Genomic DNA, 144179 nt, shown 5'->3' on the forward strand with positions numbered 1-144179 from the left:
GATGTCCTAACCGACTTGCCAAAACTATAGTTTGTTGACAAGAAGTTGGAGTGGTTAAAAAACGAGTTTTAATGACTCCAACCTAAGTGTATGTACACTTCTGACTTGAACTGTTAATCTTCCACATCTAGATCTGTTGACAATGATGACACCAGAAAAAAATAGAAAATCACACCAAGGTAATGTGTGAGTTGGAGGCAGTTGTACAACAGATGGGTTGCTGTGTATCCAAACAAGGCTCAATGAATGCGGTCAATTTCATGTACAGCAGCTCTCTTTTAGTTGGCACATTCTTAGCTGTGAAATATATATAATTTACAGATACAAACGTTTAAATTAAAAAGTTATGCTCTCAACAACTGAAATGTATTTGGCTCGTCCCTCTTTGCACCAGGCATAGCTGTAACTCTCTACTACTACACATGGACAGGTGTTTAAAATAAAACACGGATGACATTCTCAAAAAGTTCCCTTTGAACCAGACGGACACTGTATAAATAGCTGTGTTGCGTGTACTACAGATCGCTGGCTTTAAAAAAAACACAGCAGGACTGCTGGCCTTTGATGCTAGTTATGTTATGTCAGTTGTAAAATGCAGCTTGACGTACATGGGGCGTGAGAAGCGTCTCTGCCTCGGAAACCACCTCGTCCGACCGACGGACGCGAAGAATGCGTAGAAAGTATGTTGTGAGCGGGATAGTAGCAAGTGCCGAGATAAGATTTCAAACTCCACTAAATATCTAGTTACGTCCAAAAAAAACATTCATTCGACGGCAAAACGCTTACTTACAATAGTTTTAGCAATTTAACTTCGTTTTGACATCAGCGGCCATGCTACAGTTAGCTAACATTAGCAATTTGCCAACGAACTCACAAGTTCAGAAAAGTCAACTTACCTCTCGTAGATTGACGGTGCGCCTGGTTTATCCAAAGCTTTTCAGAAATAAAACGCACTCAGCGACATGAACGTTGTCGTATTTACATCGGATGAATGACCGACCGTCCGTCGACCCCGCCCCCCAGAAACAGGGTCGCTTGGTGGGAGGGCTGCGGCGCGGTTCTCTGCCGGAGAGGAGCGTCTGTCGCCGGTAAGACAAGTGAACACTCAGGGTGAGCTGCGGTCGGGTTGGAACTGGAACACGTCGTAGAGGACAGGACGTAAAAAGTGAGCGTCGCTTCTTCAAAGGGAGTGAGATGGTGTCTCAAATAAGGGAAGTCATGAATTCTAGTAAGGCTTTTATCGGGTTTGTAAACTAAATTATTGAACACCAGTTTAAAATGTTACTACTCTGTCTGGGATACAGGCAAACTGTCAAAATCGGCATAGACAAGACACTGAGAAACTATAGACATGCATGATTAAAAAATGGTCAGACAAACCAAGCATGGTTTGTAGGCAAAATAAGACAAAAGTGAATCATCTTTCTAGAAGCTGAATAACTAGATGAATACAGGTTTGATTGTCTATCATTAGAAATGGACAGAAAAAAATCATTACATTTAAAAGAGGACCAACATGAGTTCAGTTCATTTGATCTTTTTAAATTGACCCATATACATGTGAGGTCCCTGGTTCGCGCCCGGGTATGGGCGAGGGGACGGTTTAAAATTATACTGTTACACATATACACATAAAATGCATAATGGGAAATGACAGCTGAGTTGATTAAAAACAAACTATTAACGAGACAATATTGCAATGTATGTTGTTTCAGTGGCGAACCATGAATATAGGACCTTGAATATAGGCCTTGAGGGACCAAAAATATTCAAATATGTTGTATCAAACTCAATTACCTAGAAAATAACAGAAAACACAGCGTCACGTAATGTGCCAAGATTTTATTTTCTGAAGTCTGACTGTTCAGGTTCTAGTGGAGGAGCAATACTTTTTGATGACATTATGAATGAATCAAAACAGCCCTGGCTGTGCTTCAGGCTGCCGCACGTGGAAACAGAACAGTCATGGACACAGCATGACATGGAAGCCGAACAACACCTCTATATCACCAATAGCGACAACAGTTGTGTCACAAAGGTGACAGGCTCGTGTTGCTGAAAGGACAGCGGCCGCAATACCTGTGCAACTCCATGGTCGATGAGGAAGAGCCAGATATGGTCAAAACACAGACAACGCGGATAGACAGGAGACAGCAGTCACAAACAGCATCAGATAATGTTACAGAATAAGCATCCCATTCACTCCAGTAGCCCACGTGAAATCATACCTATACAAAAGCACAACCATTTCATTTCCAAATGATATGAACACATCAGCTACTACTTCCCCATTAAAAATATATTTGATCACGTTCAGCACACTAACCGTTGATCTATGGTTTTTTTTAAATGATTAACAAATCAGCTATTATTTCTCATTAAAAATATACTGTATTTGATCTAAAGTTTAAATGCAATAATCTGTTTCAAAAGAAAACGCTAACAGCAAGCGAGTTTAAAAAGTGCCCTTATTTTTCGCTTTAAAAAAAAAGAAAACGGTCCCACCCACGCATGTCAAAAAGTTATTGGTTTCATTCATCAGTCAAAATTCTGCTCTAATAGACACTTTTCCAGTACTCAACACACACGCCAGATGCACAGATGCACGAGACTATTGGTGGCAGTAAGAAAAGTCTAACTAAATAAAATAAAAAGTCAAAACTAAATATATTTTTGGGGTTTCTCATACACTTACAATGATGTTTTGATTCATGCTTGGACAGTCGCTAAGATGATATTTGGTTGTGATCTTTAGAAAATGCCTATTTTGGATGCAGCAGTTGTAGCGAAAGCTAGCCAGGGAGCTATTTTACCGGCTGAAGTTGAACAGTTAAAAAAAAAAAAAGGAATAAATGCAGTTGACTTGAGACGATAAAAACATTAATGATTAACATCATTAATCCAATTATAATTTAAAAGTAGTGTGAAATGCACTCATAAGCAACATGTAAATCAAGGCTTAATTTGCTGCGTTCTATGAGAACTCACCCTTGTCCTGACACGGGGTCTACGGGGTTAAATGGCAGGGGCCTACTGTCCAGCTTCTGATGGCTTAGCCAATGGTTGATTGAGCTCGATAGATTTTACTACCCAGAGACCACCATAGAATATCCTGATTAGATTTTTTTTTCGCTCTTCGGTAATAACCCTTCCCTTTCAAACAAATTGAAGAGATGAAATCAGAAGACCACACAATTATTATATTGATGAAATGGAAATTAAAACGAAATTTCATTTTTTTTAAATACACATTTCTATAAATCCTTGGGCCTTCTCTGAAAGCATAGACCCCCCACTGATAGGTTTCGATATTCTATAGTTAATAGTGGGTAAGTAAACCATAATCATTTAGGTTAAGGGCACTTAAGGCACAAATGTGACAGGCTACAATCTTTAGGTTACATTATTTCAGATACATTGACTAATAATCTCAATTCAATATAATTTTACAACAAATTTACAAATAACTAAATAATTGGAAGAGAGGTGTGTAGGCAACCCTGTTCCTGGAGTGCAGCAGGTCCTGCAGGATTTTGTTCCATCAGACCAACTGAGCGAATTGACCAGTTCAGTGATTCGCCTAAATTCAACACACCTGGTCTTACAGGTCGGTTAAATAAGGGCCTTTGGCCCTCCAGGACCAAGGCTGGCTTTGGGGTGTATTCATGCCGTCGATTCTGTTGCACAACAGAACGTTTTGCAACTGTTTGGAATTCATTGGAAAAATTCAGGTAAGTCTCACCTCTTTTCATTCCTTAAAAAAAAAAAAAAAACATTTTGCAACATAATTGGCAGAATGAAAACACAGAGGTTAAGCTATATTACAGCTTCAAAGGTTAACATCTATACTCTACAAAAAAATAATTTAATAAATCAATCTATATTAAAATAAAGTAAAAGGTTATTACCTTTATCAATTGTCTACATACAGCACAGACTGTAATAAAATATTTATTGCTACATTCATCAATAGAAATCTTATAGTATCTTTCCGCTATTCAGAAATATATTGTCTCAAACTCTATAAAAAAACAAATATGTAATTTGTTGAAATTGTAATTCAGTAGAGCAGATGGTTCGAAAGAGGCCAGCCGCCTCTCCCACCAAGGGTCAGTCCCAAATGGCCCCCTATTCCCTCGGGGCCCTGTTCAAAAGTAGTGCACTACATAAGGGATAGGACCCTGGTCTAAAGTAGTGCACTACATAAGGGATAGGACCCTGGTCTAAAGTAGTGCACTACATAAGGGATAGGACCCTGGTCTAAAGTAGTGCACTACATAAGGGATAGGACCCTGGTCTAAAGTAGTGCACTACATAAGGGATAGGACCCTGGTCTAAAGTAGTGCACTACATAAGGGATAGGACCCTGGTCTAAAGTAGTGCACTACATAAGGGATAGGGCCCTGGTCTAAAGTAGTGCACTACATAAGGGATAGGGCCCTGGTCTATAGTAGTGCACTACATAGGGCCCTGGTCTATAGTAGTGCACTACATAGGGCCCTGGTCTATAGTAGTGCACTACATAGGGCCCTGGTCTATAGTAGTGCACTACTATAGGGCCCTGGTCTATAGTAGTGCACTACATAGGGAATAGGGCCCTGGTCTATAGTAGTGCACTACATAAGGGATAGGACCCTGGTCTAAAGTAGTGCACTACATAAGGGATAGGACCCTGGTCTAAAGTAGTGCACTACATAAGGGATAGGGCCCTGGTCTAAAGTAGTGCACTACATAAGGGATAGGGCCCTGGTCTATAGTAGTGCACTACATAGGGCCCTGGTCTATAGTAGTGCACTACATAGGGCCCTGGTCTATAGTAGTGCACTACTATAGGGCCCTGGTCTATAGTAGTGCACTACATAGGGAATAGGGCCCTGGTCTATAGTAGTGCACTACATAGGGGATAGGGTGATATTTGGCATGTATCCTACAAGTGTGTGCACCAGAGATTACAATACATTCTGTTGAGACGGAGAGGGCGGCGGCAGAGTTGGCACTTGCAGTTTTCTACTTCCTCCTCCCACTACACTTCCACCCTCCCTCTCCCCTATAAACTACTTCCTCCTCCCACTACACTTCCACCCTCCCTCTCCCCCAGAATCTACTTCCTCCTCCCACTACACTTCCACCCTCCCTCTCCCCTATAAACTACTTCCTCCTCCCACTACACTTCCACCCTCCCTCTCCCCTATAAACTACTTCCTCCTCCCACTACACTTCCACCCTCCCTCTCCCCCAGAATCTACATCCTCCTCCCACTACACTTCCACCCTCCCTCCCTCTCCCCTAGAATATACTTCCTTCTCCCACTACACTTCCACCCTCCCTCTCCCCTAGAAACTACTTCCTCCTCCCACTACACTTCCACCCTCCCTCTCCCCGAGAACCCCCCCACTACACTTCCACCCTCCCTCTCCCGATAAACCCCCCCCACTACACTTCCACCCTCCCTCTCCCCTAGAAACTCCTTCCCCTCCCATAGAAACTCCTCCCACTACTCCCCCCACCCCCTACTACACTTCCACCCTCCCTCTCCCCTAGAAACTCCTCCCCCTCCCATACTGCTGATAGTGGAAAAGAAAACTGAGCAGCAGTTGACTAACAGCCACATCTGAGTGGTTGGAAGTCCAGAACCTCATTATACACTAGAAGATCCAGCCTCTAGGACCTAGACACTATGTCCTGAGCACCCCAGAGGATCTGAAAGGACTGGACCTATTAGGAACAATAGGCAAGGTGGAGCTGTACTCCTAAGGGAACAAATGCCCCAGGGGGTTGTTTCTGGACAGGGCCAAAAGTTCTTTCATTCCCATCCGGTGATCATCCTTCGATTGTCCTTGTTCGTCACTCTTCCTTCTCCTCCAGTTTCTCCTCCTCCCCTGCTTCCTTCTCCTGCTTCTCCTCCTCCCCTGCTTCCTTCTCCTCCTCCCCCGCTTCCTCTCTTCCGGTTCCTGACAGGGTGGCGTCCTCCCCCAGCATGCGGCAGAGATCCGACAGGCGCTGTTGCATCTTGGGTATCCCAGAGAGCTGGGACTCCAGCTTCTGTTTCTCATCCTGGAGAGAGACACGTGTGGAGGCGTCCAGCCTCTCGAAGCGCCAGCCACCCTCTCCGTCGAACTGAAGCAGGTGGGTGTGGTACTTCCTGTAATGGGAAGGAAGGAAAGGTGCATGTTTGAGACTAACATTGTATTCAAATCAAATGGATCACCGTTATCCAGAGAGATCAGAGATGGTATAGGAGCTGTGTGGGGAACCGATTCATTACTGGTATAGGAGCGGTGTGGGGACCCGATTCATTACTGGTATAGGAGCTGTGTGGGGAACCAATTCATTACGGGTATAGGAGCGGTGTGGGGAACCGATTCATTACTGGTATAGGAGCGGTGTGGGGACCCGATTCATTACTGGTATAGGAGCTGTGTGGGGAACCAATTCATTACGGGTATAGGAGCGGTGTGGGGAACCGATTCATTACGGGTATAGGAGCGGTGTGGGGAACCAATTCATTACTGGTATAGGAGCGGTGTGGGGAACCGATTCATTACTGGTATAGGAGCTGTGTGGGGAACCGATTCATTACGGGTATAGGAGCGGTGTGGGGAACCGATTCGTTACTGGTATAGGAGCTGTGTGGGGAACCGATTCATTACTGGTATAGGAGCGGTGTGGGGAACCGATTCATTACTGGTATAGGAGCGGTGTGGGGAACCGATTCATTACTGGTATAGGAGCGGTGTGGGTTGTTCCTGCCTGGTCTGGCCTCTACTCCATATGAAGTGACTAGGGGTATGGGTTGTTCCTACCTGGTCTCTACTCCATATGAAGTGACTAGGGGTATGGGTTGTTCCTACCTGGTCTCTACTCCATATGAAGGGACTAGGGGTATGGGTTGTTCCTACCTGGCCTGGTCTCTACTCCATATGAAGGGACTAGGGGTATGGGTTGTTCCTACCTGGCCTGGTCTCTACTCCATATGAAGTGACTAGGGGTATGGGTTGTTCCTACCTGGCCTCTACTCCATATGAAGTGACTAGGGGTATGGGTTGTTCCTACCTGGTCTCTACTCCATATGAAGTGACTAGGGGTATGGGTTGTTCCTGCCTGGTCTCTACTCCATATGAAGGGACTAGGGGTATGGGTTGTTCCTACCTGGTCTCTACTCCATATGAAGTGACTAGGGGTATGGGTTGTTCCTGCCTGGTCTCTACTCCATATGAAGTGACTAGGGGTATGGGTTGTTCCTACCTGGTCTCTACTCCATATGAAGTGACTAGGGGTATGGGTTGTTCCTACCTGGTCTCTACTCCATATGAAGTGACTAGGGGTATGGGTTGTTCCTACCTGGTCTCTACTCCATATGAAGTGACTAGGGGTATGGGTTGTTCCTACCTGGCCTGGTCTCTACTCCATATGAAGTGACTAGGGGTATGGGTTGTTCCTACCTGGTCTCTACTCCATATGAAGTGACTAGGGGTATGGGTTGTTCCTACCTGGCCTGGTCTCTACTCCATATGAAGTGACTAGGGGTATGGGTTGTTCCTACCTGGCCTCTACTCCATATGAAGTGACTAGGGGTATGGGTTGTTCCTACCTGGCCTCTACTCCATATGAAGTGACTAGGGGTATGGGTTGTTCCTGCCTGGTCTCTACTCCATATGAAGTGACTAGGGGTATGGGTTGTTCCTGCCTGGTCTCTACTCCATATGAAGGGACTAGGGGTATGGGTTGTTCCTACCTGGTCTCTACTCCATATGAAGTGACTAGGGGTATGGGTTGTTCCTACCTGGTCTCTACTCCATATGAAGTGACTAGGGGTATGGGTTGTTCCTACCTGGTCTCTACTCCATATGAAGTGACTAGGGGTATGGGTTGTTCCTACCTGGTCTCTACTCCATATGAAGTGACTAGGGGTATGGGTTGTTCCTGCCTGGCCTGGTCTCTACTCCATATGAAGTGACTAGGGGTATGGGTTGTTCCTACCTGGCCTGGTCTCTACTCCATATGAAGTGACTAGGGGTATGGGTTGTTCCTACCTGGTCTGGTCTCTACTCCATATGAAGTGACTAGGGGTATGGGTTGTTCCTACCTGGCCTGGTCTCTACTCCATATGAAGTGACTAGGGGTATGGGTTGTTCCTACCTGGCCTCTACTCCATATGAAGTGACTAGGGGTATGGGTTGTTCCTACCTGGCCTCTACTCCATATGAAGTGACTAGGGGTATGGGTTGTTCCTACCTGGTCTCTACTCCATATGAAGTGACTAGGGGTATGGGTTGTTCCTACCTGGTCTCTACTCCATATGAAGTGACTAGGGGTATGGGTTGTTCCTACCTGGTCTCTACTCCATATGAAGTGACTAGGGGTGTGGGTTGTTCCTACCTGGTCTCTACTCCATATGAAGTGACTAGGGGTATGGGTTGTTCCTACCTGGCCTCTACTCCATATGAAGTGACTAGGGGTATGGGTTGTTCCTACCTGGCCTCTACTCCATATGAAGTGACTAGGGGTATGGGTTGTTCCTACCTGGCCTCTACTCCATATGAAGTGACTAGGGGTATGGGTTGTTCCTACCTGGCCTCTACTCCATATGAAGTGACTAGGGGTATGGGTTGTTCCTACCTGGTCTCTACTCCATATGAAGTGACTAGGGGTATGGGTTGTTCCTGCCTGGTCTCTACTCCATATGAAGTGACTAGGGGTATGGGTTGTTCCTACCTGGTCTCTACTCCATATGAAGTGACTAGGGGTATGGGTTGTTCCTACCTGGTCTCTACTCCATATGAAGTGACTAGGGGTATGGGTTGTTCCTACCTGGTCTCTACTCCATATGAAGTGACTAGTGGTATGGGTTGTTCCTGCCTGGCCTGGTCTCTACTCCATATGAAGTGACTAGGGGTATGGGTTGTTCCTGCCTGGCCTGGTCTCTACTCCATATGAAGTGACTAGGGGTATGGGTTGTTCCTACCTGGCCTGGTCTCTACTCCATATGAAGTGACTAGGGGTATGGGTTGTTCCTACCTGGTCTCTACTCCATATGAAGTGACTAGGGGTATGGGTTGTTCCTACCTGGCCTCTACTCCATATGAAGTGACTAGGGGTATGGGTTGTTCCTACCTGGCCTCTACTCCATATGAAGTGACTAGGGGTATGGGTTGTTCCTACCTGGTCTCTACTCCATATGAAGTGACTAGGGGTATGGGTTGTTCCTACCTGGTCTCTACTCCATATGAAGTGACTAGTGGTATGGGTTGTTCCTGCCTGGCCTGGTCTCTACTCCATATGAAGTGACTAGGGGTATGGGTTGTTCCTACCTGGCCTGGTCTCTACTCCATATGAAGTGACTAGGGGTATGGGTTGTTCCTACCTGGTCTCTACTCCATATGAAGTGACTAGGGGTATGGGTTGTTCCTACCTGGCCTCTACTCCATATGAAGTGACTAGGGGTATGGGTTGTTCCTACCTGGCCTCTACTCCATATGAAGTGACTAGGGGTATGGGTTGTTCCTACCTGGTCTCTACTCCATATGAAGTGACTAGGGGTATGGGTTGTTCCTACCTGGCCTCTACTCCATATGAAGTGACTAGGGGTATGGGTTGTTCCTACCTGGTCTCTACTCCATATGAAGTGACTAGGGGTATGGGTTGTTCCTACCTGGTCTCTACTCCATATGAAGTGACTAGGGGTATGGGTTGTTCCTGCCTGGTCTCTACTCCATATGAAGTGACTAGGGGTATGGGTTGTTCCTACCTGGCCTCTACTCCATATGAAGTGACTAGGGGTATGGGTTGTTCCTACCTGGTCTCTACTCCATATGAAGTGACTAGGGGTATGGGTCGTTCCTGCCTGGTCTCTACTCCATATGAAGTGACTAGGGGTATGGGTTGTTCCTACCTGGTCTCTACTCCATATGAAGTGACTAGGGGTATGGGTTGTTCCTACCTGGTCTCTACTCCATATGAAGTGACTAGGGGTATGGGTTGTTCCTACCTGGTCTCTACTCCATATGAAGTGACTAGGGGTATGGGTTGTCCCTGCCTGGTCTCTACTCTAAGACACAGTGACAGAGGCTGAACTCAGATCACCACTGCCCCCTACTGGAGGTTGCATATAACTACGCAGGCTGCATTTACGCAGGAAACCCAATTCTGGGGTGTATTCACAAGTTACAAAAAAGGTCCCGTTTCATTGGCTTCCATTTGCTTCCGTGTGTGTGTGTGTGTGTGTGTGTGTGTGTGTGTGTGTGTGTGTGTGTGTGTGTGTGTGTGTGTGTGATAACTACAGTGCCTTGCGAAAGTATTCGGCCCCCTTGAACTTTGCGACCTTTTGCCACATTTCAGGCTTCAAACATAAAGATATAAAACTGTATTTTTTTTGTGAAGAATCAACAAGTGGGACACAATCATGAAGTGCAACGACATTTATTGGATATTTCAAACTTTTTTAACAAATCAAAAACTGAAAAATTGGGCGTGCAAAATTATATCTTTATGTTTGAAGCCTGAAATGTGGCAAAAGGTCGCAAAATTCAAGGGGGCCGAATACTTTCGCAAGGCACTGTATATCTATATACACACTTTGTCTTCCCCCCCCCCCCCACTAATGGTTTTAGACCAAGGGTTGGAATTGGTTCAGGGAACAGAACCGAAACATTTGAGGAACAGAATCCAAACCGAAACTTATTGTTCCGGAACAGAACCATTATTTAAAATAAAACAATTAAAAACACGAGAACCGGTTATGATTTTTTTTTTAACAGTCCCACAAAAATTATTTAAAAAAATAAATAATCGCGATAAAACCCTCACACTGTCACTCAAACGTATTCCAACGTCTGCCTCCCAGCTGGAGGAGGCAACTGGGGGTTTGCAAAACCCGTAGAATTTCTGCACAAACTGTCAGAAACCGTCTCAGGGAAGCTCATCTGCGTGCTCGTACGTCCTCAACAGGGCAAATGCTCACCTTCGATGGCCACTGGCTGTGTGAAGTTGCTGGATATTGGCGGGAACTGGAACGCGCTGTCGAAGTCAGATGAATCCCGGTTTCAACTGTTCCAGGAAGATGGCGTCGTGAGTGCGAGCGGTTTGTTGATGTAAATGCTGTCAACAGAGTTCCCCATGGTGGGGTTATGGCATATACGTCCTCACCAGGGTCTTGACTGCAGTTCGGCGTCGTAACTGACTTCGGTGGGAAAATGTTCACCTTCGATAACCACTGGCACACGCTGGAGAAGTGAGCTCTTCACGGGTGAATCCCGGTTTCAACTGTACCGGGCAGAAGGCAGACAGCGTGTATGATGTGTGGGGGCGAGCGGTTTACTGATGTCACACGTTGTGAACAGAGTGCCCATGGTAGCGGTGGGGTTACGGTATGGGCAGGTATAAAGCTATGGACAAATCAACACAATTGCATTTGATCAATGGCAGATTGAATGCACAGAGATACAGTGACGAGATCCTGAGGCCCATTGTTGTGTAATTAATCTACTGTCATCACCAAGTTTCAGCATGTTAATGCACAGAAACACTAACAATATCCGAGGTCCTTCATCCATCACCACATGTTTCATGGTAATGCTTGACCCCATGTCACAAGGATCTGTACACAATTCCTGGAAGCTGAAAATGTCCCAGTTCTCCCATGGCCTGCATACTCACCAGACATGTCACCCAATGAGCATGTTTGGGATGCTCTGGATCAACATGTACGACAGTGTGTTCCACTTCCCGCCCAATATCCAGCAACTTCACACAGCCGTTGAAGAGGAGTGGGACAACATTCCACAGACCACAATCAACAGCCTGATCAACTCTATGTGAAGGAGATGTGTCGCGCTGCATGAGGCTAATGGTGGCAACACCAGATACTGACTGGTTTTCTGATCCACATCCATACCTTTGAGGTATCTGTGACCAGCAGATGCATATCTGTATTCCCAGTCATGTGAAATCCAAAGATTAGGGCCTAATTTACTTATTTCAATTGACTGATTTCCTTATGAACTGTAACAAATTGTTGCGTGTAGTATTTATGTGTTCAGTGTATATATCAGAGGCATACAAAGGAACAGAAAGGAAAGATAAACTAGTACTTTTTGTTTCAAACCAGTTCAAACCCCCCCCCCCCCCCCAAAAAAAAACAGTTCGATAAAAACGATAAGGAAATTTTGGTTCCAACCCCCATAAATTTTTCCAGAGCTGATCTGATTGGTCTGAAGACAAATTAGTGAAAACGAGATCAGAATTGGGCTGCCTGTGTAAACTCAGTCTCACCTTCTAGAACACATAGCTTAGATCAGAAAACAAATCTAATTTCATATTTATGTTCCCCATACAAAACAAGTTTCCTTCAGGAATTAATTGTTAGATGAAGAAATACTGAATTTGTAAAAAAAAGGGCTATATAAATAAACGTGGATTGGTTGATTGATAAGCATGCTGACCAGAGGGAGGGTCGATGGGTTATCGACAACAGTGCTATCCCAGCATCCTTTGCTGCCTGGAAGATCTTCCCCTCCACGTCGATGCTGACAGCACTGGTGCACTCGTCTAGCAGGGCATACTTAGGCCTGGGCAAGAAAACGCACTGCATTAGTAGGACATCCAAAGATACCATTTCCAGTCCTCTAACGCTGATAAGGTATAGATTTGTTTTGTTTTTTTAATCGCGTTGACACAACAGCTCATTATAATAGGTTTTTAGTTTCCATCCTGGTGAGGAATACAGTTTATTATACATGTCGTCGTGACGTACCTGTGGTAGAACATCCGTGCCATCCCAATCCTCTGTTTCTCTCCTCCTGACAACACATCCTTCCAGTCGCTTTCTGCACTCCACCCGCCTTCCCTCTCCAGTATGTAGACCAGGTTGACGGTTCCGAGGATCCCCTCTAGCTGCTGGTCCGTGAATCCTCTCTCCTCCATCTCGGTCTCGGTGTCTGGGTAGATCAACTGGTCTCGCAGGGTTCCCACTGACATGTACGGCCTGATGGACAAACACGAAACAAAACATTAAGATCAACTATAGAAAAATCACACAGACAGATCTGTAAAGCCTTGTTTAATTAAATCAGATTTTCTTGGAATATGATTTTTAATCTGTTCTTTTCCCTGAAATCTGAACAACCAAGAAGCACATGCAATCAAATATTTCAAGAAACATTTCAAACCGCCTGATTCCTGGCTATGAGCCTTGTCTGTGGTTTTTAGACATTTGGCATATCTTGTTGCTAGTGTAAGCCAAGTCAACTAAAAGGATTCTTGTGTGAGAGAAACGACCCAACTAGATTATCAGCCAATCAGAAGCGTACAAAATCCTTTCGGTCACGTTCAGTCGTTGCAGTCCTTGAGCAAGCCTTGTAGAGGAAGTGCCATTTTATGACAAGCTTCGTGAAAGAAACTGCTCTAAAAAAATACTTCAAATAATGAGTGAAACCGAGCCATCTCCTCGGGGGAACGGTGCCACCCGAGCCATCTCCTCGGGGGAACGGTGCCACCCGAGCCATCTCCTCGGGGCAACGGTGCCACCCGAGCCATCTCCTCGGGGGAACGGTGCCACCCGAGCCATCTCCTCGGGGGAACGGTGCCACCCGAGCCATCTCCTCGGGGGAACGGTGCCACCCGAGCCATCTCCTCGGGGGAACGGTGCCACCCGAGCCATCTCCTCGGGGAACGGTGCCACCCGAGCCATCTCCTCGGGGAACGGTGCCACCCGAGCCATCTCCTCGGGGAACGGTGCCACCCGAGCCATCTCCTCGGGGAACGGTGCCACCCGAGCCATCTCCTCAGGGGAACGGTGCCACCCGAGCCATCTCCTCGGGGGAACGGTGCCACCCGAGCCATCTCCTCGGGGGAACTGTGCCACCCGAGCCATCTCCTCGGGGGAACTGTGCCACCCGAGCCATCTCCTCGGGGGAACTGTGCCACCCGAGCCATCTCCTCAGGGGAACTGTGCTACCCGAGCCATCTCCTCAGGGGAACTGAGTTCCCCACCTGCTCCAAGATGTCCACCATCAACCTTACCGACCCGTAGCCCTCACTTCAAATCATCATGAAGTGGTTTGAGAGGCGAGTCAGAAGACCACATCACCTCCACCCTCTCCACTTCTCCTACCGCCCTGACCAATCCACAAATGATGCAATCACCATTGCACTGCCCTCACCCACCAGGACAAAAAGAAATGCTGTTCAGCGACTACAACTCAGCCTTCAACACTACAATGCTCACCAGAACCCTGGGACTGAACTCCTCCCTAAGCAACTGGGTCCTGGACTTCGACGGGCCACCCCCCAACTGGTAAAGATTTATTTTACCTTTTATTTAACTAGGCAAGTCAGTTAAGAACAAATTCTTATTTTCAATGGCGGTCTACGAACAGTGGGTTAACTGCCTGTTCAGGGGCAGAACGACAGATTTGAACCTTGTCAGCTCGGGGGTTTGAACTTGCAACCTTCCGGTTACTAGTCCAATGCTCTAACCACTAGGCTACCCTGCCGCCCCAGATGGGCAATATTACCTCAACACAGGGCCCCCCCCCCCCCCCCACAAGGGCCGCAGTCTCCTCTCTGTATGCACGCGGCTGCGTTTCATCACACAGTTCCAACTTAGTCATCAAACTAGCCGACGAAACGGCTTACAGAGAGGTGGTAGCCAACGACGACGAAAACGGCCTAGAGAGGTGGTAGCCAACGACGACGAAAACGGCCTAGAGAGGTGGTAGCCAACGACGACGAAAACGGCCTAGAGAGGTGGTAGCCAACGACGACGAAAACGGCCTAGAGAGGTGGTAGCCAACGACGACGAAAACGGCCTAGAGAGGTGGTAGCCAACGACGACGAAAACGGCCTAGAGAGGTGGTAGCCAACGACGACGAAACGGCCTACAGAGAGGTGGTAGCCAACGACGACGAAACGGCCTAGAGAGGTGGTAGCCAACGACGACGAAAACGGCCTACAGAGAGGTGGTAGCCAACGACGACGAAAACGGCCTACAGAGAGGTGGTAGCATTTCTGGTCTATTTACTTGGTCAAGTTCTTTAAAAAAATGTTACCTTTTTGGGGTGTTACAAGGAAACTCAGCAAAAAAAGAAAAGTCCTTTTTTCAGGACCCTGTCTTCAAAGATAATTCATAAAAATCCAAATAACTTCACAGATCTTCATTGTAAAGGGTTTGAACATTGTTTCCCATGCTTGTTCAATGAACCATTAACAATTCATGAACCTGTGGAACGGTCGTTAAGACACTAACAGCATACAGACGGTAGACAATAAGGTCACAGTTCTGAAAACTTAGGACACGAAAGAGGCCTTTCTGCTGACTCTGAAAAACACAGACAGAAAGATGCCCAGGGTCCCTGCTCATCTGCGTGAACGTGCCTTAGGCATGCTGCAAGATGGCATGAGGACTGCAGATGTGGCCTGGTGTTAAGGGATTTTTTATCAATAATGACTAATTATGTATACATTTCAATCAGGACTGACCAATCAGAATACTACATGTTACTGTATATGTACTAATCAGAATACTACTATGTTACTGTATATGTACTAATCAGAATACTACTATGTTACTGTATATGTACTAATCAGAATACTACTATGTTACTGTATATGTACTAATCAGAATACTACTATGTTACTGTATATGTACTAATCAGAATACTACTATGTTACTGTATATGTACTAATCAGAATACTACATGTTACTGTATATGTACTAATCAGAATACTACATGTTACTGTATATGTACTAATCAGAATACTATTATGTTACTGTATATGTACTAATCAGAATACTACTATGTTACTGTATATGTACTAATCAGAATACTATTATGTTTCTGTATAGATGTATGAATTTTCTTTCTTAATCCTAGTACTGAATATAATGTGTGTAAATATAATCAAGAATTAGAACAACGACTGTGTTCCTTGGTAGAAATGAATGAACTATATCGCCAGACTGTCTAGAATGCTTATCTACACAGGCTGACCTTGGCTCTAGACGAGGAGGGAAGGCTTGAGAGCTACAGAGCCTTTTCTACCAGTGTCAAGAAGAGACCGAACATTTAGAAAACGGCTGACGTCATTTTCAGTTTATAACCTGTGGTAAAAGTGTGTACGGAGCGGTACTTTCGAGAATAAACACAGCTGGTTGATTGCAAAGGCTGGTCTCTGTCCATTTTATACCAATAAGGGTCTTATAACCCCTTATGAATTGACAGAGTGATTCATTGTAATTGGTTATTAAAACAGAGGAATTGAATTCCAGCAACACCAGGGCAATAAATTGCAATGTCCGTGCTGTGAGATGCCTAAGACAGCGCGACAGGACGGACAGCTGATCGTCCTCGCAGTGGCAGACCACGTGTAACAACACCTGCACAGGATCGGTACATTCGAGCATCACACCTGCAGGACAGGTACAGGATGGCAACAACAACTGTCCGAGTTACACCAGGAACGCACAATCCCTCCATCAGTGCTCAGACTGTCCGCAACAGGCTGAGAGAGGCTGGACTGAGGGCTTGTAGGCCTGTTGTAAGGCAGGTCCTCACCAGACATCACCGGCAACAACGTCACCTACGGGCACAAACCCACCGTCGCTGGACCAGACAAGAATCGTTCTGTGTGTGATTTCCTGCAAGTCAGTGTTCTGCCATGGCCAGTGAAGATCCCGGATCTCGATCCCATTGAGCACGTCTGGGACCTGTTGGATCGGAGGGTGAGGGCTAAGGCCATTCCCCCCAGAAATGTCTGGGTACTTGCAGGTGTCTTGGTGGAAGAGTGGGGTAACATCTCACAGCAAGAACTGGCAAATCTGGTGCAGTCCATGAGGAGTAGATGCACTGCAGTACTTAATGCAGCTGGTGGCCACACCAGATACTGACTGTTACTTTTGATTTTGACCCCTCCCCCCCCTTTTGTTCAGGGACACATTATTCCATTTCTGTTAGTCACATGTCTGTGGATCTTGTTCAGTTTATGTCTCAGTTGTTGAATCTTATGTTCATACAAATATTTAAACATGTTCAGTTTGCTGAAAATAAACGCAGTTGACAGTGAGAGGACGTTTCTTTTTTTGCTGAGTTTACATGAATAATTTCAAATGATAAAACATACCGTAGAATGCCACGCAAAAATTATATACATACAGGAAAATAAACTAAAAAGTGGGCCCCCACCAGACCTGAAGACTTGTGTTAGCACCCCAAGCAATTGCCTTAGACTTTAGCGCCATAGACCACTGAGGTGTGTGTGTGTGTGTGACTGAGAGAGAGAACACTAACCTCTGAGGTATGTAGAACATGTTTTGGGGAGGTGGTTTGTAAAGCACCCCTCCATAGACTGGCCACAGACCACTGAGGTGTGTGTGTGTGTGTGTGAGAGAGAGAGAGAGAACACTAACCTCTGAGGTATGTAGAACATGTTTTGGGGAGGTGGTTTGTAAAGCACCCCTCCATAGACTGGCCACAGCCCACTGAGGATCCTGAACAGAGAACTCTTCCCACAGCCGTTAGGTCCTGTTATCAACAGATGCATTCCTTCCTCCACCTGGGGAGAGAGAACGATTCAGGACAACGTGAGAGGCTGGGAATGGAGAGTTATGGGAGAATCCAATGATCAGAGCCAGGGTTCCCCACACAGTCGCCAGGGTTCCCCACACAGTCGCCAGGGTTCCCCACACAGTCGCCAGGGTTCCCCACACAGTCGCCAGGGTTCCCCACACAGTCGCCAGGGTTCCCCACACAGTAGCCAGTGTTCCCCACACAGTAGCCAGGGTTCCCCACACAGTCGCCAGGGTTCCCCACACAGTCGCCAGGGTTCCCCACACAGTAGCCAGGGTTCCCCACACAGTCGCCAGGGTTCCCCACACAGTCGCCAGGGTTCCCCACACAGTCGCCAGGGTTCCCCACACAGTCGCCAGGGTTCCCCACACAGTAGCCAGGGTTCCCCAGACAGTCGCCAGGGTTCCCCACACAGTAGCCTACTACCTTATACACTCTGTATGTAGCAGGAATGTAGCTAGCTAAAACAATCAGCACATTGTTACACAAAGAGGATCATGCTATGGTACTGGTGTGTGTGTGTGAGGAGATCAGTGTGGAACTAGCCACTGATGAAACGATCCTTTAAACAGGGAGCTTACTGTGTTGGGGCACACAATGATCCCCACTCGCTCTCTCACACAGACCATACAGAAAAATGCTAATTTCCTAAATGCCATAGTTCTGATGCATTGGAGAGACAGAGAGAGAGAGAGAGGTCGCTGCCCTCCGTTCTCGCTACTTTTACAGCCTCTGCGCCCCGCACAAGTCAGCAAATAACCCTTGATTTGAACTACAGTAGTGCGCCAGAGGAGGGCGCTACAGTAGTGCGCCAGAGGAGGGCGCTACAGTAGTGCGCCAGAGGAGGGCGCTACAGTAGTGCGCCAGAGGAGGGCGCTACAGTAGTGCGCCAGAGGAGGGCGCTACAGTAGTGCGCCAGAGGAGGGCGCTACAGTAGTGCGCCAGAGGAGGGCGCTACAGTAGTGCGCCAGAGGAGGGCGCTACAGTAGTGCGCCAGAGGAGGGCGCTACAGTAGTGCACTAGAGAGGACAGGGTGCTACAGTAGTGCACTAGAGAGGACTGGGTGCTACAGTAGTGCATTAGAGAGGATTGGGTGCTATAGTAGTGCACTAGAGAGGATTGGGTGCTATAGTAGTGCACTAGAGAGGACTGGGTGCTATAGTAGTGCACTAGAGAGGACTGGGTGCTATAGTAGTGCACTAGAGAGGACTGGGTGCTATAGTAGTGCACTAGAGAGGATTGGGTGCTATAGTAGTGCACTAGAGAGGATTGGGTGCTCTTTGGGACTCAACCTGCTTTAAAAAAAAATGCAGTTATTTTTTTTTAAAGGATCAAAGATTTACATTGCTCAACAACTGAAATATGTGACACAATGATCCCAAGGGGCGGTAGGTAGCCTAGTGGTTAGAGTGTAGAGGCGGTAGGTAGCCTAGTGGTTAGAGTGTAGAGGCGGTAGGTAGCCTAGTGGTTAGAGTGTAGAGGCGGTAGGTAGCCTAGTGGTTAGAGTGTAGAGGCGGCAGGTAGCCTAGTGGTTAGAGTGTAGAGGCGGTAGGTAGCCTAGTGGTTAGAGCATTGGACTAGTAGGGGCCCTTTATTGCCTTCATAGTGTACAACATTTAAACCAGAGTCCTATGGGCACTGGTTAAAAGCAGTGCACTGTATAGGGAATAGGATGGCATTTGGTAGTGAACCTACATGTTTGTATGCAGCTGCTGTTATCAGTGTCACACAAGAAGCCAGGCAAGGACACAGAACTGGGGTAGCAGCCCTAACTAGAACAGGACACGTCTGGATTACAAATCTACTCTTCACGATAACACATCTATGCTTCGTTTCCCTGGGAGTTTAAAAGTTCGGTTTAATGCCAGTCAAAAGTTGGACACACCTACTCATTCAAGGGTATTTAAATTTGTACAATTATCTACATTGTAGAATAATAGACATCCAAACTATGAAATAACACATATGGAATCATGTAGTAAGCAAAGAAGTTAATGCTGGTATATTTTTATATTTGAGATTTTAGTAGCCTCCGTTTTGCCTTGATGACAGCTTTGCATTCTCTAGTAAAAAAGAAAGAAAAATCCTTGAGTCGGCATGTCCAAATCTTTGACTGGTACTGTAGGTCTATAATGGCCTTTATACAGAGTTGTTATGGCTGATATTGTTCCCCCTGTTGCCGTCTTGGTTGGACCAGGGATCTTGAAAAATGTCCCGTTTCCCAACCACAGATTAAGGATGCTGCTAGCTGGACTAGAAAGCACCTTGAGAAAGCACATTTTAAAAAGTATATGCTTCATTTGATTCCGGGAAGTTGGCCCTTAGTGGCTCCTATGGTAAGAGCGTGGCACAAGCAACGTCAAGGTCGTTGGTTCAATTCCCACAGGGGTCATATACTGTAAATGTACTGTTAAATGCTTTGGATTCAAAAAGAGAGTATCTGCTTGAACAGCATATATTTTATGATGTGAAGAGTTGGGCTGTGTTTGTTTATCGGTCTGTTTAGCCCCCACTGCTAAATGCTCCTTCTCATTAGTGTTCCGTTTACCCTGCCTGCTCCCTACTCTCCCGCCACAGGCCGCCCTCTCCCGCCACAGGCCGCCCTCTCCCGCCACAGGCCGCCCTCTCCCGCCACAGGCCGCCCTCTCCCGCCACAGGCCGCCCTCTCCCGCCACAGGCCGCCCTCTCCCGCCTTCAGCCATACTAGTGGATCGACACAATCAACGCAGTTGGTAATGCCGTTGTAGTGGGCAGTGCCAAAAATCGAAACCCAACCTTGATTTAGTCGTCGTTTTGACAGACTTCGGTTCCAAACTTCGTTTTAGACAACGACTGACCAGAATTATGCCAGATACACTCCGTAGTCCATTTTGCCACTAGAATAAAATGTGACACTCGGATGCAACATAGGACGTTTTTAAAAGGACTGGATTAGGTTTAGGGACCGTTGCTCTTTAAAATATTTTATTAATCAAATAATATTCATAATCATAATATTATTATAATGCCTATCACATTACACATCTAGTAACGACAGGATGCCTTTGAAAGTTAATAAAACTTGTATGACTGACATTTCATATCGAGGCGGAGCCGCCGACGGGTAGCCAACCAGAGGCGGGGCCGCCGACGGGTAGCCAACCAGAGGCGGGGCCGCCGACGGGTAGCCAACCAGAGGCGGGGCCGCCGACGGGTAGCCAACCAGAGGCGGGGCCGCCGACGGGTAGCCAACCAGAGGCGGGGCCGCCGACGGGTAGCCAACCAGAGGCGGGGCCGCCGACGGGTAGCCAACCAGAGGCGGGGCCGCCGACGGGTAGCCAACCAGAGGCGGGGCCGCCGACGGGTAGCCAACCAGAGGCGGGGCCGCCGACGGGTAGCCAACCAGAGGCGGGGCCGCCGACGGGTAGCCAACCAGAGACGGGGCCGCCGACGGGTAGCCAACCAGAGACGGAGCCGCCGACGGGTAGCCAACCAGAGACGGAGCCGCCGACGGGTAGCCAACCAGAGACGGAGCCGCCGACGGGTAGCCAACCAGAGACGGAGCCGCCGACGGGTAGCCAACCAGAGACGGAGCCGCCGACGGGTAGCCAACCAGAGACGGGGCCGCCGACGGGAGCCAACCAGAGACGGGGCCGCCGACGGGGAGCCAACCAGAGGCGGGGCCGCCGACGGGTAGCCAACCAGAGGCGGGGCCGCCGACGGGTAGCCAACCAGAGACGGAGCCGCCGACGGGTAGCCAACCAGAGACGGAGCCGCCGACGGGTAGCCAACCAGAGACGGAGCCGCCGACGGGTAGCCAACCAGAGACGGAGCCGCCGACGGGTAGCCAACCAGAGACAAAGCCGCCGTCGGGGAGCCAACCAGAGACGGAGCCGCCGTCGGGGAGCCAACCAGAGACGGAGCCGCCGACGGGGAGCCAACCAGAGACGGAGCCGCCGATATTTTATTACTTAAAGGCAGCACTTCTAAAATAATATTTCATATCTTGCAAATTCAGCAGGATAACTGATGGCATTGACTTGCCAATGTCTTGACGTTTCAGCATCGTCTCACACAGAGATCTGCGTTCGACCATGTCACGTGTGACGCGCAGGGGGACGAGCAATATCCACCGTCGTAATACGGACGAAGCCTGAGCTGGAATGTGAAGCTAACTGAAGCTGGTCAGCTTTAGAAAACCCAGAGCAGATCTGGCTTGTTAGGTTGTGTTGATGGAGTCGAGGGTGTCTGTGTCACCTTGATGTTGAGGCTGGACACGACAACGTCTCCTGTCGGTGTGATGATGGGAAGGTTCTCACAGCTGATGCCCTTCTCCACGTCTATCACCTGACCTGCACACGCACAACGGGACAGTTCAGGACCCAGAATACACACACACACCAAAAGCACAGTACCATTAGATGGTCTAATACCATTAGATGGTCTAATACCATTAGATGACCGACCCCAAAGAGTCAGGTGAACACAGACAAACAGGTGAAGCCGGGTGAACACAGACAAACAGGTGAAGCCGGGTGAACACAGACAAACAGGTGAAGCCGGGTGAACACAGACAAACAGGTGAAGCCGGGTGAACACAGACAAACAGGTGAAGCCGGGTGAACACAGACAAACAGGTGAAGCCGGGTGAACACAGACAAACAGGTGAAGCCGGGTGAACACAGACAAACAGGTGAAGCCAGGTGAACACGTCACAGAAGATCCACAGGTCCAGTGAAGTGTTTTTGTAATAACCAAATAAAAAGGTATTGGCATCTTTTCATTTTGATCAGTGAAAATGTCATGAATTGAATGTCATTTCTGGATGTAAAATTGAAATTTACCGATTTTTGATCTAGCGGGGGGGAGGTGTCCCCCGCTGTAAAAGTTTAAATAACATGTTTCCATCAAGTTATACAGAGAGAAATGTCTACATAAGAAAGGCAGCTGTGATGGAACCCGGAAGTTCCAATACAATTTGATAAAATCCGGCCGATAATTTGTTCGTTCAACATAGTGGGATATTTGTGTTGGTAAAGTGACGAGATCCTGAAGCCCATTGTGTAATTAATCTACTGTCATCATCATCAAGTTTCAGCATGATAATGCACGGCCCCATGTCGCAAGGATATGAACACAATTCCTGGAAGCTGAAAACGTCCCAGTTCTTCGATGGCCTCCATACTCACCAGACATGTCACCCAATGAGCATGTTCGGGATGCTCTGGGTCGACAGCGTGCTCCAGTTCCCTCCAATATCCAGAAACGTCACACAACCATTGAAGAGGAGTGGGACAACATTCCACAGGCCACAATCACCAGCCTGATCAACTCGATGTGAAGGAGATGTGTCGCGCTGCATGAGGCTAATGGTGTTCAATTAACTGATTTCCTTATATGAACTTTAACTATTTTTGTTTCGTATAACCATCATACTTTGAGTCGATATGGTGTCTGGTCCCCACACTATGACTCAGGAAACCATGCAGTTCATTAGGCTACAGATGAAATCACTTGATTAATTTCACAGGGTGGTGGAAGTCCACAGTGATCTCGATGCTCCTTTACAATAAATACCGATGCTCTTATTCTGGTGACACGATGCTCGACCGATAGAAATAGTATCCATAATGATCTCATCATGTAGACGAGCCTCCTCTGCTCTACGAGCGGTTGGTTCGCGCGCACGTGCCAAGACTTGAGTCGGCACATTTGCTATTTAACGGTTTGTTGAAAAGGCGATGGGAAACAAATGGAATTTTACGTTTCTATTCGGGTACATGAACACTTAAGTGAAAAAAATTCCACGGTCTGCACGACATCATCTCTCACCGATTTAAAAAGAAAAATCTGCAAGAAGTCCATTTGGTAGAAACACCATCAGTGGGGATATACATTCGAGAACATTCACATGAAAATCTGTCACCAATTGGATGGAAACCTAACTAGTGTCTTACAAAAATGTTTAGAAACCAATAAATAGTTCCTCAATAAAATTGTATTTTTCAAATTCTTTCTCAAAAAACATTTGTATATTGTCCCATACAATAATCTGTAATCTGAATTTAATTAAAAAAACAAAAATAACGTACAAAAACAAATACCACTGTAGTTACACTTTGAATACCATTGGTTAACAAAATAACCTAGTGATTGGTTGAATTCCTTGTCAGTCAGTTTACCTCGTATCATGATTGGTCCCTCCACCCTCATGCCGTGCTGCACCAGCTGTGTTCCTCCCCCCGTCTGCTCATCTCCTCCCTCCGCAGAGCGACGGAACACGCCCGCACGCACGTCCTCGAACACAGTGAACATCTCGTGCACACGGGCTGTGTAGCCAGCCAGCTCAGTCACCTGGACCGGGTCAAAGGTCATCCAGTAAAAACAGGGCAGGTGGTAGAGATTATTAAAGGGTTTATTATACATTTAGATCCATCATAGAGCAGTGGTTTCCCCAAAGACTCACTAGTTGTTAGTCTACTTTATCATCATGGTTCAAAATGAAACATCAGTCCCTGTAACTAATCCCCAGGTTGTGGCAGTAAATCAGAAAGTGTTCAGTCAACTGACCTAGTAAAACGAGTTTAAAAAAAGTTTTTTTTTTTTTTAAACGAGTCAAAAGATACTGCACTGTAAAGGGGTGACACTTGGAACGCAATCAATCAATGAGAAGTCGGGAGCCTCAACTCCTTGATGGTGCTCATGATCCTCTCGACAGTGAGGGGTTAGGGTCTAGGGGCCGTTTCTATAGCCTTACCTTGTAGGTGCTCATTAACCTCTCGACAGTGAGGGGTTAGGGTCTAGGGGCCATTTCTAGAGCCTCACCTTGTAGGAGCGCATTAACCTCTCGACAGTGAGGGGTTCGGGTCTAGGGGCCGTTTCTAGAGCCTCACCTTGTAAGAGCTCAATAGCCTCTCGACAGTGAGGGGTTAGGGTCTAGGGGCCGTTTCTAGAGCCTCACCTTGTAGGAGCGCATTAACCTCTCGACAGTGAGGGGTTAGGGTCTAGGGGCCGTTTCTAGAGCCTCACCTTGTAAGAGCTCAATAGCCTCTCGACAGTGAGGGGTTAGGGTCTAGGGGCCGTTTCTAGAGCCTCACCTCCTTATAAGAGCTCATGATTCTCTCGACGGCGTCTGCGGCGGAGTTGAGGAGGTTCCGAGCGGTGGAGAAGGCTTGAGCCCTCTCACTCACTAGGTCCTCCTCTTTCAAATTCATGGCCAACTGCTTCACATCCTCGGAGTCTGAAAGCATACAGAAGATACACAGCCCATTCACAAACACTTCATAGCCCATTCACAAACACTTCATAGCCCATTCACAAACACTTCATAGCCCATTCACAAACACTTCATAGCCCATTCACAAACACTTCATAGCCCATTCACAAACACTTCATAGCCCATTCACAAACACTTCATAGCCCATTCACAAACACTTCATAGCCCATTCACAAACACTTCATAGCCCATTCACAAACACTTCATAGCCCATTCACAAACACTTCATAGCCCATTCACAAACACTTCATAGCCCATTCACAAACACTTCATAGCCCATTCACAAACACTTCATAGCCCATTCACAAACACTTCATAGCCCATTCACAAACACTTCATAGCCCATTCACAAACACTTCATAGCCCATTCACAAACACTTCATAGCCCATTCATTTGAAAGTATGCTTCTTCTCCTTCGGGGACAGTCAAACCCTTCCCCAGCCTCAGTCTGATGGATCATCACTGGTAATCCAAAGTCCAGGAGGTCGTCGGAGCCCGTTTCATATGTGGGGGGGGTTGCTGTAGGTTTAGTACTGTAATCTATCATTACTGTAAACAGAGGAGGCATATAGCTGGACACGAGACGAGCCACCCAGCAGCTAGCTTTGGATGGCGACGCAGGAGTGTTGGACACGAGACGAGCCACCCAGCAGCTAGCTTTGGATGGCGACGCAGGAGTGTTGGACACGAGACGAGCCAATCAGCAGCTAGCTTTGGATGGAGACGCAGGAGATGCCCTGACCAACACACACAGGGGGCTTTTGAGGGCAACAAGGCTCCAGTTTGGAGTGTCCACAGCAGTGTCCATATTTCAAAGCGACATGAACCTTGCTAGCTGGCATCACAGGGGTCCAGTAGTATCTGGATGGATGACAGCGATTACAAGCTGGACGCCGGAAGAGCAGAGGAACGTGCTGAGGCGCTTCGTGGAAGCAGGGCTGCGACCGCAGAGCGAGAAGTTGGTCACCCAGTGTTGAGTTCCTGGGGCTCCACGTTGACAAGGATGGCGTGCGACTGACCGACCCGGGATAACGTAAAGGCTCCATTAAGGAGACACCTTCTCCCCGGAACAAGTCTGAGCGTCAGTGTTTTTTTGATGAGTCTCAACTTTAACGGCTTCCTACCTGATAAAGCCACAGTGTTGGAGCCCTGGCATCACCTACTGGGTAAGGCAGCTCCCTGGAGTTGGACTGACGCTCACCAGAAGCTGCTGCAAGCAGATGGGCTCCTAGCCCACTATGATGATAGAAAACCCCCGTTACTGGTCTGTGAAGAGTCTTCATATGGGCTCTGAACCCCCGTTAGTTACTCTGTGTGCTACATGGATGAGGTGACTCGTGTAATGAACTGAGGGAGAATCTTTGATGTGGCTAGTGGGCTGCAAACCCTGAACGTAGGAGTGGGAGGCTGGTCGGCGGAGAATCCAGAGGACGGGCTGATTGTAAAGGTATCAAACAATTGGAAACCACGTGTTTCACACAGTTCCCTTAATTCCATTCTATCCATTACAGTAAACAGTTAACCCCATCCTCCAATTTAAAGAGTAGAAAAGTCCTCCACTGGATCACAGACTATGAGGTGTAAGGTAAGCAACTAGATTCAGCCGCGGGACGGTTTTTGAAGGACCCTGTTCTGGCTGGTCGGGGAGCCAGAACAGGGTCATGAAAATACAATTTTAAACTACTAGTGGAACCCCCGCGACTGGTCTTACCCATACCCGGAGAACCCCCGCGACTGGTCTTACCCATACCCGGAGAACCCCCGCGACTGGTCTTACCCATACCCGGAGAACCCCCGCGACTGGTCTTACCCATACCCGGAGAACCCCCGCGACTGGTCTTACCCATACCCGGAGAACCCCCGCGACTGGTCTTACCCATACCCGGAGAACCCCCGCGACTGGTCTTACCCATACCCGGAGAACCCCCGTGACTGGTCTTACCCATACCCGGAGAACCCCCGTGACTGGTCTTACCCATACCCGGAGAACCCCCGTGACTGGTCTTACCATATCTGGAGTACCCTGTGGCGGTGATGATTGGTACAGCCACCATGACGAGTCCCGAGGCACTCCACAGGTATTTCATCAGGAACTGCTCTAGCATCACGTACCACAGACGCTTAAACAGGATCAGGTTGATCTGGGACGACAAGGAGCGGTAGGACCGCTGCAGCTGAGACATCTCCACCTAGTGGCAGGAGGACATATTCACATGTAATATTATAGAAACAAGGCCTAAATAATCATAATATTGTAATTTAGCAGACACTTCTATCCCAAGCGATTTTTAGCTCAATGAGTGAGTGCATAATCTTTAGCATGGTATCAGATCCCTGGGGGAATTGAACCCACAACTAGTGTCGGTAATACAGCCACAGTCACCGCAACAGCCCACCGGAGGTCACGAGTTATGAAGGCAGCCAAATTCCACGTGAATGTTTAGGTCACGGGAATGAGGCTTCTCCAAGCTCTGATGCTGCTGACGAGCCTACCAAACTTGCTACCGGCCTGGTACTCAGGGCTCTATCGTCCCGCGTACCACTGACATCAATGCAAATGCATTCTAAAATCTAATCAAAAGCTTCACGAGATCCCATGAGCTCATGTTGGGCAACATTAAGGCTATGCAATTGAGGGAGAGAGAGTGATGGCCTCTAATAAAAAGAGGATGAGTTTTCTATTAGGCTAGGTCTACTATATTTATTTCTCAACTTTCCTAATATGAAGCACATTGCGTCTCTTTACAACAGGAGTATAGACTACCTGGCTGGCATGAAAATGAACCAGGGGAAAAGAGTCCTCCAGTCGCTATTTAAGTGCAAAGATTACATGTGTTTCTTCCTGCTGACCCTGTGTTTCGATACAGGTGACATGATAATGGTCAAATCCAAAATCATTTAGTACATGTAAAAGACAAGATTTAAATCAAGAATAGTCTGATGGGTTACAATATTAAGCCTATCATTGGTCAACTATATATCATCACTTGTGAATGATGCCCAGCATAAGAAACAATGCCTTTATCCCCCCTAAATCATAGTCGCACACATCATGTAGCCTAGTCCATAGGCCTGTACGTTTTAAATTAAGTTTGTAGCACAACTAAAGTTCACAAATAACGTCACATTAATCCACTTTACAAGGGGTGTAGAGCCTAACTATAGCGTACATGTCGTACGCAGCGAGTGAGTTTCCAGTTTGGAGAAGATGCTTTTTAAAAATGGTGAAAATTAACTTTCTAATAAAAGCATTTTTTATTTATTTAACCAGAAAGGGTGCATTGACATTTGAAAAGGCTTTTTTCAAGAGCGTCCTGGCCAAGATAGAAAGCACCAACTCAATTCAGCAGTTCAGTACAGACATGATCAGCAGAGTAATTTATTAACATTCAGACTTCGCCTTCCAAAACTTTACAGGGGTCATTCAGGTTATCAGTGTTAACAAATGTTCAGCCTTGGCCTTCCTGAGAAGAAAAGAACACTGGTTTCGTAACTGCCTAAAAACCAGCCAATCAGCATCAGAACATGATTTCCTTGCTTTTAGCCCAGGCTAGATTACGGTCGTGAATAATACAAGACAGCTCAGAAGAAAAACATGGATTAACCCTCCCTTTAACCCTGAACCTGTGGAATGGGGCATGTTTACTATTTGGAAAAAGCATGTCAAGAATAAAATAAAATAAACTCTTCCTCCATTCAAGATAAATATTGAAATAAAAAATGTAAGCAAAAAGGCCTGCTCATTAAAACTCTTCAAATTTGTCTTATGAATAAAGTGTGGGTTGGTCTTAGGAACATTAGTGTTTCTAACAGCAAGATGGTCACTTAAATCATTACAAAAAACACCAACAGCAGAATATTTGTGGAACATTTGTCAATATCAAATCAATCAGGGTCAATTTCTCTAACTGTGAATGGCCCAAATCTCAAACATTCCAGAGAGAGCAGGGGAGGGGGGGGGGTCCTATAACAGCCAACAACAGATACAGATACAGGGGGGGGGTCTATAACAGCCAACAACAGATACAGATACAGGGGGGGGGGGGTCTATAACAGCCAATCACAGTTAGAGACCCTTTGAAACCTCAAGATTCAAAGCCAGAAATTCCAACTGTTTACAAATACGTAGTTTCACACTTTGCCACTTACAAGGAATTTAGTCTTTACAAATATAGCCACACCCCCACCTTAACGCATGTCAGTGATACACATTCTAACCATTTATACAAATATCCTTATCCGGAACAGACTGAGCCAGGTTTTAGGAGACACAACGACAGCAGCATCTGTCGATGTAGCTCAAATCCTCCATTTTAGACAATAGGCTGCGTACATTTAAAAATTTAAAATACCAAAACAAGATGTAGATTTAAAATCAGAGGGGGTTTGGAGACATTGCATATCAGGGCCAGGGTTCGGTTGCACGTTACCAGATATCAACAAAAGTAAAAATAACTAGGTACCTCTGTTTAATAACCTTGTACGGCCTCTCTTTTAAGAGACCTATTGCAACAAGTCTACAAGTGAGTTTCCAGACAATAAAAAAAAAAGTTATTCATATATTCACTTTGGGAAATGGTGTTTTCCAGCTAATGGCACATTCATGCTTACAGCCTACTGCAGTGTGCACATGGCTGTGCCTCTAATGTGAAGAAATAGCTTCATAGTTTATCAACATTTTAAGCTAAACATTCTGATCTATTGCGTCAGCCACATTACGTAAAAAGTTTGATGCTAGTGGTTGTATTAATTTGGGATCTCTCATATCCCACAACTGTCCCAGTCTACGTTCGGAATATTTATCTCTCACAGAGAATAGATCAACTTTCGTACTATGGGGGAATAGTAGACTGACATAGGCTAGTGCTTTTGCTGTTCGTTAGACCTACTCATCTTGTCAGCCCGACGAAAAGTAAAATGTGGACAGTTGTCCCAATATGCACCTCGGATTTGGATAAGGACACGCACAGTTGCGTCCCTGTTGTGTCGTTTTTTATTGTAGGCTGTGCGAGAGACGCGATCACGTGATGGAGCGCACGGCACTCGGGGAGAAGCGCACAACGGCCACTGGCCGCAGAAAAAAAACATGGATTGTTTTTAGGGAGCATTATGGACACACAAAGGGGACGCTGCTGTGAAAGTTGAGGCTTCAATCTTCAAGCTTCTATCAAGTGCTTGTCAAATTGTGAATGAGAGACTGATGAAGTGTGAACAGCCTGCGCAAAAAGAGCCCTGAGGGCCCCCCCGAGACTGAGCTACTTTTTTCAAATCATGCTTATAGAAAAGTTACATTACTCTAAATGAAGCATATAGGAGTTTGTTTCTTTGTTAACTGCTTAACACAGAATAGCTGCATGTGCAACACTCCCTCAAAATAGTGGAGGAAATAACCTTTCTACTTGTTCAGTTGTATTCTTCATACTATAAAATAATGCCACGGAATTCTAAGCCAATCTTGTCTGCTAAATGAACTAGTGAAGCCCAAACCCATATCCAGAGCCGGTCCTAACCTAAGGACAACTCAAGAGTATGCTATTCTGTTCTTCTGAAATAGACTACGTTTTCTTCATAGTCCTGTGTGGCTCAGTCGGTAGAGCATGGCGCTTGCAACGCCAAGCGTCGTGGGTTCGATTCCCGCTGGGACCACCCATATGTGAAAGTAGTGGCCCCAGCCGACTTGTAAGTCGCTTTGGACAAAAGCGTCTGCTAAATGGGATATTATTATTATTATTATAAGTTCCTCTATGCCTTTCTAAAATAAATTATGGATTTATTGTGAAGATGTCGGCTAAATTAAATGGATTTATTATACTTAAAAATGTAGATGTTCCAAAGGTCTGCATCAGTGGCTGTCTGGTTGAAATATGTTTCATGCTTTTGTATGCGGGGGCTCAGATAATCGCATGGTTTGCTTTCACCATAAAGCTTTTTTGAAATCTGACACAGCGGCTGGATTAACAAGAAATTAAGATTTATTTTGACACACACCACCCTCCCGCTGACTCCTGGCCTGACCACCCGAACACAGTAAAGAGGGTTCTCTTCACACAGACGAGAACATTATGAACATCATAAAATGAAAGTGTTTTCACTCAATGCAACATCTGGAATGCCTGACAGTCTCCTTCCTTTCATTATTTCTTCAAGCGGAACATTATGAGAGGCATCAGTCTGATCACACCTACAGAATCCCAGAGCCTCTATGAAAGGCAGAGATAGTCAGATGTTTTATTTATTTAACTAGGCAAGTCAGTTAAGAACAAATTCTTATTTACAATGACTGCCTACCCCCGGCCAAACCCGGACGACGCTGGGCCAATTGTGCGCCGCCCCTATGGGACTCCCCAATCGCGGCCGGTTGTGATACAGCCTGGATTCGAACCAGGGTGTCTGTAGTGACGCCGCTGGCACTGAGATGCAGGGCCTTAGACCTCTGTGCCCCCGGGCAGACTGATTACACCTGGCAGTCTTTTTCCCTTTCACCTGACATAATATCTCTGAACTTTGAGCATTCTGACATTGACAGAACGGTCAACGGTCATGTTTACCTTGTGTCCTCCGTAGAAGACAGTATATTCACTAGGTGTGTCTGCATTTGCCCAGGTGTGACAGTTACCTTGTGTCCTCCGTAGAAGGCGATCTCCTCCGAGTTGGCGATGATGCGCGAGTGCATGTACCTCAACTCTCCTTTCCTCCGGGCTTCTTCCACCACTAGCTTACCGAACCGCGGCGAGAACATCCTCAGGACCTTAGTGACAAAAGATATTTGCATCAAAAAAAACACCCAAAGTAATAACACAAAGTGGGTGAGAGAAAACACTGTACTACTATCTGTGGAAATCATGTAAAAAAAAATTGGGTTTGTCAAAAAAAAAAGCTGAAAAATCCAAATAAACCAAATATAAAAAAAGGCTAAAGTCTAAATAAAATAAATAAAAAAAGCACATGACACCTTGGCGGTGATTGCCACGACCACGCCGGCGATGACGGAGGGCCAGGTGGTGTTGGCTCCTTTCGACTCCGCTGTCCTGAGGAGGGTATAACAGGTCACCACCACGTCCAGACACGGCTTGGTCAGGTTGGAGTACAGATGGGCCACAGATCCAGCAAACATCACCATGTCTTCTGTCAGAGACTGGAGGAGAAGAATATGACATTGTTCATTATATTGATGGGAGCAGAACAATTTTGTATTTTGTTTTATAACTTAACCCCTTGAGAAAGACTGGAGGGACAGACAGATATGAGACACGGACCGGCTTAGGCCATAAGCTGCTAGGAACTCCGGTCAGGGTGTCAACTTACTGTTGAGTTAGAATACAAAATGTGCAATTAAAAAAAAAAAAATCCAAGTTAGCTCCAGTTCTGTTAATGATATCAATGAGTGACTAACAAAATAAAATAAAACCATTTTAAAAAGGGGACTCCCTGATTAGGTTTAGGGTTTCCGTTAGGAACTCAGTCGGGGTCTCAAATGTTGAGAGTTAGAAAAGCAGAATACACAAGGTACAAGCTCTACATTTGGTTGTTTGTCAGCAGTTTCTCTTGCCATGTCAGTCACTAGCTAGGTGTCCATCCAATTAGCTTGCCATGTCATCTCCGTCTCGGGGGGGGGGGGGCCTCAGGGCTCCGTCTCGGGGGGGGCTAAGGCTCTGCATCACAGTGCTAGCTGTGCCACTAGAGGTCCTGGTTCGAGTCCAGGCTCTGTCGCAGCCGGCCATGACCGGAAGACCCACTGGGTGGCGCATAATTGGCCCAGCGCCGTCTGAGTTAGGAAGGTTTGCCCGGCAGGGATGTTCTTGTCCCATCGCGCTCTAGCGACTCCCGTGGTGGGCCGGGCACAATGCACACAGACAAGGTCGCCAGGTGTACGGAGTTTCCGCCGACACATTGGTGCGGCTGGCTTGCGTGTTAAGCGGCGTTGTGTCAAGAAGCAGTGCGGCATGTAGGGTCGTGTTTCGAAGGACGCACGGGTCTCGACCTTCACCTCTCCCGAGTCCGTATGGGAGTTGCAGCAATGAGACCAGACTAACTACTAATTGGATATCATGAAATTAGGGAGAGAAAGGGGTTAAAGTACACAACACAAAGTCAATGTGTTTCCAATCGCATTTTACACTGATGATTCTCAAACAAAAAAGACACGTTTTTTTAGCGAGTCTGGTAATAGCTGATGCGCTCTGGCCAACAGCTGGCAGAGAGTGTGGGTATAACCTACATGACTTTATGGACATTATTTGTAAAGGTCAGAAGGCAGTCAAGCATCAATGATCATGTCACCAAGTGCTGAAGGGTTTAGGTGAGAGATTATTTGCGATTGCAAAGACTTGGGCGCTACTTTTTCGAATGACAGCTCTTTTTTTTAACAAGCTAGCTAGCTAGCTATACACACAAGTTAAACTGGTTGAGATGGCTTTACAGCTTAATTAGGCCAGTTAGCTAGCTAGCTATACACACACAAGTTAAAGCCATCTGACCAGTTTACAGCTTAATTACGCCAGTCAGCTTGCTAAATCAAGGGCGAGGGGGTGTGAGAAACATCTGCAGGAGCTCAGCCATCCACACGTGCAATTATTGACAAGGGAACATTTTTCACACAGTGAATTTTGTTTTACAACATGACGTCAATCACAACACAATCAGAACGATGGGAAACTATTTCACACTGGTAAGATTTTTTACATGACACAGGGAACGTGCCCAGGGGCCCTGACCTTTAGGGGGTTCCCATTGATTTAGTTAGTCACTCTCATTCAGATATCATTAACAAGGTATTAGTCATGGCAAAATTGCAGGAAATTTGCTTTAAAAATTCAACAATAAAATCTTTGCCCTATAGCAAATTAAGTAGGATTGCATGAAATGTGTTATAAATTGCTACATTTCCCTCCACCACATGGCAAAATATGTAGAACTCCATGTAGAACTCCAGTTTAAAACTGCAACATTCTCTCCCAGTGTCAAAATGTGTAGAATTGCTGTAAATGAACTTTAAAAAACGTACACTAAAATGTTTTTCCCGCAACCAAATCTTTCATAGGGCCCCCGAAAAGGCTAGAGCCGGCCCTGCACACGCACCCCCCACATACACACACCTGGTCCGGGTTGGCGAGGCGTCCGTCCATGTTGCTGACGCGGTAGTATGTTTGGTTGCTGAAGTAGAGCTTATAGGCGTGGGTTACCAAGCGCGTGCGGAAGGCCAGTGCCAGCTGTCCCTCTAGGTAACGGATAGCGCTGTTCACAAAGGTGGCCGGGACAGCAATGAGCAGCCATTTTGTCAACTCCCACATAAACGCCTGGGGGTCCTTCTTCACAATGGTCTTCACTGTAAGAGGAGGATAGAAGTGTATTTAGTACACCAATCTGCAAAGACGGATATTCTACTTTTGCTCTGCTCCCAACAGCCTCAGACAACACAGTTAAGTGCCTTGCTCAAGAGCACAACAGCAAGAGCATAGTACCTGGAATCTGAAAGCAGCCACCTGCCGGGTTGCCAGTTCATCGACCCAGACTGGTCAATTGAACCAGCAACATTCAATGTCTGTCCTACCTACCTATCATGCCGTCCAGGTTGGCCACGTAGATGGAGAGGAAGGTTCTGGAGATGAGAGCCAGGGAGTGGAACCCCAGCAGACCCAACTCCTTACAGAACAGCTGGGGAAACAGGACACGAAGCAGGTGACTTAGCCTCTTCAGAAACTCCTGGTTCACAGCCGGCGAGTTACTACTTTTCTTCTTTCCTCGTTTCTCTGACCCCTCCAGTAGCACCCCGTTAGAGCTTATGGGGGGGACTGGGAGCGGTGTACCCCCGACATTCTTCCTGAGTTTAGCCCATAAGTAGGGGTAGAGTTTCTTGATTCCATAGGCAGCGACGAGAAGGATAACTGCTTTTCTGGCATGGGAGGTTTTCTTGAGTTGCTCGGGAAGCTTTTCATACATTACCAACATTGTGAAGGCTGGTTAGCAAGCGGCTTTAATAAAGCCAAATACAGCTGATCTCTCCCAACTGAAACACCTGTTAACGTTAATCCCACGATGACCTCTCTTCTGTATAACTACAACCTTTTTATAACTTTTAAACAAAGTGCTTCTTGCTGCCTATTCAATTATAGTTGGCGATTTTACATTAACGTTGCAAGCATAACAAAAATGCAATCAACTATAACATTCACTTAGCCAGTTAAAGCAACTATGAACCAACCTCTTTCAAGCGACACAGAAATGCCGAGACAAGCCATCGCATACGCAGTGCTACTGCTCGCTAACCTTAGCTAGCTAGGTTACTTCGGTTAACAACCAGGAAAGCTAGAAAGCCGTGATAGAGACGAAACGTGCTCTCTAATAACATAGCGGTAACGTTGACATCTAGCTATATATTATATCCATATACTCATACGAGAGGTATTTACAGACGAACAACACTCACTGAAATGAAGGGGGGGAATAAAACACTTGCTAAGCTACTTAGACAGCATGCTAACTTTCGCTGAAACTTTTTGTCTGTCCCCAACTTCCATATCACTGGCTGGATAACGTTACCCGTCCAGTAGTAGCTAGCTAGCTAGGAAGGTGACCTTCTGGGGGTAAAACAACCCCCGACTTCGACAGTCAAAATGCTCTAGTAATGTTTGACAATGTCTTGTATCAGATGCAAAAGTCTTATTCAACATGGACTCCTCTTCTTCTATGATATAATGGATTGATTGGTACCGCTTATGTATAACTCCGTGATTGGCTCAGATCTTCTTCTTCTTCGGTGGGGTTTTAGGGCAGACTACAACCCTGAAAAGGAGTATTGCCGCCCACTACTGGCTACAGGAAAACAAAAAACGGGGAATCCATAATTGAAAAAGGGTAAAAAAAAAATTAAAACATCACTTTTAACTTCCTCAAACATCCCGAAAAACATATTACTAAAAACAAAAATCAGTCAGTCATTCAAATTCCCTCAGAGCACTGCACAGATCTGGGGACCTGAGGGGATGGAGCTGCTCCAGCCAGTAATCTGTGCAGCAACAGATGATCCATTATATTGGCCAGATACTCTAGTGGCCTCTCTAACAATGACCATGTTTACATGCTAGTAGCTCATATCCGTTCACATGTACTTCTGATATCCTGCTCATGAGTATCCTTGTATCAATGAATAAACTAAACTAAGGCAGGTATTTTTCAACTCAACCAGACCAGGCCCTCCTCAGAGTTTTCATACCTGAACAGCACTTTATTTGCCAAGGTAGAGTACATGATCAGTGAATACATTAAATGTACAGGCTACAATGTGGGGATCTCATGCTTGGTAATAACTACATGTATATTCGACTTGCATCCTTGGCATAAAGTTATATAATATTCTACTCAATCGATAGGCTTCATTAATGTCATTCGGGCTGTTTTGAAGTTGATACAACTGGCTATGATAGCTGAGGTTCATAGCTCGGTTCTGAACTAATGTGTATATCAAATGTTTGGGTCCATACACAGATCGGCTAGATAGCTAGCTTCACATCCGTAGGCATTTTTGTAAATTAACCTTGTGATAAAAAAATGCATAATCGTTTGTCTCTATGTAACGGATGTGAAACGGCTAACAAAGTTAACGGTGGTGCACGCTAAATAGCGTTTCAATCGGTGACGTCACTTGCTCTGCAAGGGCCGCTGCTTTTGTGGAGCGATGGGTAACGATGCTTCGTGGGTGTCAGTTGTTTATGTGTGCAGAGGGTCCCTGGTTCGCGCGCCCGGGTATGGGCGAGGGGACGGTCTACAGTTACACTGTTCCATCTACATATGCCTGTCAACTGTACAATTTTTTTGCATGATTTATTATGACATTATAATTACTAACATTTGCTTCCATCCTTAGTATTTTTTTGTCAGCCATCTTTGCTTGAACAAAGTCTCCAAGCCTTAGGTCGAATTCGTCATGGAAACCATTCGATATGATCGGTCATCGCCCGCCGAGAAAAGTGTACATTTTCACCGCCTCCCACGCCACCTTCACACCGCCCTGTCCGCTTCTCACCGCTTTCCTTCCATTGAAATGAATGGGAAGCAGTGTTTAACCGCGCCGCCACCTGAGCTAGTGTATCATGAGTGTAACTGTATATGTCTATGTAATGTATCATTGTAGGCCTAACAGTATATGTATCTATGTTAACAATAATAATAACAATAGGGACCACAATGGAAATAGTATCTGACTTTAAATGTACTGTGTTATGGCGTTCTTATGTAGGTATCATCAGCTAGTGCCTCCACTCTCCCTATGAACAAAAAGAAACCACTCACAATGCAGTTAACAGATCGTGTGGTCGGCTACCAGACCACTCAGTCAGAATGCTGCAGTTAACAATCACTTTAATAAAAACAGCATTTACAGCATTCATACAAGAAACATTTATTTGTCATTTGAATCATATGAATAATTCATTTGAATCATATGAATAATTCAGAAAGTTATGTGAGATCAGATAAAAAGCAGTACAAATGGCCAAAAAATGACAAAGATATAAAAAGCTTCATATCTTTTTTTTACAGGGTGCATTCATTGCTATGCAAAATAACAATTCATAAAGTCCATCAAAAAGTCCATAGTCACAACCACAGAAGAAGAAGTCCATAGTCACAACCACAGAAGAAGAAGTCCATAGTCACAACCACAGAAGAAGAAGTCCATAGTCACAACCACAGAAGAAGAAGTCCATAGTCACAACCACAGAAGAAGAAAAGTAGAAGTTGAAGAGACATCTTTATCCTCCTCGTAGGTCAAATACATGTTTTGCCTCCAGTCCTTGTTGCTAAAATGAACGAAAGAGTAATTTAGAAATGAAAGCAGTTCCCTTGGCTTCCTCCTCATTATGGTCCATAATAATCCAAGTAGATATGAGGAGGATAATGTAATTTACAACCTCAAGGAAAGAAAACAAGGGAGGAAATTGCATTGCCATAATAAAACAGTCTAGAACCTTCTCTAACATGAGAGCTACTTTAAAAAATAAAACAAATTAAACATTTCGCAAGCTACTCTTTTTTTTTTATTGCTTTCAAAATAGGCACATTCTTCTCATATCTCCCCTGCAACTCTTCCCTGGGTCCTTGGTGTACAACAGATGTGCTTTCTGTCAACACACCTGGTAAAGTCATGGTTAATAAACGACTCCAATGAGGGGACCCTATTAAACTATATTTAGTATTTTCCTGAATTCAGTTTTCTCCATTTTCATTTTTCCTGGTTTGGGAGTTTTTTTTCTTCTTCTGATCAATATTACAATGATTCATAGAGATACAACGAAGATCTGGGTCCATGTCAATGCTTCAATCACATCAGAACATCATTTTTGAAGTCTGGAACCCCCCCCCCTTGCAAAATAGAGTATTTTTTGTGTAATTCCCCTTTAATTCTGCATCTAGCAAGAGAGGAATGTGTCGGTCTAGTGATGTTTGTGCTGTTAGGCCTACAGCTACAACACATCATGGCAGAGTTTATAAAACAATCATCACCCAATTGATACATATAATCATTATATACACTGAGTGTACAAAACATTAAGCTCTTTCCATGACATAGACTGACCAGTTGAATCTCCAGGTGAAAGCTATGATCCCTTACTGATGTCACTTGTTAACTCCACATCAATCAGCGTAGATGAAGGGGAGGAGACGGGTTAAAGAAGGATTTTTAAGCCTTGGGATAATTGAGACATGGATTGTGTATGTGTGTCATTCAGAGGGTGAACGGGAAAGACAAAATATTTTAATTGGCAGATATTGTGTTACGTTTGGCTTCTTGAGCCAATAGTGTCTAACCAGGGTGGTTCAATGTTGATTTGATTGGATAGAAGCTGGGTGCTTCATGTCTATGACAGTTTGCGGAAAGAACATACAACAATGCGCGTTTTGTAACTATACAGCGTTCTAAAATGGATTATAATGTGCTTAGAGTCTGAGGTTTTGAGCGCTCTGGAGCAGGTTTTCATCAATAATCTCTCTGTACTTTGCTTTGTTCAGCTTCCCTCTATCCTGACTAGTCTCTCAGTCCCTGCCTCTGAAAAACATCCCTACAGCTTGATGTTGCCACCATCATACTTCACTGTAGGGATGGTGCCAGGTTTCCTCCAGACGTGACGCTTGGCATTCAGGCCAAAGAGTTCAGTCTTGGTTTCATCAGACCAGAGAATCTTGTTCCTCATGTTCTGAGAGTCTTTTGGCAAACTCCAAGCGGGCTGTCATGTGACTTTTTACTGAGGAGTGGCTTCTGTCTGGCCACTCTACCATAAAGGCCTGATTGGTGTAGTGCTGCAGAGATGGTTGTCCTTCTGGAAGATTCTCCTATCTCCACAGAGGAACTCTGGAGCTCTGTCAGAGTGACCATTGGGTTCTTGGTCACCTTCCTGACCAAGGCCCTTCTCCCCCGATTGCTCAGTTTGGCCGGGCGGCCAGCTCTAGGAAGAATCTTTGTGTTTCCAAACACTGTGTTGTTGGGGATCTTCAATGCTGCAATACAAATGTGGTACCCTTCCCAAGATCTGTGCCTCGACACAATCCTGTCTTATAGCTCTACAGACAATTCCTTGGACCTCATGGCTTGGTTTTTGTTCTGACATGCACTGTCAACTCTGGGACCTTATATAGACAGGTGTGTGCCTTTCCAAATCATGTCCAATCAGTTGAATTTACCACAGGTGGACTCCAATCAAGTTGTAGAAACATCTCAAGGATGATCAACGGAAACAGGATGCACCTGAGCTCAATTTCAAGTCTCATAGCAAAGGGTCTGAATACTTATGTAAATAAGGCATTTTTGTTTTTATAAATTTGCAAACATTTCTAAAAACCTGTTTTTGCTTTGCTTTGCTTTGGAGTATTTCGTGTAGATTGATGAGGATTTATTTTTATTTCATCCATTTTAGAATAAGGCTGTAACGTAACAAAATGTTGAAAAAGTCAAAGGGTCTGAATACTTTACGAATGTACTGTATGTTTTTCCTTTCTGTAATACACATGATTTCTGTTCTACGTGGGACTCTCGTCTGTTCTACGTGGGACTCTCGTCTGTTCTACGTGGGACTCTCGTCTGTTCTACGTGGGACTCTCGTCTGTTCTACGTGGGACTCTCGTCTGTTCTACGTGGGACTCTCGTCGGTTCTACGTGGGACTCTCGTCGGTTCTACGTGGGACTCTCGTCGGTTCTACGTGGGACTTTCGTCTGTTCTACGTGGGACTCTCGTCTGTTCTATGTGGGACTCTCGTCTGTTCTACGTGGGACTCTCGTCGGTTCTACGTGGGACTCTCGTCTGTTCTACGTGGGACTCTCGTCTGTTCTATGTGGGACACTAGACTCAATGCTGTATGTTATGTAATCAACTTATATCTGTTGACGGTGATTGATGTCAGACTAGAGGTACGCTGAGCACTCTGATAATGTATCTGTGACATGGTGGGATTCTGTAGCCTGCTGATGTTGTGACGTCCTCCCAGCCTCTCGTGTTTACAGAACATTTGGTATTGTCTGATTAACATAGAGGTGCCTTCTCAGAGAAAGCCCGTTAGAAAACAAGTCTTCACTCCCATTCAAATGTTTAGATTCGACGTAGTCAACGACTGCGCATGTCTTTCAAGAGGACTTTACACAGGTGTTGGTGTTTAATGTTCAGTACCCATCACTGAGAAGCTGGACCACATCACAAACGGGTTCAACTGGACATCATCACCATTATGAAGTCAAATGTCATCGTTGTTGATTTATACAGACAACTGTTGTGTGCCTGTGTCACAACATGTCACATGTAACACAAACCACACGCTGGAAGCTGCTCATATCACAGCTATTTGGTCAAGAAGTTGAAAGCATCACGTCACAAGAAGTTCTACTGAAGGAACTCTGAATCTTTCACAGTAATAATCCATAGAATTTTTCAAGAGAAGTGCAATTTAAAAATATAAAAAAAAATTGTGCTCAACTACAGTAGGGACATTAACATAATTAAACAACTACTCCCATTGATCATTTAACCTGAGGGAAATATTGGTTTGCTTTGTCAAAAAAAGTTTGAATTGATTGTTGTTGTCATGCAGCTTGGTTGTAAATACAAAATGGAGGAAGCAGAAAAGCTATTTTTAGTTAGTCTGGAGACAAGCATGGCAGCATTTGGCAAAAGAGGAATAAAAGAGAATAAAATTCAGCCTAGCCTGGAAATCCAGACTGAATTTAGTTCAGTTTCACAGAAATCCAGACAGAATTTAGTTGCAACTGGTGTATGTCACAATACCATATATATATATATATATATATTTTACCTGAATGGGGTCCTCTCTTAAGTCCTTGAACAAAGATTGATTGCTTTAGTAGCTACTGTATAGCACAATATCTCTTTTAGAAAAGTGTCTAGGCATAGATGAGAATACAGCATGGAAAGCAATATTGGATATTTTCAGGAAAATACTAAACAGAAATGTATGTATTGCTGTCTATGGTTTATGGGAATGTTGACAGGGTCGATTAAATTGAGTTTAGCCTGGTACCAGATCTGTTTATGATTTTGCCGACTTGTCATTGGCTGAACATGAAAATGTTTGGCATGACAATTCCATTAAGAGTTGGCAGGAGAGCAGAATCAGACTGGCTCCCAGGCTAAACAGACTGGCTCCCAGGCTAAACAGACTGGCTCCCGGGCTAAACAGACTGGCTCCCGGGCTAAACAGACTGGCTCCCAGGCTCAACAGACTGGCTCCCAGGCTAAACAGACTGGCTCCCAGGCTAAACAGACTGGCTCCCAGGCTAAACAGACTGGCTCTCGGGCTAAACAGACTGGCTCCCGGGCTAAACAGACTGGCTCCTAGGCTAAACAGACTGGCTCCTAGGCTAAACAGACTGGCTCCCAGGCTCAACAGACTGGCTCCCAGGCTAAACAGACTGGCTCCCGGGCTAAACAGACTGGCTCCCGGGCTAAACAGACTGGCTCCCAGGCTAAACAGACTGGCTCCCGGGCTAAACAGACTGGCTCCCAGGCTAAACAGACTGGCTCACAGGCTACAGTGACTTGATTTATACCTGACTGAATTATGATGGACATGGACAGGAAAACAGGAAAAAGTCAAGAAGACAGCATAGATTTGATGCTATGGATGAAGGTCGATTTACCAGCAATACTTATCCATTCATCCAGTCCAGTGTTTTGGTCTGAGGATGGTCAATACCTGATTTCATATTTAATCTGGCTGGTCTCATGGTTCAATTCATATCAATTCATGGAAAACTACGCAGTACAAAAACATAATAGAATGTTTGCAGTAATGACCGCATGTTGTATTTTAAATTTAAAAATGTAAAAAAAAATCTAAATATTCCCAGTCTGATCACATTCCCTTCATACGTCTCCACGACAACAGCAGGAAGTATGGGACAAAGACATGATGTTGTAAAAAAAAAATCAGTTGTTTTGAGTTTCATAGAACAGGATGTCAATTTAAAGATTCACGTTATAGCGCTTGTAACATTTAAAAGTAATTTGTGATTGAGACGACATTATGCAGTGTTTACCACATTGCCTTTATAAAGGTGCATATCTGAATCTGAGCTGTCGGTTGCATGGTTTTATATAGGGCAGCAGGTATCCTAGCAAGTAGGAGCATTGGACCAGTAGCCTAAAGGTCGCTGGTTCGAATATCCAAGCCAAATATTTTTCAGCTATGTCGATGTGCCCTTGAGCAAGGCACTTAACCCTAATTGCTCTTGTAAATTGCTCTGGATAAGAGTGTCTGCTAAATGATCAACATTTTTTAAAATTAAGTTATCCTCCTTTACCCAAGTGTCTCTATCCTGCTGCTCATCATAGATAAGAATATTGTGCTTCTTTTATTCAGCAGAACACCCGGATCACATCTCCTTTTTTTTTGGTTTGGGGTTAAAGGTCGGATTAGCTGAGAAGAGAAATTACGAACAGGTGATCTATGACATTGTCATTATCTGTGGGCTGGGCTCGGTGGGCTGTGGAAAGAATATAAGCACCCTTTGGTGCCACCTATTGGCACACTAGTGCAAGCAGCAGTCTGGAACGACACACCCCTTCGTGTTTGAAATGGAGCCAAAGGGATATAACATGACTGTTGTTCGTCCTGATGATGTGAAGCATCCTACAAGGACCGGTGAGAGCTGGTATTGTGTCCAGCCTGGTCTCATAGACTAGACATAATATAGTAAATGTAAATCTGAGACACTCAAATTAGTATGATATGTAATGTTTGGTATGGTTACATGAGATAGAAAGTAAAAGGATCAGACCCTTCTTTTTCAATTTCCGGGCTGATGACATACCCGAATCTAACTGCCTGTAGCTCAGGCCCTAAAGCAGGAATATGCATATTATTGGTACCATTTGAAAGGAAACACTTCAAAGTTTGTGGAAATGTGAAAGGAATGTAGGAGAATATAACACATTAGATCTTTTAAAAGATAATACAAAGAAAAAAACATGCGTTTGTTTTGTTCCATCTTTGAAATGCAAAAGAAAGGCCATAATGTATTATTCCAGGTTAGGCATAATTTAGATGTTGCCCACTAGATGGCAGCAGTGCAAAGTTTTAGACTGATTCAATGAACCATTGCATTTCTCTTCAAAATGTTGTCTCAAGACTGCCCAAATGTGCCTAATTGGTTTATTAATACATTTTAATCTTCATAACTGTGCACTCTCCTCAAACAACAGCATGGTATTATTTCACTCTAATAGCTACTGTAAATTGGACAGTGCAGTTAGATTAACAAGAAATTAAGCTTTCTGCCAACATCAGATATGTCTATGTCCTGGGAAATTTTCTTGTTACCTACAACCTCATGCTAATCGCATTAGCCTACGTTAGCTCAACTGTCCCGCGGGGGACACACACGATCCTGTAGAGGTTTTAAGGCAAAATCGAATGTAGGGTTGTTGGTCGGGGTGGATAGGTGGGCGTATAACACGAACATCTAGCAAACCGAAAGTTTTAGCATTTTAGCAACTACTTAGCATGTTAGCTAACCCTTTACCTAACCTTAACCCTTTAACTCCTAACCCCTAGCCTAGATTAACGTTAGCCACCCAGCTAATGTTACCCATAACAAATTGGAATTTTCTTTGCAAATTCGTAATCTATTGTACGAATTGCAATTCGTAACATATCATACAAAATGGATGACGGACATCAAAAATGTATACATATCATACGAAACTTAACATGTCATACTAATTGGAGTGTCCTGGATTTACCTTCACTATGTTACGTCTACCCCTGAGTCCAGGTTATTGTGTGTTATTGAGAGAGCAGTGTGCTAGAGGGAGCTGGTATTATGTTATTGTTTCTGGTGGACAAAACAACTGACTAAACCTCATCGCTGACATAAAATCCCCCCCCCCCTCCCCTCGTTTTGTCTATCTGTCATATAAATGTGATTATAGACTGCAGATCCCTCTGTAGACTGAGACGGATCAGTGTATCGGAGTTAACACAGACACATCTCTTTCCCATTCCCTAACCAACCTGATTCGTTGTACTGTAGGGTCTGTGTGACAACGTATGGGTGTGCTTTCTGTTTGGTTAGTTATGTGTGTGGAACTTATCCATTTGTCGTCCCTACTAACGACCTGGAATTGTATGTGGATGACGATGATGATGATGATGAACATGGTTCACTTAGAGAAATTCAGTATTTCTGTAACAGTTGAGGAACCTGTAACACTGTCCATGACCTTGTTCAACGTCCTTCACCTGGATCGGTTGTATAAACTACAGCAATGTTCCGCTGGCCCATATGTCTACCAGAGACTGTTTGAAGTGCTAGACTCTTTCAAGCACCTTGTCATTGATCTTCAGAGGCAGTGCATGATCCGACTTTGATGATGCACTGCGAAGAAAAGCTCCCTTAGGGGGGGGGAGGAGGAACAACAACTTCTCTTTTGAGTTCGAGAAGAATGGCACATTCTTCTATCATTCTCCCCCCCCCCTCCACAAAAAAATGTGCAGAAAAAAAATACAAAATATTGTGTAAATAAATGTCCTTCATATTTTCCTTTTTTGTATGCAGGTCCATGAAGTTGCTCTACAATATGACTGTGTATCATTCAGTCAGTAACATGTCTGTCTGTTTGTTTGTTGTTGTTGTTGTTGTTAGACCAGTGTACCCGGGGTAGGCAGGTCAACTCTGTTTGTTGTTGTTGTTGTTGTTGTTGTTAGACCAGTGTACCCGGGGTAGGCAGGTCACCTCTGTTGTTGCTGTTGTTAGACCAGTGTACCCGGGGTAGGCAGGTCACCTCTGTTTGTTGTTGTTGTTGTTGTTGTTGTTGTTGTTGTTGTTGTGAGACCAGTGTACCCGGGGTAGGCAGATCACCTCTGTTTGTTGTTGTTGTTGTTGTTAGACCAGTGTACCCGGGGTAGGCAGATCACCTCTGTTTGTTGTTGTTGTTGTTGTTAGACCAGTGTACCCGGGGTAGGCAGGTCAACTCTGTTTGTTGTTGTTGTTGTTGTTGTTGTTAGACCAGTGTACCCGGGGTAGGCAGGTCACCTCTGTTGTTGCTGTTGTTAGACCAGTGTACCCGGGGTAGGCAGGTCACCTCTGTTTGTTGTTGTTGTTGTTGTTGTTGTTGTTGTTGTTAGACCAGTGTACCCGGGGTAGGCAGATCACCTCTGTTTGTTGTTGTTGTTGTTGTTAGACCAGTGTACCCGGGGTAGGCAGATCACCTCTGTTTGTTGTTGTTGTTGTTGTTGTTAGACCAGTGTACCCGGGGTAGGCAGATCACCTCTGTTTGTTGTTGTTGTTGTTGTTGTTGTTGTTGTTGTTGTTGTTGTTAGACTAGTGTACCCGGGGTAGGCAGGTCACCTCTGTTTGTTGTTGTTGTTGTTGTTAGACCAGTGTACCCGGGGTAGGCAGGTCAACTCTGTTTGTTGTTGTTGTTGTTGTTGTTAGACCAGTGTACCCGGGGTAGGCAGGTCACCTCTGTTGTTGCTGTTGTTAGACCAGTGTACCCGGGGTAGGCAGGTCACCTCTGTTTGTTGTTGTTGTTGTTGTTGTTGTTGTTGTTGTTGTTGTTAGACCAGTGTACCCGGGGTAGGCAGATCACCTCTGTTTGTTGTTGTTGTTGTTGTTGTTAGACCAGTGTACCCGGGGTAGGCAGGTCACCTCTGTTTGTTGTTGTTGTTGTTGTTGTTAGACCAGTGTACCCGGGGTAGGCAGATCACCTCTGTTTGTTGTTGTTGTTGTTGTTGTTGTTGTTGTTGTTAGACTAGTGTACCCGGGGTAGGCAGGTCACCTCTGTTGTTGTTGTTGTTGTTGTTAGACCAGTGTACCCGGGGTAGGCAGATCACCTATGTTGTTGTTGTTGTTGTTGTTGTTGTTGTTGTTGTTGTTGTTAGACCAGTGTACCCGGGGTAGGCAGGTCACCTCTGTTTGTTGTTGTTGTTGTTGTTGTTGTTAGACCAGTGTACCCGGGGTAGGCAGATCACCTCTGTTTGTTGTTGTTGTTGTTGTTGTTAGACCAGTGTACCCGGGGTAGGCAGATCACCTCTGTTGTTGTTGTTGTTGTTGTTGTTGTTGTTGTTGTTGTTGTTAGACCAGTGTACCCGGGGTAGGCAGGTCACCTCTGTCAGTGCCTGGTTCTTTCAGGGTCAGCTCCTGCATCTGGGATGGGAAGGACTCCTGATACAGAGACCTGAGAAAGAGAGGGAGAGAGAGTTTCAATGTCACGTGAAAAAGTACAGGGGAATGTCTTTCAGCTCTAAACCCCAACAATGGACTAATCAATATCAATGTAGAACTAAAAACAACAATGTTGAACAACAACAAACAATAAATACAAATAAGAACAACACAAGAAAGTAAGATTACTGTATACAGGGTCAGCATACTGTCTACAGGGTCAGCATACTATATACAGTACTATATACAGGGTCAGCATACCATATACAGGGTCAGCATACTATATAAACAGGGTCAGCATACTGTATACAGGGTCAGCATACTATATACAGGGTCAGCATACTATATACAGGGTCAGCATACTATATACAGGGTCAGCATACTTTATACAGGGTCAGCATACTATATACAGGGTCAGCATACTATATACAGGGTCAGCATACTATATACAGGGTCAGCATACTATATACAGGGTCAGCATACTATATACAGGGTCAGCATACTGTCTACAGGGTCAGCATACTATATACAGGGTCAGCATACTATATACAGGGACAGCATACTATATACAGGGTCAGCATACTATATACAGGGTCAGCATACTGTCTACAGGGTCAGCATACTATATACAGGGTCAGCATACTATATACAGGGACAGCATACTATATACAGGGTCAGCATACTATATACAGGGTCAGTATACTATATACAGGGTGAGCATACTATATACAGGGTCAGCATACTGTCTACAGGGTCAGCATACTGTCTACAGGGTCAGCATACTATATACAGGGTCAGCATACTATATACAGGGTCAGCATACTATATACAGGGTGAGCATACTATATACAGGGTGAGCATACTGTATACAGGGTCAGCATACTATATACAGGGTCAGCATACTATATACAGGGTCAGCATACTATATACAGGGTGAGCATACTATATACAGGGTGAGCATACTGTATACAGGGTCAGCATACTATATACAGGGTCAGCATACTATATACAGGGTCAGCATACTATATACAGGGTCAGCATACTATATACAGGGTCAGCATACTATATACAGGGTCAGCATACTGTCTACAGGGTCAGCATACTATATAAACAGGGTCAGCATACTATATACAGGGTCAGCATACCATATACAGGGTCAGCATACCATATACAGGGTCAGCATACTGTCTACAGGGTCAGCATACTATATACAGGTTCAGCATACTATATACAGGGTCAGCATACTATATACAGGGTCAGCATACTATATACAGGGTCAGCATATATATACAGGGTCAGCATACTATATACAGGGTGAGCATACTGTATACAGGGTCAGCATACTATATACAGGGTCAGCGTACTATATACAGGGTGAGCATACTGTATACAGGGTCAGCATACTATATACAGGGTCAGCATACTATATACAGGGTCAGCATACTGTCTACAGGGTCAGCATACTATATAAACAGGGTCAGCATACTGTCTACAGGGTCAGCATACTATAAACAGGGTCAGCATACTATATACAGGGTCAGCATACTACATACAGGGTCAGCATACTATATACACTTTACAGGGTCAGCACACTGTATACTGGGTCAGCATACTGTATACTCTTTACAGGGTCAGCATACTATATAGTATATACAGGGTCAGCATACTATATACAGGGTCAGCATACCATATACAGGGTCAGCATACTGTATACAGGATTAGAATGCTATATACTGGGTCAGCATACTGTATACAGGGTCAGCATACCATATACAGGGTCAGCATACTGTCTACAGGGTCAGCATACCATATACAGGGTCAGCATACCATATACAGGGTCAGCATACCATATACAGGGTCAGCATACCATATACAGGGTCAGCATACTATATACAGGGTCAGCATACTATATACAGGGTCAGCATACCATATACAGGGTCAGCATACTGTCTACAGGGTCAGCATACCATATACAGGGTCAGCATACTGTCTACAGGGTCAGCATACTATATACAGGGTCAGCATACTGTCTACAGGGTCAGCATACTATATACAGGGTCAGCATACTGTCTACAGGGTCAGCATACTGTATACAGGGTCAGCATACTATATACAGGGTCAGCATACTATATACAGGGTCAGCATACTGTATACAGGGTCAGCATACTATATACAGGGTCAGCATACCGTCTACAGGGTCAGCATACTATATACAGGGTCAGCATACTATATACAGGGTCAGCATACTGTCTACAGGGTCAGCATACTGTCTACAGGGTCAGCATACTATATACAGGGTCAGCATACCATATACAGGGTCAGCATACTATATACAGGGTGAGCATACTATATACAGGGTTAGCATACTGTCTACAGGGTCAGCATACTATATACAGGGTCAGCATACTGTCTACAGGGTCAGCATACTGTCTACAGGGTCAGCATACTGTCTACAGGGTCAGCATACTGTCTACAGGGTCAGCATACTATATACAGGGTCAGCATACTATATACAGGGTCAGCATACTATATACAGGGTCAGCATACTATATACAGGGTCAGCATACTATATACAGGGTCAGCATACTGTCTACAGGGTCAGCATACTATATACAGGGTCAGCATACTGTCTACAGGGTCAGCATACCGTCTACAGGGTCAGCATACTATATACAGGGTGAGCATACTATATACAGGGTTAGCATACTGTCTACAGGGTCAGCATACTATATACAGGGTCAGCATACTGTCTACAGGGTCAGCATACTGTCTACAGGGTCAGCATACTATATACAGGGTCAGCATACTGTCTACAGGGTCAGCATACTGTCTACAGGGTCAGCATACTATATACAGGGTCAGCATACCATATACAGGGTCAGCATACCATATACAGGGTCAGCATACCATATACAGGGTCAGCATACCATATACAGGGTCAGCACACTGTATACAGGGTCAGCATACCATATACAGGGTCAGCATACCATATACAGGGTCAGCACACTGTATACAGGGTCAGCATACCATATACAGGGTCAGCATACCATATACAGGGTCAGCATACCATATACCCTACGTAATATACAATACATAACACTACATAATTTATAAAATATGTCTGTCTCTTCACAGTCCCCGTTGTGCCATAAAGGTGTTTTTTATCAGGTAAAAAAAAAACAACTAAACTATCTGTGGTGACAGAGTTCCATTTAGTCATGGCTCTATTTAATACTGTGTTTCCCAGCCTCTGTTCTGTTCCTGGGGACTGTGAAGAGACTTCTGGTTTAATGTGTTGTGTTGTACAGATGAGTGTCTGAACTGTGTTGCCAACTGCTTGAACAGACCGTTTGGTACCATCAACACCTCGCACAAAGACCAATAATGATGCAGTCAATCTCTCCTCAACTTTGTGCCAGGAGAGATTAACATGCTGACACTCGCCATCCATGTACACCTACGTGCAATATGTGCTGCTCTGTTCTGGACTGCAATTTTCCTATGTCCTTCTTTGTCGCACATGACCACACAACTGGGCAGTAGTACAGGTTTTAAATTTTACTGTCGTAGCTGACATATATATACGGTTGAGTCATCGGCGTACAAAGACGCACAGGCTTTATTCAAGGTCAGTGGAGGTCCATTAGTAAAAACAGAAAACAACAATGGCCCTAACTGGCTGCCCTGCGGTATACCACACTCAACCAAATTTGCATTACAGAGGCTTCCATTAAAGAAAACCATATTAAGAAAGATAACTATCTGAGGCATAGGCTGGAAATACAAAATAAATTAAATGTTTTTTTTCAGCAATAGGTTATGATCAAGAATATCAAAAGCTGTACTGAAATGTAACAAAACGGCTCACAATCTTATTATTATCAATTTCTTTCAACCAATCATCAGTTATTTGTCAGTGCAGTACATGTTGACTGCCCTTCTCTATAAGCATGCTGACAGTCCATTTTTAATTTGTTTTTCCAAAAGTTTGCTAAGCAACAACAAGCTGATTGGTTGGCTGTTTGAACCATTAAAGGGTGCTTCTTGGGTAGTGGAATGACCTTTGCCCCCCTCCGAGTCTGAGGGTATACACCGTCTTCTAGGCTTAAATTGAAGATGTAGCAAAAAGTATTCCGCTACCAACTTCAGCAATTTACCATCCAGGTTGTCGGTACAAGGTGGCTTGTCCTTACTTGTCCCTTTGGTTCATCCCTCTCAGCCATACAGTTTTTCAATTCCATCCTCTATCCATGGAGATTTGAAAGTTCTCATTTAACCTTTATTTAACTAGGCAAGTCAGTTAATAAGAACAAATTCTTATTTTCAATGACATAATTTGAGTACCTGTGGATGTATTTCAAGGCCTACCTTCAAATTCAGTGCCTCTTTGCTTGACATCATAGGAAAATCAAAATAAATCAGCCAAGACCTAAGAAAAAAACATTGTAGACCTCAACAAGTATGGTTCATCCTTGGGAGCAATTTCCAAACGCCTGAAGGTACCACGTTCATCTGTACAAACAATAGTATGCAAGTATAAACACCATGGGACCACGCAGCCGTCATACCGGTCAGGAAGGAGACGCGTTCTGTCTCCTAGAGATGAACGTACTTTGGTGTGAAAAGTGCAAATCAATCCCAGAACAACAGCAAAGGACCTTGTGAAGATGCTGGATGAAACGGGTACAAAAGTATCTATATCCACAGTAAAACAAGTCCTACATCAACATAACCTGAAAGGCCGCTCAGCAAGGAAGAAGCCACTGCTCCAAAACCGCCATAATAAAGCCAGACTACGGTTTCTTAAAGCACATGGGGACAAAGATCGTACTTTTTGGAGAAATGTCCTCTGGTCTGATGAAACAAAAAAGTGTTTGGCCATAATGACCATCGTTATGTTTGAAGGAAAAAGGGGGTGGCTTGAAAGCCGAAGAACACCATCCCAACTGTGAAGCACGGAGGTGGCAGCATCGTGTTGTGGGGGTGTTTTGCTGCAGGAGGGACTGGTGCACTTAAAAAAATAGATGGCATCATTAGGTGGGAAAATTATGTGGATATATTGAAGCAACATCTCAAGACATCAGTCAGGAAGTTAAAGCTTAGTCGAGAACTGGAGCCAAACTCACACCGTCAGTCTCTTCAGCAGTTCGCTATGTTGATGGAGATAATTCCGGAACCCCTGCGGTTCGGGGGAATCCAGTCTCTTCAGCAGTTCACTATGTTGATGGAGATAATTCCGGAACCGCTGCGGTTTGGGGGAATCCAGTCTCTTTTAAAGAGTGTTGGTTTGCTCCCACAGTAAGTCAAAATTGTCACAAAAGGAGACATTCCTGTCTTTGCAAAAGTTTCTTCAGGAAACTGGTCAAGGTCAGCGATGCGACTGTAACGTTCCAAATCCCTTCAATAACACAGAGATTATTATTTTCTTCCCTGTGCCCAACAAGGATGTTCAAGATAATGTTGTAGTTTTACTTCAGTTCCTCGGCGTAACCGCTAACCGTTGTGCTGTTTTAGCAGAAATCTGGGGCACAAACTTGCGGTACCAGCTGAAAAAAGCTAACCGTGTCGCAGAATCCGTATCTATCAGAACATCAACTTTGATTAAAAAAACATTTCATAAAATACAAAAGGTCATCTCAGATAGTCGGTGTAGCCATTTTGTTAGCTATTTAGCGGTCTTATGGTTTGGGGATAGAAGCTGTTCAGGAGCCTGTTGGTGTCAGACTTGATGCTCCAGTACCGATTGCCGTGCGGAAGCAGAGAGAACAGTCTATGTCTTGGGTCGCTGGAGTCTAATGATTTTCCGGGACTTTGTTTCACACCCGTCTGACATAGAAGTCCTGGATGTCAGTGGGCTCGGCCCCAGTGATGTACTGGGCTATCTGCACCACCTTCTGTAGCACCATGCCATCGAGGGCGATGCTGTTGCCATACCAAGCAGTGATGCAGCAAGTCAAGATGTTCTCAATGGTGCAGCTGTAGAAGTTTTTGAGGATTTGGAGGGCCCATGCCAAACATTTTCAACTTCCTGAGGGGGAAGAGTCCCTCTTTCTTCACAACTGTGTGTGTGAGTTCCAGGTAACTTACACTGCCAGGTCACTTACCCCCTCCCTGTGGGCTGTCTCGTCGTTCGCTTTTGATAAGGACCAACCACTGTTTGGTCGTCAGCAAAGTTGATGATGGTGTTGGGAGTAGTGCGTGGCCAGCCAGTCGTGGGTGAACAGGGAGTACAGGAGGGGACAAAGCACGCACCCCTGGGGGACTCCAGTGTCGAGGGTCAGCATGGCGGATGGGTTGTTACCTACCCTCACCACCTGGGGTCAGCCCGTCAGGAAGTCCAGGATCCAGTTGCAGATGCAGCTGTTCAGTCACAGGGTCCTTAGCTTGGTGAGACGCTTGGAGGGGACAATGGTGTTAAATGCTGAGCTGTAGTCAATGAACAGCATTCTCACATAGGTATTCCTCTTATCTAGCATGGGTGAGGGCAGTGTGGAGTGCAAGTGAGGTTGCGACATTCTATGTTGGGGCGGAGTGGGTCTAAAGTGGCTTGGATGATGGAGGTGATGTGCTCTGAGGACATGCTCTGGAATACCGTCCAGCCCAGCAAGTGTTGACCTGATTAAAAGACCTTACTCAAGTTGGCCTCGGAGAGCGTGATCCCCCTGGTCCTCTGGGTCGGTGAGGGCCGTCACTCACAGTACGGTGTTGTTATTGTCGACGCGTGCATGAAATGCATTGAGTTCATCTGGAAGAGAGGCGTCGTTGGGTAGGTCACGGCTTTCCTTTCTAATCCGTAATGGACTGTAACCTCTGACCTCTGCATCGTAGCCTGTATAATATGATTCCACCTTGTTCCTATATTGTCCTTTTGCTCATTTGATGACTCTGAGGAGGTCGTAGAGGGACCTCTGGTACTTGTTCCTGTCCTCAGCCGTATCCTCAGGGTTGTCTACGGTAGCTCTGTGTGTGGTATCCTCAGGGTTGTCTACGGTAGCTCTGTGTGTGGTATCCTCAGGGTTGTCTACGGTAGCTCTGTGTGTGGTATCCTCAGGGTTGTCTATGGTAGCTCTGTGTGTGGTAGCCCTGGCCTTTAGTTTAGCTCCAACCTCTGTGTTAATCCAGGGCTTTTGATTGGGGAAGCAACAAAACTTCATCGTAGGACAACGTCTCCGATGCATTTCCTTATGAAACCGGTGATGGAGGTGGTTAGCTCGTCGATGTTATCTGGAACATATTCCAGAATCTGTGATTCTGATGACCATTTCTCAACTGAGTGTGTCACGGGTACTTCCTGTTTGAACTTCTGCTTGTAAACAGGAAGCATGAGTATATAGTCAGGATCTGATTTGCCGAATGGTGCACGAGGGAGGGCCTTGTCGGGTAACAGTGGTCTAAGACTTTACTGCCCCTAGTGGTGAAGGACACGTGTTGATGGTAGTTGGGCATCACGTGTCTAAATGACGCAGAATTAAAATCGCCGGCGACAAGAAATGGCAGCCTCCGGATGTAAGTTTTCCTGCTTGTTTATAGTCTCGTACATTTGCTTAAGTGCCTAGCTTGTTATATTTGTTGTCCTGAGGTGGAGTGTATACAACAGAAACGATAACAGATGAAAAGTCCCCCGGGGGACGGGTCAGCATTTGACCATCAGATATTCCAAGACAGGTGAACAATGGGTCGAGTCAGCACACTATTTGTCGTTGACGAAGATGCAAAACCCTCCCGCCTTTCATTTCCCTGACCGCCCTGTCCACTCGGCGAATGGAAAAGAGAGTGTGAGATAAATAAAGGAAATGAAAAATCCTAAAAATAATAATAATAATAAAAATGTTAAATGTCAATAATATTAATATAATATTTATGACTTACTATTGTAATAAAGTACCTCTGGCAGCAAACGGAGGACGACAACAGAGAGACAGAACATTAGAGCGTACACACTGACTTACAACAACCACTCAGACATAGCATACTGTACATACCAACCACACCTACCTGCCATGTAGTGGATGCCCGTGGAAGGTCTGGGACTGTGGCAGGTGGCAGGGAGGGTAGTCTCTGTCTCGGTCTCCCTGGTAGATCTGGGGCTGGTGTGGGAGATGCTGAGGGTGTGACCCGTGCAGGGAGTTTGTGGTCCGCCTCCTGGGGGACCCCCTGTTGTCCTGCCCCTGTACCTTCCCCCCCACCGCCACTCCACCCAGGCTGTTCCTCAGGTACCAGTCCCTCAGGCCCTCCAGAGCCAGGGCCTTGTGCAGGCTGCGGATGGGGTCGTCCGGGGTGACGGAGTCAGAGTACTGGGGTGGTCCGAGCTGGTGGTTGTGGTTGAGGTTGAGATTGAGACCGGGTCCCGATCCAGACCCATGCTGGTGCTTTTGGGACTCAACCCCAGACCCCTGGTGGGGGTACAGGGCAGCTGTGGAGGTCCCGGTCGAGGAGGAGGAGGAGGTGGGAGGAAGAGGAGGGTCAGAAGAGGTGGAGGTGTAAGAGGAGAAGTGGAGTACCTCATTCTGGTGGTGCTGGAGAGGGATGAATGGACCACAGGACTTGGTACGGGTTACCTTGACCCGGCGTGGCTCTCCAAGTTTCCCCCGGAGCATCAGGGGGCTGGAGTAGGCTGGTGGGCCCCCAGAGACGTGCTGGGGCCCTGGGAGATGTCCCTGGGGGTGGGGGTAGCCGTTGAAGTGAGAAGGAGGAGGTACAGGAACGGAGGAAGGGAACTTTCCATTGCCATGGACCTGTTGGACCTGTCTCTGCTGCTGCTGCTTCCCCCATACATAGTCCATCAGGATATCACTGTAAACTCCGCCTCCCCCTCCTCCTCCCTGCTCATAGGACCCTGACGGGGGGCCAGAGGAGGGGCCAGGGGAGTGGCCGCTGACCTGAGACTGATGAGGAACCACCTGGGTCACCTCTGGATTGTCTGACCACTGCTTGGTAGTAGTCACTGTGGATATAGCTGACCTGGAAAAGGAAAGAGATAAAAAAAAATATATTTAAACCATTGAAAAAGAAAAACAGGGAGGAGGAGAACAAAAAGAAGAAGAATCCTTCCTGAGATCCAGACTTATAGCTCCAGTGTGTGTATACAGCAGCTCACTTGAAGTGATTTTGGACACTAGTGGGTGAGGGTTAGTTTTATAAATTAAGGACTCTATTTAATCAGATCTCCTTCAGCTGACATCTGCACAGCGGATATCGGAGATGGAAATGTGTTAAGAGCTGTCAAATCCACAAGTGGCTCCCGCCATTGCACCTAAAGTGGGCATTGCCATTGTCACAGTAACAGAAAGCCCGTGCGGATGTGATCTACACCTCGATTAGGCTGATAGAAATCCTCAATATTTAGTTGAATTATTTTTTTCAATTTGAGCGTAATTATTTCTAAATGGCACACACTTTCTTGCTCGGGAACTTCTAACTTGAGACGGGCGGGTGTGGCTTCGTGTGACAATGATCACAAGAGCAGCGGCTGACCGTTTTGACGGCTCCAACACAGTTCCATCTCAGACATTTCCAAAACGCCTGCTACGCGTTTGCTGTTACCGGGTTAATGCTTAATCTGATTGAATCTAGGCCTAAGACTTCAGCTCACCTGATGTGGTTGTGAACACCTGTTGGTTTAGGGTTAGTTGTACAGTTTAAGACTTCAGCTCACCTGATGTGGTTGTGGACACCTGTTGGTTTAGGGTTAGTTGTACAGTTTAAGACTTCAGCTCACCTGATGTGGTTGTGGACACCTGTTGGTCCGTTCCGAGCGAGGAGGGGTGTGGTAGGTACACTCCTCCCCTCCATATTGCTTCTGGGAAGAGTACAACACACACAGCAAGACTCTGCATTAGGACTACAACATACCACAGTCTCAAGACAGGACATATCTAGGAAGTTAGAATGTATGAAACTGGGCCATAGAATCTGTAGGAGACAACATCGCTCTTCCTGGTTAGAATGTATGAAACTGGGCCATAGAATCTGTAGGAGACAACATCGCTCTTCCTGGTTAGAATGTATGAAACTGGGCCATAGAATCTGTAGGAGACAACATCGCTCTTCCTGGTTAGAATGTATGAAACTGAACCATAGAATCTGTAGGAGACAACATCGCTCTTCCTGGTTAGAATGTATGCAACTGGACCATAGAATCTGTAGGAGACAACATCGCTCTTCCTGGTTAGAATGTATGAAACTGGGCCATAGAATCTGTAGGAGACAACATCGCTCTTCCTGGTTAGAATGTATGAAACTGGGCCATAGAATCTGTAGGAGACAACATCGCTCTTCCTGGTTAGAATGTATGAAACTGGGCCATAGAATCTGTAGGATACAACATCGCTCTTCCTGGTTAGAATGTATGAAACTGAACCATAGAATCTGTAGGAGACAACATCGCTCTTCCTGGTTAGAATGTATGAAACTGGGCCATAGAATCTGTAGGAGACAACATCGCTCTTCCTGGTTAGAATGTATGAAACTGGGCCATAGAATCTGTAGGAGACAACATCGCTCTTCCTGGTTAGAATGTATGAAACTGGGCCATAGATTCTGTAGGAGACAACATCGCTCTTCCTGGTTAGAATGTATGAAACTGGGCCATAGAATCTGTAGGAGACAACATCGCTCTTCCTGGTTAGAATGTATGAAACTGGGCCATAGAATCTGTAGGAGACAACATCGCTCTTCCTGGTTAGAATGTATGAAACTGGGCCATAGAATCTGTAGGAGACAACATCGCTCTTCCTGGTTAGAATGTATGAAACTGGACCATAGAATCTGTAGGAGACAACATCGCTCTTCCTGGTTAGAATGTATGAAACTGGGCCATAGAATCTGTAGGAGACAACATCGCTCTTCCTGGTTAGAATGTATGAAACTGGGCCATAGAATCTGTAGGAGACAACATCGCTCTTCCTGGTAAGAATGTATGAAACTGGGCCATAGAATCTGTAGGAGACAACATCGCTCTTCCTGGTTAGAATGTATGAAACTGGGCCATAGAATCTGTAGGAGACAACATCGCTCTTCCTGGTTAGAATGTATGAAACTGGGCCATAGAATCTGTAGGAGACAACATCGCTCTTCCTGGTTAGAATGTATGAAACTGGGCCATAGAATCTGTAGGAGACAACATCGCTCTTCCTGGTTAGAATGTATGAAACTGGGCCATAGATTCTGTAGGAGACAACATCGCTCCTCCTGGTTAGAATGTATGAAACTGGGCCATAGAATCTGTAGGAGACAACATCGCTCTTCCAGGTTGGAATGTATGAAACTGGGCCATAGAATCTGTAGGAGACAACATCGCTCTTCCTGGTTAGAATGTATGAAACTGGGCCATAGAATCTGTAGGAGACAACATCGCTCTTCCTGGTTAGAATGTATGAAACTGGGCCATAGAATCTGTAGGAGACAACATCGCTCTTCCTGGTTAGAATGTATGAAACTGGGCCATAGAATCCGAAGGAGACAACATCGCTCTTCCTGGTTAGAATGTATGAAACTGGGCCATAGAATCTGTAGGAGACAACATCGCTCTTCCTGGTTAGAATGTATGAAACTGGGCCATAGATTCTGTAGGAGACAACATCGCTCTTCCTGGTTAGAATGTATGAAACTGGGCCATAGAATCTGTAGGAGACAACATCGCTCTTCCTGGTTAGAATGTATGAAACTGGGCCATAGAATCTGTAGGAGACAACATCGCTCTTCCTGGTTAGAATGTATGAAACTGGACCATAGATTCTGTAGGAGACAACATCACTCTTCCTGGTTAGAATGTATGAAACTGGGCCATAGATTCTGTAGGAGACAACATCGCTCTTCCTGGTTAGAATGTATGAAACTGGGCCATAGAATCTGTAAGAGACAACATCGCTCTTCCTGGTTAGAATGTATGAAACTGGGCCATAGAATCTGTAGGAGACAACATCGCTCTTCCTGGTTAGAATGTATGAAACTGGGCCATAGAATCTGTAGGAGACAACATCGCTCTTCCTGGTTAGAATGTATGAAACTGGGCCATAGAATCTGTAAGAGACAACATCGCTCTTCCTGGTTAGAATGTATGAAACTGGGCCATAGAATCTGTAGGAGACAACATCGCTCTTCCTGGTTAGAATGTATGAAACTGGGCCATAGAATCTGTAGGAGACAACATCGCTCTTCCTGGTTAGAATGTATGAAACTGAACCATAGAATCTGTAGGAGACAACATCGCTCTTCCTGGTTAGAATGTATGCAACTGGACCATAGAATCTGTAGGAGACAACATCGCTCTTCCTGGTTAGAATGTATGAAACTGGGCCATAGAATCTGTAGGAGACAACATCGCTCTTCCTGGTTAGAATGTATGAAACTGGGCCATAGAATCTGTAGGAGACAACATCGCTCTTCCTGGTTAGAATGTATGAAACTGGGCCATAGAATCTGTAGGAGACAACATCGCTCTTCCTGGTTAGAATGTATGAAACTGAACCATAGAATCTGTAGGAGACAACATCGCTCTTCCTGGTTAGAATGTATGAAACTGGGCCATAGAATCTGTAGGAGACAACATCGCTCTTCCTGGTTAGAATGTATGAAACTGGGCCATAGATTCTGTAGGAGACAACATCGCTCTTCCAGTGTATCAGTGGTTTACGGGAACTTTTGAAGAAGAAAGAAAACCCATTATACACTGAGTGACAAAACATTAGGAACACCTGCTCTTTTCATGACATAGATGACCAGGTGAAAGCTATGAATCCCTTATTGACGTCACCTGTTAAATCCACTTCAATCAGTGTAGATGAAGGGGAGGAGACGGGTTAAAGAAGGATTTTTAAGCCTTGAGACAATTGAGACATTGATTGTGTATGTGTGCCATTCAGAGAGTGAATGGGTAAGACAAAAGATTGAAGTGCCTTTGAACGAGGTATGGTAGTAGGTTCCAGGCGCACCGGGTTCAGTGTGTCAACTGCAACGCTGCTGGGTTTTTCAGGCTCAACAATTTCCCGTGTCCACCACACGAATTGTGCAGAGCAACAGCCAGGCTACAGTTAGTCAACTGACAGTCCAGTACAACATTGGTTGAGTACATACATCCATCATGCCGTGTGTCAACATTGCAGGCTGGTGGTGGTGGTGTGATGGTGTGCGGCGTGTTTTCATGGCACACATTGGGCACCTTTGGTATTTAAACGTTGCACCACTGTTATCAAAAGACATCTGAACATCGTAGCCAATCAGGTGCATCCCTTCATGGTAGCAGTGTATCCATCTGCAAATAGATTATTGTTTTCAGCCCGATGCCACGAGGCACGGATTATCCAGGAATGGTTCCACGATCATCACAGTGAATTCCATCTTACTGCAGTGGCCCCGCCCAGTCAACAAGTCTCCAGCCAATTGAGTGTCTGTGTGGGATGAGATGCAAAGAACTATTCGGAGTACAGATCCACAACCAGCCAACTGTGGGGACGCCTTGGAGTCAACACGGGCCAGCATCCCCGTGGAAACGCTTTCAAAACACCTTCCTAGAGTTCCCCTGACGAATTGAGGCTGTTCTGAGGACAAAAAGGGTGTGCAACTCAAACATTAGGAAGGTGTTCCTAATTACTTTGTTCCTAATGACTTTTGTACACTCATTGTAGATGTGGATAGAATAGATGGTTCCTAGTGGCAAATAGATACAAACCCGGAAGTTTGTACAGACTAGTTTGTATCATCCGTTTGTACGGACTAGTTTGTATCATCCGTTTGTACAGACTAGTTTGTATCATCCGTTTGTACAGACCAGTTTGTATCATCCGTTTGTACAGACTAGTTTGTATCATCCGTTTGTACAGACCAGTTGGTATCATCCGTTTGTACAGACCAGTTTGTATCATCCGTTTGTACAGACCAGTTTGTATCATCCGTTTGTACAGACCAGTTGGTATCATCCTTTTGTACGGACTAGTTTGTATCATCCGTTTGTACAGACTAGTTTGTATCATCCGTTTGTACAGACCAGTTTGTATCATCCGTTTGTACAGACCAGTTGGTATCATCCGTTTGTACAGACTAGTTTGTATCATCCGTTTGTACAGACTAGTTTGTATCATCCGTTTGTACAGACTAGTTTGTATCATCCGTTTGTACAGACCAGTTTGTATCATCCGTTTGTACAGACCAGTTGGTATCATCCGTTTGTACAGACTAGTTTGTATCATCCGTTTGTACAGACTAGTTTGTATCATCCGTTTGTACAGACTAGTTTGTATCATCTGTTTGTACAGACTAGTTTGTATCATCAGTTACTGTACAAACAGTAACTTATTAGTTTACTTTGTACGATTACACGGTATGACATTTGCTTTGCTTGTTCTCTGTGTGTTTTTTTAGTCTGGGGTATCTTTAAAACACTGTGACAATTGCTGATGTAAAAAAAAAAAAAGGTCTTTAGAAAATACATGTGAACGATCGCCATGAGGTCAGAGATAGTGTGTAGCTGAGGCAGTACCTGGCGGACAGGGCCAGTGAGTTGGGTTGCGTGGTGGTCCTCATCGCATAATAGATCTCAACAGGAGAAAGCTTCCTACACAGCCTGCTGTCTGGACTACTGCTGCTCCCATTACCATTACCAGGGGCCAGCCGGGGCCGAGACGGGGACAGAGAGTCAGGGGCCACACCCGAAGACTCATCTAGAGACAGAGACAGAGAGAGAGAGAGAGAGAGAGACGGATGAAAGTTTGGTGAGGACTGAAAGTAAACATTTGCATGACTAGGATGTACTGTATTTAACATGACTAGGATGTACTGTATTTAACATGACTAGGATGTACTGTATTTAACATGACTAGGATGTACTGTATTTAACATGACTAGGATGTACTGTATTTAACGTGACTAGGATGTACTGTATTTAACGTGACTAGGATGTACTGTATTTAACGTGACTAGGATGTACTGTATTTAACGTGACTAGGATGTACTGTATTTAACATGACTAGGATGTACTGTATTTAACATGACTAGGATGCACTGTGTTAGCGTGACTAGGCTGTACTGTATTTAACATGACTAGGATGTACTGTGTTAGCGTGACTAGGATGCACTGTGTTAGCGTGACTAGAATGCACTGTGTTAGCGTGACTAGGATGCACTGTGTTAGCGTGACTAGGATGTACTGTATTTAACATGACTAGGATGTACTGTGTTAGTGTGACTAGGATGTACTGTATTTAACATGACTAGGATGCACTGTGTTAGCGTGACTAGGATGCACTGTGTTAGCGTGACTAGGATGCACTGTGTTAGCGTGACTAGGATGCACTGTGTTAGCGTGACTAGGATGTACTGTATTTAACATGACTAGGATGTACTGTGTTAGCGTGACTAGGATGTACTGTATTTAACATGACTAGGATGTACTGTGTTAGCGTGACTAGGATGTACTGTATTTAACATGACTAGGATGCACTGTGTTAGCGTGACTAGGATGCACTGTGTTAGCGTGACTAGGATGTACTGTATTTAACATGACTAGGATGCACTGTGTTAGCGTGACTAGGATGCACTGTGTTAGCGTGACTAGGATGTACTGTGTTAGCGTGACTAGGATGCACTGTGTTAGCGTGACTAGGATGCACTGTGTTAGCGTGACTAGGATGTACTGTATTTAACATGACTAGGATGCACTGTGTTAGCGTGACTAGGATGTACTGTATTTAACATGACTAGGCTGTACTGTGTTTAACATGACTAGGATGTACTGTATTTAACATGACTAGGCTGTACTGTGTTAGCGTGACTAGGATGCACTGTGTTAGCGTGACTAGGATGTACTGTATTTAACATGACTAGGATGTACTGTGTTAGCGTGACTAGGATGTACTGTATTTAACATGACTAGGATGTACTGTGTTAGCGTGACTAGGATGCACTGTGTTAGCGTGACTAGGATGTACTGTGTTAGCGTGACTAGGATGTACTGTATTTAACATGACTAGGATGCACTGTGTTAGCGTGACTAGGATGTACTGTATTTAACATGACTAGGATGCACTGTGTTAGCGTGACTAGGATGTACTGTATTTAACATGACTAGGCTGTACTGTGTTAGCGTGACTAGGATGTACTGTGTTAGCGTGACTAGGATGTACTGTATTTAACATGACTAGGATGTACTGTGTTAGCGTGACTAGGATGCACTGTGTTAGCGTGACTAGGATGTACTGTATTTAACATGACTAGGCTGTACTGTGTTAGCGTGACTAGGATGTACTGTGTTAGCGTGACTAGGATGTACTGTATTTAACATGACTAGGATGTACTGTGTTAGCGTGACTAGGATGCACTGTGTTAGCGTGACTAGGATGTACTGTGTTAGCGTGACTAGGATGTACTGTGTTAGCGTGACTAGGATGTACTGTGTTAGCGTGACTAGGATGCACTGTGTTAGCGTGACTAGGATGTACTGTGTTAGCGTGACTAGGATGTACTGTGTTAGCGTGACTAGGATGCACTGTGTTAGCGTGACTAGGATGCACTGTGTTAGCGTGACTAGGATGTACTGTGTTAGCGTGACTAGGATGTACTGTGTTAGCGTGACTAGGATGTACTGTGTTAGCGTGACTAGGATGCACTGTGTTAGCGTGACTAGGATGTACTGTGTTAGCGTGACTAGGATGTACTGTGTTAGCGTGACTAGGATGCACTGTGTTAGCGTGACTAGGATGCACTGTGTTAGCGTGACTAGGATGCACTGTGTTAGCGTGACTAGGATGCACTATGTTAGCGTGACTAGGATCTTACCGTTGTCATGGTCCCCTGTAGAATCAGACGTGGAGCTGCTCTCGGAGTTCACCGTGTCATCTGTGGAGGAATACACACACACACACACACACACACACACACACACACACACAGTCAGATTGCACCATATACCTTCACACACTGTCCCTTATATCTAAATCTTAACCTGAAATCTGTGCCTTGAGACATGAGTCTCAGTTTCTAGAATGTATGAAACATGAGGAAATGCATATCCCCTGTACGAAACAGTCCATGATTGACAGTAGAATTGCTCTGCGTATCTCCGGTAAGATTCAGCCCTCACCCTGTGCTCTCCGTGTACACACCGCCACAAGGGCTGCATGTGAGTACGGCACAGACTTCTCAATTTAGTAGTGCACTAAAACTCAGTGTGGTCAAAAGTTGTGCACTAAAACTCAGTGTGGTCAAAAGTAGTGCACTAAAACACAGTGTGGTCAAAAGTAGTGCACTAAAACACAGTGTGGTCAAAAGTAGTGCACTAAAACACAGTGTGGTCAAAAGTAGTGCACTAAAACACAGTGTGGTCAAAAGTAGTGCACTAAAACACAGTGTGGTCAAAAGTAGTGCACTAAAACACAGTGTGGCCAAAAGTAGTGCACTAAAACACAGTGTGGCCAAAAGTAGTGCACTAAAACACAGTGTGGTCAAAAGTAGTGCACTAAAACACAGTGTGGTCAAAAGTAGTGCACTAAAACACAGTCTGGCCAAAAGTAGTGCACTAAATAGGGAATAGGGTGCCATTTCCGAGTGCCCATGGTAGAGTGAGTCAGGTGGTAGTTACATAACTGGTAGCATTGTTCTCTGTCTGTCCACCATGCCTCCATGTGCTTTCCCTGGACATCGTGTGTGTGTGTGTGTGTGTGTGTGTGTGTGTGTGTGTGTGTGTGTGTGTGTGTGTGTGTGTGTGTGTGTGTGTGTGTGTGTGTGTGAGCGTGTGAGCCCAGTAATAACGAGACTGTTCCGGACTTCCTCCTCTCCTCTGTAACAATGTCCACCCTCCCTCCCTCCCTCCCCCAGTCTGTACCTCCCTTTCTATCTCCCCCAGTCTGTCCCTGCCTCCCTTTCTATCTCCCCCAGTCTGTCCCTGCCTCCCGGACTTCCTCCTCTCCTCTGTAACAATGTCCACCCTCCCTCCCTGCCTCCCTCCCCCAGTCTGTCCCTCCCACCCTCCCTCCCTCCCCCAGTCTGTCCCTGCCTCCCTTTCTATCTCCCCCAGTCTGTCCCTCCCTCCCTTTCTATCTCCCCCAGTCTGTCCCTCCCTCCCTTTCTATCTCCCCCAGTCTGTCCCTCCCTCCCTTTCTATCTCCCCCAGTCTGTCCCTCCCTCCCTTTCTATCTCCCCCAGTCTGTCCCTGCCTCCCTCCCTTTCTCCCCCAGTCTGTCCCTCCCTCCCTTTCTATCTCCCCCAGTCTGTCCCTCCCTCCCTTTCTATCTCCCCCAGTCTGTCCCTCCCTCCCTTTCTATCTCCCCCAGTCTGTCCCTCCCTCCCTTTCTATCTCCCCCAGTCTGTCCCTCCCTCCCTTTCTATCTCCCCCAGTCTGTCCCTGCCTCCCTTTCTATCTCCCCCAGTCTGTCCCTCCCTCCCTTTCTATCTCCCCCAGTCTGACCCTCCCTCCCTTTCTATCTCCCCCAGTCTGTCCCTCCCTCCCTTTCTATCTCCCCCAGTCTGTCCCTCCCTCCCTTTCTTCTCCCCCAGTCTGTCCCTCCCTCCCTTTCTATCTCCCCCAGTCTGTCCCTCCCTCCCTTTCTATCTCCCCCAGTCTGTCCCTCCCTCCCTTTCTATCTCCCCCAGTCTGTCCCTCCCTCCCTTTCTATCTCCCCCAGTCTGTCCCTCCCTCCCTTTCTATCTCCCCCAGTCTGTCCCTCCCTGCCTCCCTCCCTCCCTTTCTATCTCCCCCAGTCTGTCCCTCCCTCCCTTTCTATCTCCCCCAGTCTGTCCCTCCCTCCCTTTCTATCTCCCCCAGTCTGTCCCTCCCTTTCTATCTCCCCCAGTCTGTCCCTCCCTCCCTCCATTTCTATCTCCCCCAGTCTGTCCCTGCCTCCCTTTCTATCTCCCCCAGTCTGTCCCTCCCTCCCTTTCTATCTCCCCCAGTCTGTCCCTCCCTCCCTTTCTATCTCCCCCAGTCTGTCCCTCCCTCCCTTTCTATCTCCCCCAGTCTGTCCCTCCCTCCCTCCCTTTCTATCTCCCCCAGTCTGTCCCTCCCTCCCTTTCTATCTCCCCCAGTCTGTCCCTCCCTCCCTTTCTATCTCCCCCAGTCTGTCCCTCCCTCCCTTTCTATCTCCCCCAGTCTGTCCCTCCCTCCCTTTCTATCTCCCCCAGTCTGTCCCTCCCTCCCTTTCTATCTCCCCCAGTCTGTCCCTCCCTCCCTTTCTATCTCCCCCAGTCTGTCCCTGCCTCCCTCCCTTTCTCCCCCAGTCTGTCCCTCCCTCCCTTTCTATCTCCCCCAGTCTGTCCCTCCCTCCCTTTCTTCTCCCCCAGTCTGTCCCTCCCTCCCTTTCTATCTCCCCCAGTCTGTCCCTCCCTCCCTTTCTATTTCCCCCAGTCTGTCCCTCCCTCCATTTCTATCTCCCCCAGTCTGTCCCTCCCTCCCTTTCTATCTCCCCCAGTCTGTCCCTCCCTCCCTTTCTATCTCCCCCAGTCTGTCCCTGCCTCCCTCCCTTTCTATCTCCCCCAGTCTGTCCCTGCCTCCCTCCCTTTCTCCCCCAGTCTGTCCCTCCCTCCCTTTCTATCTCCCCCAGTCTGTCCCTCCCTCCCTTTCTATCTCCCCCAGTCTGTCCCTCCCTCCCTTTCTATCTCCCCCAGTCTGTCCCTCCCTCCCTTTCTATCTCCCCCAGTCTGTCCCTCCCTCCCTCCCTTTCTATCTCCCCCAGTCTGTCCCTCCCTCCCTCCCTTTCTATCTCCCCCAGTCTGTCCCTCCCTCCCTCCCTTTCTATCTCCCCCAGTCTGTCCCTCCCTCCCTTTCTATCTCCCCCAGTCTGTCCCTCCCTCCCTTTCTATCTCCCCCAGTCTGTCCCTCCCTCCCTTTCTATCTCCCCCAGTCTGTCCCTCCCTCCCTTTCTATCTCCCCCAGTCTGTCCCTCCCTCCCTTTCTTCTCCCCCAGTCTGTCCCTCCCTCCCTTTCTATCTCCCCCAGTCTGTCCCTCCCTGCCTCCCTCCCTCCCTTTCTCCCCCAGTCTGTCCCTCCCTCCCTTTCTATCTCCCCCAGTCTGTCCCTCCCTCCCTTTCTATCTCCCCCAGTCTGTCCCTCCCTCCCTTTCTATCTCCCCCAGTCTGTCCCTCCCTCCCTTTCTCTCTCCCCCAGTCTGTCCCTCCCTCCCTTTCTATCTCCCCCAGTCTGTCCCTCCCTCCCTTTCTATCTCCCCCAGTCTGTCCCTGCCTCCCTCCCTTTCTCCCCCAGTCTGTCCCTCCCTCCCTTTCTATCTCCCCCAGTCTGTCCCTCCCTCCCTTTCTTCTCCCCCAGTCTGTCCCTCCCTCCCTTTCTATCTCCCCCAGTCTGTCCCTCCCTGCCTCCCTCCCTCCCTTTCTCCCCCAGTCTGTCCCTCCCTCCCTTTCTATCTCCCCCAGTCTGTCCCTCCCTCCCTTTCTTCTCCCCCAGTCTGTCCCTCCCTCCCTTTCTATCTCCCCCAGTCTGTCCCTCCCTCCCTTTCTATCTCCCCCAGTCTGTCCCTCCCTCCCTTTCTATCTCCCCCAGTCTGTCCCTCCCTCCCTTTCTATCTCCCCCAGTCTGTCCCTCCCTTTCTATCTCCCCCAGTCTGTCCCTCCCTTTCTATCTCCCCCAGTCTGTCCCTCCCTCCCTCCCTTTCTATCTCCCCCAGTCTGTCCCTCCCTCCCTCCCTTTCTATCTCCCCCAGTCTGTCCCTCCCTCCCTCCCTTTCTATCTCCCCCAGTCTGTCCCTCCCTCCCTCCCTTTCTATCTCCCCCAGTCTGTCCCTCCCTCCCTCCCTTTCTATCTCCCCCAGTCTGTCCCTCCCTCCCTCCCTTTCTATCTCCCCCAGTCTGTCCCTCCCTCCCTCCCTTTCTATCTCCCCCAGTCTGTCCCTCCCTCCCTCCCTTTCTATCTCCCCCAGTCTGTCCCTCCCTCCCTCCCTTTCTATCTCCCCCAGTCTGTCCCTCCCTCCCTCCCTTTCTATCTCCCCCAGTCTGTCCCTCCCTCCCTCCCTTTCTATCTCCCCCAGTCTGTCCCTCCCTCCCTCCCTTTCTATCTCCCCCAGTCTGTCCCTCCCTCCCTTTCTATCTCCCCCAGTCTGTCCCTCCCTCCCTTTCTATCTCCCCCAGTCTGTCCCTCCCTCCCTTTCTATCTCCCCCAGTCTGTCCCTGCCTCCCTTTCTATCTCCCCCAGTCTGTCCCTCCCTCCCTTTCTATCTCCCCCAGTCTGTCCCTCCCTCCCTTTCTATCTCCCCCAGTCTGTCCCTCCCTCCCTTTCTATCTCCCCCAGTCTGTCCCTCCCTCCCTTTCTATCTCCCCCAGTCTGTCCCTCCCTCCCTTTCTATCTCCCCCAGTCTGTCCCTCCCTCCCTTTCTATCTCCCCCAGTCTGTCCCTCCCTCCCTTTCTATCTCCCCCAGTCTGTGTGTGTGATTGTGTGTGTGTGTGTGTGTGTGTGTGTGTGTGTGTGTGTGTGTGTGTGTGTGTGTGTGTGTGTGTGTGTGTGTGAGTGATTGTGTGTGTGAGTGATTGTGTGTGATTGTGTGTGTGACTGTGTGAGTGATTGTGTGTGTGTGATTGTGTGTGTGTGTGTGTGTGTGTGTGTGTGTGTGTGTGTGTGTGTGTGTGTGTGATTGTGTGTTTGCTGACTGGATTCTGGAGACTAGGCATAAGCATATAGAACCACAGTGTAATTACTGGGAAAGTGAAGCATTTTGTATTGTTTTGCCTTTATACGTCACAAGTGTGTATTTGAAATCAAACACAATGACTACGAGGTTGAAGTGCAGACTGTTAGCTGTAATTTGAGGGTATTTTCATTAGGGTGAACTGTTCTTTTTGTACATAGTCCCCACATTTTAAGATTGGGACAAATTCACTTACATGTGTATTAAAGTAGTCAACAGTTTAGAATGGTAAATAATGTATTGTGTCATTTTGGAGTCACTTTCACTGTAAACAAGAATACAATATGTTTCTAAACACATCTACATTAATGTGGATGCTGCCATGGTTACGGATAATCCTGAATGAATCGTGAATAATGATGAGTGAGAAAGTTACAGAGGGTCAAATATCAAACCCCCAAGACTTGCTAACCTCTCACCATTACAATAACAGGGGAGGTTAGCATTTTATATCATACCCCAAGACATGCTAACCTCTCACCATTACAATAACAGGGGATGTTAGCATTTTATATCATACCCCAAGACATGCTAACCTCTCACCATTACAATAACAGGGGAGGTTAGCATTTTATATCATACCCCCCAAGACATGCTAACCTCTCAACATTACAATCACAGGGGAGGTTAGCATTTTATATCATACCTCCAAGACATGCTAACCTCTCACCATTACAATAACAGGGAAGGTTAGCATTTTATATCATACCCCCAAGACATGCTAACCTCTCACCATTACAATAACAGGGGAGGTTAGCATTTTATATCATACCCCCAAGACATGCTAACCCCTCACCATTACAATAACAGGGGAGGTTAGCATTTTATATCAAGACATGCTAACCTTTCGCCATTACAATAACAGAGGAGGTTAGCGTTTAATATCATGACCCCAAGACATGCTAACCCCTGACCATTACCAATAACAGGGGAGGTTAGCATTTTATACCAAACCCCCAAGACATGCTAACCCCTCACCATTACCAATAACAGGGGAGGTTAGCATTTTATACCAAACCCCCAAGACATGCTAACCTCACACCATTACAATAACAGGGGAGGTTAGCATTTTATACCAAACCCCCAAGACATGCTAACCTCTCACCATTACAATAACAGGAGAGGTTAGCATTTTATACCAAACCCCCAAGACATGCTAACCTCACACCATTACAATAACAGAGGAGGTTAGCATTTTATACCAAACCCCCAAGACATGCTAACCTCTCACCATTACAATAACAGGGGAGGTTAGCATTTTATACCAAACCCCCAAGACATGCTAACCTCACACCATTACAATAACAGGGGAAGTTAGCATTTTATACCAAACCCCCAAGACATGCTAACCTCTCACCATTACAATAACAGGGGAGGTTAGCATTTTATACCAAACCCCCAAGACATGCTAACCCCTCACCATTACCAATAACAGGGGAGGTTAGCATTTTATATCATACCCCCAAGACATGCTAACCCCTCACCATTACCAATAACAGGGGAGGTTAGCATTTTATACCAAACCCCCAAGACATGCTAACCCCTCACCATTACCAATAACAGGGGAGGTTAGCATTTTATACCAAACCCCCAAGACATGCTAACCTCACACCATTACAATAACAGGGGAGGTTAGCATTTTATACCAAACCCCCAAGACATGCTAACCTCTCACCATTACCAATAACAGGGGAGGTTAGCATTTTATACCAAACTCCCAAGACATGCTAACCTCACACCATTACAATAACAGGGGAAGTTAGCATTTTATACCAAACCCCCAAGACATGCTAACCTCTCACCATTACAATAACAGGGAAGGTTAGCATTTTATACCAAACCCCCAAGACATGCTAACCCCTCACCATTACCAATAACAGGGGAGGTTAGCATTTTATACCAAACACCCAAGACATGCTAACCCCTCACCATTACCAATAACAGGGGAGGTTAGCATTTTATATCATACCTCCAAGACATGCTAACCTCTCACCATTACAATCACAGGGGAGGTTAGCATGTTATATCATAGCCCCAAGACATGCTAACCTCTCACCATTACAATAACACGGGAGGTTAGCGTTTTATATCATAGCCCCAAGACATGCTAACCTCTCACCATTACAATAACAGGGGAGGTTAGCATTTTATATCAAGACATGCTAACCTTTCACCATTACAATAACAGGGGAGGTTAGCATTTTATATCATACCTCCAAGACATGCTAACCTCTCACCATTACAATAACAGGGGAGGTTAGCATTTTATACCAAACCCCCAAGACATGCTAACCCCTCACCATTACCAATAACAGGGGAGGTTAGCATTTTATACCAAACCCCCAAGACATGCTAACCTCACACCATTACAATAACAGGGGAGGTTAGCATTTTATACCAAACCCCCAAGACATGCTAACCTCTCACCATTACAATAACACGGGAGGTTAGCGTTTTATATCATAGCCCCAAGACATGCTAACCTCTCACCATTACAATAACAGGGGAGGTTAGCATTTTATATCAAGACATGCTAACCTTTCACCATTACAATAACAGGGGTAGTTAGCATTTAATATCATACCCCCAAGACATGCTAACATCTCACCATTACAATAACAGGAGAGGTTAGCATTTTACCTGTGTGTATTTCAACCAGCGCAGTCACAGTAAAAGGTTAGATCACAGCAGAAGGTTAGATCACAGCAGAAGGATAGATCACAGCAGAAGGTTAGATCACAGTAGGTTAGATCACAGCAGAAGGTTAGATCACAGCAGAAGGTTAGATCACAGCAGAAGGTTAGATCACAGCAGAAGGTTAGATCACAGCAGAAGGTTAGATCACAGCAGAAGGTTAGATCACAGCAGAAGGATAGATCACAGCAGAAGGTTAGATCACAGCAGAAGGATAGATCACAGCAGAAGGTTAGATCACAGCAGAAGGTTAGATCACAGCAGAAGGTTAGATCACAGCAGAAGGTTAGATCACAGCAGAAGGTTAGATCACAGCAGAAGGTTAGATCACAGTAGGTTAGATCACAGCAGAAGGTTAGATCACAGCAGAAGGTTAGATCACAGTAGGTTAGATCACAGCAGAAGGTTAGATCACAGCAGAAGGTTAGATCACTGAAACGTGGGTCGTATTACCCGTGTGACACCCTCTGTGCACGGTCCTCTTGCTGTGCGCCGGGTGCTGATCAGAGTCGACACGGCGTCTCAGGGCACCGCTGAACAGCGCCTTCTTCGGCTTCCTCTGACACACCTCCTCCTACACGTCAAAAGATGGGTTTATTTAGTTTATACTCCGTCACATTCACCGTTCTATACCATTCTCGTAGAGGTACAAAAACGAGATTGTGCTGTCTCTCAACGGTCTCTCACCCTACAACGCGCCTGAAAAATGATCAGAGGGGTAACAGGTTAAAATTAGGAGGGGGGGGGGGTAGAATGTATCAGTCTGCGTGGTAATATTCGAATCCTCTTTTACCTCTGTCTTTACAATAGTCTTGGGTCCGTGGCGGTAGGATCCGGCCCTTCGGCGTACGTTGGGGCGTCTCTCCCCAGCCTCCAGGGGGAAATCACCAGGAAGCTCTCCTGTCAACTCCTGTTATAGAGGAATACACCACATTAACAAGATAAATCACCAGGAAGCTCTCCTGTCAACTCCTGTTGACCACATTAACAAGATAAATCACCAGGAAGCTCTCCTGTTATAGAGGAATACACCACATTAACAAGATAAATCACCAGGAAGCTCTCCTGTTATAGAGGAATACACCACATTAACAAGATAAATCACCAGGAAGCTCTTCTGTTATAGAGGAATACACCACATTAACAAGATAAATCACCAGGAAGCTCTCCTGTTATAGAGGAATACACCACATTAACAAGATAAATCACCAGGAAGCTCTCCTGTTATAGAGGAATACACCACATTAACAAGATAAATCACCAGGAAGCTCTCCTGTTATAGAGGAATACACCACATTAACAAGATAAATCACCAGGAAGCTCTCCTGTTATAGAGGAATACACCACATTAACAAGATAAATCACCAGGAAGCTCTCCTGTTATAGAGGAATACACCACATTAACAAGATAAATCACCAGGAAGCTCTCCTGTTATAGACGAATACACCACATTAACAAGATAAATCACCAGGAAGCTCTAATGTTATAGAGGAATACACCACATTAACAAGATAAATCACCAGGAAGCTCTAATGTTATAGAGGAATACACCACATTAACAAGATAAATCACCAGGAAGCTCTCCTGTTATAGACGAATACACCACATTAACAAGATAAGTCACCCGGAAGCTCTCCTGTTATAGACAGGTCCTGGACAGGACAAACAGACACGAAACATTACCAGAAGGAACCGTGGCAAACTAGTCGTCAGTATTTGGCTGTGAGTACGTGTGAGTACGTGTGAGTACGTGTGAGTACGTGTGAGTACGTGTGAGTACATGTGAGTACGTGTGAGTACGTGTGAGTACGTGTGACTACATGTGAGTACGTGTGAGTACGTGTGAGTACGTGTGACTACATGTGAGTACGTGTGAGTACGTGTGAGTACGTGTGAGTACGTGTGAGTACGTGTGAGTACGTGTGAGTACGTGTGAGTACGTGTACTGACCGCCTCCTGCAGACAGACTCTCCGTAGCTCAGCCAGTCTGCTATTCAGTAGAGTCTCGAGGCTGCGTCTTCTCTCCTGTAGTTCTGTCATCCTTTCAACAACCGCCGGACTGCCACCCAGCAGGTCTGCACAACACGCAGAAGAAGGAGATGACAAACATGATCAAACATGGCTATACATTCTTTCACTAAAAACTACAATTGCTATGGCTAAATTAGGTATAAAAAAAATACATGTTTTATTTCCTCACCAGGTACTGAGATGAGACGACCCTTGACCTCCATGTCAGGTGTGTCCCAGGTGACCTCGCTGCTCTCAGTGCATCCCAACAGATCACTCACCTGCACACACACACACACACACACACACACACACACACACACACACACACACACACACACACACACACACACACACACACAGAGAGGAGGAGGAATCAGATATGTCAGGTGTGTTCGCTGCTCTCAGTGCATCCCAACAGATCTCACACACACACACACACACAGAGGGGGCATAGACCAGAGGTAAGGACCAGCGGGATGGATCAGGGGGACGGACCAGGAGGACGGACCAGGGGGACGACCAGGGGGACGGACCAGGGGGACGGACCAGGGGGACGACCAGGGGGACCAGAGACCAGAGGTAAGGACCAGGAGGACGGACCAGGGGGACGGACCAGGGGGACGGACCAGGGGGACGGACCAGGGGGACGGTTAGAAAACAGTTGTGTGTAATGGATTGGCAGGCAAGAGGGACACTACACATGTTTCTGGCTGGGCTGTAGTTAGCACAACGCTGCAGTACTGATACAGACCTGACGGGGGCACCACTCAACAGTACTGATACAGACCTGACGGGGGCACCACTCAACAGTACTGATACAGACCTGACGGGGGCACCACTCAACAGTACTGATACAGAGCTGACAGGGGCACCACTCAACAGTTTTCAAAGTCTATGCTCTATATACAACTACAACAACAACAACAACAAAGCTTTATGAGAAACTAGACAACTGGATGTTGGAGAGTTGAAGCATCGTCGAACAAAACCTGTCTAAGTAAAAGGTTAAAGAATTGAACTGAATCAGGATGACCGCAGAATAAAGATGAGTTTCAAGACTGTCAGTGAGACAGAAAAAAGAACCACCAAATGTTTTGTGTTATGATTTAGGACTGAAAAAAGACTTGTCATCTTTATTGTAACACGATGCACTCTACGACCCCTCTTTCCAACCAACCAAGGAAACACGAGCCTGTCCAGACACAGCCCGTAGCCCCTAGACACCTCTCCTCTATCCCTAGCCCCCTCTCCTCTATCCCTAGCCCCTAGACACCTCTCCTCTGTCGCTAGTCCCTAGACACCTCTCCTCTGTCCCTAGCCCCTAGACACCTCACCCCTATCCCTAGCCCCTAGACACCTCTCCCCTATCCCTAGCCCCTAGACACCTCTCCCCTATCCCTAGCCACCTCTCCTCTATCCCTAACCCCTAGACACCTCTCCTCTATCCCTAGCCCCTAGACACCTCTCCCCTATCCCTAGCCACCTCTCCTCTATCCCTAACCCCTAGACACCTCTCCTCTATCCCTAACCCCTAGACACCTCTCCTCTATCTCTAGCCCCCTCTCCCCTATCCCTAGCCACCTCTCCTCTATCCCTAACCCCTAGACACCTCTCCTCTATCTCTAGCCCCCTCTCCCCTATCCCTAGCCACCTCTCCTCTATCCCTAACCCCTAGACACCTCTCCTCGATCTCTAGCCCCTAGACACCTCTCCCCTATCCCTAGCCACCTCTCCTCTATCCCTAACCCCTAGACACCTCTCCCCTATCCCTAGACACCTCTCCTCTATCCCTAGCCCCTAGACACCTCTCCCCTATCCCTAGCCACCTCTCCTCTATCCCTAACCCCTAAACACCTCTCCTCGATCTCTAGCCCCTAGACACCTCTCCCCTATCCCTAGCCACCTCTCCTCTATCCCTAACCCCTAGACACCTCTCCTCTATCTCTAGCCCCCTCTCCCCTATCCCTAGCCACCTCTCCTCTATCCCTAACCCCTAGACACCTCTCCTCGATCTCTAGCCCCTAGACACCTCTCCCCTATCCCTAGCCACCTCTCCTCTATCTCTAGCCCCTAGACACCTCTCCCCTATCCCTAGCCACCTCTCCTCTATCCCTAACCCCTAGACACCTCTCCCCTATCCCTAGACACCTCTCCTCTATCCCTAGCCCCTAGACACCTCTCCCCTATCCCTAGCCACCTCTCCTCTATCCCTAACCCCTAAACACCTCTCCTCGATCTCTAGCCCCTAGACACCTCTCCCCTATCCCTAGCCACCTCTCCTCTATCCCTAACCCCTAGACACCTCTCCTCTATCTCTAGCCCCCTCTCCCCTATCCCTAGCCACCTCTCCCCTATCCCTAGCCCTTAGACACCTATCCCCTATCCCTAGCCATCTCTCCTCTCTCTAGCCTCTAGACACCTCTCCCCTATCCCTAGCTACCTCTCCTCTATCCCTAACCCCCTCTCCTCTATCCCTAACCCCTAGACACCTCTCCTCTATCCCTAGCCCCTAGACACCTCGCCCCTATCCCTAGCCACCTCTCCTCTATCCCTAACCCCTAGACACCTCGCCCCTATCCCTAGCCACCTCTCCTCTATCCCTAACCCCTAGACACCTCTCCTCTATCCCTAGCCACCTCTCCTCTATCTCTAGCCCCTAGACACCTCTCCCATATATCTAGCCACCTCTCCTCTATCCCTAACCCCTAGACACCTCTCCCCTATCCCTAGACACCTCTCCTCTATCCCTAACCCCTAGACACCTCTCCCCTATCCCTAGCCACCTCTCCCCTATCCCTAGCCACCTCTCCCCTATCCCTAACCCCTAGACACCTCTCCCCTATCCCTAGACACCTCTCCTCTATCCCTAACCCCTAGACACCTCTCCCCTATCCCTAGCCACCTCTCCTCTATCCCTAACCCCTAGACACCTCTCCCCTATCCCTAGACACCTCTCCTCTATCCCTAGACACCTCTCCTCTATCCCTAACCCCTAGACACCTCTCCCCTATCCCTAGCCACCTCTCCTCTATCCCTAACCCCTAGCCACCTCTCCTCTATCCCAGGGTTCAATACTGCGGCCAAAACAGATTTCACTTGGCAGTGCGACTAACATTTGAATTGATCGCATCGGTGCCAGGGAATATATTTGACCTGGTTTACGTACAATCAATCATGATTTAACCAAACAGGAAATGTGCAAATCGACCAGAAACAAACCACCTTTCTGAAGAGGGAACAACGGCAGGGGAATTCCCCTGTGTCCCTGTCTGTGTCGGGACTCTACATACAGTGGAGATTTCCAGAAGCCAGATCATCCCTGTCGGTGACCAGCTTGGGCATGTCAAAGAAATAATGTTATAATGCTATATATATTTATTTTATTTATTTATTTTAAATCTAGGCTATATAATTGATTTTTTTTTAAACAAACAGATGGATTCCACAAAGATATTTGTTCATTATGCCAATTATTTATCACACATGCGCTGCAACACATTATCAGTCTGTCAGAGCAGCCTGGTCTCATAGACTAGACGTAACAACAGTAAAAGTAAGTCCGGGACACTGAAATGAGTATGATATGTTACGTTTGGTATGGTTACGTAAGACTGAAGGTTCCTACAGGCAAAATGGAAACAATGGTGGTTGGTCAGGGTGGATGGGAGGGCATTTAACACAAACGTCTAGCAACCCAAAGCTCTTTAGCAACTTTGCAAACACATGCTACATTTTAGCTACATTTGCAAATACTTAGCATGTTAGCTAACCCTTAAACCTAACTCTTAACCTGAATCTTAACATCCTAGCCTAGCTAACGTTAGCCACAACAAAATGGAATTTGTGACACATCATACGTTTTGCAAATTCGTAACATATTGTACGAAATGGATGTTGGACATCTACAAATGAATTACATACCTTTACGAAACGTAACATATCATATGAATTGAGAGAGTGTCCCGAATGTATATTTACTATGTTACGTCTACCCCTGAATCCAGGTTGGTCAGAGAGAGCGCTCAGCTCTCAAAACGCTGGCTGTTGTGTGGAGTGAAGACCCACGGAGAGAGAGAGGGAGAGAGAGAAGGCAGGGGGGAGAGACAGAGAGACAGAGAGAGAGAGAGAGACCCACGGAGATAGGGGGTATGAAAGATGTTCCAGGTTATGATGTCAACCAGGAAATGCTAAGGCAAGAATGGGTATGCAAACCAGGTACTTACAACTCTTGGTTGAATATTTGCGATGCACAATAAAATCATCATGGAATAGCCTACCTTGAAAATCAGACATTTCCTCTAGTCTATTTGGTCTTAGAAAAGTTATTTTTTTAAGCAGGGGCTAGGGAGTAGGGGGCTAGGGAGTAGGGGGCTAGGGAGTAGGGGGCTAAGGAGTAAGGGGCTAGGGAGTAAGGGGCTAGGGAGTAAGGGGCTCGGTTATTTTTTGTGGCCGGCCCAACTACAAGGATGACCCTGGGATGCCTGGGAACAGGAAGTGAACAGGAAACAGGAACAGAAAACACGTCATCAAGTAGGAAGTCAGAGAGGGAAACAGAACAGAGAGCAGGAGAGACATAACACTGAAGAACAGACATACATGCACACACACACACACACACAATAACACTAAAGAACAGAAATACACTCTATATACAAAAGTACCCTTTCAAATTAGTGGATTCGGCTATTTCAGCCACACCCGTTGCTGACAGGTGTATAAAATAGAGCACACAACCATGCAATCTCCATAGACAAACATTGACAGTAGAATGGCCTTACTGAAGAGCTCAGTGACTTTCAACGTGGCACCGTCATAGAATGCCACCTTTCAAACAAGTCAGTTCATTACATTTCTGCCCTGCTAGAGCTACCCCCCGGTCAACTGTAAGTGCTGTTATTGTGAAGTGGAAATGTCTAGGAGCAACAACGGCTCAGCCGCGAAGTGGTAGGCCACACAAGCTCACAGAACGTGACCCATTGAGTGCTGAAACGCATAGCGTGTAAAAATCGTCTGTCCTCGGTTGCAACAACCACTACCGAGTTCCAACAACTATCTCTGGAAGTAACGTCAGCACACAAACCGTTTGTTCGGGAGCTTCATGGAATGGGTTTCCATGGCCGAGCAGCTGTACACAAGCCTAACATCACCATGCGCAATGTCGTGTTGGCTGGAGTGGTGTAAATCGCGCCACCATTGGACTCTGGAGCCGTGGAAACGCGTTCTGGGTTTGGCGGATGCCAGGAGAACATTACCTGCCCAAATGCATAGTGCCAACTGTAAAGTTTGGTGGAGGAGGAATAATGGTCTGGGGCTGTTTTTCATGGTTTGGGCCCCTCAGTTCCAGTGAAGGGAAATCTTATTGCTACAGCATACAATGACATTCTAGATGATTCTGTACTTCCAACTTTGTTGCAACAGTTTGGGGAAGGCCCTTTCCTGTTTCAGCATGACAATGCAAACGTGCACAAAGCTAAGTCCATATAGAAATGGTTGTTTAGATCTGTATGGTAGAACTTAACTGGCTTGCACAGAGCCCTGACCTCAACCCCTTCGAATACCTTTGGGATGAATTGGAACGCAGACTACGAGCCAGACCTCATCGTCCAACATCAGTGCCCGACCTCACTAATGCTCTTGTGGCTGAATGGAAGCAAGTCCCTGCAACAATGTTCCAACATCTGGTGGAAAGCCTTCCCAAAAGAGTGGAGGCTGTTATAGCAGCAATGTTCCTACATCTAGTGGAAAGCCTTCCCAGAAGAGTGGAGGCTGTTATAGCAGCAATGTTCCTACATCTATTGGAAAGCCTTCCAAGAAGAGTGGAGGCTGTTATAGCAGCAATGTTCCTACATCTAGTGGAAAGCATTCCCAGAAGAGTGGAGGCTGTTATAGCAGCAATGTTCCAACATCTATTGGAAAGCCTTCCAAGAAGAGTGGAGGCTGTTATAGCAGCAATGTTCCTACATCTAGTGGAAAGCATTCCCAGAAGAGTGGAGGCTGTTATAGCAGCAATGTTCCAACATCTATTGGAAAGCCTTCCCAGAAGAGTGGAGGCTGTTATAGCAGCAATGTTCCTACATCGAGTGGAAAGCATTCCCAGAAGAGTGGAGGCTATTATAGCAGCAATGTTCCAACATCTATTGGAAAGCCTTCCCAGAAGAGTGGAGGCTGTTATAGCAGCAATGTTCCTACATCGAGTGGAAAGCATTCCCAGAAGAGTGGAGGCTATTATAGCAGCAATGTTCCAACATCTATTGGAAAGCCTTCCCAGAAGAGTGGAGGCTGTTATAGCAGCAATGTTCCAACATCTAGTGGAAAACCTTCCCAGAAGAGTGGAGGCTGTTATAGCAGCAATGTTCCTACATCTATTGGAAAGCCTTCCCAGAAGAGTGGAGGCTGTTATAGCAGCAATGTTCCTACATCTATTGGAAAGCCTTCCCAGAAGAGTGGAGGCTGTTATAGCAGCAATGTTCCTACATCTAGTGGAAAGCCTTCCCAGAAGAGTGGAGGCTGTTATAGCAGCAATGTTCCTACATCTATTGGAAAGCCTTCCCAGAAGAGTGGAGGCTGTTATAGCAGCAATGTTCCTACATCTATTGGAAAGCCTTCCCAGAAGAGTGGAGGCTGTTATAGCAGCAATGTTCCTACATCTATTGGAAAGCCTTCCCAGAAGAGTGGAGGCTGTTATAGCAGCAATGTTCCTACATCTAGTGGAAAGCCTTCCCAGAAGAGTGGAGGCTGTTATAGCAGCAATGTTCCAACATCTAGTGGAAAGCCTTCCCAGAAGAGTAGAGGCTGTTATAGCAGCAATGTTCCAACATCTAGTGGAAAGCCTTCCCAGAAGAGTGGAGGCTGTTATAGCAGCAATGTTCCTACATCTAGTGGAAAGCCTTCCCAGAAGAGTGGAGGCTGTTATAGCAGCAATGTTCCTACATCTATTGGAAAGCCTTCCCAGAAGAGTGGAGGCTGTTATAGCAGCAATGTTCCTACATCTAGTGGAAAGCCTTCCCAGAAGAGTGGAGGCTGTTATAGCAGCAATGTTCCTACATCTATTGGAAAGCCTTCCCAGAAGAGTGGAGGCTGTTATAGCAGCAATGTTCCAACATCTAGTGGAACACCTTCCCAGAAGAGTGGAGGCTGTTATAGCAGCAAAACAGGGACCAACTCCATATTAATGTCCATGATTTTGGAATGAGATGTTGGATGAGCAGTGTCCACATACCTTTGGTCATGTGGTGTAATAGACAGACAGACCACAACAACCTGAAATAATGAACAGGATTCTATTCCCTACATAGTGCACTACTTTAGACCAGAGCCTTATGGGAATAGGTTGCCATTTATGACATGGTCCCGTGTGGCTCAGTTGGTAGAGTGTAGGCCCTTGCAACGGCAGGGTTGTGGGTTGGATTCCCACGGGCAAGACCAGTGTGATAAATATATTCACTCACTACTATACGCTGGCTCTAGATAAACGCGTCTGCTAACCGACTAACATGTAAATGTGGTAACACAGATCAGAATAACTAAAGAAATGTCTCTGTGTGATTCTCCAGTAAAACTACTGACTAGGGACAATAAGACAAAAGAATCAAACAATCTGTATGTTTGTACTTTCCTATAAACAACACTTTCCAAATCACCGCATCCTGTAGAACCTCCCAGACTCCCAGGAAGCAATGTGGTGACTATCTAGCAGGACCGTTTTTATATATATATATATATATATATATCTCGGTCAACTAGACTCCGAGTAAACAATGATTATCTGTCCTGCTTGTTCCTGTTGAACAGATCTGGGAGAGGACAACTCCTAACTGGAGCTACGTCTAACCATTCATATAATTACAACAGAAAGAGAGAGAGAAGGCAGGGGGAGAGAGAGGGAGAGAGAGAAGGCAGGGGGAGAGAGAGAGAGAGGGAGAGAGAGGGAGAGAGAGAAGGCAGGGGGAGAGAGAGAGAGAAGGCAGGGGGAGAGAGCGAGAAGGCAGGGGAGAGAGCGAGAAGGCAGGGGGAGAGATAGGGAGAGAGAGAAGGCAGGGGGAGAGAGAGGGAGAGAGAGAAGGCAGGGGGAGAGATAGGGAGAGAGAGAAGGCAGGGGGAGAGAGGGAGAGAGAGAAGGCAGGGGGAGAGAGAGGGAGAGAGAGAAGGCAGGGGGAGAGAGAGGGGGAGAGAGAGAGGGCAGGGGGAGAGAGAGAAGGCAGGGTGGGGGGAGAGAGAGAAGGCAGGGAGAGAGAGAGAAGGCAGGGTGGGGGGAGAGAGAGAAGGCAGGGAGAGAGAGAGAAGGCAGGGGGAGAGAGAGGGAGAGAGAGAAGGCAGGGGGAGAGAGAGAAGGCAGGGGGAGAGAGAGAAGGCAGGGAGAGAGAGAGAAGGCAGGGGGAGAGAGAGGGAGAGAGAGAAGGCAGGGGGAGAGAGAAGGCAGGGGGAGAGAGAGAAGGCAGGGGGAGAGAGAGAAGGCAGGGGGAGAGAGAGAAGGCAGGGAGAGAGAGAGAAGGCAGGGGGAGAGAGAGGGAGAGAGAGAAGGCAGGGGGAGAGAGAGGGAGAGAGAGAAGGCAGGGGGAGAGATAGGGAGAGAGAGAAGGCAGGGGGAGAGAGAGAAGGCAGGGGGAGAGAGAGGGATAGAGAGAAGGCAGGGGGAGAGAGAGGGAGAGAGAGAAGACAGGGGGAGAGAGAGGGAGAGAGAGAAGACAGGGGGAGAGAGAGAAGGCAGGGGGAGAGAGAGAAGGCAGGGGGAGAGAGAGAAGGCAGGGGGAGAGAGAGGGATAGAGAGAAGACAGGGGGAGAGATAGGGAGAGAGAGAAGGCAGGGGGAGAGAGAGGGAGAGAGAGAAGACAGGGGGAGAGAGAGAAGGCAGGGGGAGAGAGAGAAGGCAGGGGGAGAGAGAGGGAGAGAGAGAAGGCAGGGGGAGAGAGAGAAGGCAGGGGGAGAGATAGGGAGAGAGAGAAGGCAGGGGGAGAGATAGGGAGAGAGAGAAGGCAGGGGGAGAGATAGGGAGAGAGAGAAGGCAGGGGGAGAGAGAGGAGGCAGGGGGAGAGAGAGGGAGAGAGAGAAGGCAGGGGGAGAGAGAGGGAGAGAGAAGGCAGGGGGAGAGAGAGGGAGAGAGAGAAGACAGGGGGAGAGAGAGAGAAGGCAGGGGGAGAGAGAGAGAGAGAGAAGGCAGGGGGAGAGAGAGGGAGAGAGAAGGCAGGGGGAGAGAGAGGGAGAGAGAGAAGACAGGGGGAGAGAGAGAGAAGGAAGGGGGAGAGAGAGGGAGAGAGAGAAGACAGGGGGAGAGAGAGAGAAGGCAGGGGGAGAGATAGGGAGAGAGAGAAGGCAGGGGGAGAGAGAGGGAGAGAGAGAAGGCAGGGGGAGAGATAGGGAGAGAGAGAAGGCAGGGGGAGAGAGAGGGAGAGAGAGAAGGCAGGGGGAGAGAGAGGAGGCAGGGGGAGAGAGAGGGAGAGAGAGAAGGCAGGGGGAGAGAGAGGGAGAGAGAAGGCAGGGGGAGAGAGAGGGAGAGAGAGAAGACAGGGGGAGAGAGAGAGAAGGCAGGGGGAGAGAGAGAGAGAGAGAAGGCAGGGGGAGAGAGAGGGAGAGAGAAGGCAGGGGGAGAGAGAGGGAGAGAGAGAAGACAGGGGGAGAGAGAGAGAAGGCAGGGGGAGAGAGAGGGAGAGAGAGAAGACAGGGGGAGAGAGAGAGAAGGCAGGGGGAGAGAGAGAGAAAGGAAAAAGAGGAAGAGAGTGATCTATTATACAGAGGTCACAGAAGGCTGAACGAGAGAGAGAGAAAGAGAGAAAGAGAAAGCAAGCGTGACCGTGACCGAGAGACACACACAGACAGACAATGATCTATGACCCAGGATGTGTTAGATGTGTTAGTATACCAGAGGTCACTGAGGGGAGAAGAAAAGTGATTGGCCAGGGATGACGGACAAGGCAGCTGGCACAAACAGTACATTACATGAACAAACAGAAGGTCCTCACATGGGAGGGGACTCAAATGGCACCCTATTCCCTATGTAGTGCACCACTTCATACCATGGACCCTGGCCAACTGTAGGGGACTATATAGGGACTAGGGTGCCATTTGGGATGTTGTAAAGGTGTAGTATTACAGGCCACTGATAAACTGCTGTCACTATGACGGCTCATTTCATTGTGGTTTTGTTAGGTTGAATTGTGGTTTTGTTAGGTTGAATTGGGCTCCCGAGTGGCCAGCAGTCTAAGGTGCTGCATCTCAGTGCAAGAGGGGTCACTACAGTCCCTGGTTCGAATCCAGGCTGAATCACATCCGGCCGTGATTGGAAGTTCCATAGGGCGGTGCACAATTGGCTCACCGTCGTCTGGGGTAAGAATTAGTTCTTAATTGACTTGTCTAGTTAAATAAAGGTTACAATAAAATAATAGTGATGTTAGGTTGAATTGTGGTTTTGTTAGGTTGAATTGTGGTTTTGTTAGGTTGAATTGTGGTTTTGTTAGGTTGAATTGTGGTTTTGTTAGGTTGAATTGTGGTTTTGTTAGGTTGAATTGTGGTTTTAGGTTGAATTGTGGTTTTGTTAGGTTGAATTGTGGTTTTGTTAGGTTGAATTGTGGTTTTGTTAGGTTGAATTGTGGTTTTGTTAGGTTGAATTGTGGTTTTGTTAGGTTGAATTGTGGTTTTGTAAGGTTGAATTGTGGTTTTGTAAGGTTGAATTGTGGTTTTGTTAGGTTGAATTGTGGTTTTGTAAGGTTGAATTGTGGTTTTGTAAGGTTGAATTGTGGTTTTGTTAGGTTGAATTGTGGTTTTGTTAGGTTGAATTGTGGTTTTGTTAGGTTGAATTGTGGTTTTGTAAGGTTGAATTGTGGTTTTGTTAGGTTGAATTGTGGTTTTGTTAGGTTGAATTGTGGTTTTGTTAGGTTGAATTGTGGTTTTGTTAGGTTGAATTGTGGTTTTGTTAGGTTGAATTGTGGTTTTGTTAGGTTGAATTGTGGTTTTGTTAGGTTGAATTGTGGTTTTGTAAGGTTGAATTGTGGTTTTGTAAGGTTGAATTGTGGTTTTGTTAGGTTGAATTGTGGTTTTGTAAGGTTGAATTGTGGTTTTGTAAGGTTGAATTGTGGTTTTGTTAGGTTGAATTGTGGTTTTGTTAGGTTGAATTGTGGTTTTGTTAGGTTGAATTGTGGTTTTGTTAGGTTGAATTGTGGTTTTGTAAGGTTGAATTGTGGTTTTGTTAGGTTGAATTGTGGTTTTGTTAGGTTGAATTGTGGTTTTGTTAGGTTGAATTGTGGTTTTGTTAGGTTGAATTGATTTTTGGGACATTAAGCGATAATGTTTTCACTTTTTATCATGAATTTAAAAACTCCTCAATGAAAAGCAAAATGTATGGACTACTGACTAAACTGACCCCAATGCTGGACTACTGACTAAACTGACCCCAATGCTGGACTACTGACCCCAACTCTGGACTACTGACTAAACTGACCCCAATGCTGGACTACTGACTAAACTGACCCCAACTCTGGACTACTGACTAAACTGACCCCAATGCTGGACTACTGACTAAACTGACCCCAACTCTGGACTACTGAGTGAACTGACCCCAACGTTGGACTACTGAATAAACTGACCCCAACGTTGGACTACTGACTAAACTGACCCCAATGCTGGACTACTGACCCCAACTCTGGACTACTGACTAAACTGACCCCAATGCTGGACTACTGACTAAACTGACCCCAATGCTGGACTACTGACTAAACTGACCCCAACTCTGGACTACTGAGTGAACTGACCCCAACGTTGGACTACTGAATAAACTGACCCCAACGTTGGACTACTGAGTGAACTGACCCCAATGCTGGACTACTGACTAAACTGACCCCAATGCTGGACTACTGACCCCAATGCTGGACTACTGACTAAACTGACCCCAATGCTGGACTCTATTCTGTAACAAACAGTCAACAACAGACCAGAGAGGAGCAATGAACAGAAATGGGCAGGACAGGACAGGCTGTGTCGGTATGGACTTGGAGAGCAGAGCAGAAGAGATACAAGCTCTGACAAGACCGAGTGAGGACACAGGAATGTTAGAGGAGAGGAGGAGGGAGGAGGGTAGGGGATGAGAGGAGGGGGGAGGGTAGGGGTTGAGAGGAGAGGATAGTGGGCAGGGGAGAGGATAGAGGGAAGGGGAGAGGATAGAGGGCAGGGGATGAGGGGAGGGGAAGAAAGAAGAGGAGGAAGGTAGAGGCGGGGAAAGGTGGAGGCGGAGGAAGATAGAGGAGGAGGAAGGTAGAGGCAGAGGAAGGTAGAGGCGGATGAAGGTAGAGGCGGAGGAAGGTAGAGGAGGAGGAAGGTAGAGGCAGAGGAAGGTAGAGGCGGAGGAAGGTAGAGGCGGAGGAAGGTAGAGGAGGAGGAAGGTAGAGGAGGAGGAAGGTAGAGGAGGAGGAAGGTAGAGGCAGAGGAAGGTAGAGGCGGATGAAGGTAGAGGCAGAGGAAGGTAGAGGCGGAGGAAGGTAGAGGCGGAGGAAGGTAGAGGAGGAGGAAGGTAGAGGAGGAGGAAGGTAGAGGCAGAGGAAGGTAGAGGAGGAGGAAGGTAGAGGAGGAGGAGGAAGGTAGAGGAGGAGGAGGAAGGTAGAGGAGGAGGAAGGTAGAGGGAGGCTATTTGTTTTACCATTTGTTTCACATGGTGCCTGCTGATGGTGTGTGTGTGTGTGTGTGTGTGTGTGTGTGTGTGTGTGTGTGTGTGTGTGTGTGTGTGTGTGTGTGTCTGCTGCTGTCCTACCAATGCCCCTAAAGCTCTTAAAGCATGTTTCCACAACACATTCCAAAATACATAAATACCTGTCTACACCTTCCCAATATAATACCTGTCTACAACTTCTCAATATAATACCTGTCTACACCTTCTCAATATAATACCTGTCTACACCTTCTCAATATAATACCTGTCTACACCTTCTCAATATAATACCTGTCTACACCTTCTCAATATAATACCTGTCTACACCTTCTCAATATAACACCTGTCTACACCTTCTCAATATAATACCTGTCTACACCTTCTCAATATAACACCTGTCTACACCTTCTCAATATAATACCTGTCTACACCTTCTCAATATAATACCTGTCTACACCTTCTCAATATAATACCTGTCTACACCTTCTCAATACAATACCTGTCTACACCTTCCCAATACAATACCTGTCTACACCTCAATATAATACCTGTCTACACCTTCTCAATATAATACCTGTCTACACCTTCTCAATATAATACCTGGCTACACCTTCTCAATATAATACCTGTCTACACCTTCTCAATATAATACCTGTCTACACCTTCTCAATATAATACCTGTCTACACCTTCTCAATATAATACCTGTCTACACCTTCTCAATATAATACCTGTCTACACCTTCTCAATATAATACCTGTCTACACCTTCCCAATATAATACCTGTCTACACCTTCTCAATATAATACCTGTCTACACCTTCTCAATATAATACCTGTCTACACCTTCTCAATATAATACCTGTCTACACCTTCTCAATATAATACCTGTCTAAACCTTCTCAACATAATACCTGGCTACACCTTCTCAACATAATACCTGGCTACACCTTCTCAACATAATACCTGTCTACACCTTCTCAATATAATACCTGTCTACACCTTCTCAATATAATACCTGTCTACACCTTCTCAATACAATACCTGTCTACACCTTCTCAACACAATACCTGTCTACACCTCAATATAAAACCTGTCTACACCTTCTCAATATAATACCTGTCTACACCTTCTCAATATAATACCTGTCTACACCTTCTCAATATAATACCTGTCTACACCTTCTCAATACAATACCTGTCTACACCTTCTCAATACAATACCTGTCTACACCTGCTCAATATAATACCTGTCTACACCTCCATATAATACCTGTCTACACCTTCTCAACATAATACCTGTCTACACCTTCTCAATATAATACCTGGCTACACCTTCTCAATATAATACCTGTCTACACCTTCTCAATATAATACCTGTCTACACCTTCTCAATATAATACCTGTCTACACCTTCTCAATATAATACCTGTCTACACCTTCTCAATATAATACCTGTCTACACCTTCTCAATATAATACCTGTCTACACCTCAATATAATACCTGTCTACACCTTCCCAATATAATACCTGTCTGCACCTTCTCAATATAATACCTGTCTACACCTCAATATAATACCTGTCTACACCTTCTCAATATAATACCTGTCTACACCTTCCCAATATAATACCTGTCTACACCTTCTCAATATAATACCTGTCTACACCTTCTCAATATAATACCTGTCTACACCTTCTCAATATAATACCTGTCTACACCTCAATATAATACCTGTCTACACCTTCTCAATATAATACCTGTCTACACCTTCTCAATATAATACCTGTCTACACCTTCTCAATATAATACCTGTCTACACCTTCTCAATACAATACCTGTCTACACCTTCTCAATACAATACCTGTCTACACCTTCTCAATATAATACCTGTCTACACCTCAATATAATACCTGTCTACACCTTCTCAACATAATACCTGTCTACACCTTCTCAACATAATACCTGGCTACACCTTCTCAATATAATACCTGGCTACACCTGCTCAATATAATACCTGTCTACACCTTCTCAATATAATACCTGTCTACACCTTCTCAATATAATACCTGTCTACACCTTCTCAATATAATACCTGTCTACACCTTCTCAATATAATACCTGTCTACACCTTTTCAATATAATACCTGTCTACACCTTCTCAATATAATACCTGTCTACACCTTTTCAATATAATACCTGTCTACACCTTCTCAATATAATACCTGTCTACACCTTCTCAATATAATACCTGTCTACACCTTCTCAATATAATACCTGTCTACACCTTCTCAATATAATACCTGTCTACACCTTCTCAATACAATACCTGTCTACACCTTCTCAATACAATACCTGTCTACACCTTCTCAATATAATACCTGTCTACACCTTCTCAATATAATACCTGTCTACACCTTCTCAATATAATACCTGTCTACACCTTCTCAACATAATACCTGTCTACACCTTCTCAATATAATACCAGGCTACACCTTCTCAATATAATACCTGTCTACACCTTCTCAATATAATACCTGTCTACACCTTCTCAATATAATACCCGTCTACACCTTCCCAATATAATACCTGTCTACACCTCAATATAATACCTGTCTACACCTTCTCAATATAATACCTGTCTACACCTTCTCAATATAATACCTGTCTACACCTTCTCAATATAATACCTGTCTACACCTTCCCAATATAATACCTGTCTACACCTTCTCAATATAATACCTGTCTACACCTTCTCAATATAATACCTGTCTACACCTTCTCAATATAATACCTGTCTACACCTCAATATAATACCTGTCTACACCTTCTCAATATAATACCTGTCTACACCTTCTCAATATAATACCTGTCTACACCTTCTCAATATAATACCTGTCTACACCTTCCCAATATAATACCTGTCTGCACCTTCTCAATATAATACCTGTCTACACCTCAATATAATACCTGTCTACACCTTCTCAATATAATACCTGTCTACACCTTCCCAATATAATACCTGTCTACACCTTCTCAATATAATACCTGTCTACACCTTCTCAATATAATACCTGTCTACACCTTCTCAATATAATACCTGTCTACACCTCAATATAATACCTGTCTACACCTTCTCAATATAATACCTGTCTACACCTTCTCAATATAATACCTGTCTACACCTTCTCAATATAATACCTGTCTACACCTTCTCAATATAATACCTGTCTACACCTTCTCAATACAATACCTGTCTACACCTTCTCAATACAATACCTGTCTACACCTTCTCAATATAATACCTGTCTACACCTCAATATAATACCTGTCTACACCTTCTCAACATAATACCTGTCTACACCTTCTCAACATAATACCTGGCTACACCTTCTCAATATAATACCTGGCTACACCTGCTCAATATAATACCTGTCTACACCTTCTCAATATAATACCTGTCTACACCTTCTCAATATAATACCTGTCTACACCTTCTCAATATAATACCTGTCTACACCTTCTCAATATAATACCTGTCTACACCTCAATATAATACCCGTCTACACCTTCCCAATATAATACCCGTCTACACCTTCCCAATATAATACCTGTCTACACCTCAATATAATACCTGTCTACACCTTCTCAATATAATACCTGTCTACACCTTCTCAATATAATACCTGTCTACACCTTCCCAATATAATACCTGTCTACACCTTCTCAATATAATACCTGTCTACACCTTCTCAATATAATACCTGTCTACACCTTCTCAATATAATACCTGTCTACACCTCAATATAATACCTGTCTACACCTTCTCAATACAATACCTGTCTACACCTTCTCAATATAATACCTGTCTACACCTCAATATAATACCTGTCTACACCTTCTCAACATAATACCTGTCTACACCTTCTCAACATAATACCTGGCTACACCTTCTCAATATAATACCTGGCTACACCTGCTCAATATAATACCTGTCTACACCTTCTCAATATAATACCTGTCTACACCTTCTCAATATAATACCTGTCTACACCTTCTCAATATAATACCTGTCTACACCTTTTCAATATAATACCTGTCTACACCTTCTCAATATAATACCTGTCTACACCTTCTCAATATAATACCTGTCTACACCTTCTCAATATAATACCTGTCTACACCTTCTCAATATAATACCTGTCTACACCTTCTCAATACAATACCTGTCTACACCTTCTCAATACAATACCTGTCTACACCTTCTCAATACAATACCTGTCTACACCTTCTCAATACAATACCTGTCTACACCTTCTCAATATAATACCTGTCTACACCTTCTCAATATAATACCTGTCTACACCTTCTCAACATAATACCTGTCTACACCTTCTCAATATAATACCAGGCTACACCTTCTCAATATAATACCTGTCTACACCTTCTCAATATAATACCTGTCTACACCTTCTCAACATAATACCTGTCTACACCTTCTCAACATAATACCTGTCTACACCTTCTCAACATAATACCTGTCTACACCTTCTCAACATAATACCTGGCTACACCTTCTCAACATAATACCTGTCTACACCTTCTCAATATAATACCTGTCTACACCTTCTCAATATAATACCTGTCTACACCTTCTCAATATAATACCTGTCTACACCTTCTCAATATAATACCTGTCTACACCTTCTCAATATAATACCTGTCTACACCTTCCCAATATAATACCTGTCTACACCTTCCCAATATAATACCTGTCTACACCTTCCCAATATAATACCTGTCTACACCTTCTCAATATAATACCTGTCTACACCTTCTCAATATAATACCTGTCTACACCTTCTCAATATAATACCTGTCTACACCTTCTCAATATAATACCTGTCTACACCTTCTCAACATAATACCTGTCTACAGCTTCTCAATATAATACCTGGCTACACCTTCTCAATATAATACCTGTCTACACCTTCTCAATATAATACCTGTCTACACCTTCTCAATACAATACCTGTCTACACCTTCTCAATACAATACCTGTCTACACCTTCTCAATATAACACCTGTCTACACCTTCTCAATATAATACCTGTCTACACCTTCCCAATATAATACCGGTCTACACCTTCTCAATATAATACCTGTCTACACCTTCTCAATATAATACCTGTCTACACCTTCTCAATATAATACCTGTCTACACCTCAATATAATACCTGTCTACACCTTCTCAATATAATACCTGTCTACACCTTCCCAATATAATACCTGTCTACACCTTCTCAATATAATACCTGTCTACACCTCAATATAATACCTGTCTACACCTTCTCAATATAATACCTGTCTACACCTTCTCAATATAATACCTGTCTACACCTTCTCAACATAATACCTGTCTACACCTTCTCAATATAATACCAGGCTACACCTTCTCAATATAATACCTGTCTACACCTTCTCAATATAATACCTGTCTACACCTTCTCAACATAATACCTGTCTACACCTTCTCAACATAATACCTGTCTACACCTTCTCAACATAATACCTGTCTACACCTTCTCAACATAATACCTGGCTACACCTTCTCAATATAATACCTGTCTACACCTTCTCAATATAATACCTGTCTACACCTTCTCAATATAATACCTGTCTACACCTTCTCAATATAATACCTGTCTACACCTTCTCAATATAATACCTGTCTACACCTTCTCAATATAATACCTGTCTACACCTTCTCAATATAATACCTGTCTACACCTTCCCAATATAATACCTGTCTACACCTTCTCAATATAATACCTGTCTACACCTTCCCAATATAATACCTGTCTACACCTTCTCAATATAATACCTGTCTACACCTTCTCAATATAATACCTGTCTACACCTTCTCAACATAATACCTGTCTACACCTTCTCAATATAATACCTGTCTACACCTTCTCAACATAATACCTGTCTACAGCTTCTCAATATAATACCTGGCTACACCTTCTCAATATAATACCTGTCTACACCTTCTCAATATAATACCTGTCTACACCTTCTCAATACAATACCTGTCTACACCTTCTCAACATAATACCTGGCTACACCTTCTCAATATAATACCTGTCTACACCTTCTCAATATAATACCTGTCTACACCTTCTCAATATAATACCTGTCTACACCTTCTCAATATAATACCTGTCTACACCTTCTCAATATAATACCTGTCTACACCTTCTCAATATAATACCTGTCTACACCTTCTCAATATAATACCTGTCTACACCTTCCCAATATAATACCTGTCTACACCTTCTCAATATAATACCTGTCTACACCTTCCCAATATAATACCTGTCTACACCTTCTCAATATAATACCTGTCTACACCTTCTCAATATAATACCTGTCTACACCTTCTCAACATAATACCTGTCTACACCTTCTCAATATAATACCTGTCTACACCTTCTCAACATAATACCTGTCTACAGCTTCTCAATATAATACCTGGCTACACCTTCTCAATATAATACCTGTCTACACCTTCTCAATATAATACCTGTCTACACCTTCTCAATACAATACCTGTCTACACCTTCTCAATACAATACCTGTCTACACCTTCTCAATATAACACCTGTCTACACCTTCTCAATATAATACCTGTCTACACCTTCTCAATATAACACCTGTCTACACCTTCTCAATATAATACCTGTCTACACCTTCTCAATATAATACCTGTCTACACCTTCTCAATATAATACCTGTCTACACCTTCTCAATAATACCTGTCTACACCTTCTCAATATAATACCTGTCTACACCTTCCCAATATAATACCTGTCTACACCTTCTCAATATAATACCTGTCTACACCTCAATATAATACCTGTCTACACCTTCTCAATATAATACCTGTCTACACCTTCTCAATATAATACCTGTCTACACCTTCCCAATATAATACCTGTCTACACCTTCCCAATATAATACCTGTCTACACCTTCTCAATATAATACCTGTCTACACCTTCTCAATATAATACCTGTCTACACCTCAATATAATACCTGTCTACACCTCAATATAATACCTGTCTACACCTTCTCAATATAATACCTGTCTACACCTTCTCAATATAATCCCTGTCTACACCTTCTCAATATAATACCTGTCTACACCTTCCCAATATAATACCTGTCTACACCTTCTCAATATAATACCTGTCTACACCTTCTCAATATAATACCTGTCTACACCTTCTCAATATAATACCTGTCTACACCTTCTCAATATAATACCTGTCTACACCTTCTCAATATAATACCTGTCTACACCTTCTCAATATAATACCTGTCTACACCTCAATATAATACCTGTCTACACCTTCCCAATATAATACCTGTCTACACCTTCTCAATATAATACCTGTCTACACCTCAATATAATACCTGTCTACACCTCAATATAATACCTGTCTACACCTTCTCAATATAATACCTGTCTACACCTTCCTAATATAATACCTGTCTACACCTTCCCAATATAATACCTGTCTACACCTTCTCAATATAATACCTGTCTACACCTTCTCAATATAATACCTGTCTACACCTCAATATAATACCTGTCTACACCTCAATATAATACCTGTCTACACCTTCTCAATATAATACCTGTCTACACCTTCTCAATATAATCCCTGTCTACACCTTCTCAATATAATACCTGTCTACACCTTCTCAATATAATACCTGTCTACACCTCAATATAATACCTGTCTACACCTCAATATAATACCTGTCTACACCTTCTCAATATAATACCTGTCTACACCTTCTCAATATAATCCCTGTCTACACCTTCTCAATATAATACCTGTCTACACCTTCTCAATATAATACCTGTCTACACCTTCTCAATATAATACCTGTCTACACCTTCTCAATATAATACCTGTCTACACCTTCTCAATATAATACCTGTCTACACCTTCTCAATATAATACCTGTCTACACCTTCTCAATATAATACCTGTCTACACCTTCTCAATATAATACCTGTCTACACCTTCTCAATATAATACCTGTCTACACCTCAATATAATACCTGTCCTCCACCCCTCTACCTCCTCCACCCTGCTGTGTGTCCACCTCCTCCACCATGCTGTGTCTACCTCCTCCACCCCTCTACCTCCTCCACCCTGCTGTGTGTCTATCTCCTCCACCCTGCTGTGTCTACCTCCTCCACCCTGCTGTGTGTCTACCTCCTCCACCCCTCTACCTCCTCCACCCTGCTGTGTGTCCACCTCCTCCACCATGCTGTGTCTACCTCCTCCACCCCTCTACCTCCTCCACCCTGCTGTGTGTCTATCTCCTCCACCCTGCTGTGTCTACCTCCTCCACCCTGCTGTGTGTCTACCTCCTCCACCCCTCTACCCTGCTGTGTCTACCTCCTCCACCCTCCTACCTCCTCCACCCTGCTGTGTGTCTACCTCCTCCACCCCTCTACCGCCTCCACCCTGCTGTGTGTCTACCTCCTCCACCCTCCTACCTCCTCCACCCTGCTGTGTGTCTACCTCCTCCACCCTGCTGTGTCTACCTCCTCCACCCCTCTGTGTGTCTACCTCCTCCACCCTCCTACCTCCTCCACCCTGCTGTGTGTCTACCTCCTCCACCCCTCTGTGTGTCTACCTCCTCCACCCTCCTACCTCCTCCACCCTGCTGTGTGTCTACCTCCTCCACCCCTCTACCTTCTCCACCCTGCTGTGTGTCCACCTCCTCCACCCTGCTGTGTCTACCTCCTCCACCCCTCTACCTCCTCCACCCTGCTGTGTGTCTACCTCCTCCACCCTGCTGTGTCTACCTCCTCCACCCTCCTACCTCCTCCACCCTGCTGTGTGTCTACCTCCTCCACCCCTCTGTGTGTCTACCTCCTCCACCCTCCTACCTCCTCCACCCTGCTGTGTGTCTACCTCCTCCACCCCTCTACCTTCTCCACCCTGCTGTGTGTCTACCTCCTCCACCCTGCTGTGTGTCTACCTCCTCCAACAACAAAGTCACAACTCAGCAGTTTGTTGTCTGCCCTAGACCCAGAGTACAGCCTGATCTCCCCCCCACCCCCCCCCCACACACACAGAGAGAGAGCATGCCTGTATTGATTAAGCCCACACTAACAAGGGAAAGTGGATCCAGCTGCTGTGTTTCCACATGGCCAACCCCCCCTCCTGTTCTCTCCCCCCCCTTTCCTCCTGTTCCCTCTCCTTTCCTCCCGTCTCCTCTCCTCCCCTGTTCTCTCCCCTCCAGTCTCCTTCCCTCTCGTCTCCTCCCCACTGGGAATATCATTGAATGTCACTGGGAATGTCACTGGGAATGTCACTGGGAATGTCACTGAGCATATCACTGAGAATGTCACTGACAATGTCACTGGGAATGTCACTGAGAATGTCACTGAGCATGTCACTGGGAATGTCACTGGGAATGTCACTGGGCATATCACTGGGAATGTCACTGGGAATGTCACTGGGAATGTCACTGGGAATGTCACTGGGAATGTCACTGGGAATGTCACTGGGAATGTCACTGAGAATGTCACTGAGCATATCACTGAGAATGTCACTGGGAATATCACTGAGAATGTCACTGGGAATGTCACTGGGAATGTCACTGAGCATATCACTGGGAATATCACTGGGAATGTCACTGGGAATGTCACTGAGCATATCACTGGGAATGTCACTGAGAATGTCACTGGGAATGTCACTGAGAATGTCACTGAGAATGTCACTGGGAATGTCACTGGGAATGTCACTGAGCATGTCACTGGGAATGTCACTGGGAATGTCACTGAGAATGTCACTGGGAATATCACTGGGAATGTCACTGAGAATATCACTGGGAATGTCACTGGGAATATCACTGGGAATGTCACTGAGAATGTCACTGGGAATATCACTGGGAATGTCACTGAGAATATCACTGGGAATGTCACTGGGAATATCACTGGGAATGTCACTGAGAATGTCACTGAGAATGTCACTGGGAATATCACTGAGAATGTCACTGGGAATATCACTGAGAATGTCACTGGGAATGTCACTGGGAATGTCACTGGGAATGTCACTGGGAATGTCACTGGGAATGTCACTGAGCATATCACTGGGAATGTCACTGGGAATGTCACTGGGAATGTCACTGAGAATGTCACTGGGAATGTCACTGGGAATATCACTGGGAATGTCACTGAGAATGTCACTGAGAATGTCACTGAGCATATCACTGAGCATATCACTGAGAATGTCACTGGGAATGTCACTGGGAATGTCACTGAGCATATCACTGGGAATATCACTGGGAATATCACTGGGAATGTCACTGAGCATATCACTGGGAATATCACTGAGAATGTCACTGGGAATGTCACTGGGAATGTCACTGGGAATGTCACTGAGAATGTCACTGAGCATGTCACTGGGAATGTCACTGGGAATGTCACTGGGAATGTCACTGGGAATGTCACTGGGAATGTCACTGGGAATGTCACTGAGCATGTCACTGGGAATGTCACTGGGAATGTCACTGGGAATGTCACTGGGAATGTCACTGGGAATGTCACTGAGCATGTCACTGGGAATGTCACTGGGAATATCACTGGGAATATCACTGGGAATGTCATGGGGAATGTCACTGGGAATACAGGGCATTCAGAAAGTATTCAGAGCCCTTCTGTTTTTCCACATTGTATGTTACAGCCTTCCTCTAAAATTGATTAAATGAAAAAGGTCCTTAATCTACATACAATACCCCATAATGACACAATACCCCATAATGACACAATACCCCATAATGACACAATAACCCATAACGACACAATAACCCATAATGACACAATACCCCATAATGACACAATACCCCATAATGACACAATACCCCATAATGACACAATACCCCATAATGACACAATACCCCATACTGACACAATACCCCATAATGACACAATACCCCATAATGACACAATACCCCATAATGACACAATAACCCATAATGATACACTGCCCCATAACGACACACTGCCCCATAACGACACACTGCCCCATAACGACACACTGCCCAATAACGACACACTGCCCAATAACGACACAATGCCCAATAACGACACAATGCCCCATAACAACACAATGCCCCATAATGACTCAATACCCCATAATGACACAATACCCCATAACGACTCAATACCCCATAACAACACAATACCCCATAACAACACAATACCCCATAATGACACAATACCCCATAATGACACAATACCCCAAAATGACTCAATACCCCATAATGACTCAATACCCCATAATGACACAATACCCCATGACACAATACCCCATAATGACACAATACCCCATAATGACAAAATACCCCATAATGACACAATACCCCATAATGACACAATACCCCATAATGACACAATACCCCATAATGACACAATACCCCATAATGACACAATACCCCATAATGACACAATACCCCATAATGACACAATACCCCATAATGACACAATACCCCATAATGACACAATACCCCATAATGACTCAATACCCCATAATGACACAATACCCCATAATGACACAATACCCCATAATGACAAAGCAAAAAAGGTATTTTCATATAAAACAAAAACACCTTATTTATGTAAGTATTTGCTATGTGACTTGAAATTGAGCATCCTGTTTCCATTGATCGTCCTTGAGATGTTTCTACAACTTGATTGGAGTCCACCTGTGGTAAATTCAACTGATTGGACGTGATTTGGAAAGGCACACACCTGTCTATATAAGGTCCCACAGTTGACAGTGCATGTCAGAGCAAAAACCAAGCCATGAGGTCCAAGGAATTGTCTGTAGAGCTCCGAGACAGGATGGTGTCGAGGCACAGATCTGGGGAAGGATACCAACACATGTCTACAGCGTTAAAGGTCCCCAAGACCTTCAGTGGTCTCCATCAATCAATCAATCAAATGTATTGATAAAGCCCTTCTTACATCAGCCGATGTCACAAAGTGCTGTACAGAAAACCAGCCTAAAACCCCAAACAGCAAGAATGGGAGAAACTCCCCAAATACAGGTGTGCCAAACTTGACAAAGTACTGAGTAAAGGTTCTGAATAGTTATGTAAATGTGATATTTAATTGTAAAAAAAAATTATACAAATTTGCAAAAATGTTTTATTTTTATTTTATAAACTGTTTTTGCTTTGTCATTTTGGATCAATGCGTGTCGATTGTTGAGGGAGAAACGATTTGATCCATTTTAGAATAAGGCTGTAACGTAACAAAATGTGGACAAAGGTCCAGGGGTCTGAATACTTTCCGAAGGCACTACAGCACTGGGAAGATCACTTGGGATGAACACTGTTTTTTTCCCCCCCCCAAGGCAAATATTTTGTGCCAAGCCCAACGGCCAGCATGCTTTTGGCGCTCGTCGGTCGTCTAATGTCGCTCTGGATAAGAGCGTCTGCTAAATGACTTAAATGTAAATGTAAATGTAATGGCCACCGTTACACACCTACACATTGGGGGTTGTTGAGCTAGCCTTATGGTGGGTTAAGGCAGAAGGAACAAAAAGGCATGCATATTATTATACCCCAATATAAATGGTGGCTCTTCAGGCCAAAAGAGTATGACAACAACACGTTCTCTAGGGAAGAAAGCACTCAGTAATACACCATCGACTCACTGGGAGCCTGAGCTACAGTACTGTCTGTATGTGGCTGGATAGATTTACACCATAGACTCACTGGGGTAAATGAATACTGGATAGATTTACACCATAGACTCACTGGGGTAAATGAATACTGGATAGATTTACACCATAGACTCACTCACTGGGGTAAATGAATACTGGCTAGATTTACACCATAGACTCACTCACTGGGGTAAATGAATACTGGATAGATTTACACCATAGACTCACTCACTGGGGTAAATTAATACTGGATAGATTTACACCATCGACTCACTGGGGTAAATGAATACTGGATAGATTTACACCATAGACTCACTGGGGTAAATGAATACTGGATAGATTTACACCATAGACTCACTGGGGTAAATGAATACTGATGAAATTCCCTTGCTGGTTACGGCCGTGATGTCGATGGTCATAACATGGGATCCATATCCATTTAAACTGATTGAAGAAGAGGCAGAACTCAACATAGATTTAAACTGGTATTCTATGAACTATGCTAGTACCCTATGATGGGTCTTGGTCAAAAGTAATACACTATATAGGCCAGGAATAGAGTTCCATTTGGGACCTGACCACAGTGTTGTCCAACATCTTCTTGTTAGGTACATTACCATGATAATAGAAATGTTCCCCCCCCCCATTGTGTCACTGACAGAATCCTTGCATTATGTGACATAACAACCATGGCTCCAAACCAACCTGGACCTGTTCAGCCACCAAACAATCCAGACTGGGAGACAATAGAAGAAGAAGGAGAAGGAGAAAGAGAAGAAGAAGGAGAAGGAGAAGAAGAAGGAGAAGGAGAAGAAGAAGGAGAAAGAGAAGAAGAAGGAGAAAGAGAAGAAGAAGGAGAAAGAGAAGAAGAAGGAGAAGAAGACAAAGAAGGAGAAAGAGAAGAAGGAGAAAGAGAAGACGAAGAAGGAGAAAGAAGAAGACGAAGAAGGAGAAAGAGAAGAAGATGAAGGAGAAAGAGAAGAAGAAGGAGAAAGAGAAGGAAGAGAAAAAGAAGGAGAAAGAGGAGGAAGAGAAAGAGAAGAAGATGGAGAAAGAGAAAGAGAAAGAGAAGGAAGAGAAAGAGAAGACAAAGAAGGAGAAAGAGAAGAAGAAGGAGAAAGAGAAGAAGACAAAGAAGGAGAAAGAGAAGAAGAAGGAGAAAGAGAAGAAGGAGAAAGAGAAGAAGAAGGAGAAAGAGAAGAAGGAGAAAGAGAAGAAGGAGAAAGAGAAGAAGGAGAAAGAGAAGAAGACGAAGAAGGAGAAAGAGAAGACGATGAAGAAGGAGGAGAAAAGTCAGAGGAGGCCTTTCCCCTTCAGCAAAGCAACAAACAGTACTACTGTAGCTCGCCGGGAAGCCATACACATCACCAGTCATGTCACTGAAATAGAATCCTACTTTCCTCAGAAAGACGGGATCCTCTCCGAGTGGAAATAAGAAAGTAATGTGGGAGATCATCTACTGCACATGAATAGATCGTCATTTCAACCAGTTTCTCACAGCAGGAAAATAATCCAGCAGCAACAGGAAATATTAATTATTATCTGGATTATAATTAAATGGATAAATCTGAAATATTTCAGTGGAAATTACAAACTTTAGAAGCCTTTTTAAGCCTAGAACACAGTTTACATTTCCTGCTGTGCAGGAAAATCCCTGAAACAATAGAATGATCAAATTAAAATAAGGTATCTGTATATTATATAACATGTATTGTAGATTATAAATCCACAATACAAGGTCAGAGAAGAGGGAGAGCCATGTTGGTCCTACATCCTCCTCTTCCATCACCATCTACTGTCAGCCAGAACCCTGCCCTCCCTCCCTGTCTCTGGGGTAAACGCATCCTTTTGGCACACAGAGAGAGTGTGTGTGTGTGTGTTCCCGCGTTACCTTGTAGGAGCAGCAGAAATGCAGAACAGACCAGATGGCCAGAGAGAGAAGTCGCACCATGACCCCCCCCCCCCATTATGTCAACAGGGTTTGGGTTTGAAAACACACTAGACAAAACGCTGTATATTACCATTGCTCACTCAAGGTAAAAGACAACGGGTAAGTCCCCCAAAAAATCATATTTATCCTGAAGTGAACACTCGATCGCTACTTCCCACACATCTAAAAGCATAGCATGGGTTGAGCTAGAGGACGTTTCCACCATATTTCTTATAACAGTCATTTCCTTTTTAAATCAGTGAAGGGAAGTGAACAAGTGCACACTTGGTGAGAAAGGAGAGATTGTTGACTTGGGACACACCCACTGTCAGACACTATTGACATCGATACCATTATGAATTATTGTAAAACCAACTATAAATACATACAAATGTCTGACAGAATCTATGGAACTCATTAATTAATTGACAATGTTGGTCAGACTCCTAGGGTGTGTGTGTGTGTGTGTGTGTGTGTGTGTGTGTGTGTGTGTGTGTGTGTGTGTGTGTGTGTGTGTGTGTTTTGCTGGGGTGAGGTGCTGTTTGCTGAAGAAATTGTTGTTGTTGCTGTGCACACACACACTTTACTATCATTGTGGGGACCTAAAATAGATTTCCATTGAAAATGACTGGGTGAGAGAAATTGATAATAAAATGATTGTGGGGGCTGTTTTGTTGGACTTCAGTGTGGCTTTTGACATTATGGATCATATTCTGCTGCTGGAAAAACTGTGTGCTATGGCTTCACACCCCCTGCTATTTATTTTACCTTTATTTAACCAAGCAAGTCAGTTAAGAACACATTCTTATTTTCAATGACGGCCTGGGAACAGTGGGTTAACTGCCTGTTCAGGGGCAGAACGACAGATTTGTACCTTGTCAGCTCGGGGGTTTGAACTCGCAACCATCCGGTTACTAGTCCAACGCTCTAACCACTAGGCTACCCTGCCACCCCTGCTATAATGTGGAGAAAGAGTTACCTGTCTAACAGAACACAGAGGGGGTTCTTTAACGGAAGCCTCTTCAACATAATCCAGGTAGAATCAGGAATTCCCCAGGGCAGCTGTTTAGGCCCCTTATTTTTTTTTCAATCTTTACTAACGACATGCCACTGGCTTTGAGTAAAGCCAGTGTGTCTTTGTATGTGGATGACTCAACACTATAAACGTCAGCTACTACAATTATTGAAATGACTGCAACACTTATAAAAGGGCTTCAGTTCGTTTCAGAATGGGTGGTATGTTGTATTGTAGTGGTGGTGGTATCATACATGTTGTATTGTAGTGGTGGTGGTATTATACAGGTTGTATTGTAGTGGTGGTATTATACATGTTGTATTGTAGTGGTGGTATTATACATGTTGTATTGTAGTGGTGGTGGTATTATACATGTTGTATTGTAGTGGTGGTATTATACATGTTGTATTGTAGTGGTGGTATTATACATGTTGTATTGTAGTGGTGGTATTATACATGTTGTATTGTAGTGGTGGTATTATACATGTTGTATTGTAGTGGTGGTGGTATTATAGATGTTGTATTGTAGTGGTGGTATTATACATGTTGTATTGTAGTGGTGGTATTATACATGTTGTATTGTAGTGGTGGTATTATACATGTTGTATTGTAGTGGTGGTATTATACATGTTGTATTGTAGTGGTGGTGGTATTATACATGTTGTATTGTAGTGGTGGTATTATACATGTTGTATTGTAGTGGTGGTGGTATTATACATGTTGTATTGTAGTGGTGGTATTATACATGTTGTATTGTAGTGGTGGTGGTATTATACATGTTGTATTGTAGTGGTGTTGGTATTATACATGTTGTATTGTAGTGGTGTTGGTATTATACATGTTGTATTGTAGTGGTGGTATTATACATGTTGTATTGTAGTAGTGGTGGTATTATACATGTTGTATTGTAGTGGTGGTATTATACATGTTGTATTGTAGTGGTGTTGGTATTATACATGTTGTATTGTAGTGGTGGTGGTATTATACATGTTGTATTGTAGTGGTGGTGGTATTATACATGTTGTATTGTAGTGGTGGTGGTATTATACATGTTGTATTGTAGTGGTGGTGGTATTATACATGTTGTATTGTAGTGGTGGTGGTATTATACATGTTGTATTGTAGTGGTGGTGGTATTATACATGTTGTATTGTAGTGGTGGTGGTATTATACATGTTGTATTGTAGTGGTGGTATTATACATGTTGTATTGTAGTGGTGGTATTATACATGTTGTATTGTAGTGGTGGTATTATACATGTTGTCACACAGTCATTCAGTACTCTGGTGTAGCACTAACAAACCACCGTAGCTGGGAAGAGTGTGTGTGTGTGTGTGTGTGTGTGTGTGTGTGTGTGTGTGTGTGTGTGTGTGTGTGTGTGTGTGTGTATGCAGTGGTAGTTAACTGTAGCTGGGATGTTAACTAAAATATGTACGGTGCTTGTTCCTTTTCTCTAATGGAGAAACAGCATTTAGTGTCCTGGTGTCCTGATGGTTATACCATGTTGCTATAGACACCTGATGGTACTAACCATGTTGCTATGGACACCTGATGGTACTAACCATGTTGCTATGGACACCTGATGGTAATACCATGTTGCTATAGACACCTGATGGTTATACCATGTTGCTATAGACACCTGATGGTACTAACCATGTTGCTATGGACACCTGATGGTACTAACCATGTTGCTATGGACACCTGATGGTACTAACCATGTTTCTATAGACACCTGATGGTAATACCATGTTGCTATAGACACCTGATGGTTATACCATGTTGCTATAGACACCTGATGGTACTAACCATGTTGCTATAGACACCTGATGGTACTAACCATGTTGCTATGGACACCTGATGGTAATACCATGTTGCTATAGACACCTGATGGTTATACCATGTTGCTATAGACACCTGATGGTACTAACCATGTTGCTATGGACACCTGATGGTACTAACCATGTTGCTATGGACACCTGATGGTACTAACCATGTTTCTATAGACACCTGATGGTAATACCATGTTGCTATAGACACCTGATGGTTATACCATGTTGCTATAGACACCTGATGGTACTAACCATGTTGCTATAGACATCTGATGGTACTACCATGTTGCTATAGACACCTGATGGTACTACCATGTTGCTATGGACACCTGATGGTAATACCATGTTGCTATAGACACCTGATGGTAATACCATGTTGCTATTGACACCTGATGGTAATACCATGTTGCTATAGACACCTGATGGTAATACCATGTTGCTATAGACACCTGATGGTAATACCATGTTGCTATAGACACCTGATGGTAATACCCATGTTGCTATAGACACCTGATGGTGATACCCATGTTGCTATAGACACCTGATGGTACTAACCATGTTGCTATATACACCTGATGGTACTACCCATGTTGCTATAGACACCTGATGGTACTAACCATGTTGCTATAGACACCTGATGGTAATACCATGTTGCTATAGACACCTGATGGTACTAACCATGTTGCTATAGACACCTGATGGGAATACCATGTTGCTATAGACACCTGATGGTAATACCATGTTGCTATAGACACCTGATGGTAATACCCATGTTGCTATAGACACCTGATGGTGATAACCATGTTGCTATAGACACCTGATGGTGATACCCATGTTGCTATAGACACCTGATGGTACTACCCATGTTGCTATAGACACCTGATGGTACTACCCATGTTGCTATAGACACCTGATGGTAATACCATGTTGCTATAGACACCTGATGGTGATACCCATGTTGCTATAAACACCTGATGGTAATACCCATGTTGCTATAGACACCTGATCGTACTACCCATGTTGCTATAGACACCTGATGGTAATACCCATGTTGCTATAGACACCTGATGGTGATAACCATGTTGCTATAGACACCTGATGGTGATACCCATGTTGCTATAGACACCTGATGGTACTACCCATGTTGCTATAGACACCTGATGGTACTACCCATGTTGCTATAGACACCTGATGGTAATACCATGTTGCTATAGACACCTGATGGTAATACCATGTTGCTATAGACACCTGATGGTACTACCCATGTTGCTATAGACACCTGATGGTGATACCCATGTTGCTATAGACACCTGATGGTAATACCCATGTTGCTATAGACACCTGATGGTACTACCCATGTTGCTATAGACACCTGATGGTGATACCCATGTTGCTATAGACACCTGATGGTACTACCCATGTTGCTATAGACACCTGATGGTGATACCCATGTTGCTATAAACACCTGATGGTAATACCCATGTTGCTATAGACACCTGATGGTACTACCCATGTTGCTATAGACACCTGATGGTACTACCCATGTTGCTATAGACACCTGATGGTAATACCCATGTTGCTATAGACACCTGATGGTACTAACCATGTTGCTATAGACACCTGATGGTAATACCCATGTTGCTATAAACACCTGATGGTACTACCCATGTTGCTATAGACACCTGATGGTAATACCATGTTGCTATAGACACCTGATGGTACTACCCATGTTGCTATAGACACCTGATGGTAATACCATGTTGCTATAGACACCTGATGGTAATACCCATGTTGCTATAGACACCTGATGGTGATACCCATGTTGCTATAGACACCTGATGGTGATACCCATGTTGCTATAGACACCTGATGGTACTACCCATGTTGCTATAGACACCTGATGGTGATACCCATGTTGCTATAAACACCTGATGGTAATACCCATGTTGCTATAGACACCTGATGGTACTACCCATGTTGCTATAGACACCTGATGGTAATACCATGTTGCTATAGACACCTGATGGTACTACCCATGTTGCTATGGACACCTGATGGTAATACCATGTTGCTATAGACACCTGATGGTAATACCCATGTTGCTATAGACACCTGATGGTACTACCCATGTTGCTATAGACACCTGATGGTGATACCCATGTTGCTATAGACACCTGATGGTAATACCCATGTTGCTATAGACACCTGATGGTAATACCATGTTGCTATAGACACCTGATGGTAATACCATGTTGCTATAGACACCTGATGGTACTACCCATGTTGCTATAGACACCTGATGGTAATACCCATGTTGCTATAGACACCTGATGGTAATACCATGTTGCTATAGACACCTGATGGTACTACCCATGTTGCTATAGACACCTGATGGTAATACCATGTTGCTATAGACACCTGATGGTAATACCCATGTTGCTATAGACACCTGATGGTAATACCATGTTGCTATAGACACCTGATGGTAATACCCATGTTGCTATAGACACCTGATGGTAATACCATGTTGCTATAAACACCTGATGGTAATACCCATGTTGCTATAGACACCTGATGGTGATACCCATGTTGCTATAGACACCTGATGGTAATACCATGCTTGTATTAAGTAGTGCACTGTATTGGAATGGGGTGTCACTACAGGCTCAGCCATGGTATTTAACAACACCATAAACTGCTATGTGACCAGCACAGTCCATTTGTTTAAACAGTGAAGCACTGCTGCTGTCATGGACGAGAGGGACAGGTGGGAAGTGACACGTGGTGCTTCCTCTCGGCTCGCTGTCCCTGTGTGCCTTAAGAGCCTTTGTTGTCCTGGGTCTCTGGGAGATGAGCAGAGCAGAGCTCAGGTTCAGGGATGGGTAACTCCAGCTGACTATGTGTTCAGGGCAGGGTCAGGGCAGGGTCAGGGCAGGGTCAGGGCAGGGTCAGGGCAGGGCATGTTGTTGTATGTAAAGCAGTGTAATCCATCATTCTGAACCAAGCAGAGCATGAAGGCTGTTATAAACTAACAATGAAATGAACCCTTATGATTGGAGGGTGTTTTAGGATGTTGAAATTCTCTCTCCGGTTCTTTTGTCTCCTTCAATATACAATTCCAAACCCTCTCTACAGTCAAACCAACTACTCGAACTGGCATGAAACAAGACATAGGTAGGATACAGAACCCATAGGTAGGATACAGAACCCATAGGTAGGATAAAGAGCCCATAGGTAGGATACAGAGCCCATAGGTAGGATACAGAACCCATAGGTAGGATACAGAGCCCATAGGTAGGATACAGAGCCCATAGGTAGGATACAGAACCCATAGGTAGGATACAGAACCCATAGGTAGGATACAGAACCCATAGGTAGGATACAGAACCCATAGGTAGGATAAAGAGCCCATAGGTAGGATACAGAACCCATAGGTAGGATAAAGAGCCCATAGGTAGGATACAGAGCCCATAGGTAGGATACAGAACCCATAGGTAGGATACAGAACCCATAGGTAGGATACAGAACCCATAGGTAGGATACAGAACCCATAGGTAGGATAAAGAGCCCATAGGTAGGATACAGAGCCCATAGGTAGGATACAGAACCCATAGGTAGGATAAAGAGCCCATAGGTAGGATACAGAGCCCATAGGTAGGATACAGAACCCATAGGTAGGATACAGAACCCATAGGTAGGATACAGAACCCATAGGTAGGATACAGAACCCATAGGTAGGATACAGAGCCCATAGGTAGGATACAGAACCCATAGGTAGGATACAGAACCCATAGGTAGGATACAGAGCCCATAGGTAGGATACAGAACCCATAGGTAGGACACAGAACCCATAGGTAGGACACAGAACCCATAGGTAGGACACAGAGCCCATAGGTAGGACACAGAACCCATAGGTAGGACACAGAGCCCATAGGTAGGATACAGAACCCATAGGTAGGATACAGAGCCCATAGGTAGGATACAGAGCCCATAGGTAGGATACAGAGCCCATAGGTAGGATAAAGAACCCATAGGTAGGATACAGAACCCATAGGTAGGATACAGAGCCCATAGGTAGGATACAGAACCCATAGGTAGGATACAGAACCCATAGGTAGGATACAGAGCCCATAGGTAGGATACAGAGCCCATAGGTAGGATACAGAGCCCATAGGTAGGATACAGAGCCCATAGGTAGGATACAGAACCCATAGGTAGGATCCAGAACCCATAGGTAGGATCCAGAACCCATAGGTAGGATCCAGAACCCATAGGTAGGATCCAGAGCCCATAGGTAGGATACAGAGCCCATAGGTAGGATACAGAGCCCATAGGTAGGATACAGAGCCCATAGGTAGGATACAGAACCCATAGGTAGGATACAGAGCCCATAGGTAGGATACAGAGCCCATAGGTAGGATACAGAACCCATAGGTAGGATACAGAATCCATAGGTAGGATACAGAATCCATAGGTAGGATACAGAGCCCATAGGTAGGATACAGAGCCCATAGGTAGGATACAGAGCCCATAGGTAGGATACAGAACCCATAGGTAGGATACAGAGCCCATAGGTAGGATACAGAGCCCATAGGTAGGATAAAGAACCCATAGGTAGGATACAGAATCCATAGGTAGGATACAGAGCCCATAGGTAGGATACAGAGCCCATAGGTAGGATACAGAGCCCATAGGTAGGATACAGAACCCATAGGTAGGATACAGAACCCATAGGTAGGATACAGAACCCATAGGTAGGATACAGAACCCATAGGTAGGATACAGAACCCATAGGTAGGATACAGAGCCCATAGGTAGGATACAGAGCCCATAGGTAGGATACAGAGCCCATAGGTAGGATACAGAGCCCATAGGTAGGATACAGAACCCATAGGTAGGATCCAGAACCCATAGGTAGGATCCAGAACCCATAGGTAGGATCCAGAACCCATAGGTAGGATCCAGAACCCATAGGTAGGATACAGAACCCATAGGTAGGATACAGAACCCATAGGTAGGATACAGAGCCCATAGGTAGGATACAGAGCCCATAGGTAGGATACAGAACCCATAGGTAGGATACAGAGCCCATAGGTAGGATACAGAGCCCATAGGTAGGATAAAGAACCCATAGGTAGGATACAGAACCCATAGGTAGGATACAGAACCCATAGGTAGGATACAGAATCCATAGGTAGGATACAGAATCCATAGGTAGGATACAGAGCCCATAGGTAGGATACAGAGCCCATAGGTAGGATACAGAGCCCATAGGTAGGATACAGAGCCCATAGGTAGGATAAAGAACCCATAGGTAGGATACAGAGCCCATAGGTAGGATACAGAGCCCATAGGTAGGATACAGAACCCATAGGTAGGATACAGAACCCATAGGTAGGATACAGAACCCATAGGTAGGATACAGAGCCCATAGGTAGGATACAGAACCCATAGGTAGGATACAGAATCCATAGGTAGGATACAGAACCCATAGGTAGGATACAGAACCCATAGGTAGGATACAGAACCCATAGGTAGGATACAGAACCCATAGGTAGGATACAGAACCCATAGGTAGGATACAGAACCCATAGGTAGGATACAGAACCCATTAGGTCCAAATAATATATATATAGAATAGATGAATCACTATGATAATGTCCAGCCGTAGTAGAGATTCAGGTTGGGCTGCTAGTCTGTAACAGTTTCTCTCTCTCAGGACGACCAGCAGTAGGCCTGCAGCTACCTACACATCTGGTCCCCACATGTTCTCTGAAGTCTCCCCCCTCTCTCCCCGTACCTCCCCCTGTCTACCCCGGTCTGCAGAGAAACAGTGGAGGAGGAGGAGGAGGAGGAGGAGGAAGAGGAGGAGGAGGACGGCTGCATCAAACAGTCTCTTGTTCATTATTACACCACAGAGCTTAAGACATTCCACAACACAACACAGTGTCTGAAGTGTCTCCCTACTAAAACCCCCACAGCGAGAGACTCAAAGGGATTTGAAGTGAAACATATTTTGGTCAATAGAACAGGGATACCGTGGTTGGTCTGATGGAAAAAACAAACACCGCTTTGAGAAACAAGGTGTAGGAACATGTTGATCAGAAGAGGAGGGGAAACACACACACACACACACACACACACACACACACACACACACACACTCTACCACTATGGTAGCTGATACTTGTGGTTAGGGAACATGTGTGTATGTGTATTGTACCTGGGGTGGGTATCTCTGACCTCGTTTCCAGTATGGCTGTAGCCCCAATGAACAGAGGTGGAAACAGAGCCCGCTGGAGGGAGAGAGGGGAGAAAAGAGAGATGAAGTGGACTGGTTAATAAAGCCTGGAAGGGGAGGGGACTGTGGAGCTGGAGGGGACTGTGGAGGACTGTGGAGCTGGAGGGGACTGTGGAGGACTGTGGAGCTGGAGGGGACTGTGGAGGACTGTGGAGCTGGAGGGGACTGTGGAGGACTGTGGAGCTGGAGGGGACTGTGGAGGACTGTGGAGCTGGAGGGGACTGTGGGGGACTGTGGAGCTGGGGAGGACTGTGGAGCCTGTGGAGCTGGGGAGGGGACTGTGGAGCTGGGTTGGACTGTGGAGCCTGTGGAGCTGGGGAGGCATGGGGGGGGGACTGTGGAGCTGGGGAGGACTGTGGAGCTGGGTTGGACTGTGGAGCCTGTGGAGCTGGGGAGGCCTGGGGGGGGGACTGTGGAGCTGGGTTGGACTGTGGAGCCTGTGGAGCTGGGTTGGACTGTGGAGCCTGTGGAGCTGGGGGGGACTGTGGAGCTGGGGAGGACTGTGGAGCCTGTGGAGCTGGGGGGGACTGTGGAGCTGGGGAGGACTGTGGAGCTGGGGGGGACTGTGGAGGACTGTGGAGCTGGGGAGGACTGTGGAGCTGGGGAGGACTGTGGAGCTGGGGAGGACTGTGGAGCTGGGGAGGACTGTGGAGCTGGGGAGGACTGTGGAGCTGGGGGGACTGTGGAGGACTGTGGAGCTGGGAAGGACTGTGGAGCTGGGAAGGACTGTGGAGCTGGGGGGGACTGTGGAGCTGGGGAGGACTGTGGAGCTGGGGAGGACTGTGGAGCTGGGGAGGACTGTGGAGCTGGGGGGGGACTGTGGAGCTGGGGGGGGACTGTGGAGCTGGGGGGGACTGTGGAGCTGGGGGGGGACTGTGGAGCTGGGGGAGGACTGTGGAGCTGGGGGAGGACTGTGGAGCTGGGGGGGACTGTGGAGGACTGTGGAGCTGGGGAGGACTGTGGAGCTGGGGAGGACTGTGGAGCTGGGGGGGACTGTGGAGGACTGTGGAGCTGGGGAGGACTGTGGAGCTGGGGAGGACTGTGGAGCTGGGGGGACTGTGGAGCTGGGGAGGACTGTGGAGCTGGGGAGGACTGTGGAGCTGGGGTGGACTGTGGAGCTGGGGGGGACTGTGGAGCTGGGGAGGACTGTGGAGCCGGGGAGGACTGTGGAGCCGGGGAGGACTGTGGAGCTGGGGAGGACCGTGGAGCTGGGGAGGACCGTGGAGCTGGGGAGGACTGTGGAGCTGGGGGGGGACTGTGGAGCTGGGGGGGACTGTGGAGCTGGGGAGGACTGTGGAGCTGGGGAGGACTGTGGAGCTGGGGAGGACTGTGGAGCTGGGGAGGACCGTGGAGCTGGGGAGGACTGTGGAGCTGGGGAGACTGTGGAGCTGGGGGGGGACTGTGGAGTTGGGGGGGGACTGTGGAGCTGGGGGGGGACTGTGGAGCTGGGGAGGACTGTGGAGCTGGGGAGGACTGTGGAGCTGGGGAGGACTGTGGAGCTGGGGAGGACTGTGGAGCTGGGGAGGACTGTGGAGCTGGGGAGGACTGTGGAGCTGGGGAGGACTGTGGAGCTGGGGAGGACTGTGGAGCTGGGGGGGACTGTCCCCAACCATTCATTTTATTTAACTCAGCAAGTCAGTTAGAACAAATTCTTATTTACAATGACGGCCTACCAGAAGGCAAAAGGCTTCCTGTGGGGACGAGGGACGGGAGTAAAAAATATATATATAAGACAAAACACACATCACGACAAGAAGAGGCAATGCTACATAAAGAGAGACCTAAGACAACGACATATCAAGGCAGCAACACATGACAACACAGCATGGTAGCAACACAACATGACAACAACATGGTAGAAACACATGACAACACAGCATGGTAGCAACACAACATGACAACAACATGGTAGCAAAACAGAGACTAGAGGGTCTGTTCGCCCACAGAGACCAGAGAGTCTGTTCGCCCACAGAGACCAGAGAGTCTGTTCGCCCACAGAGACCAGAGAGTCTGTTCGCCCACAGAGACCAGAGAGTCTGTTCGCCCACAGAGACCAGAGAGTCTGTTCGCCCACAGAGACCAGAGAGTCTGTTCGCCCACAGAGACCAGAGAGTCTGTTCGCCCACAGAGACCAGAGAGTCTGTTCGCCCACAGAGACAAGAGGGTCTGTTCGCCCACAGAGACAAGAGGGTCTGTTCGCCCACAGAGACAAGAGGGTCTGTTCGCCCACAGAGACAAGAGGGTCTGTTCGCCCACAGAGACCAGAGAGTCTGTTCGCCCACAGAGACCAGAGGGTCTGTTCACCTAGAGACCAGAGAGTCTGTTCGCCCACAGAGTCCAGAGAGTCTGTTCGCCCACAGAGACTAGAGGGTCAGTTCACTTAACTTAGATGTTCAGAGACAAAGTCTCAGCAGTTCACAGCTAAAGATGATCCTATTGTCTAGGATAGTAGATCTTACAGTGAAATGCTGACGACAACAGGTGTAGATCTTACAGTGAAATGCTGAATACAACAGGTGTAGATCTTACAGTGAAATGATGACTACAACAGGTGTAGATCTTACAGTGAAATGCTGACTACAACAGGTGTAGATCTTACAGTGAAATGCTGACTACAACAGGTGTAGATCTTACAGTGAAATGCTGACTACAACAGGTGTAGATCTTACAGTGAAATGATGACTACAACAGGTGTAGATCTTACAGTGAAATGCTGACTACAACAGGTGTAGATCTTACAGTGAAATGCTGACTACAACAGGTGTAGATCTTACAGTGAAATGCTGACTACAACAGGTGTAGATCTTACAGTGAAATGATGACTACAACAGGTGTAGATCTTACAGTGAAATGCTGACTACAACAGGTGTAGATCTTACAGTGAAATGCTGACTACAACAGGTGTAGATCTTACAGTGAAATGATGACTACAACAGGTGTAGATCTTACAGTGAAATGCTGACTACAACAGGTGTAGATCTTACAGTGAAATGCTGACTACAACAGGTGTAGATCTTACAGTGAAATGCTGACTACAACAGGTGTAGATCTTACAGTGAAATGATGACTACAACAGGTGTAGATCTTACAGTGAAATGCTGACTACAACCGGTGTAGATCTTACAGTGAAATGATGACTACAACGGGTGTAGATCTTACAGTGAAATGCTGACTACAACGGGTGTAGATCTTACAGTGAAATGCTGAATACAACAGGTGTAGCAGATCTTACAGTGAAATGCTGACAACAACAGGTGTAGTAGACCTCACAGTGAAATGCTGACTACAACAGGTGAAGACCTTACAGTGAAATGCTGAATACAACAGGTGTAGTAGACCTCACAGTGAAATGCTGAATACAACAGGTGTAGTAGACCTCACAGTGAAATGCTGACGACAACAGGTGTAGTAGACCTTACAGTGAAATGCTGAATACAACAGGTGTAGTAGACCTCACAGTGAAATGCTGAATACAACAGGTGTAGTAGACCTCACAGTGAAATGCTGAATACAACAGGTGTAGTAGACCTCACAGTGAAATGCTGAATACAAACAGGTGTAGTAGACCTCACAGTGAAATGCTGAATACAACAGGTGTAGTAGACCTCACAGTGAAATGCTGAATACAACAGGTGTAGATCTTACAGTGAAATGCTGACTACAACAGGTGTAGATCTTACAGTGAAATGCTGAATACAACAGGTGTAGATCTTACAGTGAAATGCTGACTACAACAGGTGTAGTAGACCTTACAGTGAAATGCTGACTACAACCGGTGTAGATCTTACAGTGAAATGCTGAATACAACAGGTGTAGATCTTACAGTGAAATGCTGACGACAACAGGTGTAGTAGACCTTACAGTGAAATGCTGACTACAACCGGTGTAGATCTTACAGTGAAATGCTGACGACAACAGGTGTAGTAGACCTTACAGTGAAATGCTGACTACAACCGGTGTAGATCTTACAGTGAAATGCTGAATACAACAGGTGTAGTAGACCTTACAGTGAAATGCTGAATACAACAGGTGTAGTAGACCTCACAGTGAAATGATGAGTACAACAGGTGTAGTAGACCTCACAGTGAAATGCTGAATACAACAGGTGTAGTAGACCTTACAGTGAAATGCTGAATACAACAGGTGTAGTAGACCTTACAGTGAAATGCTGAATACAACAGGTGTAGTAGACCTTACAGTGAAATGCTGAATACAACAGGTGTAGTAGACCTTACAGTGAAATACTGAATACAACAGGTGCAGTAGACCTCACAGTGAAATGCTGAATACAACAGGTGTAGTAGACCTCACAGTGAAATGATGAATACAACAGGTGTAGTATACCTTACAGTGAAATGCTGAATACAAACAGGTGTAGTAGACCTCACAGTGAAATGCTGAATACAACAGGTGTAGTAGACCTCACAGTGAAATGCTGAATACAACAGGTGTAGTAGACCTTACAGTGAAATGCTGAATACAACAGGTGTAGTAGACCTCACAGTGAAATGCTGAATACAACAGGTGTAGTAGACCTCACAGTGAAATGCTGAATACAACAGGTGTAGTAGACCTTACAGTGAAATGCTGAATACAAACAGGTGTAGTAGACCTTACAGTGAAATGCTGAATACAACAGGTATAGTAGACCTCACAGTGAAATGCAGAATACAACAGGTGTAGTAGACCTTACAGTGAAATGCTGAATACAACAGGTGTAGTAGACCTCACAGTGAAATGCTGAATACAACAGGTGTAGTAGACCTTACAGTGAAATGCTGAATACAACAGGTGTAGTAGATCTGACAGTGAAATGCTGACAACAACAGGTGTAGATCTTACAGTGAAATGTTGACTTAATGTCACATTGATTGAGCTCTTATCTTTTAACAGCCATTAAAATAGCATTTACCACTAAACCAGCGGACCAACATGGTGAATGTAAGGCAATAGGGAGGCGCTCCCTGTACACAGCACGGACATGGTTTTTATTAAAGGATGAGGTGAGAGGCGCTTGATAACGCTCTTCCCTACCCAAAACGGGTTGTAAGATCAGACATGAAGGGGCGGCAGGTAGTCTAGTGGTCAGAGTGTAGAGGTGGCAGGTAGCCTAGTGGTTAGAGCGTAGAGGTGGCAGGTAGCCTAGTGGTCAGAGTGTAGAGGTGGCAGGTAACCTAGTGGTTAGAGTGTAGGGACGGCAGGTAGCCTAGTGGTTAGAGTGTAGAGGAGGCAGGTAGCCTAGTGGTTAGAGCGTAGAGGAGGCAGGTAGCCTAGTGGTTAGAGTGTAGAGGCGGCAGGTAGCCTAGTGGTTAGAGTGTAGAGGAGGCAGGTAGCCTAGTGGTTAGAGTGTAGAGGAGGCAGGTAGCCTAGTGGTTAGAGCGTAGAGGAGGCAGGTAGCCTAGTGGTTAGAGTGTAGAGGAGGCAGGTAGCCTAGTGGTTAGAGCGTAGAGGTGGCAGGTAGCCTAGTGGTTAGAGTGTAGGGGCGGCAGGTAGCCTAGTGGTCAGAGTGTAGAGGTGGCAGGTAGCCTAGTGGTCAGAGTGTAGAGGTGGCAGGTAGCCTAGTGGTTAGAGCGTAGAGGTGGCAGGTAGCCTAGTGGTTAGAGTGTAGGAGTGGCAGGGTAGCCTAGTGGTTAGAGTGTAGAGGTGGCAGGTAGCCTAGTGGTTAGAGTGTAGGGGCGGCAGGTAGTCTAGTGGTTAGAGTGTAGGAGTGGCAGGGTAGCCTAGTGGTTAGAGTGTAGAGGTGGCAGGTAGCCTAGTGGTTAGAGTGTAGGGGAGGCAGGTAGCCTAGTGGTTAGAGCGTAGAGGTGGCAGGTAGCCTAGTGGTTAGAGTGTAGGAGTGGCAGGGTAGCCTAGTGGTTAGAGTGTAGAGGTGGCAGGTAGCCTAGTGGTTAGAGTGTAGAGGTGGCAGGTAGCCTAGTGGTTAGAGTGTAGGGGAGGCAGGTAGCCTAGTGGTTAGAGTGTAGGGGCGGCAGGTAGCCTAGTGGTTAGAGTGTAGGGAGTCAGGGTAGCCTAGTGGTTAGAGTGTAGAGGTGGTAAGTAGCCTAGTGGTTAGAGTGTAGGGGTGGCAGGGTAGCCTAGTGGTTAGAGTGTAGAGGTGGTAAGTAGCCTAGTGGTTAGAGTGTAGGGGCGGTAGGTGGCCTAATGGTTAGAGTGTAGGGGCGGCAGGTAACATAGTGGTTAGAGTGTAGGGACGGCAGGTAGCCTAGTGGTTAGAGTGTAGAGGCGGCAGGTAGCCTAGTGGTTAGAGTGTGGGGGCGGCAGGTATCCTAGTGGTTAGAGTGTAGAGGAGGCAGGTAGCCTAGTGGTTAGAGTGTAGGGACGGCAGGTAGCATAGTGGTTAGAGTGTAGAGGCGGCAGGTAGCCTAGTGGTTAGAGTGTAGGGGCGGCAGGTATCCTAGTGGTTAGAGTGTAGGGGAGGCAGGTAGCCTAGTGGTTAGAGTGTAGAGGTGGCAGGTAGCCTAGTGGTTAGAGTGTAGGGGCGGCAGGTAGCCTAGTGGTTCAAGTGTAGGGGGGGCAGGTGGCCTAGTGGTTAGAGCGTTGGATCCCCCGAGCTGACAAGGTAAAAATCTGTCATTCTGCCTCTGAACAGGCAGTTAACCCACTGTTCCTAGGCCGTCATTGTAAATAAGAATTTGTTCTTAACTGACTTTTCTAGTTAAATGAAGGTTAAAACAAATGTCCTCCCATGTTAAACCCTGTGAATGTCCATGTTGACTGAAACACCCTGTAAGAGATTAAAAGACAAGCTTTCTGATGACAAGACAAGAGTTTCTTTAGTCTGATGGAGTGAGACATGGCCAATGGCACCGTCACCTATATAGTGCACTACTTTTTGCCATAGGGCGTCTGGTAGTGCACGAGATAGAGAACAGGGTGTCATGTGGGACACAATCCTAGTCTTTAGGTCTCATGGTCTCTAGGTAACTCTTCAAACACATCTGTAATCTACAAACAGATCAGACACACAACCACTCCCTCCTCCATCTCCCCTCTCATCCTCTCCATCTCCCCTCTCAATCTCCCTTCTCATCCTCTCAATCTCCCCTCTCATCCATCTCCCCTCTCCTCCATTTCCCCTCCATCTCCCCTCTCATCCTCTGAATCTCCCCTCTCCATCTCCCTTCTCATCCTCTCCATCTCCCCTCTCATCCATCTCCCCTCTCCTCCATTTCCCCTCTCCTCCATTTCCCCTCCTCCTCTCCATCTCCCCTCCTCTCCTCAATTGCACTGTATTCTCTCCCCCTCAACTCCTCTCCCTCTCTCCTCTTCCCTGCTCACCAAGTGTCCACACACTAAAATCACAACTGAAGTCGCCTGGACGACGAACCAACACCATCAGTTCATGAATGTCCGCAAGTGACACACCGTTGTATTAATGTAGTGACTAGAGGTCGACCGATTAATCGGAATGGCCGATTAATTAGGGCCGATTTCAAGTTCATAACAATCGGAAATCGGTATTTTTGGACGCCAATTTGGACAATTTTCTTTTTACACCTTTATTGAATCATTATTTAACCAGGCAAGTCAGTTAAGAACACATTCTTATTTTCAATGACGGCCTAGGAACAGCGGGTTAACCGCCTCATTCAGGGGCAGAATGACAGAATTTTACCTTGTCAGCTCGGGGGATTAAATCTTGCAACCTTACAGTTAACTAGTCCAACGCTCTAACTACCTGCCTCTCGTTGCACTCCACGAGGAGCCTGCGTGTTACGCGAATGCAGTAAGAAGCCAAGGTAAGTGGCTAGCTAGCATTAAACTTATCTTATAAAAAAACAATCAATCATAATCACTAGTTAACTACACATGGTTGATATTACTAGTTTATCTAGCGTGTCCTGCATTGCATATAATCGATGCGGTGCGTATTTGTGAAATAGGACTGTCTGTCGCGCCCTGGTCAAAATGCATTATGTTGATCTTCATTTATTGGGTCAGGCCAGGGTGTGACATGGGTTATTGTGGTGTGTTTTTGTCTTGGGGTTTTGTGGGATGTCTAGCGTTAGTCTATGGCTGCCTGAGGCGGTTCTCAATCAGAGTCAGGTGATTATCGTTGTCTCTGATTGGGAACCATATTTAGGCACCCATATTCTTTGAGTGTGTCGTGGGTGATTGTTCCTGTCTCTGTGTTTAGTTTCACCAGATTGGCTGTATAGTTTTTTCACGTCTAGTCATTTTTCAACAATAAATATGAGTAACCACCACGCTGCATTTTGGTCCGCTCCTCCTTCAACAGAAGAACGTCGTTACACTGTCGTTGCTCCAACGTGTACCTAACCATAAACATCAATGCCTTTCTTAAAATCAATACACAGAAGTATAAATTTTTAAACCTGCATATTTTTATTTTTTATTTTACCTTTATTTAACCAGGCAAGTCAGTTAAGAACAAATTCTTATTTTCAATGACGGCCTGGGAACAGTGGGTTAACTGCCTGTTCAGGGGCAGAACGACAGATTTGTACCTTGTCAGCTCGGGGGTTTGAACTCGTAACCTTCCGGTTACTAGTCCAACACTCTAAACACAAGGCTACCCTGCCGCCCCATATTTAGCTAAAAGAAATCCAGGTTAGCAGGCAATATTAACCAGGTGAAATTGTGTCACTTCTCTTGCATTCATTGCACGCAGAGTCAGGGTATATGCAACAGTTTGGGCCGCCTGGCTCATTGCGAACTAATTTGCCAGAATTTTACATAATTATGACATAACATTGAAGGTTGTGCAATGTAACAGGAATATTTAGACTAATGGATGCCACCCGTTAGATAAAATACCGAACGGTTCCGTATTTCACTGAAAGAATAAACGCCTTGTTTTCGAGATGATAGTTTCCGGATTCGACCATATTAAATGACCTAAGGCTCGTATTTCTGTGTGTGTTATTATGTTATAATTAAGCCTATGATTTGATAGAGCCGTCTGACTGGGCGGTGGTAGGCTCCAGCAGGCTCGTAAGCATTCATTCAAACAGCACTTTCGTGCGTTTTTTAGCAGCTCTTCCCTGTGCTTCAAGCATTGTGCTGTTTATGACTTCAAGCCCATCAACTCCCGAGATGAGGCTGGTGTAACCGATGTGAAATGGCTAGCTAGTTAGCACGCGCTAATATAATTTCAAACGTCACTCGCTCTGAGACTTGGAGTGGTTGTTCCCCTTGCTCTGCATGGGTAACGCTGCTTTGAGAGTGGCCGTTGTCGTTGTGTTCCTGGTTCGAGCCCAGGGAGGAGCGAGAAGAGGGACGGAAGCTATACTGTTACACTGGCAATACTAAAGTGCCTATAAGAACATCCAATACTCAAAGGTATATGAAATACAAATGGTATAGAGAGAAATAGTCCTATAATTCCTATAATAACTACAACTAAAACTTCTTGGGAATATTGAAGACTCATGTTAAAAGGAACCACCAGCTTATAGTCACTCGGGTAGCATCTAGCTAGCTGCAAGATCCAGGTGTAAATGTCCAGAGCTTGCGGTAGAAATCCGGGGATATGGAGAGAAAATAGGTCCGGTATGCTCTGGTCTGAGTCGTGTTGCACAAAACTAGCGATAGCTTTTCGAGCTAAAGGACAGCTGATGACCACCAACCGTGGTTAGCCTAATACTAACGTTAGCCAGTAAACTGGCTAGTTTCTGGACTCTTTTTTTGGCTTGCTTCTGGCCTCTCTTCTGGCTAGCTTCTGGCCTTTCTTCTGGCTAGCTTCTGGCCTCTCTTCTGGCTAGCTTCTGGCCTCTCTTCTGGCTAGCTTCTGGCCTCTCTTCTGGCTAGCTTCTGGCGAGCTTCCGGCCTCTCCTCTGGCTAGCTTCCGGCCTCTCCTCTGGCTAGCTTCCGGCCTCTCCTCTGGCTAGCTTCCGGCCTCTCCTCTGGCTAGCTTCCGGCCTCTCCTCTGGCTAGCTTCTGATCTCTCTTCTGATCTCTCTTCTGGCTAGCTTCTGATCTCTCTTCTGGCCTCTCTTCTGGCCGCTCTTCTGGCCTAGCTTCTGACCTCTCTTCTGGCTAGCTTCTGACCTCTCCTCTGGCTAGCTTCTGATCTCTCTTCTGGCTAGCTTCTGATCTCTCTTCTGGCTAGCTTCTGATCTCTCTTCTGGCTAGCTTCTGATCTCTCTTCTGGCTAGCTTCTGATCTCTCTTCTGGCTAGCTTCTGATCTCTCTTCTGGCTAGCTTCTGATCTCTCTTCTGGCTAGCTTCTGATCTCTCTTCTGGCTAGCTTCTGATCTCTTTTGTTTTTGTAATTGGTGAGGCAGGTTGCAGGAGAGTGTTTTGAAGTTGAGCTTTTAGGAAAAAATATATATAAAAAGATATGCAAGGAAAATATGTAAATATATATATACACGGGACATGACAAGATGAGGACAAAGGACGTCTGACTGCTATGCCATCTTGGGTTGCTATGGATACTAACTTGGACATTTAAAAACTGTAGTAGATCAAATAAACACAGATCTAAACTCTTACCTTTGATTTCACTTGTATCTTCAGTAACAACACAGATAGCCTACTGTGTGTGTACAGCAGTATCACACACACAGTAGGCTATCTCTCTGGCTGTGGCCCCGGCGCAGAGGTTTCAACAGGATCACACACAGTAGTCTCTCTCTGGCTGTGGCCCCGGGTACAGAGGTATCAACAGTATCACACACAACAGGCTCTCTCTCTGGCTGTGGCCCCGGTGCAGAGGTATCAACAGTATCACACACACAATAGGCTATCTCTCTGGCTGTGGCCCCGGTGCAGAGGTATCAACAGTATCACACACACAATAGGCTATCTCTCTGGCTGTGGCCCCGGTGCAGAGGTTTCAACAGTATCACACACAGTAGGCTATCTCTCTGGCTGTGGCCCCGGTACAGAGGTTTCAACAGTATCACACACAGTAGGCTATCTCTCTGGCTGTGGCCCCGGTGCAGAGGTTTCAACAGTATCACACACAGTAGGCTATCTATCTGGCTGTGGCCCCGGTGCAGAGGTTTCAACAGTATCACACACAGTAGGCTATCTCTCTGGCTGTGGCCCCGGTGCAGAGGTTTCAACAGTATCACACACACAATAGGCTATCTCTCTGGCTGTGGCCCCGGTGCAGAGGTTTCAACAGTATCACACACAACAGGCTATCTCTCTGGCTGTGGCCCCGGTGCAGAGGTTTCAACAGTATCACACACAGTAGGCTATCTCTCTGGCTGTGGCCCCGGTGCAGAGGTATCAACAGTATCACACACACAATAGGCTCTCTCTCTGGCTCTGGCCCCGGTGCAGAGGTATCAACCGTATCACATCTCATTGGCTGTGGCCCCGGTGCAGAGGTATCAACAGTATGCTGAGGTTGGGATTACAGTGTAGTGCTACTTTCCCACAGACAAATGTTAACAATGACCCTTGCTTTTGCCAAGGCTCCTACACCAACATGTTGACTCAGAGGATCAGCACATGGGGCCAGTCTCAAACCTCACATTCACAAGCTTGATAGTCATATCAAAGTAATGACCTACTCAATAAAAGGTTGGCACTGACAAATAATTTAATATATAATATTTAAATAAAAATCTACAGTGGCACCTTTCCTCTTGTTTGGAAAATAAAAACTTTTGACACGGGTTTCCAAATTTGAACATGGATTGCTGTTGGTAACATTCAACAATGTGATATTAATTAAACAACAAACGTGTATTGTAGGATATTACATTTAAGAATACATACGGTAAGTTACGGCTGATTACCTCGATATGCAGTTTAAACTACCCGGTGGAACAAACAGCATGCGGAGTGAAGATCGATGTCAACACAGGTATGTTCTAACCGAACCAACCCTTTCAATGTACACCGTATATTCCCATAGCGCTCGTTACAACGGATCCGGTATGCCACGACACAATCATGTAAATAAATGATGAAAAGCGTCAATAAAAACGCGCGGATGAAACTTCTCAAAAGTCCTCGTTTAAAAGTCCATAAGAGCGTTTCTCTTCGGTGTTCCGCAGTCAGTCGGGGCGCAGCGACCTCTCTCTCTCTCCGCCTGGCTGAGAGACTCTGGACACAGCGACTTGTTGCGGCGATACCAAATGGTCAGATGCAGAGGGGGGTAGAAACAGCAGGGGCAGCAGATCTTTGTAAGCGAAAAAGACAACCATCGTATAATTCAATCTCTCATCTAATATGTATAAAATAAGTCCCTTTACATCACTTGATATGTTTTATAATTAGGTTTAGTAGGCGATGTTTATTCAGATATTTTTTTGTTGAAAGATTGGTTTGTTCCACTATAGCTGATGTGTAGGCTACCTAAACTGTATCCAGATGTAAACTGTCCAAGAAGATACAACTCAAAACCCTGTACAGACTTTTATGAGATAAATTAATTGTCTTTGAAGTTGTATGTATGGTCCTGTATTTTCAGCATCTCCTTTGGAGAATAACAGTCATAAGTCATTGTGTTTTTTTTTTTTTTTTTACACACTTAAATTCAAACATCAAATGATGTAATTTCCTGAGTGGATACAATGTTGCCATTTTATGCTGAGTTCTCTGTTTGTCCACCGAGGTTGAAAATGGAAACATTGTTACAAGACAGTTGGCAAGTTCCAGCAGTAGCCAACCAGAGGACTGGAGATGGTCACAGACGGAGACAGATGTAAACGTCGATAGCCTTCGCCGACTGGTATCAGGTTTCAGGTGTTATCTTCTAGTCTACTGTGGGTAAACGTTGAAACAAATCTATCACAACTAATGTGATTCATGTGAATGTTTGGGGTTTTAGGCTGGGTTTCTGTACAGCACTTTGAGATATCAGCTGATGTACGAAGGGCTATATAAATACATTTGATTTGATTTGATTTAATGACTGTTAGAAAACTAGACAACAAGGCTTCATAACAACCAAAGAGAGGACTGGAGAGATGGTCAAAGAAAGAAAGAGCAGGAAAGATAGAGACAGATATCTGGTTTCAGTTGTTATCTTCCTGCCTACTGCAGGCCGCTACAGATGTAGGATCTTCATTTGACCAGCTTCTCACAGCGGGGAAATAATGCTGCAGCAACAGAAAATGTGAATTATTGTATGGATTATAATTTAATTGATTTTTTTTTTTTGTAAGGGTTGATACATTTTTCGTTAGGGCAAATCAAATCTGATATTTTTAAGTGGAAATTATAAACTTCAGAACATGTTTTTAAAACTCAAACAGTACTGAGTCAATGATAACATGGCTATATACACAGAGTACCAGTACTGAGTCAATGATAACATGGCTATATACACAGAGTACCAGTACTGAGTCGATGATAACATGGCTGTATACACAGAGTACCAGTACTGAGTCAATGATAACATGGCTGTATACACAGAGTACCAGTACTGAGTTAATGATAACATGGTACTATACACAGAGTGCCAGTACTGAGTCAATGATAACATGGTACTATACACAGAGTACCAGTACTGAGTTAATGATAACATGGTACTATACACAGAGTACCAGTACTGAGTCAATGATAACATGGCTGTATACACAGAGTACCAGTACTGAGTCAATGATAACATGGTACTATACACAGAGTACCAGTACTGAGTCAATGATAACATGGCTATATACACAGAGTACCAGTACTGAGTCAATGATAACATGGTACTATACACAGAGTACCAGTACTGAGTCAATGATAACACGGCTGTATACACAGAGTACCAGTACTGAGTCAATGATAACATGGCTGTATACACAGAGTACCAGTACTGAGTCAATGATAACATGGTACTATACACAGAGTACCAGTACTGAGTCAATGATAACATGGCTATATACACAGAGTACCAGTACTGGGTCAATGATAACATGGCTGTATACACAGAGTACCAGTACTGAGTCAATGATAACATGGCTGTATACACAGAGTACCAGTACTGAGTCAATGATAACATGGCTATATACACAGAGTACCAGTACTGAGTCAATGATAACATGGCTGTACACACAGAGTACCAGTACTGAGTCATTGATAACATGGTACTATACACAGAGTACCAGTACTGAGTCATTGATAACATGGCTGTATACACAGAGTACCAGTACTGAGTCAATGATAACATGGTACTATACACAGAGTACCAGTACTGAGTCAATGATAACATGGTACTATACACAGAGTACCAGTACTGAGCCAATGATAACATGGTACTATACACAGAGTACCAGTACTGAGTCAATGATAACATGGCTGTATACACAGAGTACCAGTACTGAGTCAATGATAACATGGCTATATACACAGAGTACCAGTACTGAGTCAATGATAACATGGCTGTATACACAGAGTACCAGTACTGAGTCAATGATAACATGGCTGTATACACAGAGTACCAGTACTGAGTCAATGATAACATGGCTATATACACAGAGTACCAGTACTGAGTCAATGATAACATGGCTGTATACACAGAGTACCAGTACTGAGTCAATGATAACATGGCTATATACACAGAGTACCAGTACTGAGTCGATGATAACATGGCTGTATACACAGAGTACCAGTACTGAGTCAATGATAACATGGTACTATACACAGAGTACCAGTACTGAGTTAATGATAACATGGTACTATACACAGAGTACCAGTACTGAGTCAATGATAACATGGTACTATACACAGAGTACCAGTACTGAGTCAATGATAACATGGTACTATACACAGAGTACCAGTACTGAGTCATTGATAACATGGTACTATACACAGAGTACCAGTACTGAGTCAATGATAACATGGCTGTATACACAGAGTACCAGTACTGAGTTAATGATAACATGGTACTATACACAGAGTACCAGTACTGAGTCAATGATAACTTGGTACTATACACAGAGTACCAGTACTGAGTCAATGATAACATGGTACTATACACAGAGTACCAGTACTGAGTCAATGATAACATAGTACTATACACAGAGTACCAGTACTGAGTCAATGATAACATGGCTGTATACACAGAGTACCAGTAATGAGTCAATGATAACATGGCTATATACACAGAGTACCAGTACTGAGTCAATGATAACATGGCTGTATACACAGAGTACCAGTACTGAGTCAATGATAACATGGCTATATACACAGAGTACCAGTACTGAGTCAATGATAACATGGCTGTACACACAGAGTACCAGAACTGAGTCATTGATAACATGGTACTATACACAGAGTACCAGTACTGAGTCATTGATAACATGGCTGTATACACAGAGTACCAGTACTGAGTCAATGATAACATGGTACTATACACAGAGTACCAGTACTGAGTCAATGATAACATGGTACTATACACAGAGTACCAGTACTGAGTCAATGATAACATGGTACTATACACAGAGTACCAGTACTGAGTCAATGATAACATGGCTATATACACAGAGTACCAGTACTGAGTCAATGATAACATGGCTGTATACACAGAGTACCAGTACTGAGTCAATGATAACATGGCTATATACACAGAGTACCAGTACTGAGTCAATGATAACATGGTACTATACACAGAGTACCAGTACTGAGTTAATGATAACATGGTACTATACACAGAGTACCAGTACTGAGTCAATGATAACATGGCTATATACACAGAGTACCAGTACTGAGTCAATGATAACATGGTACTATACACAGAGTACCAGTACTGAGTCAATGATAACACGGCTGTATACACAGAGTACCAGTACTGAGTCAATGATAACATGGCTATATACACAGAGTACCAGTACTGAGTCAATGATAACATGGCTGTATACACAGAGTATCAGTACTGAGTCAATGATAACATGGCTATATACACAGAGTACCAGTACTGAGTCGATGATAACATGGCTGTATACACAGAGTACCAGTACTGAGTCAATGATAACATGGTACTATACACAGAGTACCAGTACTGAGTTAATGATAACATGGTACTATACACAGAGTACCAGTACTGAGTCAATGATATCATGGTACTATACACAGAGTACCAGTACTGAGTCAATGATAACATGGCTGTATACACAGAGTACCAGTACTGAGTCAATGATAACATGGTACTATACACAGAGTACCAGTACTGAGTCAATGATAGTACTACTATTACAAATCCCGGGAGAGCGGTGGTGTATTGGCCCCAGCTGCAACGTTTCCTGGGGTTTGCCAACTTCTATCGCCGCTTTATTCAGGGTTACAGCACCCTGGATTCGCCCCTGTCTGCACACACCTTACCCAAGGTTCCGTTCACATGGTCTCCAGCTGCTGACCGGGCTGACTCAGACCTCAAACGTTGCTTCACGGCTCCCATCTTGGTCCATCCTGACCCATCCCGTCAATTCGTGGTGGAGGCCGACTCTTGGATGTCGGAGTGGGGGCTGTCCTGTCCCAGCGTTCTGCCCTGCAACTCAAGCTACATCCCTGTGCCTTCTTCTCCCATCACCACGGAGAAGAACTACGATGTGGGGAATAGCGAGTTTCTCGCGGTAAGGATGGCATTGGAGGAATGGTGGCACTGGCTGGAGGGGACTGAACATTGTTCATCGTGTGGATCGACCACAAGAACCTGGAGTATCTCTGCAGAGCCAAGCGCCTCAACTCCAGGCACGCTGTGTGCCCTAATGAACAGCCCTGCTGTTCACACGCTTGAACTTTTCCCTCATACCAAGAATGTCAAGCCGGGTGCACTGTCACGCCGCTATAGCCCCACGACCTCTACCCCGGAACACCACGACTTCTAACGGCCAGTTGGAGCGAACCAACCAGGACCTAGAGACTATTCTGCACTGCCTGTTCTCTACCAACGCAACCACCTGGATCCAGCAGCTTGTGTGGATCGAATACGCCGCAACACCCTTCCTTGCTCTGCCACGGACCTATCACCTTTTGAGTGTTCCCTGGGGTATCAGCCCCCGCTCTTCCCTGAGCAGGAAGAAGAGGTCGGCATACCTTCTGCCCAGACGTTTGTCCTCTGCTGTCGTCGTACCTGGGGCATAGCCCGGTTGGCCCTCCTCAAGACCACCTCCAGGTATCGACGACAAGCAGATCGCCACCGGACCTCGGCTCTCCGGTATAGGCTAGGGCAGAAGGTATGGCTGTCCACCGGGGATCTGCCCCTCCGGGTGGAATCACGCAAACTCTCCCCCCGGTTTATCGGCCCGTTTCCCATCTCCAAAGTCATGAGCCCCTCTGATGTGTGTCTTCTGTTGCTCCGTACCCTTCGTATACATCCTACCTTTCATGTGTCCAGAGTTAAATCCATGTCGCACAGCCTTTGTCTCCTGTTTCCCTGTGTATTTATACCTTAGTTTTGTTTCGTCAAGCCTACCAGTGTTTTTCCCTCTGCTTCTGTCACACGATTGTTCCTGTTACCTAGTTTTCCCATTGTTGACCATTCTGTCTACCCTGACCCTAAGCCTGCCTGCCGTCCTGTACCTTTGCCCCACCTATCTGGGTTACTGACCTTTGCCTGCCCCTGTTAAATTATTAAACTGTTGTTACTTTGACGATGTCTGCATCTGGGTCTTACCTGAATCATGATAGATAACTAGTTATAAAGGGACAGATAATAAACAGTAGCATCAGCGTGATGAACCCATAAAATGAGTGCAAAAAAGGGTCAATGCAGATAGTCTGGGTAGCTATTTGGCTAAATATTTAACTCTTTAGTAGTCTAATGGCTTGGGGGTAGAGGCTGTTCAAGGTCCTGTTGGTTCCAGACTTGGTGCATCGGTTCTGCTTTCCATGTGGTAGCAGAGAGAACAGTCTATGACTTGGGAGGCTGGAGTCTTTTACAATTTTTAGGGCCTTCCTCTGACACTGCCTGGTACAGAGTTCCTGAATGGCAGTGAGCTTGGCCCCAGAGATGTACTGGGCCGTACGCAATACCCTCTGTAAAGACTTACAGTCAGATGCCAAGCATTTGCCATAACAAGCTACTACTTTAACAAGAACCCCCCCAGGCAGTTCTCTGTTCTACTACTTTAACAAGAACCCCCCAGTCAGGTCTCTGTTCTACTACTTTAAGAAGAACCCCCCCAGTCAGGTCTCTGTTCTACTACTTTAACAAGAACCCACCAGTCAGGTCTCTGTTCCTAATACTTTAACAAGAACCCACCAGTCAGGTCTCTGTTCTACTACTTTAACAAGAACCCCCCAGTCAGGTCTCTGTTCTACTACTTTAACAAGAACCCACCAGTCAGGTCTCTGTTCTACTACTTTAACAAGAACCCACCAGTCAGGTCTCTGTTCTACTACTTTAACAAGAACCCCCCAGTCAGGTCTCTGTTCTACTACTTTAACAAGAACCCCCCAGTCAGGTCTCTGTTCTACTACTTTAACAAGAACCCCCAGTCAGGTCTCTGTTCGACTACTTTAACAAGAACCCCCAGTCAGGTCTCTGTTCTACTACTTTAACAAGAACCCACCAGTCAGGTCTCTGTTCTACTACTTTAACAAGAACCCACCAGTCAGGTCTCTGTTCTACTACTTTAACAAGAACCCCCAGTCAGGTCTCTGTTCTACTACTTTAACAAGAACCCACCAGTCAGGTCTCTGTTCTACTACTTTAACAAGAACCCACCAGTCAGGTCTCTGTTCTACTACTTTAACAAGAACCCCCAGTCAGGTCTCTGTTCCTAATACTTTAACAAGAACCCCCAGTCAGGTCTCTGTTCTACTACTTTAACAAGAACCCCCCAGTCAGGTCTCTGTTCTACTACTTTAACAAGAACCCACCAGTCAGGTCTCTGTTCTACTACTTTAACAAGAACTCACCAGTCAGGTCTCTGTTCTACTACTTTAACAAGAACCCACCAGTCAGGTCTCTGTTCTACTACTTTAACAAGAACCCCCAGGCAGGTCTCTGTTCTACTACTTTAACAAGAACCCCCCAGTCAGGTCTCTGTTCTACTACTTTAACAAGAACTCACCAGTCAAGTCTCTGTTCTACTACTTTAACAAGAACCCACCAGTCAGGTCTCTGTTCTACTACTTTAACAAGAACCCCCAGGCAGGTCTCTGTTCTACTACTTTAACAAGAACCCCCCAGTCAGGTCTCTGTTCTACTACTTTAACGAGAACCCCCAGGCAGGTCTCTGTTCTACTACTTTAACAAGAACCCCCCAGTCAGGTCTCTGTTCTACTACTTTAACAAGAACCCCCAGGCAGGTCTCTGTTCTACTACTTTAACAAGAACCCCCCAGTCAGGTCTCTGTTCTACTACTTTAACGAGAACCCCCCAGTCAGGTCTCTGTTCTACTACTTTAACAAGAACCCACCAGTCAGGTCTCTGTTCTACTACTTTAACAAGAACCCACCAGTCAGGTCTCTGTTCTACTACTTTAACAAGAACCCCCAGTCACGTCTCTGTTCTACTACTTTAACAAGAACCCCCAGTCAGGTCTCTGTTCTACTACTTTAACAAGAACCCCCAGTCAGGTCTCTGTTCTACTACTTTAACAAGAACCCCCAGGCAGGTCTCTGTTCTACTACTTTAACAAGAACCCCCCAGTCAGGTCTCTGTTCTACTACTTTAACAAGAACCCCCAGTCAGGTCTCTGTTCTACTACTTTAACAAGAACCCCCCAGTCAGGTCTCTGTTCTACTACTTTAACAAGAACCCCCCAGTCAGGTCTCTGTTCTACTACTTTAACAAGAACCCCCCAGTCAGGTCTCTGTTCGACTACTTTAACAAGAACCCCCCAGTCAGGTCTCTGTTCTACTACTTTAACAAGAACCCACCAGTCAGGTCTCTGTTCTACTACTTTAACAAGAACCCACCAGTCAGGTCTCTGTTCTACTACTTTAACAAGAACCCCCCAGTCAGGTCTCTGTTCTACTACTTTAACAAGAACCCACCAGTCAGGTCTCTGTTCTACTACTTTAACAAGAACCCCCAGTCAGGTCTCTGTTCCTAATACTTTAACAAGAACCCCCAGTCAGGTCTCTGTTCTACTACTTTAACAAGAACCCCCAGTCAGGTCTCTGTTCTACTACTTTAACAAGAACCCACCAGTCAGGTCTCTGTTCTACTACTTTAACAAGAACTCACCAGTCAGGTCTCTGTTCTACTACTTTAACAAGAACCCACCAGTCAGGTCTCTGTTCTACTACTTTAACAAGAACCCCCAGGCAGGTCTCTGTTCTACTACTTTAACAAGAACCCCCCAGTCAGGTCTCTGTTCTACTACTTTAACAAGAACTCACCAGTCAGGTCTCTGTTCTACTACTTTAACAAGAACCCACCAGTCAGGTCTCTGTTCTACTACTTTAACAAGAACTCACCAGTCAGGTCTCTGTTCTACTACTTTAACAAGAACCCACCAGTCAGGTCTCTGTTCTACTACTTTAACAAGAACCCCCAGGCAGGTCTCTGTTCTACTACTTTAACAAGAACCCCCCAGTCAGGTCTCTGTTCTACTACTTTAACAAGAACTCACCAGTCAGGTCTCTGTTCTACTACTTTAACAAGAACCCACCAGTCAGGTCTCTGTTCTACTACTTTAACAAGAACCCCCAGTCAGGTCTCTGTTCTACTACTTTAACAAGAACCCCCAGGCAGGTCTCTGTTCTACTACTTTAACAAGAACCCCCCAGTCAGGTCTCTGTTCTACTACTTTAACGAGAACCCCCCAGTCAGGTCTCTGTTCTACTACTTTAACAAGAACCCACCAGTCAGGTCTCTGTTCTACTACTTTAACAAGAACCCACCAGTCAGGTCTCTGTTCTACTACTTTAACAAGAACCCCCAGTCACGTCTCTGTTCTACTACTTTAACAAGAACCCCCAGTCAGGTCTCTGTTCTACTACTTTAACAAGAACCCCCAGTCAGGTCTCTGTTCTACTACTTTAACAAGAACCCCCAGGCAGGTCTCTGTTCTACTACTTTAACAAGAACCCCCCAGTCAGGTCTCTGTTCTACTACTTTAACGAGAACCCCCCAGTCAGGTCTCTGTTCTACTACTTTAACAAGAACCCACCAGTCAGGTCTCTGTTCTACTACTTTAACAAGAACCCACCAGTCAGGTCTCTGTTCTACTACTTTAACAAGAACCCCCAGTCACGTCTCTGTTCTACTACTTTAACAAGAACCCACCAGTCAGGTCTCTGTTCTACTACTTTAACAAGAACCCCCAGTCAGGTCTCTGTTCTACTACTTTAACAAGAACCCCCCAGTCAGGTCTCTGTTCTACTACTTTAACAAGAACCCACCAGTCAGGTCTCTGTTCTACTACTTTAACAAGAACCCCCCAGTCAGGTCTCTGTTCTACTACTTTAACAAGAACCCCCCAGTCAGGTCTCTGTTCTACTACTTTAACAAGAACCCCCAGTCAGGTCTCTGTTCTACTACTTTAACAAGAACTCACCAGTCAGGTCTCTGTTCTACTAATTAACAAGAACCCACCAGTCAGGTCTCTGTTCTACTACTTTAACAAGAACCCCCAGGCAGGTCTCTGTTCTACTACTTTAACAAGAACCCCCCAGTCAGGTCTCTGTTCTACTACTTTAACGAGAACCCCCAGGCAGGTCTCTGTCCTACTACTTTAACAAGAACCCCCCAGTCAGGTCTCTGTTCTACTACTTTAACAAGAACCCCCAGGCAGGTCTCTGTTCTACTACTTTAACAAGAACCCCCCAGTCAGGTCTCTGTTCTACTACTTTAACGAGAACCCCCCAGTCAGGTCTCTGTTCTACTACTTTAACAAGAACCCACCAGTCAGGTCTCTGTTCTACTACTTTAACAGAACCCACCAGTCAGGTCTCTGTTCTACTACTTTAACAAGAACCCCCAGTCACGTCTCTGTTCTACTACTTTAACAAGAACCCCCCAGTCAGGTCTCTGTTCTACTACTTTAACAAGAACCCCCCAGTCAGGTCTCTGTTCTACTACTTCAACAAGAACCCACCAGTCAGGTCTCTGTTCTACTACTTTAACAAGAACCCCCCAGTCAGGTCTCTGTACTACTACTTTAACAAGAACCCCCAGGCAGGTCTCTGTTCTACTACTTTAACAAGAACCCCCCAGTCAGGTCTCTGTTCTACTACTTTAACAAGAACCCCCAGGCAGGTCTCTGTTCTACTACTTTAACAAGAACCCCCCAGTCAGGTCTCTGTTCTACTACTTTAACGAGAACCCCCCAGTCAGGTCTCTGTTCTACTACTTTAACAAGAACCCACCAGTCAGGTCTCTGTTCTACTACTTTAACAAGAACCCACCAGTCAGGTCTCTGTTCTAATACTTTAACAAGAAGCCCCAGTCACGTCTCTGTTCTACTACTTTAACAAGAACCCCCAGTCAGGTCTCTGTTCTACTACTTTAACAAGAACCCCCAGTCAGGTCTCTGTTCTACTACTTTAACAAGAACCCCCAGGCAGGTCTCTGTTCTACTACTTTAACAAGAACCCCCCAGTCAGGTCTCTGTTCTACTACTTTAACAAGAACCCCCAGGCAGGTCTCTGTTCTACTACTTTAACAAGAACCCCCAGGCAGGTCTCTGTTCTACTACTTTAACAAGAACCCAACAGTCAGGTCTCTGTTCTACTACTTTAACAAGAACCCCCAGGCAGGTCTCTGTTCTACTACTTTAACAAGAACCCCCAGTCAGGTCTCTGTCCTACTACTTTAACGAGAACCCCCCAGTCAGGTCTCTGTTCTACTACTTTAACAAGAACCCACCAGTCAGGTCTCTGTTCTACTACTTTAACAAGAACCCCCAGTCACGTCTCTGTTCTACTACTTTAACAAGAACCCCCCAGTCAGGTCTCTGTTCTACTACTTTAACAAGAACCCCCCAGTCAGGTCTCTGTACTACTACTTTAACAAGAACCCCCAGGCAGGTCTCTGTTCTACTACTTTAACAAGAACCCCCCAGTCAGGTCTCTGTTCTACTACTTTAACAAGAACCCCCAGGCAGGTCTCTGTTCTACTACTTTAACAAGAACCCCCCAGTCAGGTCTCTGTTCTACTACTTTAACGAGAACCCCCCAGTCAGGTCTCTGTTCTACTACTTTAACAAGAACCCACCAGTCAGGTCTCTGTTCTACTACTTTAACAAGAACCCACCAGTCAGGTCTCTGTTCTAATACTTTAACAAGAAGCCCCAGTCACGTCTCTGTTCTACTACTTTAACAAGAACCCCCCAGTCAGGTCTCTGTTCTACTACTTTAACAAGAACCCCCCAGTCAGGTCTCTGTTCTACTACTTTAACAAGAACCCCCAGGCAGGTCTCTGTTCTACTACTTTAACAAGAACCCCCCAGTCAGGTCTCTGTTCTACTACTTTAACAAGAACCCCCAGGCAGGTCTCTGTTCTACTACTTTAACAAGAACCCCCAGGCAGGTCTCTGTTCTACTACTTTAACAAGAACCCAACAGTCAGGTCTCTGTTCTACTACTTTAACAAGAACCCCCAGGCAGGTCTCTGTTCTACTACTTTAACAAGAACCCCCCAGTCAGGTCTCTGTCCTACTACTTTAACGAGAACCCCCCAGTCAGGTCTCTGTTCTACTACTTTAACAAGAACCCACCAGTCAGGTCTCTGTTCTACTACTTTAACAAGAACCCCCAGTCACGTCTCTGTTCTACTACTTTAACAAGAACCCCCCAGTCAGGTCTCTGTTCTACTACTTTAACAAGAACCCACCAGTCAGGTTACTGTTCTACTACTTTAACAAGAACCCACCAGTCAGGTCTCTGTTCTACTACTTTAACAAGAACCCCCCAGTCAGGTCTCTGTTCTACTACTTTAACAAGAACCCCCCAGTCAGGTCTCTGTTCTACTACTTTAACAAGAACCCCCCAGTCAGGTCTCTGTTCTACTACTTTAACAAGACCTCACCAGTCAGGTCTCTGTTCTACTACTTTAACAAGAACCCACCAGTCAGGTCTCTGTTCTACTACTTTAACAAGAACCCCCAGGCAGGTCTCTGTTCTACTACTTTAACAAGAACCCCCCAGTCAGGTCTCTGTTCTACTACTTTAACGAGAACCCCCAGGCAGGTCTCTGTCCTACTACTTTAACAAGAACCCCCCAGTCAGGTCTCTGTTCTACTACTTTAACAAGAACCCCCAGGCAGGTCTCTGTTCTACTACTTTAACAAGAACCCCCCAGTCAGGTCTCTGTTCTACTACTTTAACGAGAAACCCCCAGTCATGTCTCTGTTCTACTACTTTAACAAGAACCCACCAGTCAGGTCTCTGTTCTACTACTTTAACAAGAACCCAGCAGTCAGGTCTCTGTTCTACTACTTTAACAAGAACCCACCAGTCAGGTCTCTGTTCTACTACTTTAACAAGAACCCACCAGTCAGATCTCTGTTCTACTACTTTAACAAGAACCCCCCAGTCAGGTCTCTGTTCTACTACTTTAACAAGAACCCACCAGTCAGGTCTCTGTTCTACTACTTTAACAAGAACCCCCCAGTCAGGTCTCTGTTCTACTACTTTAACGAGAAACCCCCAGTCATGTCTCTGTTCTACTACTTTAACAAGAACCCACCAGTCAGGTCTCTGTTCTACTACTTTAACAAGAACCCAGCAGTCAGGTCTCTGTTCTACTACTTTAACAAGAACCCACCAGTCAGGTCTCTGTTCTACTACTTTAACAAGAACCCACCAGTCAGGTCTCTGTTCTACTACTTTAACAAGAACCCCCCAGTCAGGTCTCTGTTCTACTACTTTAACAAGAACCCACCAGTCAGGTCTCTGTTCTACTACTTTAACAAGAACCCCCCAGTCAGGTCTCTGTTCCTAATACTTTAACAAGAACCCCCCAGTCAGGTCTCTGTTCTACTACTTTAACAAGAACCCCCAGGCAGGTCTCTGTTCTACTACTTTAACAAGAACCCCCAGTCAGGTCTCTGTTCTACTACTTTAACGAGAACCCCAGGCAGGTCTCTGTTCTACTACTTTAACAAGAACCCCCAGTCAGGTCTCTGTTCTACTACTTTAACAAGAACCCCCAGGCAGGTCTCTGTTCTACTACTTTAACAAGAACCCCCCAGTCAGGTCTCTGTTCTACTACTTTAACGAGAACCCCCCAGTCAGGTCTCTGTTCTACTACTTTAACAAGAACCCACCAGTCAGGTCTCTGTTCTACTACTTTAACAAGAACCCACCAGTCAGGTCTCTGTTCTACTACTTTAACAAGAACCCCCAGTCACGTCTCTGTTCTACTACTTTAACAAGAACCCCCCAGTCAGGTCTCTGTTCTACTACTTTAACAAGAACCCCCAGTCAGGTCTCTGTTCTACTACTTTAACAAGAACCCCCAGGCAGGTCTCTGTTCTACTACTTTAACAAGAACCCCCAGTCAGGTCTCTGTTCTACTACTTTAACAAGAACCCCCAGTCAGGTCTCTGTTCTACTACTTTAACAAGAACCCCCCAGTCAGGTCTCTGTTCTACTACTTTAACAAGAACCCCCCAGTCAGGTCTCTGTTCTACTACTTTAACAAGAACCCACCAGTCAGGTCTCTGTTCGACTACTTTAACAAGAACCCCCAGTCAGGTCTCTGTTCTACTACTTTAACAAGAACCCACCAGTCAGGTCTCTGTTCTACTACTTTAACAAGAACCCACCAGTCAGGTCTCTGTTCTACTACTTTAACAAGAACCCCCCAGTCAGGTCTCTGTTCTACTACTTTAACAAGAACCCACCAGTCAGGTCTCTGTTCTACTACTTTAACAAGAACCCCCCAGTCAGGTCTCTGTTCCTAATACTTTAACAAGAACCCCCCAGTCAGGTCTCTGTTCTACTACTTTAACAAGAACCCCCCAGTCAGGTCTCTGTTCTACTACTTTAACAAGAACCCACCAGTCAGGTCTCTGTTCTACTACTTTAACAAGAACTCACCAGTCAGGTCTCTGTTCTACTACTTTAACAAGAACCCACCAGTCAGGTCTCTGTTCTACTACTTTAACAAGAACCCCCAGGCAGGTCTCTGTTCTACTACTTTAACAAGAACCCCCCAGTCAGGTCTCTGTTCTACTACTTTAACAAGAACTCACCAGTCAGGTCTCTGTTCTACTACTTTAACAAGAACCCACCAGTCAGGTCTCTGTTCTACTACTTTAACAAGAACTCACCAGTCAGGTCTCTGTTCTACTACTTTAACAAGAACCCACCAGTCAGGTCTCTGTTCTACTACTTTAACAAGAACCCCCAGGCAGGTCTCTGTTCTACTACTTTAACAAGAACCCCCCAGTCAGGTCTCTGTTCTACTACTTTAACAAGAACTCACCAGTCAGGTCTCTGTTCTACTACTTTAACAAGAACCCACCAGTCAGGTCTCTGTTCTACTACTTTAACAAGAACCCCCAGTCAGGTCTCTGTTCTACTACTTTAACAAGAACCCCCAGGCAGGTCTCTGTTCTACTACTTTAACAAGAACCCCCCAGTCAGGTCTCTGTTCTACTACTTTAACGAGAACCCCCCAGTCAGGTCTCTGTTCTACTACTTTAACAAGAACCCACCAGTCAGGTCTCTGTTCTACTACTTTAACAAGAACCCACCAGTCAGGTCTCTGTTCTACTACTTTAACAAGAACCCCCAGTCACGTCTCTGTTCTACTACTTTAACAAGAACCCCCCAGTCAGGTCTCTGTTCTACTACTTTAACAAGAACCCCCCAGTCAGGTCTCTGTTCTACTACTTTAACAAGAACCCCCAGGCAGGTCTCTGTTCTACTACTTTAACAAGAACCCCCCAGTCAGGTCTCTGTTCTACTACTTTAACGAGAACCCCCCAGTCAGGTCTCTGTTCTACTACTTTAACAAGAACCCACCAGTCAGGTCTCTGTTCTACTACTTTAACAAGAACCCACCAGTCAGGTCTCTGTTCTACTACTTTAACAAGAACCCCCAGTCACGTCTCTGTTCTACTACTTTAACAAGAACCCACCAGTCAGGTCTCTGTTCTACTACTTTAACAAGAACCCCAGTCAGGTCTCTGTTCTACTACTTTAACAAGAACCCCCAGTCAGGTCTCTGTTCTACTACTTTAACAAGAACCCACCAGTCAGGTCTCTGTTCTACTACTTTAACAAGAACCCCCAGTCAGGTCTCTGTTCTACTACTTTAACAAGAACCCCCCAGTCAGGTCTCTGTTCTACTACTTTAACAAGAACCCCCCAGTCAGGTCTCTGTTCTACTACTTTAACAAGAACTCACCAGTCAGGTCTCTGTTCTACTAATTAACAAGAACCCACCAGTCAGGTCTCTGTTCTACTACTTTAACAAGAACCCCCAGGCAGGTCTCTGTTCTACTACTTTAACAAGAACCCCCCAGTCAGGTCTCTGTTCTACTACTTTAACGAGAACCCCCAGGCAGGTCTCTGTCCTACTACTTTAACAAGAACCCCCCAGTCAGGTCTCTGTTCTACTACTTTAACAAGAACCCCCAGGCAGGTCTCTGTTCTACTACTTTAACAAGAACCCCCCAGTCAGGTCTCTGTTCTACTACTTTAACGAGAACCCCCCAGTCAGGTCTCTGTTCTACTACTTTAACAAGAACCCACCAGTCAGGTCTCTGTTCTACTACTTTAACAGAACCCACCAGTCAGGTCTCTGTTCTACTACTTTAACAAGAACCCCCAGTCACGTCTCTGTTCTACTACTTTAACAAGAACCCCCCAGTCAGGTCTCTGTTCTACTACTTTAACAAGAACCCCCCAGTCAGGTCTCTGTTCTACTACTTCAACAAGAACCCACCAGTCAGGTCTCTGTTCTACTACTTTAACAAGAACCCCCCAGTCAGGTCTCTGTACTACTACTTTAACAAGAACCCCCAGGCAGGTCTCTGTTCTACTACTTTAACAAGAACCCCCCAGTCAGGTCTCTGTTCTACTACTTTAACAAGAACCCCCAGGCAGGTCTCTGTTCTACTACTTTAACAAGAACCCCCCAGTCAGGTCTCTGTTCTACTACTTTAACGAGAACCCCCCAGTCAGGTCTCTGTTCTACTACTTTAACAAGAACCCACCAGTCAGGTCTCTGTTCTACTACTTTAACAAGAACCCACCAGTCAGGTCTCTGTTCTAATACTTTAACAAGAACCCCCAGTCACGTCTCTGTTCTACTACTTTAACAAGAACCCCCAGTCAGGTCTCTGTTCTACTACTTTAACAAGAACCCCCAGTCAGGTCTCTGTTCTACTACTTTAACAAGAACCCCCAGGCAGGTCTCTGTTCTACTACTTTAACAAGAACCCCCCAGTCAGGTCTCTGTTCTACTACTTTAACAAGAACCCCCAGGCAGGTCTCTGTTCTACTACTTTAACAAGAACCCCCAGGCAGGTCTCTGTTCTACTACTTTAACAAGAACCCAACAGTCAGGTCTCTGTTCTACTACTTTAACAAGAACCCCCAGGCAGGTCTCTGTTCTACTACTTTAACAAGAACCCCCCAGTCAGGTCTCTGTCCTACTACTTTAACGAGAACCCCCCAGTCAGGTCTCTGTTCTACTACTTTAACAAGAACCCACCAGTCAGGTCTCTGTTCTACTACTTTAACAAGAACCCCCAGTCACGTCTCTGTTCTACTACTTTAACAAGAACCCCCCAGTCAGGTCTCTGTTCTACTACTTTAACAAGAACCCACCAGTCAGGTCTCTGTTCTACTACTTTAACAAGAACCCACCAGTCAGGTCTCTGTTCTACTACTTTAACAAGAACCCCCAGTCAGGTCTCTGTTCTACTACTTTAACAAGAACCCCCCAGTCAGGTCTCTGTTCTACTACTTTAACAAGAACCCCCCAGTCAGGTCTCTGTTCTACTACTTTAACAAGACCTCACCAGTCAGGTCTCTGTTCTACTACTTTAACAAGAACCCACCAGTCAGGTCTCTGTTCTACTACTTTAACAAGAACCCCCAGGCAGGTCTCTGTTCTACTACTTTAACAAGAACCCCCCAGTCAGGTCTCTGTTCTACTACTTTAACGAGAACCCCCAGGCAGGTCTCTGTCCTACTACTTTAACAAGAACCCCCCAGTCAGGTCTCTGTTCTACTACTTTAACAAGAACCCCCAGGCAGGTCTCTGTTCTACTACTTTAACAAGAACCCCCCAGTCAGGTCTCTGTTCTACTACTTTAACGAGAAACCCCCAGTCATGTCTCTGTTCTACTACTTTAACAAGAACCCACCAGTCAGGTCTCTGTTCTACTACTTTAACAAGAACCCAGCAGTCAGGTCTCTGTTCTACTACTTTAACAAGAACCCCCAGTCACGTCTCTGTTCTACTACTTTAACAAGAACCCCCCCAGTCAGGTCTCTGTTCTACTACTTTAACAAGAACCCCCCAGTCAGGTCTCTGTTCTACTACTTTAACAAGAACCCACCAGTCAGGTCTCTGTTCTACTACTTTAACAAGAACCCCCCAGTCAGGTCTCTGTTCTACTACTTTAACAAGAACCCCCAGGCAGGTCTCTGTTCTACTACTTTAACAAGAACCCCCCAGTCAGGTCTCTGTTCTACTACTTTAACAAGAACCCCCAGGCAGGTCTCTGTTCTACTACTTTAACAAGAACCCCCCAGTCAGGTCTCTGTTCCACTACTTTAACGAGAACCCCCCAGTCAGGTCTCTGTTCTACTACTTTAACAAGAACCCACCAGTCAGGTCTCTGTTCTACTACTTTAACAAGAACCCACCAGTCAGATCTCTGTTCTACTACTTTAACAAGAACCCCCCAGTCAGGTCTCTGTTCTACTACTTTAACAAGAACCCCCCAGTCAGGTCTCTGTTCCTAATACTTTAACAAGAACCCACCAGTCAGGTCTCTGTTCTACTACTTTAACAAGAACCCCCAGGCAGGTCTCTGTTCTACTACTTTAACAAGAACCCCCCAGTCAGGTCTCTGTTCTACTACTTTAACAAGAACCCCCAGGCAGGTCTCTGTTCTACTACTTTAACAAGAACCCCCCAGTCAGGTCTCTGTTCTACTACTTTAACGAGAACCCCCCAGTCAGGTCTCTGTTCTACTACTTTAACAAGAACCCACCAGTCAGGTCTCTGTTCTACTACTTTAACAAGAACCCACCAGTCAGGTCTCTGTTCTACTACTTTAACAAGAACCCCCAGTCACGTCTCTGTTCTACTACTTTAACAAGAACCCACCAGTCAGGTCTCTGTTCTACTACTTTAACAAGAACCCCCAGTCAGGTCTCTGTTCTACTACTTTAACAAGAACCCCCCAGTCAGGTCTCTGTTCTACTACTTTAACAAGAACCCACCAGTCAGGTCTCTGTTCTACTACTTTAACAAGAACCCCCAGTCAGGTCTCTGTTCTACTACTTTAACAAGAACCCCCAGTCAGGTCTCTGTTCTACTACTTTAACAAGAACCCCCAGTCAGGTCTCTGTTCTACTACTTTAACAAGAACTCACCAGTCAGGTCTCTGTTCTACTAATTAACAAGAACCCACCAGTCAGGTCTCTGTTCTACTACTTTAACAAGAACCCCAGGCAGGTCTCTGTTCTACTACTTTAACAAGAACCCCCAGTCAGGTCTCTGTTCTACTACTTTAACGAGAACCCCCAGGCAGGTCTCTGTCCTACTACTTTAACAAGAACCCCCCAGTCAGGTCTCTGTTCTACTACTTTAACAAGAACCCCCAGGCAGGTCTCTGTTCTACTACTTTAACAAGAACCCCCCAGTCAGGTCTCTGTTCTACTACTTTAACGAGAACCCCCCAGTCAGGTCTCTGTTCTACTACTTTAACAAGAACCCACCAGTCAGGTCTCTGTTCTACTACTTTAACAGAACCCACCAGTCAGGTCTCTGTTCTACTACTTTAACAAGAACCCCCAGTCACGTCTCTGTTCTACTACTTTAACAAGAACCCCCCAGTCAGGTCTCTGTTCTACTACTTTAACAAGAACCCCCCAGTCAGGTCTCTGTTCTACTACTTCAACAAGAACCCACCAGTCAGGTCTCTGTTCTACTACTTTAACAAGAACCCCCCAGTCAGGTCTCTGTACTACTACTTTAACAAGAACCCCCAGGCAGGTCTCTGTTCTACTACTTTAACAAGAACCCCCCAGTCAGGTCTCTGTTCTACTACTTTAACAAGAACCCCCAGGCAGGTCTCTGTTCTACTACTTTAACAAGAACCCCCCAGTCAGGTCTCTGTTCTACTACTTTAACGAGAACCCCCCAGTCAGGTCTCTGTTCTACTACTTTAACAAGAACCCACCAGTCAGGTCTCTGTTCTACTACTTTAACAAGAACCCACCAGTCAGGTCTCTGTTCTAATACTTTAACAAGAACCCCCAGTCACGTCTCTGTTCTACTACTTTAACAAGAACCCCCCAGTCAGGTCTCTGTTCTACTACTTTAACAAGAACCCCCCAGTCAGGTCTCTGTTCTACTACTTTAACAAGAACCCCCAGGCAGGTCTCTGTTCTACTACTTTAACAAGAACCCCCCAGTCAGGTCTCTGTTCTACTACTTTAACAAGAACCCCCAGGCAGGTCTCTATTCGAAAACATAATGTTAACTTTCACTGCTATGCGGATGATACACAGCTGTACATTTCAATGAAACATGGTGAAGCCCCAAAATTGCCCTCGCTAGAAGCATGTGTTTCAGACATAAGGAAGTGGATGGCAGCAAACTTTCTACTTTTAAACTCGGATAAAACAGAGATGCTTGTTCTAGGTCCCAAGAAACAAAGAGATCTTCTGTTGAATCTGACAATTAATCTTAATGGTTGTACAGTCATCTCAAATAAAACTGTGAAGGACCTCGGCGTTACTCTGGACCCTGATCTCTCTTTTGAAGAACATATCAAGACCATTTCAAGGACAGCTTTTTTCCATCTACGTAACATTGCAAAAATCAGAAACTTTCTGTCCAAAAATGATGCAGAAAAATTAATCCATGCTTTTGTCACTTCTAGGTTAGACTACTGCAATGCTCTACTTTCCGGCTACCCGGATAAAGCACTAAATAAACTTCAGTTAGTGCTAAATACGGCTGCTAGAATCCTGACTAGAACCAAAAAATTTGATCATATTACTCCAGTGCTAGCCTCCCTACACTGGCTTCCTGTCAAAGCAAGGGCTGATTTCAAGGTTTTACTGCTAACCTACAAAGCATTGCATGGGCTTGCTCCTACCTATCTCTCTGATTTGGTCCTGCCGTACATACCTACACGTACGCTACGGTCACAAGACGCAGGCCTCCTAATTGTCCCTAGAATTTCTAAGCAAACAGCTGGAGGCAGGGCTTTCTCCTATAGAGCTCCATTTTTATGGAACGGTCTGCCTACCCATGTCAGAGACGCAAACTCGGTCTCAACCTTTAAGTCTTTACTGAAGACTCATCTCTTCAGTGGGTCATATGATTGAGTGTAGTCTGGCCCAGGAGTGGGAAGGTGAACGGAAAGGCTCTGGAGCAACGAACCACCCTTGCTGTCTCTGCCTGGCCGGTTCCCCTCTTTCCACTGGGATTCTCTGCCTCTAACCCTATTACAGGGGCTGAGTCACTGGCTTGCTGGGGCTCTCTCATGCCGTCCCTGAGGGGGTGCGTCACCTGAGTGGGTTGATTCACTGATGTGGTCATCCTGTCTGGGTTGGCGCCCCCCCTTGGGTTGTGCCGTGGCGGAGATCTTTGCGGGCTATACTCAGCTTTGTCTCAGGATGGTAAGTTGGTGGTTGAAGATATCCCTCCAGTGGTGTGGGGGCTGTGCTTTGGCATAGTGGGTGGGGTTATATCCTTCCTGTTTGGCCCTGTCCGGGGTGTCCTCGGGTGGGGCCACAGTGTCTCCTGACCCCTCCTGTCTCAGCCTTCAGTATTTATGCTGCAGTAGTTTATGTGTCGGGGGCTGGGGTCAGTTTGTTATATCTGGAGTACTTCTCCTGTCCAATTCGGTGTCCTGTGTGAATCTAAGTGTGCGTTCTCTAATTCTCTCCTTCTCTCTCTCGGAGGACCTGAGCCCTAGGACCATGCCCCAGGACTACCTGACATGATGACTCCTTGCTGTCCCCAGTCCACCTGGCCGTGCTGCTGCTCCAGTTTCAACTGAACCGCGGCCCTAGGACCATGCCCCAGGACTACTTGACATGATGACTCCTTGCTGTCCCCAGTCCACCTGGCCGTGCTGCTGCTCCAGTTTCAACTGTTCTGCCTTATTATTATTCGACCATGCTGGTCATTTATGAACATTTGAACATCTTGGCCATGTTCTGTTATAATCTCTACCCGGCACAGCCAGAAGAGGACTGGCCACCCCACATAGCCTGGTTCCTCTCTAGGTTTCTTCCTAGGTTTTGGCTTTTCTAGGGAGTTTTTCCTAGCCACCGTGCTTCTACACCTGCATTGCTTGCTGTTTGGGGTTTTAGGCTGGGTTTCTGTACAGCACTTTGAGATATCAGCTGATGTACGAAGGGCTATATAAATAAATTTGATTTGATTTTGATTTGATTACTTTAACAAGAACCCCCAGGCAGGTCTCTGTTCTACTACTTTAACAAGAACCCAACAGTCAGGTCTCTGTTCTACTACTTTAACAAGAACCCCCAGGCAGGTCTCTGTTCTACTACTTTAACAAGAACCCCCCAGTCAGGTCTCTGTCCTACTACTTTAACGAGAACCCCCCAGTCAGGTCTCTGTTCTACTACTTTAACAAGAACCCACCAGTCAGGTCTCTGTTCTACTACTTTAACAAGAACCCCCAGTCACGTCTCTGTTCTACTACTTTAACAAGAACCCCCCAGTCAGGTCTCTGTTCTACTACTTTAACAAGAACCCACCAGTCAGGTCTCTGTTCTACTACTTTAACAAGAACCCACCAGTCAGGTCTCTGTTCTACTACTTTAACAAGAACCCCCAGTCAGGTCTCTGTTCTACTACTTTAACAAGAACCCCCCAGTCAGGTCTCTGTTCTACTACTTTAACAAGAACCCCCCAGTCAGGTCTCTGTTCTACTACTTTAACAAGACCTCACCAGTCAGGTCTCTGTTCTACTACTTTAACAAGAACCCACCAGTCAGGTCTCTGTTCTACTACTTTAACAAGAACCCCCAGGCAGGTCTCTGTTCTACTACTTTAACAAGAACCCCCCAGTCAGGTCTCTGTTCTACTACTTTAACGAGAACCCCCAGGCAGGTCTCTGTCCTACTACTTTAACAAGAACCCCCCAGTCAGGTCTCTGTTCTACTACTTTAACAAGAACCCCCAGGCAGGTCTCTGTTCTACTACTTTAACAAGAACCCCCCAGTCAGGTCTCTGTTCTACTACTTTAACGAGAAACCCCCAGTCATGTCTCTGTTCTACTACTTTAACAAGAACCCACCAGTCAGGTCTCTGTTCTACTACTTTAACAAGAACCCAGCAGTCAGGTCTCTGTTCTACTACTTTAACAAGAACCCCCAGTCACGTCTCTGTTCTACTACTTTAACAAGAACCCCCAGTCAGGTCTCTGTTCTACTACTTTAACAAGAACCCCCAGTCAGGTCTCTGTTCTACTACTTTAACAAGAACCCACCAGTCAGGTCTCTGTTCTACTACTTTAACAAGAACCCCCCAGTCAGGTCTCTGTTCTACTACTTTAACAAGAACCCCCAGGCAGGTCTCTGTTCTACTACTTTAACAAGAACCCCCCAGTCAGGTCTCTGTTCTACTACTTTAACAAGAACCCCCAGGCAGGTCTCTGTTCTACTACTTTAACAAGAACCCCCCAGTCAGGTCTCTGTTCCACTACTTTAACGAGAACCCCCCAGTCAGGTCTCTGTTCTACTACTTTAACAAGAACCCACCAGTCAGGTCTCTGTTCTACTACTTTAACAAGAACCCACCAGTCAGATCTCTGTTCTACTACTTTAACAAGAACCCCCCAGTCAGGTCTCTGTTCTACTACTTTAACAAGAACCCACCAGTCAGGTCTCTGTTCTACTACTTTAACAAG

At 45.6% G+C, this 144179-nt stretch overlaps 3 protein-coding genes across 4 annotated transcripts in view; all 3 read right to left on the reverse strand.

Moving 5' to 3' along the window:
* LOC135503844 (plexin-B3-like) overlaps positions 1 to 1250 on the reverse strand; it is a 302325-nt gene extending 301075 nt beyond the window's left edge. The window contains exon 1 of the mRNA XM_064922002.1: positions 897 to 1250. The gene's annotated coding sequence lies outside the window, so the exon portion shown is untranslated. The remainder of the gene's footprint in view (positions 1 to 896) is intronic.
* A 4280-nt stretch (positions 1251 to 5530) lies between these two features.
* On the reverse strand, positions 5531 to 35526 carry abcd1 (ATP-binding cassette, sub-family D (ALD), member 1). 2 transcript variants are annotated; one of them, XM_064921999.1, is made up of 12 exons: positions 34375 to 35525; positions 33916 to 34145; positions 31773 to 31955; positions 31437 to 31568; positions 26829 to 27009; positions 24641 to 24783; positions 23726 to 23897; positions 21801 to 21895; positions 17405 to 17550; positions 12752 to 12982; positions 12441 to 12566; positions 5531 to 6142 (listed from the first exon to the last, which is right to left on the reverse strand). In XM_064921999.1, the coding sequence occupies exons 1-12, from the start codon at positions 34766 to 34768 to the stop codon at positions 5845 to 5847; spliced, it is 2331 nt and encodes a 776-aa protein (XP_064778071.1). In that variant the 5' UTR covers positions 34769 to 35525; the 3' UTR covers positions 5531 to 5844. The 2 variants fall into 2 exon arrangements, with proteins under 2 accessions (XP_064778071.1, XP_064778070.1); XM_064921998.1 differs by lacking the exons at positions 5531 to 6142; positions 12441 to 12566 and having other exon boundaries at positions 12825 to 12982; positions 17286 to 17550; positions 34375 to 35526.
* A 1674-nt stretch (positions 35527 to 37200) lies between these two features.
* Positions 37201 to 121297, reverse strand: ccdc120a (coiled-coil domain containing 120a). Its single transcript, XM_064922003.1, has 11 exons — positions 120999 to 121297; positions 109204 to 109276; positions 73004 to 73094; positions 72754 to 72878; positions 71596 to 71712; positions 71256 to 71376; positions 63258 to 63317; positions 60964 to 61144; positions 56206 to 56286; positions 54483 to 55448; positions 37201 to 46500 (listed from the first exon to the last, which is right to left on the reverse strand). The coding sequence occupies exons 1-11, from the start codon at positions 121037 to 121039 to the stop codon at positions 46398 to 46400; spliced, it is 1959 nt and encodes a 652-aa protein (XP_064778075.1). The 5' UTR covers positions 121040 to 121297; the 3' UTR covers positions 37201 to 46397.
* Between the last annotated feature and the right edge of the window lie 22882 nt (positions 121298 to 144179).

Source organism: Oncorhynchus masou, chromosome 18 (genome assembly GCF_036934945.1).
Source record: "Oncorhynchus masou masou isolate Uvic2021 chromosome 18, UVic_Omas_1.1, whole genome shotgun sequence".
Lineage (NCBI taxonomy): Eukaryota > Metazoa > Chordata > Actinopteri > Salmoniformes > Salmonidae > Oncorhynchus > Oncorhynchus masou.

Excerpts from the sequence above, each read along its gene's own strand:
- abcd1 (XM_064921999.1), bottom strand. The coding sequence starts at position 34,768 with ATGTTGGTAATGTATGAAAAGCTTCCCGAGCAACTCAAGAAAACCTCC. Across the intron at positions 23,898-24,640 it reads TCATGAGCTCTTATAAGGAG|GTGACTGAGCTGGCTGGCTA; the intron begins GTGAGGCTCTAG and ends GACCCGGTCCAG. Across the intron at positions 12,567-12,751 it reads GCACGGATGTTCTACCACAG|GCCTAAGTATGCCCTGCTAG; the intron begins GTACGTCACGAC and ends TTTCTTGCCCAG.
- ccdc120a (XM_064922003.1), bottom strand. The coding sequence starts at position 121,039 with ATGCTGTTTGTTCCACCGGGTAGTTTAAACTGCATATCGAG. Across the intron at positions 63,318-71,255 it reads GCACAGAGGGTGTCACACGG|ATGACACGGTGAACTCCGAG; the intron begins GTAATACGACCC and ends ATTCCTCCACAG. Across the intron at positions 55,449-56,205 it reads GGTGTCCACAACCACATCAG|GTCAGCTATATCCACAGTGA; the intron begins GTGAGCTGAAGT and ends TTCCTTTTCCAG.